The sequence below is a fragment of the Oryzias latipes genome, chromosome 4 (genome assembly GCF_002234675.1).
Source record: "Oryzias latipes chromosome 4, ASM223467v1".
Classification (NCBI taxonomy): Eukaryota; Metazoa; Chordata; class Actinopteri; order Beloniformes; family Adrianichthyidae; genus Oryzias; species Oryzias latipes.
The window spans coordinates 23,956,090-24,060,670 of record NC_019862.2 but is presented as its reverse complement, the minus strand read 5'-3'; the positions used below and the strand labels follow the sequence as shown (position 1 = coordinate 24,060,670).

General features: G+C 40.3%; 10 protein-coding genes across 13 annotated transcripts; 5 read left to right on the top strand and 5 right to left on the bottom strand.

The window, feature by feature from the left end:
* The first annotated feature begins 209 nt into the window (after window positions 1-209).
* On the top strand, window positions 210-5,067 carry rpl5 (ribosomal protein L5). The gene is made up of 8 exons (XM_004068153.4): window positions 210-367; window positions 790-859; window positions 968-1,083; window positions 1,256-1,390; window positions 1,534-1,736; window positions 2,762-2,939; window positions 3,913-4,001; window positions 4,914-5,067. The coding sequence occupies exons 1-8, from the start codon at window positions 365-367 to the stop codon at window positions 5,011-5,013; spliced, it is 894 nt and encodes a 297-aa protein (XP_004068201.1). The 5' UTR covers window positions 210-364; the 3' UTR covers window positions 5,014-5,067.
* Window positions 5,068-5,124: 57 nt separating this feature from the next.
* Window positions 5,125-13,086, bottom strand: LOC101168858 (protein FAM69A). Of its 2 annotated transcripts, none has more exons than XM_004068151.4 (5): window positions 12,688-13,086; window positions 7,210-7,344; window positions 7,027-7,134; window positions 6,198-6,371; window positions 5,125-6,120 (listed from the first exon to the last, which is right to left on the bottom strand). In XM_004068151.4, exons 1-5 carry the CDS (start codon window positions 12,739-12,741, stop codon window positions 5,308-5,310), a joined length of 1,284 nt encoding a protein of 427 aa, XP_004068199.1. In that variant the 5' UTR covers window positions 12,742-13,086; the 3' UTR covers window positions 5,125-5,307. The 2 variants fall into 2 exon arrangements, with proteins under 2 accessions (XP_004068199.1, XP_023810219.1); XM_023954451.1 differs by lacking the exon at window positions 12,688-13,086 and adding an exon at window positions 12,457-12,662.
* Window positions 13,087-24,449: 11,363 nt separating this feature from the next.
* On the top strand, window positions 24,450-27,973 carry LOC101168360 (retinol dehydrogenase 8-like). The gene is made up of 6 exons (XM_004068149.4): window positions 24,450-24,618; window positions 25,927-26,088; window positions 26,243-26,422; window positions 26,494-26,587; window positions 26,978-27,161; window positions 27,280-27,973. The coding sequence occupies exons 1-6, from the start codon at window positions 24,522-24,524 to the stop codon at window positions 27,511-27,513; spliced, it is 951 nt and encodes a 316-aa protein (XP_004068197.1). The 5' UTR covers window positions 24,450-24,521; the 3' UTR covers window positions 27,514-27,973.
* Window positions 27,974-29,021: 1,048 nt separating this feature from the next.
* Window positions 29,022-32,692, top strand: dr1 (down-regulator of transcription 1). The gene is made up of 3 exons (XM_004068148.4): window positions 29,022-29,859; window positions 30,030-30,193; window positions 31,421-32,692. Exons 1-3 carry the CDS (start codon window positions 29,640-29,642, stop codon window positions 31,565-31,567), a joined length of 531 nt encoding a protein of 176 aa, XP_004068196.1. The 5' UTR covers window positions 29,022-29,639; the 3' UTR covers window positions 31,568-32,692.
* A 2,759-nt stretch (window positions 32,693-35,451) lies between these two features.
* On the bottom strand, window positions 35,452-44,203 carry LOC105354002 (zinc finger protein 239-like). Its single transcript, XM_011474405.1, has 2 exons — window positions 44,020-44,203; window positions 35,452-36,320 (listed from the first exon to the last, which is right to left on the bottom strand). The coding sequence occupies exons 1-2, from the start codon at window positions 44,201-44,203 to the stop codon at window positions 35,452-35,454; spliced, it is 1,053 nt and encodes a 350-aa protein (XP_011472707.1).
* Window positions 44,204-44,791: 588 nt separating this feature from the next.
* LOC101174338 lies at window positions 44,792-52,219 on the bottom strand. Its single transcript, XM_011474309.3, has 6 exons — window positions 52,045-52,219; window positions 48,714-48,914; window positions 46,113-46,612; window positions 45,765-45,983; window positions 45,318-45,650; window positions 44,792-45,195 (listed from the first exon to the last, which is right to left on the bottom strand). The coding sequence occupies exons 1-6, from the start codon at window positions 52,061-52,063 to the stop codon at window positions 44,992-44,994; spliced, it is 1,476 nt and encodes a 491-aa protein (XP_011472611.1). The 5' UTR covers window positions 52,064-52,219; the 3' UTR covers window positions 44,792-44,991.
* Window positions 52,220-54,282: 2,063 nt separating this feature from the next.
* On the bottom strand, window positions 54,283-59,676 carry LOC101174094 (protein-glutamine gamma-glutamyltransferase K). Its single transcript, XM_023954450.1, has 12 exons — window positions 59,495-59,676; window positions 58,704-58,955; window positions 57,862-57,980; window positions 57,671-57,778; window positions 56,435-56,612; window positions 56,214-56,352; window positions 55,935-56,127; window positions 55,674-55,827; window positions 55,313-55,597; window positions 55,065-55,225; window positions 54,844-54,980; window positions 54,283-54,727 (listed from the first exon to the last, which is right to left on the bottom strand). The coding sequence occupies exons 1-12, from the start codon at window positions 59,643-59,645 to the stop codon at window positions 54,586-54,588; spliced, it is 2,019 nt and encodes a 672-aa protein (XP_023810218.1). The 5' UTR covers window positions 59,646-59,676; the 3' UTR covers window positions 54,283-54,585.
* Window positions 59,677-74,607: 14,931 nt separating this feature from the next.
* On the top strand, window positions 74,608-78,423 carry cpt2 (carnitine palmitoyltransferase 2). Of its 2 annotated transcripts, XM_011474310.2 has the most exons (6): window positions 74,608-74,703; window positions 74,778-74,963; window positions 76,105-76,185; window positions 76,262-76,368; window positions 76,439-77,740; window positions 77,886-78,423. In XM_011474310.2, the coding sequence occupies exons 2-6, from the start codon at window positions 74,782-74,784 to the stop codon at window positions 78,212-78,214; spliced, it is 2,001 nt and encodes a 666-aa protein (XP_011472612.1). In that variant the 5' UTR covers window positions 74,608-74,703; window positions 74,778-74,781; the 3' UTR covers window positions 78,215-78,423. The 2 variants fall into 2 exon arrangements, with proteins under 2 accessions (XP_011472612.1, XP_004068195.1); XM_004068147.4 differs by having other exon boundaries at window positions 74,667-74,963.
* A 49-nt stretch (window positions 78,424-78,472) lies between these two features.
* On the bottom strand, window positions 78,473-82,267 carry LOC101167611 (protein mago nashi homolog). Its single transcript, XM_004068146.4, has 5 exons — window positions 82,068-82,267; window positions 81,512-81,570; window positions 80,595-80,705; window positions 78,738-78,820; window positions 78,473-78,671 (listed from the first exon to the last, which is right to left on the bottom strand). Exons 1-5 carry the CDS (start codon window positions 82,156-82,158, stop codon window positions 78,572-78,574), a joined length of 444 nt encoding a protein of 147 aa, XP_004068194.1. The 5' UTR covers window positions 82,159-82,267; the 3' UTR covers window positions 78,473-78,571.
* A 1,021-nt stretch (window positions 82,268-83,288) lies between these two features.
* Window positions 83,289-96,556, top strand: aatf (apoptosis antagonizing transcription factor). 2 transcript variants are annotated; one of them, XM_020702580.2, is made up of 2 exons: window positions 83,289-84,312; window positions 96,093-96,556. In XM_020702580.2, the coding sequence occupies exons 1-2, from the start codon at window positions 83,373-83,375 to the stop codon at window positions 96,539-96,541; spliced, it is 1,389 nt and encodes a 462-aa protein (XP_020558239.1). In that variant the 5' UTR covers window positions 83,289-83,372; the 3' UTR covers window positions 96,542-96,556. The 2 variants fall into 2 exon arrangements, with proteins under 2 accessions (XP_020558239.1, XP_004068296.1); XM_004068248.4 differs by lacking the exon at window positions 96,093-96,556 and having other exon boundaries at window positions 83,298-85,632.
* Window positions 96,557-104,581: the final 8,025 nt, after the last annotated feature.

The window sequence follows — 104,581 nt, the reverse complement described above, 5'->3', positions numbered from 1 at the left end:
GTTAGGGGAAAGGACTAATAATTCTAGATTATACTGCAGGTTGTATGTTTTGGGATTTTTTTTAATATAATTTAACACTTTTTCAAATACATTTAAAAGTGGCCATTTTAACTTTTTTATTTTGCTTTAAAATCTTCTCTTCCTCAACAGAACCCCCGTTTCACTAACATTTCATTAGATTTGTGGACAAATCCGCTCCAACCCGGTAGGGGGCAGTACAGGGCGAACGACACCACCGGGCCCATCCTGCCACAGTACATTTACCGAGCATGCGCACGTGAAACTTCCTTTTCCCAGTGCAGCGGAGTCAATCTTCAGTCTTTGGCTCCGGCCTCCTTTATAAGGAGACTAAAAAGACTGCAAAATGGTTTGTAAATCGTCCTAATTTACATATGTGCTGATTCCCAACACCCCAACATTGCGATGTATAGAATCAGATTAATTAAAACATGCCAAATGTGAGCAGATGAAGGAGGATTCATTCTTGCTAATGCATTTCAGGGTTTTGCCTCAACGTGGCCTGCCCGCCGCTTTTCCTGAGTCGTTGCTGATTGTCAGATATTGTGTTTGGCCACTTTGGTATTATTTTTTACGAGCGCTTAATCAACACATACAAGACGCTAAATCAATATTTTTCGGTGTCGTTTAGTTTCAGTAAAGCTTAATTAGCATGAATGCTAACTCCTCAGTCATTAACTAGCTTTCCTCTCTACATCAGTGAAAGTTGTGGTTTTTTGTGCACGCTGAAAGCTTCAGACGTCGTCTCTTTAAAGTTTTCATCTCTCTTAGGGTTTTGTTAAAGTTGTCAAGAACAAGGCCTACTTCAAAAGGTACCAGGTCAAGTTTAGGAGAAGGAGAGGTAAGAAACTTGACTTTTAGGAAATGTTAGCCCCCTAAACAAAGCAGCAATCTCAATTTCTACTAGCTTTGCATTTCATTCATATATTGATGTTTGTGTTTTACTCAGAGGGCAAGACTGACTTCTTTGCTCGGAAGCGCCTTGTTGTTCAAGATAAAAACAAATACAACACACCCAAGTATCGGATGATTGTCCGCTTCTCCAACAGGGACATCGTCTGCCAGGTGAGAGCCATGCAATCACCTTGTGGTCCCTCCAAGCTTAAACTGTTCAGTCATTGGTTGTCTGCATTACAAATGTCCTCATAAATGGATTTTAGAGACCGGAACATTTGCAGGGGCTGTACTCTCGCATTGCAATGAAGTCAGTCATAATGTGCTGTCCATTTTCCTGCAGATTGCTTATGCAAAGATTGAAGGTGACATGATTGTGTGCGCTGCATACTCTCACGAGCTGCCAAAGTATGGGGTCACTGTGGGTTTGACGAACTACGCAGCAGCCTACTGCACTGGTCTGCTGCTGGCCCGTAGAGTGAGTAGAATACCAAAACCCCTGTTGACTTTTTCTCATTTGAAGAATATCCGTCTGTATTTGTTAAGAGTTTTAGGCTCCATAGCTTGGATGAGAATTTGGGAGATATTTTTTGGGGTCTAATTTTGTGTTTTTGTTTCCAGCTTCTGAATAAATTTGGCCTGGATAAGGTGTACGAAGGCCAGGTTGAGGTGACCGGAGATGAATTCAACGTGGAGAGCATTGATGGACAGCCTGGCGCTTTTACCTGCTACCTGGACGCTGGGCTTGCTAGAACCACCACGGGCAACAAGGTTTTCGGGGCTCTGAAGGGGGCTGTGGATGGAGGCCTGTCTATCCCACACAGGTAGCATCCAAACCTTTTCATCACACGCACACATTTGGAAGATTGTATGCTGTGTTTAAAACCATGGCTATGTTTTACTGTACTTTCTCACAATGTTTAACGTCCTCCTTATAACTAGGCCGATACTTAATGGACTCTATCATTTCTCTAGGAAACCAAACTTTCCATTATCCCCCCTAATCACCTGATCTCATTGGAAAGGCCAGGATGTCCTTATTTAAGCACATCAGGTCTTCGTTAGAGGAGAACTTCCAATGACACAATCCTAAAATGTATGTCCCCCTACTGAGGGCATAAACGGATGGCCTGGTTCTTAGCAGGATATAGGAGTTAAATTTGAAGTGTTAAATTTTAAAATGAGATGGATGAAACATTTGTGCAGTGATTTCCAGCCTTAATTGTGAAACGACTATTGTGATGCGCTGAGTGGATGTAAATGCAGAGGGGATCTGACTGGGTTAAGCGGGCAAAACTGCCTGGTCTTTCTTGCTTAGTTGTAGAGCCAGGCGTATACGCCACTTTGGCGTTGTACGCTATTTATTTATTTTTTAATTGGAGTGGAATCAACTATTGCTTTTACGAATTTCTTTCAATTATTTTCCTGATGTTGGCTGTTTGAGGAGATGCTTTGAAATCAAACCAACATCCAAACGATGCAGCGTTCCTTTTCTTTTACCAAGTGTCACTTCTGTCCTCACGCTACGTTTGTATTGTCTTAAAGAAAACCGTGGTCACAGATTTTCTACAAATCTTCAGTTCTAAGTTATTTACTTTGGTGTCCGCTTCAGTGTTTTTGAAAGTCTAACAAAATGTGTTTGACAGATATTTACTCAGTTTGTTTGGGAATCGTGTCTTCTTCATAGCGCTCTTGGTTACGTAACGTTACACTGAACAGACTCCAACCAAAACTCAAATCTTTTGGTTAGCGCCCACTATGACTGTATTACAATGCTGTTCTTTTTGATTCAAGGGCTTTTCTTGCCTGAATGAGAGTTTGAGATTTAAAGCTGTGCTTTCCCTTTTAGCACTAAGCGCTTCCCTGGATATGACACAGAGAGCAAGGAGTTCAACGCTGAGGTCCATCGCAAGCACATCATGGGCGTCAATGTGGCTGAGTACATGAGATACCTGATGGAGGAGGACGAAGAGGCCTACAAGAAGCAGTTCTCTCGCTTCATCAAGAATGGAGTCAACCCCGATATGGCAAGTTTTCTTAAAAATATAGAGTTTCTCCTTTCTTTTCCTTTTAGTTGTTTCTGTGTTAGACAACAGAAATGGAATATTAGCAACTACATTTAATAGAAATGTAGATACTTTAAAATGTTTTATGTTTATACTTCCTGTTCATAAAATTGAGAACTTAAAACATCAGATCATTTTATCTGAAGTACGTAGTATTGTCAGGCACAAATGTCATTTTATAGCTGCTTGGAACTTTTCATCTCCCCCATCTTGGTGTTTGCAATGGGGTGTTTTCTGCTAACAGCTGCTGCAGCCACAAACCCCTTTCCAACATCGGTCATTAAAAACTCTTTTTCAGCTACGCTGCCTTCTGTGGAGTCAGTGATTTTGAAAGTTTAGTAAAACCGCTGCTGCTCTGTGGCGCAGTGGTTAGCACTCTTGCCTCATATGGACGGGCACCGTCCAAAAACATGCTTCATAGGTTCATTGATTACTCTAAGTTGTCCCTAGGTGTGAATGTGAGTGTGCATGAGTGTGTGATTGTGGCCCTGTGACAGACTGGCGACATGTCCAGGGTTTTTTTTTTTTGCTGAAATCATAAAGTTCTGGACTGGAGTTTTATATTTTGATAGATCTAAGGTTAAATTTGAACCAGTCTATTGTTGGAATGGAAATTCTTTGAATCGGATGATTTTAAAATTCTGTTCTTTTATAGCCACCAGCAGGTTTGTCAAAGTTGTGGTTTGAGTCCCATCATTTAATTAAATTACTTTTTTAAAAAGCTCTTTTAAAACGGTTTATTGCCGTTCAGTAAAGTAGATTAGCAGATTGTAACAAAATTTAATTAAATATGATGGGAGAAAATTGTTGCATCAGTTTTGTTGGATGATATGTACAGGTTGATTTTTATATAGCAACAAACTTAATATTTTATATTTAATCTGTAAATAGAGCAGTTTGATGTATAAAAATTTTATTGTTTTGGTGTTTTTAGATGGAGGACATGTACAAAAAAGCTCATGCCAGCATTCGTGAGAACCCTGTCCATGAAAAGAAGCCCCCCAAAGAATTTGTCAAGAAGAGGTGGGAAATGGCTCTTGTGTTTTTTTTGTTGTGGATCTTTAGAGACGCCAAAATCCTTTGTCTGATGGAATTTCTCTCATTTTGTTCCAAGATAAGAAACTGGTGTTTTTATTCAGTTTTATCCCTTTGTTTAAACACATACATTTTTCATTTAGCAATTTGAGTGTTCCTAACACTCTGGACGCTCCCTTCAGGTAAAAATGTTTATGTAAATATTGTGGATGAGGGAACGTTTATATTTTAAGTAGCATAGCACTATGGGACACATCGAATCACATGTATCACCGTCTATCTTGGAATATATATGAATACATGAGGCGCAACAAAATATAAAGTGGACTAATCGAGACAAAAGTCACGAGAATTGTCAAGACTGAAACTGCGTTCTCTCTAACTCTCAAACATCGTTGTGGCACGCTACTCGTTAGCCGCGTTAGCGTGTTCACAATAACCCCCAACCCAGTTTGTAATATGTTAAAAAAAGACTGATTTTTTTTGACAGAGCGCCGTGTTCCTTTCTAACTTTTTTTCTAATCCCTATATACGGCACTCCAGATTGTAAGACACACTGTCATTTTTATGAAAATAATTAAGTCTTATAGTGTGGAAAACATGGTACATTTAAGTTTGGCTGAATGCTAAAGCAAATGTTTTCTTTGAAAAGTGTCAGTCACAACTTTTTAATCACTCAGCTTCCTTTTACTTTCAACAACGATACATTCTTTTATCCAGTTTCTCTTTATTTTGTAACACAATTTTGACAGTTCTTACTGTAGTTGTATCCTTTTGCCAATAGGGGGCACTAAGCATCTTGTCGCCGATATCTTGAGCTCCTGGCTGGTTCAAACAAATAGAACAGACTTGTCATGTTAAACAAATACTAGAATTTCATTGATGCTTGTGGATCCTCAGGTGGAATCGTGCCAAGCTCTCCCTGGCCCAGAAAAAAGACCGCGTCGCCCAGAAGAAGGCCAGCTTCCTCCGCGCTCAGGAACAGGAGGCTGCAGACTGAGTTTGCTTTCAGGCTACATGCTGAAAGATGTTCTAATAAAATCGATGAAAAGACTGCGCTCTGGTGTTCTTTCTTTAACAAACAACACTCCACATGAGGTTAGAGTAGGTTGGTGTGTACTGCTGAGAAAATTGTTGAGGTTTGTGGAGCTAGATTTATTTTGACTTTTTAAAAACAACATCCATGATTTGTTTCCTTATACGCAGTCAGTTGTAGAAGAAATTGAAATACCTGTAAATTATAGCTGTAAGGCTGAACGTATAAAAACTTGATCTTGAAAGGTGATTCTGGAACTTAAGAATCTTTAGTGTGAGAGATCTTCTTCCACAGCAACGTCTTGAGATTGTTCAGAACCAGCGAGTGCTCCATTTCCATCTGATCCGCAGACCCCTTCAGAGCGATGCAGACGTAGAGCTGCTTCTCCAGCTCCTCGCTCACATCGGCCGGCGCCCCCCTTAGGATGTAATCTTTGAGGGTTTCACAGACCTTGGCCAAGTTGGGCCTGGTGACCTCTGTTGTGCAGCGATGCTTGGTGAGATCACAGGAGGTGAGGCAGTCGGCTCCATACAAACAGTCCTCGTCCGCGCTGCAGTGCTGCTGCCGAATTCTCTCCTGGAATGTCGCCTCAGGAACGATGTAGCGTGCGTCCACCACCTTAAAGTCATGGCGGTCGTTGTAGCCGAATGAGCCAGTGCTCACGTCGCACATGAGGAAGCTCCCGAATGTGCCGTGGAAAATGTCTTCGACCAATTCCAGCAGCCCAATGGAGATCTTGGCCTTGTGGGGCCACTGAGGTGTGAACCACTGGTCCATGCTGCGGCGCAGGCTAACCGGGATGGACATCTCCATGATCCAAGGCAGGCTTATCCCGTACAAGGGGGAGTTCGGGACCTTCTCCATCACATACAGGTCTCCGCAGAAGCCCAGGATCTTGGGTGTGTGTCCCTGGCCTTGGAGGACGAACGCCAGCAGGAACTCGTTGAGCTGCAGCAGAGCCCAAGTGGAGCGAGCTTCTGGCAGTGAGATGTAGCCGTCTTTATTCACATCAGCAATGGATAACACTTGGGTCGTCAGGTCGACGAGGCTGACCCGATCGCCAACTTTAGCCTGTGAAAAATCTTAAATATGTCAAACTGGAGCTTCTGGTTCCGTTTTATCTGAATACATTTTTGTTTTTTTCTGACCTTGAAGTGGTTGTTTATCATCTCCCTGAAGGTTTCCACTGAAGTTCCTTTGGTGGGCTTGTCGAAGACCGTTGCCTCCTTCCTCGGCTCCATCTCACCTTCCAGACCGTCATGAGGAGCCTCCATCTGGCACTTTATTATACCCTCCAAGTCGGCCCAGTTCCCTGAGTAAACCTACAGTGAAGGAGCAGCTGGATTAAACAAGTTAACCGCTTGAGATTAGTTAGATCAGGCATGTCCAAAGTCTGGCCCTGGGGTTTGAACAAGTGTTTAAATGTCCAGTGGCCCGCATGCAGGTTCCTTTCATAAAATCGGTTAATTTGCCCCCTGGCATTTTCTAAAAACTACAACTTCTTGATTATTGTTGGCTAAATAACGTTTGAAGCCGTTGTAAACCTCTGGCAACATGGCCCTTTGGTGACCCTTTCGATATTATTTCTAAAATGTCAACTGAAAATGAATAAATAATAGATCTTGAGATTGAGGGCCACTCCTTCCAGGACGGGTGGAAATGGCAGATTTTTCAGTAATATATGACACAACTTGGTCTGCCAAATACGCAAAGAGTCTGGCTAATTTGAAGGGGTTCAATATCAAGAGGGACAACAGGCCAACTATGAGAAGCTGTGACCGGTGCCAAAAATTCTCAGTATTTTTGGTAAAACAAGCATTTTGATGCATTTGTTTTCTGTGTGAAGAAATGAAAAGTAATTAATAGTAATTAAATGTTCATCAAAAAGTTAATTTACATTTAATGCTATTGAAATAGTTCAAAGATTGTCGGGCTGAATGGTTGACACCCCTGACTCAGATCTTACAGGCCACTGACCTGACTGCTGACTTTGGCGGTGAGGCACTTTGCCAGGTAAAGGGTGTCCTTCTCACAGAGGCTGCTGCAGGCCGAGCCTCCAATGACGCCTTTCCTGTATTTGTCACACTGAAAATAACAACCACATAAACTAAAGGAGATGTACACACCACGTCAACAGACTCGACACGTGGAATTACTAACAATGGAATTTTTGCAGTCCTTCCCTCGACAAAGTTCTGTGTAGGATGAGTACTCCACGTACACGATCCAGCTTCCCACAAACAATGCCAGCCAGGAGAAGAACAAGTATTTCATGTGCAGGAAAGAGAACTTGGCCTGTTGGCAGAACAGTTTAAAGATTCAACATTTCTGCTTCAAACATACAAAGAAAAAAAATCATTCTGTCGTAAATGTAAGTTTAAAAAAAGTGGATTTTTGACCAACTTGCCAACTGCAGCTTTGAACAGGGAATGATCAGCATGTGTGTGAGGCTTTTGATCAGATGTAGAAGTACGAACACTAAAAACACGCTTCATAGAGCAAATCAAAGGTTGCAGGTGAAAATACTTTGGATTTGGGCTTGATTTCATTATTTTATTCCTTTTTTTTCATTTGTAGAGCACTTTCCACCCCCATTTAACGAAGCCCAAAGTGCTGAACATTTTTTTATATCAACAAATAAAAAATACAAAATAAACATGCATGTATACGGAGCTCAAAGCTTGATGTTTTCAGGAAGCAGCAAAGAAACCTCCCAAACAGCACAGGATGCAGGAGCTAATCCAAAGGTGACAGTAACAAGGAGACCAGGCAATAACTAAGCTTCATTACAGATTCTTGCAGAATTTTTTCTCATCTTTTCTGTTGTCTGTGGGTTTTTGATACTTCACACCTCTAGGGCAGGAGATGCCAGTCATAGATACTGTGATGAACTCTCTTTCAATGTTGCAAGGGCTCCTCCTAGTGGCGGCGCAATGAAAGCTTCATCAGTTTGACATTTCGCTTCTTCAGAAATATAATCTTCCTCTTTTCTTCCAAACTCTGGGTCTCCCTGTGCCGGTCCCCAGCCCGGATAAAATACAAGAATGTGTCTGGCGTAAAACTCTCTGCTAAACCATCTGTGCAAATCAGTGAAAGATGATTTGCTGTGGTGACGCCTGAAGGGATAAGCCGAAAGGTGAACAACAACAACGTAAGTACAAGAACCAAAGGGAAAAATCCATCTAAGATCTCCATTTGGTCAAAATAAAAAATCACTCACAAAAGAAAGCCTTTGTCAGGGTCCAAAACAGAATCAATGTAAGTAAGAAGACGGTTAAATATGAATACAAACCCATAGAACAAAAATACTTCTCGCTGTTGTCTGGCATGGACAAATAGCAGCCCAAGTGAAGATGATGAAGTTTGACTGGGCAGCAGGAGCATGAAACTGGTCAGGTTTAAAAAAAAAAGACTTTTTAAATATACCTTTTCTAACTAAACACCTCTTAAAAATTGTTTTTTGTTGGTTGTAAATTTGTTGTTTTGTGATCATAAAGCCATTTTTTAATCAAGAGTTAGTCATGGTAATTCATCTGCATAAAGTCCCACTCTGATCATCTTTTGATCTGTTGTAAAAATGTTCCACTTGGTCTTTTCATGATTTTGCTCTAAATTCCCACTAGATGTGAATGTGCATGAGTGTGTGATCTGTGGCTCCGTGACAGACTGGCAACCTGTCCAGGATGTCCCCTGCTTTTGCCCACAAGTAGCTGGGATAGGCTCCAGCAGCCCTGTGACCCTGAGAGGGACAAAACGGGTTTAGATGATGTATGAATGAATGAATGAATGAATGAATGAATGAATGTCCTCCATTATGAGAAAATACTACAATATGTTAAAGATACCAAAAACACGATTTTCCCCAGAGTGGGTCTTCACATCATGGTGATGTTTGGATATGGTTTCTTAAAATTCCGCTGCACTGATGCAATTTCTGCTGCTTTTTAACTGTTAACCATCTTTTTTTTTTTTTACGTCTGACCACAACAGCTTGCAGCTACAAATTTACCAGCTCTGGCCACGTAATTTGCCACTACCTGTGTCCGATCAATTTTTCCATAAGTTATTTGCATTAACGGCCAAAGACATTCAGAAAAAATCTCTCTGTTGGGAAACACAATTTGGCTTTCTCTAATCAATAATGTGGGCTTCATTGCGTACTTACTGTTCATTGGATTATCCATCGATGCTTTGATGGTAAAAGACGTTTCACAATTATGGCTAATGAGGCTTTATTGATTGTGGCTTCTATGATGAATTAGAAGCTGACTGGGAACTGTGGCCATGAGCCAAAACGTGTCCTTACTTTACCGGCTGTCGGGCCTGCAGCACTGAAGCTAATTTAATAAAAGTAGAAGCTTTCAATGCGACGTTTGACACAGGAGAAGCTCAGGGAAATGACAGACAGACAGTCGTGTACGACACTGTACAATTACAAAACTGGATCTGATGTGGAAGTGTTGAGACAGTGAGAAAATCAAAGCTTGTCAAGAGCAACACAATCATGTTTTTGCAGCCACCACAGCGGCCATCTATTATGTATGATTAGAAAGCTCCCCCTCCAGAGGCTGGTGTTTAATGGGCTGCTGCTGTACACAGCTAAACTGATCTGAAAAAACAGACAAAGGGTGGAGACAGCTTTTTTCACCATCACTGATGAGATGAAACCAAAACACTGCCATAAATTATGCAAAGAGTCTTGAATGACCAAATGATGAAACAAATGGAAACAATGTTTGTACTGAAGTGATTTTGTTCTGCACTAGGAGCAATAGAACACACTGGAAAGAAGCTCTCAGTCCAGCTTGGCTACAAACACATAAATAATAAGTATCACACTGTGGAGTCATGAGAAACAGTTCGGAGCTGAGATGAAGTTTTCAGGGTTGTTGAACTGGAATCAATTAGATTTTGTTCAAACATTCCCACGTTGGCTCCAATTGAACTCAATTTGATTAAACATTTTGATTAAATATCAATTTGTTTGTCAAATTTTCAACCTCAAATCTGTTTGTTTGTTTGGAAAAAAATTGTTTTTAGATAAATAGTAGTATAATGAAGTGGAATATTAATTAATGAAGTGATGAATTCTGCTGACAGAGTGGCCGTTTTTTTTTTTACCACACTTGTTTCTTGGTTTTATATGTGTAAATATATATATATATATATATATATATATATATATATATATATATATATATATATATATATATATATATATATATATATATATATATATATACCATCCGTCTCAACATAAATAGGCCCACTAGTAACAATATTAGCATATTTTACAGATAAGGAGATGCTTTGATGACTGAGAGAGACTAAATTGTTATAAAGGCTAAAGTTGTAAATGCTCAAGGAGGCAATCATGCAGGACTCCCACAGCGGTAAATCCTCTGTTTTCTTGCTATCAAAAGATTAGATTTAATTTAATCATCAGAAAATGCTCACCCATGCTACCAATTGGTCTTTTAGGCCTAAATAAAAAGCAGTTTTAAAATCATTAAAAACTGTCTTTATGTTGGATGAAGTGTTTCCCTGGTGTGTATACAGGAGGGGTAAAAAAAACACATGTGGCTCTGGAGCCTCAGGCTGCAGATTTAGGTTTAGACCTATTAAACAGAACAGAATCACCTGACAGAAGAGTGTGTGCTTCATCCCTCCTTAACAGAAAAAAAATCTGCATATACGCTGCTGATCTGACTCATCACAGCTCAGAGGAACAAAGGTTGAAACGCAGCCCTCACTCCTATGCAGGAGAAGCCGTCATGGTTTCTCTCAGGAAGCCAGTGAATATATGTACTGTAGAGGGATTTATGTGGTGATCCGCAAACTGTAAAGTCAGAACTGAGGGCTGCACGGGGGTGTAGTGGTTATCACTCTCGCCTAAAGTGAGAAGCCTGGTTCAAGTCCCAGCTGAATATTTGATGTGTGACATGAATGTTCTCCCCATGCTTCTTCCCACAGTCCAAAAACGTGCTTCACAGATTGATTGGTGACCCTTAATCATCCCTTAGGTGTGAATGGAAGTGTGTGGTTGTGCCTCTAGTCCACACTTGTTCCTCACGTTCAATATAGGTTCCCCTCAAACAGAAATGGAACCGGCTTTGAAGATAGATGCATAAGAAAACGGTTAATGAATTTTAAAAATCTTGTGCTATTGTAGTTTTTTTTTAAATTTGTGATATTAAAATTATTTACAGACTCATCCAATTCAATCAAGGAAAAAAAGCAGAACACCATAAGTTTAGTTTTACAAGATCAAATTTAGAAAATAACTAAATGTAACCAAAACAAAACACTGTCATTCTTTAAAAAACAGAGCACGCCATATTCATTTGGGTTTCTTTGCTCTGCCAAGCTTTAGCTTTAAGGATTACTGATACTTTACACCAAATTTCTAATCATCCACAGTTTGTTTTTAGTTTATGATTCCTTTAGATTATTTCGGTCAAGTGTCTCCATTTTTACTTTTTTATGTTTTTGTCACTTCGGTTCACAGTTTGGTGTTTAAATCATGTTTAGGTCTGTATTCTAGCAAACCAATAGGAGCACATAAACGTCATCTTAGTTTTAGATCTGTTTATTATGTGAGAATGGTGCATATTAAAAGCCTGCAAATGTGCCAGAGTTAACCAAGAGACTTAAAGAAACACCTTTACAAACAACCCCTCAAAACGTAAAGATAAAAATACTCAAAAGGTTAATTACAATATAAAACTTAACCACAACTTGATTAATGTGAATCACGAAGCAAAATCTCACCTTATACTGCTCCAAAAAAGGGCAAAAACTAGATTACATGAAAAAAAAATAATTTACGTCTAACATTTATTTTTTAACCAAAAAGCAAAATTTGGGATGTTCTCGAAACTGGATCTGATCATAGGGGTTTAATTAAAGAAGAAAACATGACACAATACTTACTTTTAATTGATAAAATCCTTGGTTAGTCAAACATGATATTATTACAACAGATGCAATTGTGTTGCTTATGTTTTTAACTAATGTAATGTTTATTCAAATTGTTAGCATTTTTCCTATACGACAAAGAGTCCCATAATGAGCCGCATGCAGCTCTGGAGCCTCCGTTTGCAGAGATCTGCCCCAGAAGAACAAACGCCTTTGGCAAATATTAAAAGTTTCAGTTTTTAAAACCAAGAAACTTTCTTCAATATCTGAAGGAAAAATGTAAGCATTGAGATAAAAACTTTCTTAGTTTTAGTTGCTGTTTAGGAAGATTTTCACAACTCTTTTCTCTGAAATTTCCCTGTTAAAGGCAGAAAAGTTTGTCATTTTATTTAAAACGATTTTTCCAACATTCCTTATAGGTCGGACAAGAGCGATGAAAACAGGACAGTATAAAGCCTCGTCAAGGACCTGCAGCCTCAGAAACGCCACCTTTTGAGGTATGATGCTCCAGATTCACCGACATGGTTGCTACAGCAACCGGGATCTGGATGATGGTTGATTCCTCCAGCCGTCGAGTGTCAGTGGACTTTATGAGTCACCCTGTCGATTTTACTGCATATTAGTCAGTAGCCACAACATGAATGCAATCCCGTGACGGTGGTGGGGTCGATTCCCCGTTTCCAGGAGCGGAGAGGCTTTTCCCTTGCAAGCACAGCTTACCTGGACATGCAGAGTCTTTCTGAAGAAACCCAGCGGAGACAGTCCTCTCGCCATGGCAACTGCAGAACATCTCACAGCAGCTGCCGAAGGAAAAAAAAGAAGGAAAAAAAATCACATTGGCGAGCTGGAAGTGGAAAAGGTCCAAAAATGTGGCACGGATAACCCAGCGATGCGCGTCATGCACGCGCTTCCGTTCTCACTCCCGCCGCGCTCAGACCACAGAGATGCTGCTCCCTCACCTGTCAGCAGAGAGATCGTGGTCACTCACTGTTACTCACCGCCTCTTTCTAACAAGGAAAAATACTAAATTCAGTGTTCATAAATCAAAAGACATGTAGGCTTCCATCTCCTTACAAGTGGTTTCAAATTGCGCATCCACTATCATTTGGGGTGGAAATGAACCTCAAGTCTGCTGTACTTATTAACAGTGTTGTGCAAGTTACTTCCAGACTGTAATGCGTCACAGATTACCTAATATTTTTTTAAATTTCAAATAGTCAGTTGTAATGTATAACAGGATTTCTGTTTCTTTTTAACACCTGCCTGACACCTAATACATAGGTAACAATGTACCACATTCTGGAAAAAAAGAAATAAGAAATTGATGGTGACTTTTTTGCAACTAATGAATAGTGGTGTAACGATTAATCACTTCATTGATTAATCGGTTTCTATTCTTACGATCCAACCAGATCGATCTGTCTGAGGCAATTTGTTAATCGAATTGACCTATGCAATCATAAAATTGTTTTAAAAGGAAATGAACCGATTATAATTGATATTGGAAAATACCATTTGGATTGAGGCATGGTAGGTTTATTTCACTTTAATGTAAAAACAATCAAGTTTCATCACATCGGATAACGGATAACAAAGATGAGATAGCATTAAAAAAGGATCAAACCATCATTACAGTCCAATGTGTGGAAACACATGTGTTTATTATTTTGATGTGGAAAAACAACAGTGGGCTGAACTTCAGGAAACTAAAATATGAATGGATTTGCCATTAGTTCTTGCTTAGTTGTTTTTTTGTACAAACATTTCATTCACACTTGATTATCTTGCAAGAAAAACAAGGAATCTTCTTTATCATGAGAAAAACCCCACAAGAACATGTTTAACCCTTGTACTATCTTAGATGACCCCACCCTTACATTGACGTGTTCTCCCTACCATGACAAAGGTGGATAAAGGTGGAAAGATTTCATGTAATCCATGGACACCAGTGAAGATCACAAATCATTGAAGAAAAAAGATTCAGCGCACTGTCTAGTGGGTCTAGATGACCCAACTCCCAATGTTAAAGTGTCTATAGCACAAGGGTTAAAACACAAAAAAACACAATAATTATCGGAGTGGATTTTTAAAGTCTGCCAAAAGTCAGCACAAGATAAAACTGAAGATGCAACCCAGTCTCATCCTAAAATGTGTAGTAGCTACATTTGTCCACATGGAAATGCGTGAGAATTTTACAAAAACGCCCCCTAAACTGTGAGGGGGATACGTTTCATTTTTCTATTCATTTTCTACGAGCCTTCTCAGGATCACGTGACTTTGGAGGTTTGAATAGAAAAATGAAACGTATCCCCCTCACAGTTTAGGGGGCGTTTTTGTAAAACTCTCACGCATTTCCATGTGGACAAATGTAGCTACTACACATTTTAGGATGAGACCGGGTTGGAAGATAAGTCCAAGGGTACAACAGGTGAATAGCATTACTCTGGCAAATATTCAGGCAGCTGTGAAGAATACATCCACCATTCGAGAATCCTGAAACACATAACATGTATCTCCAAGCAACATGTCTGCCTTTCCCCCGAGGTACCATCAACAGAGAGAAGAGGAGGCAGGAGAACGGATGTTCCACATGAGACACAGGAGCACTTTTCCACCAATAACTGACTTCCATGACCCTGAGCTCAGCTCTTATTGGTATCACCTATGCAGACGACTTTTGATTTGGCAAAGAGCCGTGGAGAACAGGCCACAAGAACCTAGAGGGGCCCCTCCCGTATGGGGAACCACTATTGTTTTAGAAATAGTAATAACAATTTTGGATGACAATTAAATCGTGAAATGCAAATAAAAATGACTTAACACAGTTTTTGTTCAACATATAATCAAAAAAGTAATTAATTAAATTGCAAAGTGTTTTGTAAATACAGAATCCATCATTCATAGTTTTATAAATATTGTGATGTGGTAATGCATTTGCAAATGCATTTCTTAAAAAACATCACTGAACCACGTTATTTCCCCCCTTTTGTTTCTTTTTTTTAAAAAAAAAAAAAGCTTTTCATTTCACAGGTTGAGGAAATAGATTTTTTGCGTTTCCTTATTTTTTTCATTGGTGCCTTTTCTTAACCCTTTTGCATTTCCCCTCCCCATTTAGCTTTCATGTGACACTTTGGGCCTCAAACAGAAAAATAAATATCTTGTTTTTTGAACCATCATGATATGACAACTACAACCCTGTGCTGTGCCAGCGTTGTGCAAGGCTATGCCTGCCTGATGAAATTTGCATGCCCTCCCCGGGGGTGCGTGTTGATCTATAAACATAGGATATAGCATATCACTGGCACATAACATACCAATTTATATATTTATTACAGATACTCAAAAAGCTGAATTATATTTCAAAGACACTCTTGATCCTCCATACTTGTCTTTCAAAGGCAGTCGATGTTGACATGAGCAAGATTCCCTCTCCCACTCGGATTATGCAGAGTATGTGTGCATGAGTGTGTAGTGCGAAGAGTGATGTGGAGTACACACACGAGATGCGGTGCTTTTTGACAGTGAATAGTGGCCACAGAGAAAGGACATGAAGGGCTGGATTATAAATAGAACACAGGTGAATCAGAAAAGAAAGGTTCTTCAGTGATTGGTGGGGGGGGGGCTCAGAAAAGCTGATCAGACCACATTGCTAAAAAAAAATAATTTAATTCCCAATAACAATACTTATATTTGCATTTTTTGTACGAAGTAAATGTACTAAATTTAAATACACTTGAATTAATAAATCAAAGTTGCATTAATTCAAATAAAATCGTTGTCCTGTCTGAAAATGACTGTAAAACCATTGACAGAAATGTTGTTTCCTGAAGAATTCTATCATATTTAAGATATACAGTAAGTTTACCGAGAGCTCCCTCTAACGTTGATAGATGTGTATTGCAGATTCTGTTTGCAACAATCTCTGAACAACCAAACAATAAAAGCACGACTTTAAACATTTTATATTAAAGTTTTTATTTGTATCTAGGAATTCTTGATTGGAACCTTTAACTAAAGAAGTTCTTTTCAGGATTCTTTTTAAACTTTCTTTCCTTACCACTTCAAAAAACAGCAGTGGACAGGCATTTTGGATTGGATGCCCCACATTTGCAGGAATCCTTTTTTGACCCAAACTCAATTGTAATCTATTACTTTTTTCTGGATTACACTCTGCTGTGAATTTGCTGACTATGTTTCATAAATTTCTCAATGGATTCATGATTAGCTTGTTATATAATTTGTTGATTGTTTTCTTGAGTCTTTATTAGAGCTCTTTCTAGAAACTTTAGCTGTGAGTCAAATTAGTTGAATAGAGGCTTGATGAACAGTATGTTTTTCCATGTGCCATCCATGACTGTCTAAAAAAACATCTGGTGTGGTTTCATGTTTGCATGTGACCAGCCTGCAGGATGGAGGACAAAGCACAAGTCATGCTGCAGAAGAAGAACAAAGCCACAGAAAACCCTGGAGGAGAATACGCTCTGTGTGGTGAATTAACAAATTAATAATAGCACAGACTGATATAAACCTCCAACTGGAGCATCACTGTGTTCACTTAAGTCTGTGCTAAACCAAGCATGCTAAATCCCCCTCCTCACTCTTTAGACTGCTTTCCAGACGCATCCAGTGTTGGTTTTTTTGTGGTTCCAGTTCTGTAACGGACCCTAATCTAGGCCTCTGCCCCTCAGTGAATCTAACCTGTTCTTGGTAATGCTATTGGATGTTTGCTATTGAGATTCAGGACATCTGTTTTTTTAATAATTGGAGGGTTTGAAAATCACAAAAACCAAAACATTTAGAGCCATAAGTAGCTAAATGAACAGATTGTATGATACCGATGTTAAATTTAATATTCAATACAGAAAGGAATTATAACTAATAGAAAAGGATCAATAAAGTAAAGAAAATAAACCAAGGTCAACAGAGAACTGGAAGAAATGGGCAGCAAAATAGGATTGATATTTAGTAGGGTTGTGTATTTTTCCTTCTCACAGTATTTGATCAGGACCTCGATACACGGTCCACAAATATATACATAAAAGATCAAAGTCACGTTGTGTCGACACAATACAATGCGATTCCATTGCCTAAATGGATCCAATCTAGATATATATTGTTTATTTTGCATTTAAAACTAGAAATGAATTTTCTTTTGTTCTGTGTGGTTAAAAAGTGTCATTTTGATTTATTCTGATGAAGTGCGGTAACAGAAGGGTCATCAGATGTTTAGTGCACTCATGCCTTGATGAGGTTCTCTCACAGCCAATCATAATTGACTCGACTTGATAGAACCAAGCTTGTGATTTGACATCTTTTTGTTTGGATCAAATGTACATAAAAAAGAAAAATGACAGTAGAGACACAACAGCAAGAGAAACTAACAAAATCAATTGCTTACTTCGTTATTGATTTTTTACATTTTTTATCAATATAGTCCTGTTTATTTCATAGGTTTTTTGACCGATACTACTGTTCATCCTATTACTAGATTGATTTTTCAATATGTATCTGTATCCTATACATTTATTAATTAGGTTTTTGAAAGGGACAAAAACATTTTTACTGTTTCAAATGTAACCGATGCCATGTCCACAGGCCATCTGGCTAACATTCCTAATATTTAAGAATAACTTTGGAAAACCAGGTTTGAGTGACCTGAAGACTTTAGCTAAAAGTACGTATATTCTTAAGTGTACTGTAAGTATGCTCAGTCCAAAAAAATTAAGACAATATACACTGATCAAAAATATAAACGCAACACTTTTGTTTTTGCTCCCATTTTTTAGGGTATGAACTCAAAGATGTAAAACATTTTCCACATACACAAAATAACCAGTTCTGTGAAATATTGTTCACAAATCTTTCTAAATCTGTGATAGTGAGCACTTCTCCTTTGCCAAGACAATCCATCCCACCTCACAGGTGTGCCATATCAAGATGCTGATTAGACAGCATGATTATTGCACAGGTGTGCCTTAGACTGGCCACAAGAAAAGGCCACTCTGAAATCTTCAGTTTTGTTTTATTGAGGGGGTCAGGGGACTCAGACAACCAGTCAGTATCTGGTGTGACCCCCATTTGCCTCATGAAGTGCGACACATCTCCTTCGCATAGAGTTGATCAGGTTGTCTATTGTGGCCTGTGGAATGTTGGTCCGCTCTTCTTCAATGGCTGTGCAAAGTCTGATTTTGTCAGGAACTGGAACATGCTGTCATATACGCCGATCCAGAGCATCCCAAACATGCTCAATGGGTGACATGTCCGGTGAGTATGCTGGCCATGCAAGAACTGGGATGTTTTCAGCTTCCAAGAATTGTGTACAGATCCTTGCAACATGGGGCCGTGCATTATCATGCTGCAACATGAGGTGATGTTGTTGGATGTACGACACAACAATGGGCCCCAGGATCTCGTCACTGTATCTCTGTGCATTCAAAATGCCATCAATGAAATGCACCTGTGTTCGTCGCCCATAACATATGCCTTCCCATACCATAACCCCACCACCACCATGGGCTACTCGATCCACAACATTGACATCAGAAAACCGCTCACCCACACGACGCCACACACGCTGTCTGCCATCTGCCCTGAACAGTGTAAACCGGGATTCACTTGCACTTCATGAGGCAAATGGTGGTCACACCAGATACTGACTGGTTGTCTGGGTCGCCTGACTCCCTCAATAAAACAAAACTGAAGATTTCAGAGTGGCCAGGCTAAGGCACACCTGTGCAATAATCATGCTGTCTAATCAGCATCTTGATATGGAGCACCTGTGAGGTGGGATGGATTGTCTTGGCAAAGGAGAAGTGCTCACTATCACAGATTTAGAAAGATTTGTGAACAATATTTCAGAGAACTGGTTATTTTGTGTATGTGAAAAAAGTTTCACATCTTTGAGTTCATACCCTAAAAAATGGGAGCAATAACAAAAGTGTTGCGTTTATATTTTTGGTCAGTGTGTATAAAGTTTACTTTTTATAGTTGTTAACTTAAAATGTTCCAACTTGGTCTGTATTTGCCATACTTATACTTAAGTATTTATAATATAATAAACTTCAAGTGTACTATTTTCTGCTAAGGGGATGGATGACTTCCTGAAAGAATTCACAGTATTTGTACTTTAATATATTTGATTAGATAGATTTAAAGTAAAATTGGGCTCAAATAAACATTATAAACCATTTCTTTAGAATTGAGTCTCAATGAGTTGGGTAGAAAAATGCAGAGTCACTGTTTTATGACCAGAGCACCAAAGGAATGTTTTGCTATGGCTAAGATTGATCCATCAGCTTCTTTCTTTTTATCAGCATCCAGGCAGAAATCACAGAGGAAACAGAAGATGAGATAGTGCTGAACAGAGTAGATTTTTCTCTTTTTGTTGGAAATTAGATAATACTGTGCCAGAAGAGTTGAAATAGAAAACAATCTGCTCTTTTCTACCTGAGAGCACTTTTACACATACATTCACCATTGTGGGAGCAGCCATGCCACTAATTCCAACCTATACTACAAAAGCTGAATCCGAGGAAGAGAAAAGATCGTTGTTTCAAGTTAAATTGTCTTAATTTTTGTCTTGCAAGTAAAACAATTGTTTTAAAAAAGTTCTTTGATGGCAAAATAATCTCAGTTTGAGAAATCACGTATTTGTCACTAGAATCATTTTCTTTAAAAAAAATGTGGCAAGACCATTTTTCTTGCCCCACATGTAGATTAAATTTTTTGCTTATTTAGTGAAAACTTTTCAAATTTTAAGAATTTTTTTCTTAACATGTGACTGAAATAAGCAAGAATTTAACCAACACCTATTCTGGTTTTACCTTAATTTTCCACAACTTTTCTCTTAATGAGAAATTTTGGGGGTATTTTTCTATTGTCACGAGTTTACAACTTTTTTTCTCAGTTTTTCGTTTTAACGACTGTTTTCATAGACTTAAACAGAACCACTGCATGCCTCAAAGTTCTCCAAACGCCACAAGGTTTTTCCATGAAACCTCTCAATGTTTTTAAACTAAAATAAGCCATCAAAACAGTGTGAGTGTCATAAATATAAGAAGAAAGATCAGAAGTGTACATTTTGTTCCAACCACACAAATAAAACCAGGAGTTGTTATGACAGAGAAACGGCCTGGAATTGCTACTCTAACAAAACGCTTTCCATCAATATTTCACAGATGGCAGATTTGTCAAGCAGAATTGCTTTGTTTTTGCTTTTTTTTCCCCTATGGATTCAAGTTGCTTGATGTCCTCCCTTTTTGCTGTTACTAAAAGCCTTGTTAACTCTGAGTAAATGAGAAAAAGATCTATCTCTTGGGGGCTTTGCAGGGCCAGTCTTATGACTGTGGAACCATAATGGTTTGTACTGAAAGACGGTTGTTTTCAAATGACTTCCAGCCATGTGCTGAGGTTATGGCTTTTAAAAGCCAAGTATCTCAAGAAGCACGCTGGGTTACAAAACAAATCAGTGTTTCATGTGTTTCTGCAGTAGAAAGAGAGGTCTGTGCTGCTAGGAGGCTTCGAGTGTGGAGCAATTATAGATCTCTGGGTTATTCTTAGAGGCGCTCCCCTTTAGTGTTCACTCAAGCTGCTGGTTCTCACACTGCAAGACCTCTGCTGACCGGGGACCAAGTTTCAGGCTGTGCTCTCTGGATTCACAGCATCAGACATGAGTAAGTGTCACAGTGAGCTGACACAACAGGAGCAGGGACGGTTGAAAATTCGTCGGGACAGTGACACAAAGGCGGCTGAACTTGCCAAGATGGAGAAAATGCTGCAGCAGACCAAGAGCCTGATGGATAAGAAGACAGAGTCAGGTTCAGACAGTATGGCCTTCCAGGAAAACTTAGGTCGGTACCAAACTGTCTCAACCTTTGCACCTAATATGTGCTTTTGTGTTTGAGTGTCTTTTTCACTTTTCTTCTTTTGCTGCTGCTCTCTGCAGTGGAGGACCTGGAGGAAAAGGTGAGATCAAGCAGGCGCTACAGGAGAAACTCTCTTCATCACACGCAGATGCTGGAGAGCCAGATGAAAACGGTGAAGGGAGAGCTGGTGGGCACTCTGGATCACCTGCAAGAGCTGAGGAACGTCTTGAGACGTTCACAGCAGAAAGCAGAAGAACGAAAGGCTACAATGGAGAAGCTAGCAGCAGGGCTCAGATGAACCAAATGGCTAAAGTCTACACAAGTGGGACAGAAGTGTCCACTTTCAGTCGCTGTGCAAGAAAACAACCTTCTACTTTTGGGAATTTTAATGACTATAAACAAAAATGTCGCAGATCCTCCTGCATGTTTTCATGCAAGTGAGCTTTATTTTTAGAATCTTAAGTGTTTGAAGAGAATTACTGGTTTGTGTCAGAAACACAATAAATTTGGACAAGTGTTGGAATAAACTTTCAGCTAAGTGGTCCAGCTGTGGAGAACTGTGATGGAGATGTGTTGATTGTGGTTATAAAACGCCCTCATTGACTGTGTTGTGACTGTGTGTGAATGCTCCAACAAGTCCTTGAATTTTTCTAGTTTGATGCATTTATAAGAATGATTTGATCTGTTACAGCAGCACATCGAGATATCTAAATTTGGAGTTTCTGGAGCAAAAGAAATCATTTGAGTTTTTCTTTTTTCCAAAGTAATTCAAGTTGCCCGGACACCGAAATAGAATACCATAAAAATATTGAACATTTTTTACTAATTTATTATAAAAATGAATAAATGCAAAGCTAGCTTAAAAAAGCCAGTACAAAAAACAAGGATTTTAGTTTTGGATGAAAAAACAAAAAGAAGAGCTGGACCGGCTCTAACAATGGGAGGGAAATCATTCTATACTGCAGGAAATTGGAAACTTCAGAGGAAGCCAATTTCCTTGGAGCCCATAGATGCAGAAGCTGATAAATAAAATAAAGCTAAAACCACCTAAAGCCTTAAAAATTCAAACTAACTGCTCTCTTTAGCTCAATGGTCAGTTCCGCTGTGCAGTTCTGGGCTTTTTCCTCATTTTTCTCGAGATCTATTGTACTTCACCAGGTGAGATTTTCCATGGAGCTCCAGGTGGAGGGAGATCATCAAGGTTCTTGTATTCCTTACACTTTCTAATAATTGCTCCAACAGTTGATTTCTTCTCACCAAGCTGTTTGCTTATAATAGATTGGTTCATCCCAGTCTTGTCCCTGGTGTCATTTGACAGCTCTTTGGTCTTAATCGTGGCGGGGAAGTTAGAGTCTAACTGTCTAAGGGTGTAGACAGATGTAATTTAAAGAGATAACAGTTCAAACGAGTGACATTAATACTGGTAACAAGACGAAGATAGAAGAACTTCTTAAAGAAGAAGCAGCAGGTCTGTGAGGAACAGAATTTATGCTTGTTTGAAGGAACTTTTTACTTATTTTCTGTACCATCATACAAATAAACTCTTCAAAAGTTAACACAATGTGATTTCTTGGATTCTTTTTTTACATTCTTTCTCTCGCAGTTGGAGTGTGTCTATCCTGAACATTACAAACCAAACTCATCTTTTTAAAGTGGTCAACTTGGGGACATTTTTGCCCCATTCCGAGTCTTTGAAGTTGGTTTTACAATTCTGTTTGTGTTTGCTCTCACCCCATGGAGTAATCCATTTAAAAGACAGCAGGAACCTCAAATATTTTGGCTTTGGACTGACTAGTCAAATTAGCCAATCAGAGGAGACCTAGCATTAAGGGAGTGGATACCGGAAGCAAAACCTTTTGTGAGAAGAAGGGAGGAGGTAAATATTTGTGATTGTTTACTAAGTACAAAAAGTTTTTAACACAAAGATGAAAGTTGTTGTAAAGGTGTAAATGACTAATATTAGTCTTAAAAACCTAATCAGTCACTGGCCTGAGTGAAGTCTATGGTTGAATAGAAAAAGGCTTAAAATTTTAAAACTACAGTTATTACATCTTTCAACATTTGCCCAAATTCAGCTGACAATGGTATATTGCTGCTGTAAAATCCACAGGAGCCACATTGACGACTCAAGACTTCATTTAGAGAAGATTCCATTCTAGTGGGTGAGGTCACCTCAAAGCACTTTAAGTATCTCCTTTATCTCTAAACCACCTGGAACATTAAATCTGATTTAACACTGAGTAAGAATATGAGTAATAAGCGCAGGTAAACACAGCTGTTCATCATAAGCTGCTCCTCCACAGGCACATTGCATATCACAATTCATTTTCTTCTGTGTGATACACACAATAAAACCGTTTGGTATTCATCATGTTTGTAGCTTCTCAAACAAGACTGATGGGATAATAGCCTAAGTAGATTAAAATGAAGCAAACAAGTAGATTCATTTTTACATAGTGCTTTATGTTTGTCATATCACCACTACCTAACCACAATCTTTACAACATGGGAAGTTAACAGGGTTAGTGACGGCTAAACAGGGCTACAGAGAATGTCATCACCAACAGGGGGAGGGATGCGCCCCTTCCTACACCTTATAGTCTCACGCTTAAAACACCAAGATGTGGGGCAAGGACCCTGTAATCCAACAACAACAAGAATTGAAAAAGTATTTAATGACTGGAATATTTAATTAATCGTGTTCTTACATGGAAATGATTAACATAACTTCATCTATCCATCTATATCATCTATCTGTGTCCCTTCTTGGGTCATGGGGATGCTGGAGCCTGTACCAGGTACTGTAGGGCTAACTTACATTCACCAAACATTCACCCCCTCTCATTCATAGATCTGATCTGTAGCCTTGTAACACCGGAGCATTAAAGAGCTCTTTAGTCATTCTGTGAAGAAGTTCAGAGAGAGCCTCGCCTCACTGAGGAAGCTCCTCCTCTTCATCAACCAGGTCTGCACTGGGAGGCTGCAGTTGTTGCAGTTATTTCAGTGTTCTCCTTTCCATCACTTTCATCACATCATCCTGTTCTGCCCCAGGATGCAACGCCCTACCTTCTGCCTTCAATCACTGCATTCTGGTCACCACATGTCCAGATTTCTACACAGATTTTAAAATATTTTAGCCTCCTCGGGAATTACATCCTACTCTACATTTTTCAGACAAGCTCAGTGTTTACAGACCGGTCCAATTTTTCATCCACCTGCAGTCCAAGGCCTGTAAAAGAGGCACCCGCCTCAATCTCCTCACTGCTGATGGCGACACCTGCTCCATTTTAACTCAATGATATTGAAATTTCCTGTAAAGTTAATCACAAGATGTTTTTGTTTTACTCTTTCTGTGCAATTGTACTTTCATCATTCCAGTTTTCCATCACACACAAGTTTGATCAAATATAATTTTCTAACCTTGTACTTTTACCATGATATCAGATACTTTCTTCATCTTCAGTTCACTGCAACACAAAACTAGCTCTTATCTGCTTTAATCTGCCTTGATCAGCAGCACTATGTGTATACTACACTTCACGGTAATCTTCAGGGCAGGTGCATGAGGCTCTGCTGAGTTGCAGGCCTGAGGATTACGGTAAGGTCTTTAAGATTGCCTCCACATCCAGTCTTTTATTCTCCTCCATCCTTACCTGCTGCAGCTGCAAGACGAACAGTAAAAGCGGGAAAATGAACCAGAAGGTGGTCCTCATAACTGGCTGCTCCTCTGGGATTGGGCTCGCTTTGGCTTGCCGCATTGCAAAAGATGAAAAGAAAAGGTTTATGGGTAAGTTTCAATGATTTAGTGTGAGCCTAAACTGTTTCTGAAAACATCCTTATTTTAATATTTGTACAATAATATGTTTGAAACAATGACCGCAATATTTAACAGTACACTGAAAACAGGATGTGGATGTTTAACAAATTAATGTTTTAAAAAAGAGACACCATCAGCAGAACTTAAGTCCATTTTTTAAAGTTTGAATATTTGGAGGCTGAGACTAAAAAGCATTTTAACCAGGTTTTAGGGTTTTATTGACGTTCTCCATTCTTGCCTGCTGCAAAAGACAAGAATGATGGAGAATGTTTGTTTACATGGTATTTATTTGCAAAAAATACAATGAAAAGAAATGTTTATATGGTTCTCATTGTAATATATTCTGTTGCTGTATCAAAATTCTGCTTTTATTGTCTCCGTATTAATTTATTACATAATCACTCTGAGCATTTCCAGATCATCTCAATCTGATTCCCTGCATTTATCTCCAAAATATCTAACATGAGCTGATCCTCCGATCTTTTAATTCTTGATCCTACCCGCCCTCTTCACAGAGAACCAATATTACGGGTAAAAATGCTTCCTTTAAAAAAGATTCCACTAACGATGACAAATGTTTTCTCTTTGGTTTATACTTATTCTGTTATCTTATAGGATATTGTTTTTTTTGTTTTTGTTGTTGGAAAGTGTTTTTATAAAGTCACATGCATTTCATCCATCCTTATATACAAGCTGTGGTTGAGTTCTTTCCTTCACTTTGTCCTTCCAGGCTTTGGCATGATGGTTCTGAATGTTGTAAAGATTACTCCACAACTCACTAATGAGGCCAGCCATGGCTCTGGACCCCCCTGAGGGATCTAAAGGATCAGTGTTTTGTCAAATGGGACAATCTGAAATGTGACTGAAGAATTGAATCACCAACCCTTTCTCTGAAAGGCAACTGTGAGCCACAGCCACCCAGGATTATTTCAAATTCAGTCTATGTGGAGTGGACTGTGCTTACACTAGGTTTCTGGTTCCAAGGTGGGACAGATTATTTGGGTTTAATTTCTCCAAACAAAACAATTCTAAAATGGTGAACACCTTTCTTAGCACACCAAGCAGGGGTTAGGGGATACTTCTGCTGCTTAAAAAGAGATCATAGTTACAAGTTTTGGTCAAAGTCTTTGAAAATGACTGTTAATTTTCTAAGGACAAAAGATGCCTGAAGAGCCTCTAAAATCAAGCAGAGGTCATTGTGCTTATTATAAAACTACTTTTATTTAGTGACACAGCAACTAAAAACTGCATCTTCCACTGAATGTTTTTCTCTTGCAGTCTATGCAACCATGAGGGACCTGCACAAGGCTAAGCCACTGATAGATGCGGCTGGTCGGACACTGGGCAGAACCTTGGAGATCAAGAAGCTGGATGTTTGTGATGAGGATTCCATCAAAGATTGTATTGACAGCCTACCAGAACGCAGGGTGGACATCCTCAGTATGTCGACTCTAGGTTCCTTTCATACATGAGTATTGTCTTGATATAAGTGTTATGACGCACCATAACAGACTTATTGAAGTTCTTTTTCGTGCAACATCTTTTGAGCACACTTTGTCAACATGACCCCCACATTTTTATTTCCTGGTAAAAGTAAGCAATGCAGGGATGGGCCTGATCGGACCCATTGAATGTCAGTCTATTGATGAGATGAAGACGGTCATGGACACAAACTTCTTCGGACTTGTGCGATTGCTGAAGGAAATCCTACCCGACATGAAAAAAAGGAAGAAAGGCCACATCGTGGTCATTAGCAGCGTGATGGGCATTCAAGGTGAGGACGGCTGCAATGCCTAGTTGATCATTTGTCTGTGACTCTCTGACCTGTGATGTTCTCTGTTTTAGGGATTTTGTTCAACGACGTCTACGCAGCATCCAAGTTTGCAGTGGAAGGTTTTTGTGAGAGCCTGGCTATACAAGCCTTGAGATTTAATCTCAAGTAAGATACTCAAACACACAAGGACAAAATTGTTAGTAACTGTCTTTTAATAGACACTGTTTACATTGATGTACTTTGGGTTCACCTTTAATATCTATGGAGGTTGTGTTGGGCTCTTTAGTTAATTTTAAGTGACCATTGTTAGGTTTTTTTTTATTACCAATAGAGAAACATCATCAATTTTGTCTAGGCAAATATTGCTAAATATGTATAACAGTGAAACGACAAGACACCAGGTTTTCCTAAACCCCTTTCCAAATTACAAAAAACAGTTTCCAGTTTACACATAATTTAAAATGCCTAGTTACAAAAGAAAACCAAATTTCAACCCCTTTTTTTTTTTACCAGAATCCAAGCAATTGTAATTAAAACTGTGAACTATGTTTTTAGCATCAGTTTGATTGAACCAGGCCCGGTGCTGACAGAATTTGAACGAAAGGTCTATGACGAAGGTGTGAAGATCGATCTCAGCAAAGCTGACAAACCAACTGCTGATATGTTCACAAACATCTACCTGAAGAACTACAAGCAAATCTTTGAAACCCTTGGACAAAGTGCTGAAGACATCGCAGAGGTACACAGCCCCCCAAACATGCTCGTGTGTCAGTTATGTCATGTGTTTTGACATTCTGAAGCAAAGTTCTCTTTTGTTTTAGTGTTGTTGATTTTTTTGCTGTGTGTTTTCTTCTCAGCACACACTAAAGATCATCACCATGGAGAACCCGCCTTTTCGCCATCAGACAAACACACTTTACACCCCCATGACAACACTCAAATATGCCGACCCCAATGGTGACCTTCCAATTGACACATTTTACAAGATGGTGTTTGAGCACGACAAAGTCTTCAACGCTAGCCTTAACTTCCTCAAACTTCTGCGCTGGAGAAGTCGCAAGAGTTTCACCCTGGAAAAAGACAAGAACTGAGTGTTTCAGGATTTTAATTTCAAATGCAAAATACATCAGTGGTTCAGAATTTAAAATTACATTTTGAAAAGCCTTCTACAGAAGTAGTATTTGAATTGAGAGAGTATATGTATTTGAAGGCAATCTTAAATAAAAAAGGTTTGAGAAGTGTGTAAATTTTGATGCATGAGAACTGCTTAAACAGTTAACACAGTGGCGAATTCCACTGTGTTAATTAAAATTCACTTTAAACATGTTTAAATCCCACTTCTACCATCTTTTGATCTATTGTAAAATTGTTCCCAGTTATATTTTTCTGTTGCTCTCAATAAGCTGGCTAGCTTCTGTTAAAAAATCCAAAATTATTATTTAAACGAATTAACTAACACTAACAACAATATTTATCATAATTTCAAAGGAAGTTCTATTTCTTTATTAATTTTTCTATGCCACTAAATAAAGATCATTGTGAGAGAAACTACTGTTTGGCATTTTGAAATGTTTGTCTTTAGAAATTACATTAGATCAAGTTCTACAGGTAGAACTTGATTTAATGTATATTTACACTTTTTGGAAGTGTAAATATAACTTAAAAACAAAATGTTCACACATGGCAACGGGGCAACTCTAAGTCAGATAAAACAAAGAATAGTAGGGATGTAACACTTAATTAATTTATTTATCCAGATCAAAGTCTGAGACAAGTTGTTAATCAAATCGATAAATACCATAAGATCATTTCAAAATTAAATTGACTATAATCTTTACTGAAAAATACCATTTGGATTGAGGCATTGTAGGTTTATTTTACTGTAACTTAAAAATGACCACGTGCATCACAGTGGACAACACACACACACACGAGATGACAGCAAAACACTTTTGATTTAGCAAAGACGTGACCAAACAGTGTGGTAGAATGTTCTGATAATGTTCCATTTGTATTATTTTTTATGTGGAAAAACAACAGTAGGCAAAACTTTATGAAACTAAAATGTGAATGGATTTGACATTGGTACTTGATTACTGGCTTGTTTGTACACATATTTAATTTACACTTGATTATCTTGAAAGAAATACAAGGAATGTGGAAAAACTTCACCTTGCACTGTTAGTACCCAGGTATTTATCTCTGAGCCACATTGGTTGAATATTTGGCTGAAGATGTTCTGGATCAAAATAAGGTCAGTGAATCGTAATAAATTTACTGGTTCACTATGATCTAAAATTAACTATGAATCATATCAGCAACCACAAATTATATGAATCAAATTATTCTTAATATTAATGTTACAACTGCTAAAAACAATGCATTTGTAGATACATACTTTTTTTTTCTTCATTTAAAATAAATATATTTCCAAAAGTAGGCAATCTTAGAAAAATCAGAGATAATAGTTTGGTTTTGTAACGAAAGAAAAAAAAGATAATTACATCTGTAGCTCCCTGCGGAACAATTTCCAATCATTTGTTGTACCACCCGACTCCATCCTGGTGGGCACCGGAAATTGTTATAGCGCACACTCGGAGCCAATCAAAAACGCCCTTTGTCTGACGTCGTAACCGGACACATTTCAGCTAATGTTTGTACAGTACACAACTCCAAATTATAAACCTAAACAAAACATCTGCAATCAAATTTTGGTCAAGTTCAGGACTTACATATAAATACTCCAATTATTTACGAGTAGAACTGACTATAATTCTTGCGCTTCGTAAAGCAAACAGCTCCGCTTCATCTGCGCTTAATTGTTAGCTTAGCTTAGCCATGCTCTCCGCTTTCATTGGACTTGTGTGCTGCGTCTCAGTTTCGCCACGGACGACGGATATAAGGATATAATTTTTCTTCCCCCTCCCTTTTTTTACTGTAAGCTTCAGAGCAATCTTGGACATTTATTCGCCGATTAAATACGATATAGGAGCGCCGCTCAAGCAACAGAACCTGCTCATTGTTTGACATTTGGTTGGTAAGCTAGCCAGTGGGCTAACTTAGACTAGCTCGCTTGGCAACATTTCCATCGATATTTTCTTGAACCGTTATCTGTCTACTGTAACATGGACATAGAGAAGACAGTGAACGCGTGATAAATCTTCTCGAAGAAGCGGAGTTCCACTATTCTGTTCCTTTCCCCCCTTTTTTCATCACTATGGCTTCCTCGTCTGGAAATGACGACGACCTCACCATACCGAGAGCAGCTATCAACAAAATGATCAAAGAAACTTTGCCTAACGTACGGGTGGCCAACGATGCCAGGGAGCTTGTGGTCAATTGCTGCACAGAGTTCATCCATCTTATTTCCTCCGAGGCGAATGAGATCTGTAACAAATCCGACAAGAAGACCATATCTCCAGAGCATGTCATTAACGGTTGGTTCTCATTTACATGTATTTACCACCTCTTTAAATATCGCTCGTCCTTTATGTGGGTGGGTGTGTGTGTGTGTGTGGGGGGGGGGGGGATGCAAAGGAGCACGGATCCTCCTGCAAGCTTCACATCATAGAAAGTGTAGTTTCAACCTCGTGTTTCTGCACCACAGCCCTCGAGAGCCTTGGTTTCGGCTCGTACATCACAGAGGTGAAAGACGTGCTGCAGGAGTGCAAAACGGTTGCTCTTAAGAGGAGGAAGGCCAGCTCTCGACTGGAAAACCTGGGCATTCCGGAGGAGGAACTCTTGAGGCAGCAGCAGGAGTTATTTGCCAAGGTCTGATCTCAGAAAACTGCACCTTCAAATGTGGCTTGAACACCCACAATAATATTAACCTACAGATCATGATGAACACGGGCACACAACTTGTACTTTTCATTTGAGGTACAGAAGGGCTTGGTTTTGTTAACATTTTCAAAAGTTTCTAAACTGGTCATTCCATTTAAGGATATCAATCCCCTTTAAGATTGGATGCAAACAAATTTAGGTGTTTTAATAGAAAATACTTAACTAAGCTCATAGAGGAAGTATTTAAGATGAAAAAAAATCTTTTCCTGTCAAGTATTGTAGAAATGAAGACATGTACACACAAAACAATTTCAAATATCATATAGGCATACACATTTAAATCAACCTGAATGTAACTTCCTCTTTGAGTTATGCTGATTGTCCTGAAACAAAGCACTCTCTGCTCATTCAAAGTAAGTTAATGTGGCCCTTTCAGCTTTAACTGACAGGCCATGGTGTGTTTTTGCTAAAGGTTTTTTACTTTAAAGACCCACTCAAATAAAATATCATGTTTTTGGTGTTTTCTAAAATCTTCTTGTGGCATTTTTCTGATGATGGAAGACGTATCATAAGAAAAACAAGCTTCATATTACATTTCTGAGCATTTCTTCATTCAAATAGTTCTGAGTCAGGAGCAAACGACAAAATGCTGTGTGGAAAAAGCTACAATCGGCGGGCCACAAGCTTCCCTCTCTGCTCCATTCTGATACATCCTCTTGCAGACAAATGCATCCATGTACGTCTTTTTCCTCGTCTTAACAGGCTTCCGACTCAGCTATACAGCTGGAAATCCAATATTGCTTATCATTTTTGTCGCACTGGTAAAGTTAGGTTGGGGGTTTGAGGGGCTGTAAGCTAGAAAAATGCTACAAGAACATGTTAAAAACACCAAAAGCATGATTTTTATTTGAGTGGGTCTTTAAGGTCAGAGAGATGTATTTTGTTCACATTCCTTTAAAAAAAACATTTTGTTCCTATGTATTGCTTTGTTTGATTTGCTGCGTTGTATTTGATATTCATTTAATAAATATCCAACAACACAAGATAAACCTTTTTGAGAAGTTACATGTACGGTATATATTTAAAAAATTACCAAAAACTATTATTTCTGCAGTAACCGGCCGGACTCACTGCAGGTTGCCATGAGCTTGAATGGGTAAACCTGAAGTGCCACATTGTGTCAAGCACTCATGATAGAATGTGCGTCTTCTGCAGGCGCGGCAGCAGCAGGCGGAGCTTGAACAGCAGGAGTGGCTGCAGATGCAGCAGGCTGCCCAGCAGGCACAGATGGCAGCAGCATCTGCAAGCGTTGCCCAGCAGGCGGGCTCTTCTCAGGATGAAGACGAAGAGGACGAAATGTGACCCCCCCCCGCGACCCACTTTACTGTGTTTGAATTTAACGTTAGGAAAGTTTTGGTACACAAATCTCAGTTTTGCCATGAACAGGGACTTAAAACATGTTTGTGTACTTGAAATTTAGAAAGCTAAAGAAAGGGATGCGAGGGGAGAAACGGCCCCACATGCACATTCAAAGAAGCGTTTTTACCGGAAAATGGTAAAAATGGAAAGGCTGTTTGCGAAGTTTTTCATTAAATTTATATTCCCCTGGGTTTTTTTTTTCACTTTTATGTTCATTGTTAATTTATAGATTTTTCTTTACGTGTTGAGAGCACGTTCAAAGAGCAGACTTTGTGACAGATAAATTCACAGCAGATCTTTGCTCCTTCTGATACGGCATTAGAAGATCTGTTCAACTCATCCTTGGAGCTCAAACATGTTCAGAATTTCTGTTCAGGAATTTCCAAGCATCTGCTTTCTGCATCTTTCTCCCTTCTCGGTTTATTTGTCAAAGTGAATTCATGCAGCATGTGTGTTGGTATCTGTGCATCAGCGTCTGCCTGTGTACTGTGTAGGGTTAGATTTAGAGAGCATAGGCTAATGGCAGGACGCTAATGCCCATGTACTGCTGTTTGCTACATAGAGAACTTAAAAGGCATTATTGTTTAATTTTTAGATCATCCAGGCACTTCTTTTCCTTTAAACACCCACAGTATTGATAATTAGCAGCACCTACACATTTTTGTTTCATAGAACCAAAGATGGGGGATTTAACTTTTGTAGTTTTCTTTTCCTTTTTTAGATGTAGGTGCTGCTTAGTCAAGATCTTCTAAAAACCATGTCAAAGACAATAAACTTGAATCTCTGTGAGGCACTTGGGTGTCTAGGCTTACATTGCAGTTTCCATTCTAGTTCTTTTACAACATAATATATTTCCATCAGGAATTTGGGACATCTTTGGAAAAAACCAACCACCTTATTGTGATATGCATTTATTGTCTGTTCTACAGAAATGTATTCTTTCAACAATAAAATAATTTTTTATAGACTTTTTTTTTTTTAATCTTCTAAGATGTACTGTTCTGCTTGCTTACATTATTATGGTATCTTTTTCTATGACCTTTGTATAATAAAGCAAAGTACATTCTGCTTCATGCTTCCTAGGAAAAAAATAACAAAATAAAAATAAACTACTACATTAGTATATTTCTATCAACTAAAAGTGGCAGAACTGTGATCAAAAACAATGTTTCTGAAGTATAGACTAAATTAAACTACTGCTCAATAATTAGGTTAAATCTTGATTTTGAGCTTAATGCATTTTGTGGAAACAAAATGTGGAGTGGTAGAGTGGTCGACATATGAGTGGAAGGTCGCTGGTTCAGTTTCCGCTCTGCTTGGCGATGTGTTGAAGTGTCCTTGTCACCACTGAAACCCACATTGCTCCCCGGAGGTTATATGTTGGCGCCAGAGTTCAGCAGCAGAGCTGCTATCAGTTTGTGAATGGGTCTCTGACTGTAAAGGGCTTCTTAGAAGGTAGCAAACCGCTATGTAAATTACCCTCATATACTATTTACGTCACTTGATCCCGGCATGCTTTTCAAAAATCCATGAAAGCGAAAAACAGTTTTACTCTCAAACCTGACCTTTACTAATGAAATAAAATGTTTCTATTGCAACATTTACTGTAGAGTGAATGACAGCTGTTTATTCTGCTGTGGAGGCCACCATAGGCTGTTTTTTTGCTGCTAAAGTTTATGGAGCCTTATGCAATTGCACCTGTAACCCTTGTGCTATCCTAGGCACTTTAACATTGGGAGTTGGGTCATGTAGACCCACTATACAGTGCGCTAAATCTTTTTTCTTTAATGATTTGTGATCTTCACTGGTGTCCATGGATTACATGAAATCTTTCAACCTTTATCCACCTTTGTCATGGTTGGGAGAACACGTCAATGTAAGGGTGGGGTCATCTAAGATAGCGCAAGGGTTAAGCAGGCATCACCAGTCAGTGCAATATCAATTTGGTTATTGTAGGTGGTCCAGTCATTGCATGTTTTTACCTCAGAAACATCCTAGAACCTAGGGTTAACATTTAGAGTAATCAAATAACCTATGAAGCATGTTTTTGGACTGTGGGAGGAAGCTGGACTGCACGGAGAAAACCCATACATGCATGAGGGGAATATGCTAACTACACACATAAAGGATCCAGCTGGGATTCAAGCCAGAGCCTTCTTGCCATGAGGCAAGAGTGCTAACCACTGTTCCACAGTGCAGCCTGAGCTGGATCTTCTTACTCCATATTTGGTCAGAAAGGGAAACACTGCCCTCATTTGACAATGTAAAGGAACATCAGTTAGTGATAGGGGAGTAATGATTTGTTTTAACAATGATTCGATTCATATCACAATTTCTAGTTGACCATACAATTCATGGTCAATATTCGTTCATTTTGAATAATCCGATTCCCTGACCCAGAATCAACCAGCGTGACTCAGAGATAAAAACTTGCGTACTGAACAGTGGTAAATGGTAATGGTAAATGGCGTATACTTATATGGCGCTTTCTACCCTCTTTCAAAGGCCCAAAGCGCTTTACAGTCACAGTCCCATTCACCCATGCACACACACATTCACACACTGATGGCGGCTCCGCTGCCGAACACTGGCGCCAACCTCCCACCAGAGGCAAGGTGGGGTTCAGTGTCTTGCCCAAGGACACTTCGACACATGGGCGTGCAAGGCGGGAATCGAGCCTGCAATCTTACGATCATGGGTCGACCGCCCTACCGCTGCACCACGGCCGCCCAATGCAGGGGAAGCTCTCCACATTCCTTGCAAGATAATTAAGAGTACATTAAATATGTGAACGAACAAACATGTAAACAATAATTAATATGGTGCTAGTCTTATTAACCCTTGTGCTATCTTAGATGACCCCACCCTTACATTGACGTTTTCTCCCTACCATGACAAAGGTGGATAAAGGTGGAAAGATTTCATGTAATCCATGGACACCAGTGAAGATCACAAATCATTGAAGAAAAAAGGTTCAGAGGACTGCCTAGTGGGTCTAGATGACCCAACTCCCAATGTTAAAGTGCCTAGGATAGCACACGGGTTACACAGGCTTGCAGTTGTGTGGCATTTACCCAACCATGTCTGAGTGCAGAGGTCCTTCGGTCCCGGTCATGGTTGTGGTCTGTCACTGGCGGGGCTCCAATCCTGTGTCTGTCACAAGCTACTTGTAGTTCTGTGACTTGATGTTAGCCTGCTGATGACACTTTGAGACACCAAGTTCATCTGCAACATCTGACCGCCTACTACCAACCTGAAGGGGCACTATGGGAGGGGATGCTGCCCCCAGTATGTTCATGACTGTTTGAATGATGAAGTTGGAATGACTTACGGCTAAATCTGCTTTTCATACCGACAGAATGTTGAAATTGATGCCTCACTTAAAAGGTTCTTTTTTTTTTTTTTTTTTTTAGTCTCATCCTTTTTCTTTCTTCTTGAAAATGTTGCTCTGCTTTATGATGTGGAACATCCTTCTTTCGTACTCCTTCCTTTAATTGAATTCACCTGGCAAACTAATTATCACAGGTGTCTGAGATTGATTTAAGTGGTCCAAAGATGGGTTTAGTTGAAAAGCAAAGAATTGGATCTTTTTGACACTTCAAATACTTTTGCATAATAATTTGGAACACACTGTACATCTGAATAACTGACACAAGAGATTCTTGATCATTATTTAATCAAACATGGAAAGTAGTTTGTTTATGGAAGAAAACTTGGGCTGAAAATCCAAAAGTAGCAGAACCATTCATTCTAGCAGCGTCATGTGACACATTATATCTCCTAGGATGCAGAGTGTGGGCGAAACTGAAATAAAGACTTCCTGGGAGTCAGCTTGCGCTTTCTTTTGTGTGAACTCTAACGTGGCGCAGCAAACTGCTTCTGAAGCCGAAACACTTTCCACACGTTTTGCATGAAAATGGCTTCTCCCGCGTGTGAGTGGTCATGTGACAGGCTAGGTCGTTGCTGCGACTGAAGCCTTTGCCGCACGTCTGGCACGTGTGTGGCTTTTCACCCGTGTGGGTCCTCCTATGAATGATCAGGCTGCCCCTTTGGTTGAAACTTTTGCCGCACGTTTCACAGGAATATGGGTTGTCCCCGGTGTGAATCCTTGTGTGGCGCAGGAGGCTGTTGCTGAGACTGAAACACTTTCCACAAATGTTGCAGAAATGAGGCTTCTCGCCTGTGTGCGTCCTTGTGTGATACAGCAGGTCGCTGCTGCGTGTAAAGCGCTTTCCACAGGTTCTGCAGGAAAATGGCTTCTCCCCGGTGTGAGTCCTCATGTGACACACCAGGTCATTGCTGCGGCTAAAACCTTTTTTGCAAGTTTGGCAGGAAAAGGGTTTCTGGTCGGTGTGGGTCTTCATGTGATTCATCAGACTGCCGCTTTGATTAAAGCTCTTCCCACACGTGTCACAAGAATATGGATTTTCCCCCGTGTGGATCCTTATGTGGCGCAGCAGCGTACTATGAAAGCTAAAGCGTTTGCCGCAGATGAGGCACGGAAACTTCAGCAGGGAACCCTGAGCGGCCAAAAAGCTACTGGTGGCACTCTGAGTATCAGAGAGAGCAGAGCCTCCATAGTGTCTGTTAAAGGCTTCTTCTTGCTCCTCTTTGACCTGTGAAGGTTCAGACCCTTCAGGAGTCTGTTTGACGCACCTCTCATCACAGTCTTCATCAGTGAGAACCTCATCCTCAGCTGCAGAGATACAGAAAACAGGAAACAGGCTTAATTTGGCAGAGAAGTAAGTAAATCTTTGAGAAGATTCTGTAATGAAAACTCACAAATTACAGTTCACTTAAATGTAACAGAAGTAAGAAAGCTTTGAACCATTTCTTTGTGAATTGATAGTAGTGAAGGAACTTGGTGCCAGACTTCTTTTTATGAAGATGGAATACATATAAAGTATATATAAAAAGTTAAGCACAACATTGCATTTCCTAGTATTTCTTTATTCAAATTATTGTCAATTAGGAGCAGACGAAAAAAAATGACGGAAATGTACGTCTTTCTTTTTCCTCATCCGAGCTGGGATCTGGCTCAAAACTGTATGGCTGGATAGCTCCAATATTGCTAGGTACTGTATCTATGTTGCATTGGTATTGTTATGTGGGCAGGCGTGAGGGACGTTAAGCTAGCGGGAGAGTGGCTAAACAGATGGGCAATGGGGAGTGGGGGCCCACAACTCAAAGGCAAATTTTTATTGAACTATTTTAATTTTGGCCAAAAACAACTTAAAAGACCACATGGGAATGCGTTTACAACAGATTAAAAGATGACTGGAGTGGGACTCCAAAACAAATTCCAAGGAGAGGGGATTTGGGGAAGCTCCGACTCAAAATGGTCAACACTTCGGAAGATAAAAAAAATCTTAAAGACAGGCTGCTACCAAAATTTTTTTTTCTGCAGTGACTCATCTACTCATTTATTTGTGGTTTCCAGTTGACCTTTAGCATAGGGTACAGACCATCAATCTTCTCGGTATACTGACCCTCAAGCGACGCACACATCAGGCATTTGATTAAACTATTGAAGATGACAGAACATTGCTTTACCCTTGTGCTATCCTGGGCACTTTAACGTTGGGAGTTGGGTCATCTAGACCCACTAGACAGTGCTCTGAACCTTTTTTCTTCAATGATTTGTGATCTTCACTGGTGTCCATGGATTACATGAAATCTTTCCACCTTTATCCACCTTTGATATGGTAGGGAGAACACGTCAATGTAAGGGTGTGGTCATCTAAGATAGCGCAAGGGTTATCACACAGAGAATTAACTAAATCAATTAGTACCGTAATTGCAGGCAAAAGGAACACATAAAAATACAGAATAAAAAACATTTTATAAATCTGTAAACTAAGGCACGTCTGCTCCCCACAGTTGGAAAAGTTGTAGCAGTGCAAATTTCGTGAATCGCAAATTGGGTGCAAAACGGAAATGGTTCGGTTCATTTGCTAGCATTCTTGCAACAGTATATGGATAAATATCATGCCAGGAGTGTGGCTTTGGTTTATCTTTATTAGAAAAACAAACACAAACATTGTCCTGGTTATCGCTGTGCCTGTGTTCACCAGATAAACCAGCTACACTCTAAGTTTGGTGAGTTTCACCACCAGCTTTGGGGCTGTGACTGGTGGTCCCAGTGGTAAGTCTGTCTCTCCCAGGCCCAGTTTGACAACTTGCTGTCCGGCATCGATGGCTGAATTACTTAATAACTGAGAGAGATCTTCAGGACTTTGATACGGTAGATCCCCAGATTTGATTAGACAGACTTAAGAGTCTTGTGGGCCTCTCAGGAACTGTTTTTAATTGGTTTTATTCCTATCTCACAGATCAACACTTTTATAAGTATGGATATGTGCTCTTTGAGAATCCATGGAATGAGCTGCTGGGTTTTCCAGGGGTCAATGGTAGGTCCGTTACTTTTTAATTTGTATATGTTGTCTCTTGGGGATGTCGTCAGGAGACATGGCATTGACTTTTACAGCTAGGCTGATGATTCACAGCTATATATCGGTGTGTCTCCTGATGACCTTGAACCTGTTAATACTCTTTTAAATTGTATTTTAGACTTAAAGTCGTGGATGGCAGAAAACTTTTACAGCTCAGCCAGGACAAAAAAGAAGTTCTAATCGTCGACCCTGAAGACAAGAGAGAGATGATCTTACCAAAACGTAATCATTCACTGTGTGAGAAACTTGTGAAATTTAATCCCACGCATTAGAAATGTCGTCAAGATTTTATAATCTTAAAAATATTGCCAGAGTCCGTCCATTCCTCTCTCTTGCCAGCACAGAGGTTCTAATCCATGCTTTTATTTTCAGTAGGTTAGATTATAGCAATGCGCTGCTCTCTGGTTTATTACAAACATGGTTTGCTAGCTTACAATATTACAGAACTCAGTGGCACGAGGACCAGGGGGGCGGCAACACATTACATCCATTTTAAAATCGCTGCATTGGCTCCCTGTGCGTTTCAGGCTTGATTTTGCGATTTTTTTTGGTGTGTTTTTTAAATGTTTTAATGGTCTTAGGCCTTCTTATCTCTCATACTTCTTTTAAAGTATGAGCCTCCGCGGACCCTCATGGTCCTCTGGCACCGGCCTTTCAGTTGTCCTTAAGGTGCAGACCAAAACTTACGGTAAGGCTTCATTCTACCATTATGGTCCTCGCTTGTGGAACAGCCAGCCGGCGAGCCTCAGGACCACAAAAGCTCAAGACCCACCCTTTTGACATGGCTTTTATATAATCTTATCTGATTTTGTTTTGTTTTTAAAAAAATATTAATTGATTTTTTATGTATTCATTTCAATTTACTTTCACTTTTAGATATTTAAATACATTTTCTGTATCTAATTTTAACTTTCTCTTTAATAAGATTTCAGCTTCAGTGGTCAGTGATTGTTGCCCCAGTGCTTGCCCTTGCTATGGGGTCAAACATTGCAGCCTCACGACTGTGGGGTGGACCCTGTTGCTGTCTGGTGTGAATGGGCACTGTGGGGCTGTTCTGTAGCTAAGCTATTCCTGGCATAACAGATTCCTGATACATTGTTTTCTCAAAGAAGAACCAAGCCTTACATCTCTTTTTTTTATAATAGTCATTTATTCGTGCCTGTATGCATTATCTTGGGGGTCATGGGGTGTATGTGTGGATGGCGGGAAGGGCAAAGGGGTGTTTTTTTTTTCTTTTTTGTTGTTTTTAATTGTAAAGCACTTTCAGCTGCATGCACGAAAAGCGCTTTTTATAAAAAAAACAACAGGATTGATAGATTAAGTGCCACTTAAAAACACTTAAGAGCTTGTTCTTTCCTCGTACTGACACTGTGATTAAATTTTATGTGACTTTTTAATTCGGTGAGTAATGCAAAAAACCTCAACAGTGTGATCATTTTGTATAAAGTCAACACCACAATCTGCATGAAAAAGAAACATTTATTTTATAAGAAGTCAGATACAGCCTCAAAAACCAGACTGTGTATTTTTAACTTTAAAGCCCCCCTCCTCAGAGGAGGGAGGCTGTCAATCATTGGGATTAAACTTTTCATAAAAAGCTCAGTTTCTGAGAGAGGAGGTGGTGGGGGGTGAACATGTGGTCTGGCCTGCAGAGCTCGAAGGATCTCTCTGTCAAGGTCCACAGACTCCTCCACGGGCCTTTTCCTCTTCTTTCTTGATCCTATATAAAAATAAATATAAATATATTATTAACTGGGATGATGGAATGCTGAAACATGACAAGACTGTTACAGTTGTGGTATAAAGATCAGGTCTTTAGAGGGCATGAACCAGGGTTCCTGCAAATTTCTTCAAGTTAAATTCAAGACTTTTTAAGACCATGCGTATCAAAATTTAAGACCAATTTCTCAGCTTATTGCCCAACATCACCAACAACGAAAAATGAATTCCTTGAAATTCAGAACAGTGATTTATTAAACAAAACTATAATACCTCTGAATGTTAAATACAAATAAATGATAAAAGTAAAAAATGAACACAAAGTCAACTTCTTAGCTCCACACTTTTGGGAGCAATCTCTTGATCAAGTAGAGCTCCTTCTACCATATTTTCCTTATGACCTCTCTTTGAAGTTGAGTCATCTCAACTAGACTTCAAGTCTTCTTTCTTGAAGTGTTTTGCCACTCATCTAAGACTGGCAACCCCCTGCCCTTGTGCTGTTTTCCCATTGCACCATCCGATTGTTGGAAATCCTACGGTAGCAGTGCAGGCACTCAACAAGCGCTGTTGACATGGGCTGGAGGCCTGGATATGACCTGGCAATTCTGGCCACCGTGGGTCCAAATGGGGAGATGGCATTGATGCTGCACAAAACTCACGGCGTTGATAGCACCATAGCAACTTCCAGACCTGTGTCTTTATGAATTGTGGTTGATGCTGAGAAGAATATGAAGATAACAGAACATTGTGCTTGCTGCACAACTGCTTACCCACAAGAAGGGCAAAGAAGAATAAGTTGTTGGGTAAATCAGTGGTTGCAGCACAGAGCGTGTACGACACAATTATTAACGAGCTGAGGATTGAGGACTGTGGGGTCTTTGAAGATTTCTTCAGGATGGAGTCAGATGTCTACACACAGATACAGGAGACACTTTGTCCAAGCCTGAAGCTGGCCATCACTCTCCTACTGGGAATCTCCTACTGGGCTCTGAAGTTCGACTTTGTGTTGCACACAACACTATTTCACTCTTTATGCCTGAGGTGTGCACAGCCATCATAGAAGAGTACCCCTATGAGCAGTCTGGCACCCCCAGTACACCAGACGAATGGCAGGAAGTTGCAGACAAGTTTGGCACCAGATGGAACTTCCATCTTCCCTGCGGAGCATTGGACAGGAAGTATTTCCGTATTACTAAGCTAAAAAAGTCCATCAGCCTCTACAACGGGGGTCTGGAATCCATGGCTCGGGAGCCATATCTGGCTCTTTTGATGGCCACATCTGGCTCGCAAACAAATCTTTATACATTTTTTTTTCAGTAGACCAGTCCTTCTCGGGCGCGATGCGATGCCAGGGGGGTGCGCGGTAGTAGCAGTACTTGGAGAGAAAAAATCTGCGCCACTATCGGTTTACTATTATCTGTTATATCACAGAGTTTGTACCAGCCGGAAACCTGCGAATTGCCATGCCTGCGGCATTTGTGAGCAGGAAAGGGGAAGGGTAGTGGGCTCAGGCAGCGAGGGGAAACGGTGCACTGATTGTCAAAACTAAGAACATGCTGCCCGTCACATACCACACACAGCAGCGTGTGAGTATTGCTGTCCTGACAATGTTTGGCTCCACGTACAGTACAGACCAAAAGTTTGGACACACCTTCTCATTCAAATGAATGGGAAGGTGTGTCCAAACTTTTGGTCTGTACTGTTTGCATGTGAGCAGTCTTTCTCACGTCTAAAGAACATGAAGACCAACTTATGATCACGTTTAACAGATGAAAGTCTCAACGCCTGCATGAAGCTTAAACTCAGCACGTATCAACCAGACAAGATGATCAGCGAAACCACCATGCAGCACCAGAAGTCGCATTAATGCTGAGAAACTCATTTTTTAGCAACAGCATAACAATGTTATTAAAAAGAATCCACATATTTATTGTACTTTTAAAGTGTTGAAATTGCATAAAATGCACACATTTATTTGTATTTTTAGTTTTAAAGATATTGTAGCGCAGGGGTCCCCAACCCCCTGGCCGCGGACCGGTGCCTAGTAAGGTGAGAGGCTACCACGCAGGAATCCAGGGTTTGATTCCCTGAGGGGAATGAACACTGGTACTGGGGCAATTACCATATAAATGTACGTTAATGTGTTTTTAAAAAAAAAAATCAGAATAAAGAACCTTAAGTCTCCATGCGCAGCGTGGGAAAGGGATGCTACAATATTGTACGTCTCTCACAAAATTGCATTTAAAAATGTTGGTGTTTATGGCTCTCTTGGCCAAAAAGGTTCCCCACCCCTGCTCTACAACAACTAAAAAAGGTTTCTTTTCCATTGTGCTATTTGGACTGGTGGATGCAGGCTACAAGTTCATGTAGGTGAATGTGGGGGCCCTGGGATTACACTCTGACTGTGGTGTCTATAGCAGGTCGTCCTTAAAGCCTGTGCCTGTCAGGAGCAGAATAAGTTTCCCAGAGCCAAGCAACCTGCCCCACGATGACAGAGACATCCCCTACTTCATCATTGGGGACAAAGCCTTTCCCCTCCACACTTACATGATGAAGCTATACTCAGACAAGTACCTGGAGCATGACCATAGGATATTTAACTACGGCTGCTTAAGGGCCAGACGTGTGGTGGAAAATGCCTTTGGCATTTAGGCAGCCCGCTTCTAGTGCCTACACACCTGTTGGCTGGTTGCCCCAAGTTTTGCCAACAATATCACCAAGGCCTACAACTTGCTGCAACACCTGCAAGGTTGGAAATGGGTGCAAATACGATCAATGTGGAGAATGACATTGGCCAGATCAAACCAGTAGGGAGTGCTGGAAGAGGCCAGCTTGGAGGGGTGTGGGCCACGGCAGACAGCAGTGGACAGAGATTTTTTGTGCTTCTTTGAATGGATACTACAATAGCCCAGTAGGAAGTGTGCCTTGGCAGGAGGTCGCCATTAAAATGAAGACATTTCTGTGGTGAGACCTTTCATGCTCATTATGTTGCAAACATGTATTTATTATGAAAATCTAAAATATGTAAATATGTATTTATCGAATTGACTGTGTGACAGAACTGTATATTGTGAGTGTGACATAATCCACAGAAAATGACTTACTTCCTGTTGCAAGTCAATTCAGTCGTCATTTTCCACGATGCGGACTTCGCCACGTTGAAACCAGACGTTGTTAGTAAGCAGTGATTGATCTGAGTTGGCCTGACTTAACATTTCTATGGCAACCACTGCCGCTAATCAGGAGTGAGCTCATTGGAAAGCCACACCCCTTCTACTGAAAGCTGGCTCAGGAGAGTCCGTCAATAATATGTTTCGAACGTTAGAGGTTGGGGCCAGCTTGCACCACATGCTTTTATCGCAACATTTGATAGCCCAGTTTATAACTCGAATAACTTTGTACGTTTCTGGTACAAACAGGTATTTCCTATTTGGAACGTGGGGGTGGCGGCACTCAGTCCAGTTCCCACATACAGTCCATGGCTACGTTCACACTGCAGGGCTCAATGCTCAATTCCGATTTATTTTTTTGCAAGGCTGTTCATATTTTCCAATTAAATGCGAACTTTTGTGATCTCCTGTGTGAACGTGAAATGACCCAGAAGGGACCTTCATGCGCAGAAGAGTACTCAATGGGGAACGACGTCACTCGTTTGCAGAAGTAGCTAACGTTAACAATGGATAAACAAATTGAAATGTATCTCAGTAACATCTCTAAAACAAAGGCTTAATCGGAAAGCTGTATGTTTGTATGAAAGTTGTAAAAACCTAAATGTTTTTATGTAAAATGCATGTAACATGTATGCTCCCCAGGCATATTTGAAGCTTACTTTGCAAAATTGTGTTTTGTATTTTACTTACATTTTGTACAATAAAGTTTTAAAAAAAATACGTTAACAATGGATGTCAGTGTTGTCAACAGCGGAGCTCTTTTTGTATTATTAAATTTATTTTCACAAAGGAGCCATTACAACCTTCTCATTTTAAGAAGAAAGTTAAAAAGGAAGATAGCAAGGTTTTTGGCCATGGTGTTTTTTGGAGCAGTGTTGTTAGAAACGTGAACGTCGGTAAGAGAAACGTGTGGGTGCGGAGTCGCAGCCAGCCAGGAGTGGTGGGATGTACTGATCCCATCACCTGTGTATGCATTTAACAAACTGCCACACATCGTATTTCAGTGTTATAAAGTTAAGTCACAGTAGCTATTAGCCATGTGCAAATAACCCACCTGTTTCACCGCAAGAGCGACTAGCCAGGCTGGCCGCGACACCACCAGCGGGACCTGGGCTCTCCTCCTCCTCCCCCTCCACCTCGGGCTCCTCGTGGCCGGAGCAGCTGTCCAGTTCTAGTGACCGAACGCTGGGCTTATTCCCCAAAATGCGGTCCAGCTCTTCGTAAAATGGACAGGTCATTCTTTTACAGCCACTTCGTTTGTTCAAGTTTTTAACCTCCTTGTATTTGGCTCGGAGGCTTTTTATTTTTCGCTGGCATTGGAGCCAGGATCGTCTGTACCCACGCTGGGCCATTTCGCTGGAAATTTTTTCAAAAACCGCCCGGTTGTGATAATAGCCTTGGATTTTGGCCTGAATAGAGCTGTCACCCCAAATATTAATCAAATCGGTGACCTCGCGTTCCTTCCACTGACTGGTCTCAGCAGCACCGTCCGCCATGGTTGATGTCTATGTTCTCGTTCCCGCCTACTTCAACGCAGAATGATGACGTTTGAAGCGTATCGATGACCTACGGGTCGGATACATGTGGCCTGGCCGTTCAGACGGAGGTCGCATTTCAAAAGATCGGATCTGTATTGGATTCAGGACCACATACCCAAGTGGCCTAAGTCACACTTGAAAAGATCGGCTCAGATACAGATTGCATGGGCAAAAAAAAAAAAAAAAAAAAAAAAAAATGGAATTGGGTCGTTTCAGCCTGCAGTGTGAACGTGATTTTGGTAGGTTTTACTCACATCACTATTTTTAACAATAATACACAAAAATAGATATACGAAAACAACACTTTATTTTTACCATAACAAAGCACCACACAAACCTGACTGTCACAATTTACACGCAAGTCAAGTGCCTTTTTGTCACAAAATATATAACAAATACAGAATGTGTCACAGCAAAGATACCAGCTCTCCAAACTTTATCCATAGGCACAAATAGCCACACAGGTACTTCATCCATAGGCACACTAATTATCCAGGCCCTGACTTGCCAAAGCCACTTTTGTTGAAAGATGATCTGGGACCCTCATCCAGATGCTGTAACTGGGGGTCAGATGTGGACGGTTGCTGATGTTGGCTGCCTGAAGGCTGACTAGAATAATGCAAAATTGGAGTGCTTGAAAGCGGAGTGGCAGAGGTGGGCCTGGTATGGGTAGGCTCACCCAACACAGTAGTCTGGAAACATAAGAAGGTGATGTTGTTCATGTGTATTTTTACAAAAACACCAAGTAAAAGTAATATTTTTATACTTAGAATTCATTTGTGTAAATAATGACATTTTACTATTTCATGCTTACATTGTAAGAGGAGTCTGGCTGAACGTATGCTCTCTGGTACTGCTGCGGGGGCTGCTGCCAAGCGTGCTGGAGCGGCTGATGCGGGGGTTGCTGCCAAGTGTGCTGCAGCGGCTGATGCGGGGGCTGCTGCCAAGTTTGCTGCTGGGGCTGGTACTGCTGTGGGGGAGGTTGTGTTGCAACAGGCACAGTGGGGGGGTTCAGGTAACGCATCAGGAGGGAGAACGTCTCCCCCTGGAACTCTCTAAACCGTTTGGCGGGCACATCAGCACAGGCTGAGGCAAACCACGATGACCAGGCCGTTCGCTCGTCCACCAATCTGTCTCTGTCCCGAATCTGTGGAAAACACAATAACAGTCTTTTTTATGTTATTGGGGTCATCTATCAAACTTCAGTAAATCTGAGAACTGAATAAAAATTCCAATTATTTCATAAATATACCAAACTCACCCCTTTGTTAACCTCCTCCTCACGCCCCCTCTCGGCCTGCAAGAATTCCCTCAGGACTGTGGCAATGCCGCTGCTGTCTTTCTTCTGGGGCAAGGACTTCCTGCCTCGGACGCCTTCTGCGGGAGTGAAAGTGGGGGGCTTTGGAGATGCAGCCAGGGTGTCGTCCGCGTCAGATACCTCCTCTGCGTCACTGGCCTCTCCAGCAGGAACAGTGGGCACCTGGAAACAGAAGCACATGACATAAAGTAGAAGTGAAAATGAGAATCTATAATTTATTAATAAGATATTACACACAGGTTCAAAATGTAGAAAACACAATTCTATATTAGTTTCCTGGCTAGTACTTACATTTCCTAGTTCTTCCTCCTCATCAACACCAGCCTTCTTCCGGTGAGGATCGAGGAACTGCATTCGGCGTAACTTCCATTGCTGCTTCGGTGTCAGCTTCTTTGCCCCAGAGTTAGACTTGTCCTTACGGATGACTTTGAGGAGCTTGCCATAGTCTGTCCTCAAACTGACGAACCTCTTCCACAACTTCTCTGCAGTCCAGCCATGGCCCAGGGCGCTTGCGAACTCTGTCAGCTCAAAATTCCTCCGCTGCTTGTTCTTGTACGATGCATGCGTAAGGTCGTAGAAATGGGGCCTCTCTTTAAAAAAGGACACTATCTTCTCTTCGACATCGGGCTCCTCTTCACCATGGGAAGAACGTTCATCCCCTGTATCCGCCACTGAAGCCTGCTCAGACTCTTCATCCGATGAAGACTCCTGCTGTGGTTGGACCGCTTGGACCTTCGTTTTTTTAGGCGCTGGGGCTTTGCCTTTGCTGGGTGTCTTGGGTGACATGTAGTCTAAAAATTAAAATGTGCGCTTTTTATATACCCCTGGACTACCGGCGGCCAGTGGCACTTAATATGAACGGCCACAATCCAGAGGCATTTACACATGGTTCAATCAGAGCTGCTGCCGGTTGGCAATCCGGCAGCAACTGCCCTGTGGCTGCCCAGCTGTCGCCTGATTTCATAATGGCGTCATCGCGTCATCCTCGTCTGACTGATGCCTAGTGGACGCCTGACTCCCACCGCCTACATTCATGACCACACAAACTACTAAAAAAAATATATATATCGGGCCGTGGCATGAAATCCTAAAGATTCTGCTGATGCCTCCTCATCAGCAGTTGTATTTGTGACCGTATGATTAATAAGACAGGAGGACCAAATAAGTGAAAGGATATCACACCAACTTCACCTTTACGTTTTTTGGCAATGTCAGAGTCCGGGAACATACACTTAAAAAATTCTGAAATGCCCTTGTTTCTATTAAAGGACTGGTGTTTGTGAACAGCATAAAGAGTCTAGAAGACCTCTGCTTTCAGTGTTGTTGTGAACCCGAAGGACGAACGCAGATCGACTCTTAACTGCAGTCGCAGCGGGAGGGGCTGCATACGGTGCGGGGGCTAACATCTGCAGCTGTTTCGGGTGCAGCTGGCTAGATAGCTGACATGAACAAGTTCGCTCTTTTACTCCGAAGTATGTCAAGTGCTTTGTAGATTTGACATAGGAGTCGGACGCCTTTAATGTCATTGTTGCAGTTAGCCTCAAAAACGATATGCTTTATTCATACACACCACGTACATTTTCCCATAATCAAAACTGTAGCTTCTTACCTTGTTGTTTGTGGTCTTTGCCATGATGCTTTAGCGCGCTTCTTTTTCTTCTTCTTTTATTTTTAAACCGGTAGTGGGCATCTAGCGTACGCATGCATAACGACTGGTTCTGCCGCTCTTTATTTACGTTATTTGATTCAAATAATCGTAGTTGAAAAAAGAAATGAAATGCAAAACGGAAAAGTTTCAAACAGCATAATTTTTAAGGCTCGGAATTCAAATTGAAGACATTTTTAAGGCCTTTTGAGATCCCTGCGGGTGCCTGCACACACCCCGTGGAGAGGCCAGGAGAATAGAAAAGGGCAGGAGCAGATGATAGGCTGTAAAAAGCAGCAGCTGCCAGTTCCGGCAGAGACTCTGGCTTTGAGAAAGAAAAGCTAAGCTCGCTGAAGTCTGCAATAATGACAATAAACGATTCCATAAACACTGCATCGTCAATATAATCTTAAAGAACGACTTATAAATATGTTATGTTATTTTTCCTTTATCAATTGAAATAAAGGTTTTCTCTGTGCCGCTGACGAAGCTGTGGTTGCTGCTTCGTACCGGCGGTCGGACTCCAATGTCCTGTCCTGCAAACTTGCGTCCATGTTCCCGTGGGGAGAAGAACGGTTCAGGAAAAAACAGGACGGCAGAGTATTTCCATCTTTTGATTGCCCCCTCTGCTACTCCACTTCTTTTTCCCCACCTCCTTTTCTTTCCTCCCTCATGTAGAGGTCCCAGAGGCTCTTACGCCTTTTCTGGCACTGATCCACTGAAATACCAAAGGTAATTAGCTAATGCTACGCAGTAGGTAAAAAAAAAAAGAATTATTCAAACTTACGTGGCAATCCAATCTCCTCCAACACACTGCTCCAGAACTTGTCCTTCTCACCTCTATCGCTCCCGATATATCAAAGACTTGTCATATATTTCCGGCTGAGCACAAATATTAATTTCTCCTCCATGATTAGACCATGATCAAATTTGACGGTTGGCAGTAATCCACACTTCACTACCAAATTCAAGTCCCTGATTGGTCAAAGTTTGACCTGGTTTAGCTGGTTTAACACCCGTTCAATAGCCACGCTTTTTGTACGCTGAATGCAAATACAGTAAAAAAAAAACATGACTAGCCACGCGTGAACGCAAGAGTTTAACAGTGAAGCCCGAAACACGCGCACACTTAAAACTTTTTATTGGAAGTGGCTGCTTTTGTGCATGTTCCCGAGGGCGGTGTGAACGTAGCTTCACAGTTCACAACAACTAAAATTTATCAGATATGTGTTTAAGAAAATACGCACCATCTTTTGGCTTGTCTTCAAAACGGTCTTTCTCCTTTTCCTCTTTGAGTTCCACTTCTGGTTCTTCTTTGATCTGCACAGGATCTGGTTCCTCCTCTTTGATCTGAAGAATTTCCATTTCCTCCTTCATCTGCAGATTTTCTGGTTCCTCTTCTTTGATCTGCAGAGGTTTGTGTTCCTTCTCACAGATTTCTGGAAATTCTGGAGGACAACAATAAATAAAAAGTGGTAAATGATCAGAGGACATTCACACTGTGAGCATCCACTAATAACGAATCAGCTAGAACATCGGTTAGCTTTTTTCAGTCACCCTACGAGCATTAATAAAGGTGTACGTAAAACCTCACCAAACAATTACAAGAAGTATATCACTTGTGCTTCCACTCCCAGTGTATACCATACGCTCCCAAAAGAACAAGCACCCCAAAACAGCACACAGCAGTAGAAGACCAGTATAACACAGATTTAAAAACAGTCCCAGAATGTCAAATTGGAGCAAATATGCCCCAATTCAGAGTTAATTCTAACATCAAGATGGACTTTAGCACAAAAAAACTTCCGCATCTGGATCATTCAGATCATATACAGTGGGACAAAAAAGTATTTACTCTATTTCCCCCATATTTGCAGGGTCAGGGACCAGAGACCCCGTGTATACGCAAAATCCACGAATAAGGAGAACCACCACACCACCACCCACCCCTGCGGCCGAAGAATGCCCATCACCGATCCTTGCTCTTTAAAAACACTTCTGAAACATTTCTGATGCTTCTAAAACATTTATTAAGGAACATTGGAATATTGTTCAACATTGGGCCTCCACAATAAATCTCAAATTTATCGTTATCGCAATTTCAAGCTGTGTAATATCCATATCTCAAAAGTCGTCAAAAATAGTGATAAATTGTAAACCTTGAATGTGCTAAAATAATCTTATGGCAGCTTGAAATATCTAACGAATCGAATAAATCCCTTTATGCATTTGACCAATCAGATAGAGGCCTTCACATTGTAGACCAATCGGATAGACCTTTCATGTTAGATGTTGGCCACCTATGAAGATGAGGGTCATTAGGAGTATAATTTAAGGTATTTTGAATCTTATTTAAATTAAAAGTTGCAGTGAAATAGATTTGTTTTTGGTTGTTTTACTATTTGTTCATATACAGCAAGTTATATCGTCATCGCAATATTCATCACTATTATCGCACATCGCAAGCTTTCCTCATATCGTGCAGCCCTACTCAACATAAATAATTGTTTTTATTTTTTATTCAGAACAGGTAGACTGTACCGTAGCATACTTTATAACACACTTTAGGAGCGACTCTCTGTCACTCTGTGCCTTAAAACCAGGAGCCTGTGCTTCCTCCTTTATCAGTTAAGGGCATCTTCTTCCAGAAGAGGCACAAATTTTGGTTGGTAGCGATTTAGGAACTGGGCGAAGCAGTGCTTGCTCGGGTTGAAATATTACTTAGCAGTCGGCAAGGCAGGGCTCTACTCCCCTCGTCCCCGCTGCACCTCCTTCGGATGCAAAAGTCTCATACAAGCATCTTAAGCTGAGTTTTTGTGATGAACAGGAGGAGTCACATGTCTGAAAAAAATATCTGTGAATACGTGAAACCGTGAATAAGCGGGGAAACACTGTGAGGCACAAATTGTGGAATTTCTCCCACTTAAAAAGATGAGAGAGACCTTTTAATTTTCATCATAGGTATTCCTCAACAATGAGATACAAAATGAGAAAAAATATCCAGAATAATCACATTGTCTGATCTTTAAAGAGTTTATTTGTAAATTATGGTGGAAAATACGCATTTGGTCATCTACAAACAAGCAAGATTTCTGTCTCTCATAGACCTGTAACTTCTTCTGTAAGTGGATCTTCTGTCCTCCACTTGTTACCTGTATTAATGTCACCTGTTTGAACTGTTATCTATATTAAAGATACCTGTCCACAACCTCACAGTCACACTCCAAACTCCACTGTGTCCAAGACCAAATAGCAGTCTAAGGACACCAGAACAAACCTGTCGACCTGCACCAGGCTGGGTAGACTGAATCTGCAATAGGTAAGCAGCTTGGTGTGAAGAAATCAACTGTGGGAGCAATTATTAGGAAATGGAAGACATACAAGATCATTGATGATCTCCCTCCATCTGGGGCTCCCCGCAAGATCTCACCCCATGGGATCAGAATGGTCACTCAAGTTTTGTTCTAAAATTCATCTTATTTGAAATGAGACAGGTGATAAAAACCAAATCATGCCTGGCCAGCTAGGAAAAGTAATTGAGGCCTTCCAGAAAACCATGTTTGGAAAACATTACTTAAGGCATCTGACTGGTCAGTTTATAACTAGAAATATGTTCACTTTGGCAAAAATATGAAATATATGCTGGTCCTCGAGAGCCTCAATCCTGCCTGTTTTCCAGCTCTTTCTAGACTCCTTGATGCTGACAACCGAAATCAGGTGAATTCAGGAAACCAGGTGTGGAATCACTTGAGTAGGCTAATCAGCAGCAAGTTGGTCAAGGAGGACTGGATAACAGGCAGCGATGCGGGTTCTTGAGGAGCAGGATAAGCCACCTCTGTAAGATCATTTTAACATTATAAGTCTGATTTCTGTGGAATGCAAGCATCAACTCTCGTGTTATAGAAGTCCCACTTCAATTATTGTTTGATCTGTTGTAAACGTGTGTGTTATTGGTTATGCAGTTTTTTCAAGCCAAAATCAAAACAAATACCTAAAACCTGTGTCGTTTTCTACAAATGAGTTTCTGGAAAACAGCAACAGTTCCCATGATCCCTTTGTTTACACTCTCTCTTGCTAGTTTACAACCGCTCACAACCTAAGCTAGGATTATTAGCAGTGCATCAGAAATGGCCAGCAATATATCAGAGCTACTCGGCCGTACAAATCTGAGCCAGATGCCAGCTTCGACGACGAAAACCGACACTTACATGGATCTATTTGTCTGCCAGTGGATGCATCACAACGGAGTGGAGAAGGGAGTTTGGAGGGGGGGGGGGACCGAACCGAAAAGCCATGCACAAATACAGTATGGCCCCCCCCCCCCCCCCCCCCCCCCCGTTTATAAGTCTTCTCCACGATTTGAATAAAGAAATACTCAGAAATGCTGTTTTAATTTGAATTTTCGTGTGTGTCTTCTATCACGAGAAAAATGCCACAATAATATGTTTAAACACAATTTTCACTAGACTGGCTGGGTCTTTAAGTTGATACATCATTTACTACACAGATCTGATCATGAGGCGTCCTGCAGCTCCGCGCGCGCGGAAGAAGAACAACAACATATGGATGAGCTCGTACCTGTCAGTCCGGCGGGCATGGCGCTTCGGTTCGGTTCTGGTTTCCCCGCGGTTCAAATGGTTTCTAAGGTGAACGCGGCCCACGGATTCTGTCTCCGTTGATAAAATGGAGCCGAAGAATGTAGGGAAAAACGACGAGCGGCGTTAGAGCGCCCTCGACTGGTAGAGCATGCATTTTCTTCAAATTAAGCTTTATTTAAACAAAATCCTTTACAAAAACGTTAAAAAAAAACTTTATTCAAAACACTAACATTACACACAGTAGAGCACTGTATATCAAATAAAAAAATAATAACGCCAAGGGGAATTATAACTGTTAAAAAACAACAAAAATAAAAGTAAGACTATCTTATTCTGTAAAGCTGATACAGATGGTGGGTTTTAATTTATTTGTTGGTACTGAGGGAAATAGTGTGTAAAATACTCTCTGAATTGAGAGATACTTTAAAAAAATTGTATTTTTATTGCTTAATTTAGTATATAAACATAATGGTTTGTTAATAAAATCAAGAGATTTATTACAGAATTGTGGAGATTGCTTATTATAATCATAATTCTGATATTATGTTCTTCCAAGTCAGGGACAAATGGGGATAGATTTGAGTCCTGATATGAAATGACAGTTTGTCAATTTGTTACAAACTAGCTTAATGTGCTTACAGGTCCAAAATATGTGTACTGTTTCTTCATAGTGTTCATAATATGTACAGTTTTTATTGAGCTCTTTTTTGAACCTTTGCATGTACTGATTGGTTGGGTAAAATCTATGTAAGATTATAACCCTTGTGCTATCCTAAGCACTTTAAAATTGGGAGTTGGGTCATCTAGACCCACTAGACAGTGCTCTGAACCTTTTTTCTTCAATGATTTGTGAACTTCACTGGTGTCCATGGATTACATGAAATCTTTCCACCTTTATCCACCTTTGTCATGGTAGGGAGAACAGGTCAATGTAAGGGTGGGGTCATCTAAGATAGCACAAGGGTTAAATGAAATCTCTTTGAACTTGTTGTTCAAAATATTTTTTTAACCAACAGATTTGTCTTTGAGGTAAAGTCCAAAAAGTTATCAATGGAGATTCAGTTCGAAGCTTTATTTTGATTTTTATTGTAAAGCTGACTTGTAAATGCAAAATACTGAGATTTTGAGAATAATAATGATTAAAGGTGATTAGTATAAATGGCATTTATCAATCAGACTGGTGGACATATTTCAATGTTATTATTAGTTCCTTACCCGTAAACCATCCTGCTCACCTGCATCTCACCTGCTGAGACGTGTTTCAGTAAGGAACCAAAAACCAGCGAACCCATCCGAAACCCATCCAAATTATGTCCACCCAAAGCAAATTTTGCCTGCAAATTGAGAATCAGAACCACCCCATTGAGCAGGAAACCACCAATCTGGCAACATTGATGTCCGGCAAGGTAGCTGAGGCGCTGTATGATGGGATCTGTGGTTATAATAAGGCTATGTGTGATCTCCTTCCCTCCTCTCCAACCACTGAAAAAACATTATAATGCAGGACTATGTGGTGTCCTTATTTTTAAAAGCAATTCGGTCACCATGCTCACTACTTCGTTTTTTTATAGCAAATTTACATAAAATGTTTATTAATCCACTGTGTTCTGATGAGGAAAAATTGATTGTTTATCAAAAAATACAAAAAAACAATTTTATTTGCAAAAATTGTTCAACCAAAATACAACGTGGTTGATATTGTGATTGACTTGATCTCTGAGGCACCAGCTTTCACTCCATGTGGGTGCCGCCCATTTCATGACATCAACTTAGAGCCGCCCATGACAGGATGTGTGCGTCTTGCCCACGAGAACAAACAACATCCAGACTTTTGCAAAGATGGATGTGCAAACTGTGCACATAAAATGGGACCATTTTGCAGATCACCACTAGCTCCCCAGAGAAAGTGTGTGTCTGTGTTAGCCTGGGGGCCGGTGCTGGCAGTGCAGACTCTTCTTAGAAGGGGCTGTTCCTCACTTATCTACGTCACAATGTGAGGATCTGCTTGTTTTTGTGGATTGGTAGGGGCTGGTGCACAGAGAGCAGGGTTTTAGAAGAATGCTCAAAAAGGCATGAGTGGAACAAAATACTGCTTTGGGGTTGTTTTTTGTGAGGACTTATCATTATAATACACTTAAAAACTCAAAAAAGTTGATTTTGCATGCTATAGGCCCTTTAAATAAACAAAACTCGTGATATTTTTTTTAAATGTGTCTTTATTCGCACTTTCTTGAAAGATAAAAGAACATATTTTCCCCCACACCAAAGAGCTTTAGCCATACTTCATTCCATAACATAATTTCCAAAAACCTCGAGGAAAGGATGCAATTAACTCTTGTAAAACAAAAAAGTAGTGTCATTTTTTTACCCCTACACATCAATATTTTCCCATTTTAGAGCAAAGTTAGCACAGTGTTACATCTTTTCACTTCAAAAGATAATTTTAATTATTTTTAAGCTTTCCCACAGTTTACAGAATCAAAGTGTTTCTTTTTGCGTAGTACTCTTGAGTGTTGCTGCTTCAGGCCTCCACATAGATGTCGGCAACACCGTGAACCTGTGTGAGCTGACTGCAGTGCAAAGAAGCCACAAATTTCTTTGCTCCAGCAAGGGTAGGGGTGAAGTCTTTGGTGATAGTGACTCTGCCATTGCTGCGAATATCTCTATGTGGAGAGAATCAGGTAATCAATTAAAATGAAAAAATAAATAAAACATAAAATAAGCTAGATGGTTAGAGGAGAGAAAAACTGTTGCAGCAAGAAAGTTTTCCCAGACTCACCCATATGTAATCTTTTGTACCGGTAGAAGGCCAATGCCTTCCACATTTAACACCACATCTTTTAGCTCTTCTGGTAGCGGGTTGATGAATGAAATCTCCACCGTCATCTTCTGTCCAACCACGGGTTTCCCGATCGGCTGTGTCAGCAGAACAGACGGAAGCTCAGGCTAAAAAACAGATCCAAGCACAGTAATATGTTGCAGATGTGTGCTGTTTCCTACCTTTATGATTAGGTCTGGGGTTCTGAGGAGGAAACCAAACTGAGTGGCCAACACCTGTTGGGTTTCTTTAACCCTGCCCAACAGTGTCAACATCAGGGCTCCCTGATCAACCAGCAGGTCTTTGTATTTGTCGTAAGTCAAGGCCAACTTTACTTTAGTCTCTGCAGATCACAGCAAACGGGAAAAGAAGTGAAGTGTTGGCAAAGGCAAACTCAGCCAGGCTATTTTAAGTACTCAGTGACTCTTACCCTTGTTGGGTAGTAAATCCAGATCTCTCTTCTCTTTTTGGAATGTAGCTTTGTGAACTCCAGTATAGTACATGACTGCCAGCTGGCTGTTCAGGCTTACATTACGATTCTCACAGCTGTGGTTGATAAACTTGACAATAAGCTCTGCATCGCTCCCCAGTTTGGGACCTTCTCCCTCCATGACCACTTTCATAGTTACATCTTTTGCAGTGGGAGATTCATAAGTATCCGGCTTGGAGCCATAGCTACAGGCTGTTTCCACGGCGACGCGCTCCTCTTCAGAGCCTAAACGTGAACAGAGATGCTAGTTACATAAAGAGAAATTGGGTCAGACAGATTCCTATAAGTTCATTTCAGTTACCTTCAGCATATTTGTACATGTGTGTGATATCATTACGCTCATCTGAACCCACAGCCTTGGTGCTGATGTTGCAACCAACAACCTTCTTCTCAGTGAAGATTTTACTGTAGGTCCCATCTGCATTCCTTTGCCATAAGATTCTATCACTGTTCACCTGCAGGGTAGTCAAAAGAAGCAGGGATAAGAATACATTTTCAGGCAGAAACCAATATCTGGTGTCATCACTAAAATGAACTGAATAAAGAAGAATTGAGTAGAAACCTCTGCAAACACAAAGGGGCAGTCATATTTGAGGTAGACTTGACCGTTGCGAATAGCAGTGAGAGGAGCAGGACCACAGCAATAAATGCCATTGCTCGTTTCCTGAGGTGTGGCATCAACAGCCTGCCAGCCTCCGTTTCCTGGGGGCAAGTCGGGACGAGCCATCCAGCAGTCATTCCACACATGGAAGTTCCTTTAGGTGAAGAGAAGCACTGTTTACTAAAAAATCGTGAGTCCTCTTGAAGAGAAAAGCCATGTCCCAAAAAAGCCAAGACATACCAAATGGAATCCTGATTCTTGTTCGTTATGGTGTCCATGTTCTCATCCACGTACACATCTATTGTCAAGGAAACGTCCGTGTCATGAGCAGAGTTGAAATTGGTCACAGTTCGGGTGGGAATGCCCAAACAGCGCAGCACTGAGGAAAAACAAGAGTCTGTGTTTCATTTTTCTGCAGGACACATGGGAAGAGCGAAAAGGCAAATTAAAAGTCTGTCAACCTGTTGTTGTAACACCGCCAAATACCCAACACTGGCCATACTTGACAGGTGAGCCTTTGCTTGCATAATATTGCTGCAGTATTTCTACACTTCCATTCCAAAATGTTGGACAAGTTCCCCCTGTATAGTCTCCTGACCATTTTCCTACCAATACCCCGGCATCATCATTGGAGTTGACCTAAAAAATAAAAAAGGCAGAATGTTATTTTGCCTAATAGTGTGAAACTGAGATCTGACAAAGTCCTCATGCTGTAGGAGAAAGAGATTCTGAGACACAGACTATTATCCCATCTCATCCAGCTGCAAGGCAAAACGGCATCACCAATAAAGGGATTTGTGTTTTTGTTGTCATTACACTGTGGTTGGTCACAACACTGGGCTCTTGATGAGGCATCTCATTTCCCTGTATACAAACTTTTGTCATTTAGCAGGCAGAAGCAGATATATAAAGAGTATTTCTGTGTTTAAATCGTGGTTAATCAGGATCAGACAAAAAAGTCTTGTCGCTAAAAGCTTGTAGTTTTTATGTACAAACTTCAACCGACAAGCCAAAAGCACGCTGCTCTGCTCCAGTCTAAAGCATCTACTTTTGGGCGACTAGATCCAGGTACGTCTTCGTTTTCCTTGTCTGAGCTGGTCTCTGGCTCAAAACTGCACGACTGGATAGCTCTATATTGCTCACCATTTTTGTTGTACCAATAACGTTAAATTCGGGTTGTGGGGGTTGTAAGCTAGTGTGAAGTGGGATATTAGCACATGCTTACTTCAATGCCAATATCTCGCCCACAACTTAGAAGCAAACTTATAATGAATTTCTGCCATTCTGCAGAATTTGTGTCCTTGACACAGGTTTTTTTCAATTTAGCCTAAAAACAACATACTTATAGTGGAAAGACCACTGGAATGCTTTTACAATAGATAAAAAGAGGATTGCAGGGCAACTTTAATCACGAAGGGGCCATACAGTTTAATATTACAGAGCATCCACAAAACGAAAATGTAATCCTACAAAAAGAAATAGAAGCAAACATGCACATTTTTCAGAATAAACATTTGAGCACTGTCAGACTGCACTGCAGAGAAAAAAATGATTTTGTGCAGGATGACTCTGTTCAGGAAAAGCATCGTAGATGGGCAGAGTACATTCAAGCTACATACGTAAACATACAAAGAACAACATTTGAATGTTCCAAAACAGGGCCACATTGTGGAGATAAAATCCAGGTGGGTCCTCACCATGGCAGAGACGATTCGAACCACATTCACCGGGTCTCCCCAACCAGAGCAGAGTGTTTTGCTCTTTTCCAGGATGTAGAGGCAAGTGGCCAGAATCCCACTGTCAAACTGAAGGAAAGATGGAGAAGAACACAGTGGATCAGAAGGTGTGGTGCTTTCTGCAGCTGGTCACCAAACAAGGACCATCATACCTGTCCATAGTTCCATGTTCTTGCTCCAATTTGGTTTACCCTGCCATTATAAATGCGGCCGACATCATTAAGGACATACTCCTGTCTCTCCTCTTCATCATCTAGGAAGACAGAGTCATCTAAATCAGAGCAAACAGGAAGAGCTATTAGATTATTTTTTATAATTTTGGAATGATGAAAAGCTTGTGAAATATAGACTCATGTTATACTACCAGAAAGTGGCACACTATAATCTTTTTGACTAGTGTTTCTTTTTTTTTTTTAACAAAGAATAACACAAAATGTGTTAAAATTTCCAAGCGCATGTAAACTCCATCATGAAGAGTTTTGCAGCAATGACAAGGAGGGGAGGTTTATCTGGTTATATATCTGTTTTAACTTTTCTTTATTTTATTCCTTTTACATTTTATTTGTAACCCCAGTGTTTTCCTCAGAGGGATCCTCCACATCTGTGATTGACCCTTCTCAGTGAACGGGGTTCCTGCAATGGGATCTCCCAGGTCTGGCTCTTATTCTTAGATCTGGGGGGGGGTCCTGTGGTATAGCGTATTCTGTGGACTTGATTGGGGGTCACTGAAGTAGACATGTCTCCAAAATATTGTTTCCCTGCTTCAGTACAAAGCCAGATTTCTATATTGCATAATTTTTCTTATCATAGTGTGTGTACGTGTGTGTGGTGGTGGGGGGGGGGGTTCTGGGTACTGTACGGGTTTAAGACAAAATATTTGTTTGATGTTTTGTCTTTTGTTTTTAAAATTTGATTCAAATAAAGTTTGATTTGATTTGATTTGATTTGAGAAAGATTCTTTAATGCATCAGCTGTGCAGCACAGCTCACTTTACCTTTACTCCAGGGGTTGAACAGCATGTAGATGTCATCAGAAGGGTTACATGTGTAAATAGCCAAACCATTTGGACAAGTTGTTTCCACAGTGAGCCGGTATCGGCCAATGACAGCAGTGCCTGGTGAATTCACTGACAGCTTAATTCTTTTGTCATTCTCTTTCACCACTGCAGCCTCCCAACAGTTGCCCTTCAGCTCTTCCACCAGAGGGACAATCACATGGGTTCTCTTTCCCACTTCTGGTATTGGCCCTGAGAAAGCAGAGGAGCCACATGTCAGACAAAATGCAAACATTTCCGGATGTAAATTGCATTACTGACTGCTGCCTGTGACATGCACAAACAGAAACAAACCAGTCACATTTTTACTAGGGGTGTAACAATTGATTTATTGATTTATTTCAAGAACGTTCATGACCTCATTTCAGATCTTGATCAGTTTTATTTTAGTTTCTTCCTGGAATGAGAGTTTTATCTGAAAGCACTTTCTTAACAATGTTAACTCAAAGTTCCAATGTGTGTTAAATAAAAAACTGACCTAAACGCTTTACACACTGCTTTCCACCCGGGGTGTGCAGGTGATGCGTAAGTGCACGTAAGATGCCAATAGGATGTCCACACAAACTACGCTTTGATTGTCTAATTTCCTAACTTCTAACAGCCAGGCTGCACACAATGGTCTCGCAAAGAGCACACGCCTCTCACCTGGACAGCACTAACGGGCTCTTTGTGAAGTGTAGAATAAAAGAAAAATCTGTAAGACACACCCGTTGAGTTTCTTGTTCACTCACCTGTTTTAAGGTGTAGGTGAAGCTTGTCAGTGTGACGGTTAAAAGGTCTCGACAAGGTTATCCACATTTGGAACGTCTGGCTTCTGCGGAGAACGCAGATGTTGTCCTGGTAAAGATCTGTGTGATGGTTTTTGTGGTTCTTTAATTTCATCAGGTCTATTGATTGCGCCTTCAGAATGAGATCTGTGAAAGCAAAGATGGAGAGTTAAAGAAATGTGACAGGCTTTTTTCCTCATGTGTGACGTCTAATCTCCTTCAAGTTCACCTTTACCCTTGTCCTTGCCCAGGATTACGGTGTCATCTTTCTCTTGCGGACGGTCAACCCTGACCCGCCTGGCTAACCTGCCAGTTGTTGATTCTGTCAGTGCAGACATTCTGAGGGAAACAAGCTGTTTCTCATTAGATGAGGTAGCAGTTTCCAAAAAAAAACCATCCACAAACCAGTAGGCATTTTCTCTTTTAGGGTGTTGATGATGATGAAATCACAGTTTTTTTTTCTTTATCTGAGTTCAGAACCATTTTTAGACGTTCTAATCAGAACACTCTCTGACTATGAATGGATTGCCTCATTGCAGAGGACTCCAACACAAAACACTTCAAACAGTTCAAATGACAAATTCCAATCAGAGTTCTTTGTGTTGTTTCAGTGTCATTTTAATGAAAACTGGAACGCAAGCACGTAAGTATTTCTATTAAAGTCTCAATCTGATAATCTTTTTATCTATTGTAAAAGGGTTCCCAATGATCTTCAAATTACGATTATGCATTTTTTAGCCAGTATAAAAAAAACAAGCGTTTCAATGTATTTGTCAATTTTTCCCCAGCAGACAGCCGTATCCACGGCTGTGGCTAAAGCTTGACATTCTTCCTCAGCAGTGCGTTCAGGAGCAGAGGAGGCAGGACTCACTGTGAACTCACAAATAGTGGTACTACTAATGGGAGCAAACATTTTTACTTCTTTTAGTGAATTCCACTCATAACGTGCATAGGAAGAAGACTGAGTGACGTAGTGAGTGCAGCATCTCTTCAAGAAATACCATCCAAGTAGAAGTATTGTGTGAAGCTTTAAAAGTGATATTTGAAAGTTCAAACTTACAAAAAAATCAAAGATTTTGATATATCGTCAAATAAATGTGTTTTTTTTATTAAAAACAAATTATGAATAAATAATATTTAAATAATAATTAATCGTATATATATATATATATATTATTGGGGGGCAAAACCGACACCAACTGACAGTCTCTATTCTCGAAAGTTTATTTTTTTGCAATAAAGAAACTGTGAAAAATTACATATATCTGGTTCCAAATCAACACTATTTGAACAGCGTGTGAAATAACAAAACAAATTTGTGTACCAGACCCTAATGTTTAATGAAATTACACACTAAAAAGAACTTTGATAAGCCCATGAAAATGCTTTGAATAACGTTATAATTTATGTTACATTGCACCAGCAAGCAGCACTGGCTGTGGCTCAGAACTTATTTGATGTTAGCACTTCCAGAAAGTTGAATTCACTTGCACAACAAATAAAATGAAATGCCATAAAGTCTGTTTAGTTTAGTTCAGCCATTACCTATTGAATTTTATGACTGTTCATGATTTCACGTTCTTATAGAATTACCGGTATGAAGCCCATTGAGACGACTATTGTTGTAATATTGGGTTACATAAATACCATTGAAATGAATGGAATGAAGAAATTGACTTTTAGAACGCAATTTTCAAAATACGTGCATCCAGTGCGGAACTTTTTTCTTTGCCGCACAGACCCAGAGAAAGGGTTAAGTTTATGATTACAGGTTACAGTTAAGCTGCGTTCACACCAAACGCGATTCACGCGGCCAGTGTCAAATAAATAAAATAATAAAAAAATAAATGTATACTGTATTCATCCCTCAATGGGGAAATTCTTCTCCGCATTTGACCCATCCCCTGGGGGAGCGGTGAGCTGCAGCTGAACCGCGCTCGGGAGGCAGTAGTGTTAAGGGCCTTGCCTAAGGACCCCCACTGGGTGATGTTAACTGCTCGCCATTGATTTGGTAATTGCCCCCCGGTACCATTGCTTATTCCCCTCCGGGAATCGAACCCTGGATTCCTGCATGGTAGCTTATAACCTTACCAACCGAGCCACCCAGCCACTTTGTCACCCAGTCAATGTTAAGTCAATGGTACGGACGCGATCCGAAGAACAGCAGTGCGATTTGGGCGGTGGCAAAGGTCTGGCAGCAGCACGATTTCAGTGGCGCAGTGCAACTTGCTACCTGTCTAAACTGTCCTTAACCAAATCGTCAAACAGTACCCGTCCTGGCAACACCCCGGACAGTATGTCACAGGGCCAATGGAGCTGGAACAATCCCGATCACTATGGCGGTGTTCTAACATCTGTCTTACCCATGATTTTGTCCTACCGATACTAACTGTGCATGCGCATGGCAAAATTACGTCATTTTGACAACAATTTAAAAGAAACACTGAAAAAATGAAATGATTTTTTTTGTTACCGGGACATTTGTTCTCTTTCATAAGAAAAAGGCCACACGTACATGTCAAAAACATAATTTTCATCGGAGGGGGGCATTAATAGCATGCATAATTACTTGAAGTGTCAAATTCTGAAAAAAACAGAAAACAAACAAAACTGTTAAAACTCACTCAGTTAAGGAGAAGTAGTTCTCTGTCAATGTGGAGTCAAGGAAGAGATCTTCTGCTCTCTCTGCTCTTGTGTCTCATCCTTCAAGTTTGGCCCTTCTTTTATACACTTGTTAAGACACAGCCTCCTAATTGCACAATCAACCATCATAGTGAAACCTCTAAATTAGAGATAGAAAACACCAGAATGTTCAAAACATAACTACCCATCAGTCAAAAGCTTGATGCCTGTCATTCCTCAGAAAAGTTTTTGTGTGAAATCCTAGCATCCTCTTCTCTTTCAAAAAAACGTTTTTACCCTTTTGCTTTTGCTTTCTTTATAAACACCTTTTTGCTGGATCTTTTATCTTTCTCTGCTGCACATTTTCTGCTGACATGAGTGACTGACCGCCACCCGTGTCAGTGTGTTGGTAAATACAGATCATATGCAGCCCCGCATCATCACACTCCCTCTTCAGTATTTAACACTTTCTAAAGAACCAGTGTCATGTCATATCATGTCAGGCTTTCGAAATGACAGCACAGCACATTATATAGTCACACTCTAAAGCATTACAATACCTCTTAAGGGAAATGCCAGTTGGCATAAAGCCCAAAGTGACCCTTGTACCTCCAGGGACCTGCCATGCATTGCAGCTGTTTGCTGCAAGGAATCATATTCTTGCCACAGACCTGAAGGCCACAGACCTTTGACCAAAGATTTTGGGTCTTTTCCACAGTTTGGAAAAATGATTAGCAAATATGATTCATATTTAACTTTAAAAGAAAATTCTTAAAGATGAACAAAGGGAATTGATGACATAATCTTTATTGTAGTAGGACAATAGGATCACGATTAGTCAGTACAGAAAGTTTGGTGACATTAGCTTTATTATCTTTATTAACTGTTGAGCACCTTTATTATGAATCATAGCTCTTAAAATGTGAAAAACTATATAAATATTAAAGATGAAATTTCTCAAAAAATATTGATTGTACAATGAATATGCTGACAAGTCTTCATTACCAGCTCATATAACTGTAGACATTTATTCATTTTTGAGAGACTGATTTTTATAGAATGATGTTTTCACGGAGGTTGCACTTTGTTGACGGTCCCTTGGCAGCGTCTTGCTGCTGTGTGTGTATTTACAGCTGGAAGAGATCATTTCTCATTAAAGTGCAGAAAAAAATATATTTTTTCTTTAGAAATGCATTTGTAGTTCACTCTCTGTGTGAGATCAGTTTTGACACAAGGAATGAGTCAGAAGTCAGAGTGCAGTTGTAGCGCACTTGTGATGTGCGCCAGCAGATTCAAGCACACACAGAAGCACATTTGAGCAATTGTGATCACAGATTTGAGGTTGTAACTCTAAATGAACACATGCAAAGGGGAATTTGTCTGTTCTGATTTTGTTTGTCAGACTTTACAGCAGAAGATTTTTACACACAGATGCAGATTTTTCGGTGCGCAAGTTTTCACATTCTATTTTACAAGTTCTAACTTCAAATCCACAAGCTCGTCCATTTAGACACATTTCTACCTTAATAGTTTGTGACCTAAAATCAAAGCGATGCATTTGTTCATACAGGTAGAATTATCTGATAAGGTAACACGATGGCTATGACAACCATTTTGTGCTATGGGTAGAAATTTTTCACGAGGTAGGATGAAGCGTTGCAAAATGGAAAAAGCACAGTCACACCAGTGTTTCTGTCGTGACCTGGGCAAATAAAGCAAATATTTGTTGGAAGACCTTAAAACTCTAGAATGGCTGTGGACAGTTATAAGCTAAGATAAGTAAACTGGGGCAACACCAGGAAATGGCTTTAAAAACAACAGTAAAGGTTTTAACTGAATTCTAAAGTTGACAGGAAAGTGAACTGAGTACCGGAGTGATGTGTGCTCGTCTGGATGTTCCAGCTAACAGTTGTAATGCTGCATTCTGAACTAACTGGAAGCCGTTGAGTGATTGTTGAGTGACACCAAAGTACATTGAGTTGCAATAATCAATTAGAGAGGTGATTGTCATGATTCGGAGGAGCGGCAGACCCAGATGCTGGAACCCAGAATGAGGACACAGTTAGGTGTGAGGTAAGTAAGGATTTTTATTCCTTCCTTCCAGGAAGATGGAGACAGCGTGAATGTAATCCAGAGAGGAGCGAAGCTTTAGGCGTGGCTGGAGGTAGTAGCGCGGCTAGCCGAGCGTGGTGTTTCCAGAACAGCGGGGGGGCTCGAACTGACTTCCACACAGGTGACACTCGAGAGCAGGAATCCTGAGACAGGAATAATAACGTTAGTTGCGAGATCAGCATAGGATGCATAAACATGAGCGAGACTGAGACCAGGTTAGTCACCATAAGGGGTAACGATCTGGCGATGAGTTGTGGAGCTGGGTCTCCTTAAGAAGGCAGAGTTGATGAGGATGAATTGGTCACAGCTGGTGGAGTCAGGAGCAAAGCAGAGGGGCGGGGCTGACAGAGGCGCCATGACAGTGATCAGGGCATGAATGTCTGTTTCGAGATCACTGCGACTCGGGGAAGGTTTCGTTTTAGCTAAAAGGTGCAAGTGGTAAAAGCTCATTTTATCAACATTATCAATCTGTTAGTTAAACTGGAAGCAACTGTCAAGATTCCAACCACCACCAGCCACCAACCACCAGCGTTTTCAAAACAGAACTACCCATCAGTCAAAAGCTTGATTCAATCCTTAGTTCCTCATCTCTTTCCAGTCTGGCTACATTTTTCCAAAACTATTTTTTTATTACCCTTTTGCTTTTGCTTTCTTTAGAATCACCTTTTTGCCTTTCTCTGCAGCACATTTTCTACTGACATGAGTGACTGACCGCCACCCATGTCAGCGTGTTGGTAAATACAGATCACACGCAGCCCTGCATCATCTCACTCCCTCTTCAATATTTAACACATATTTAGCACAATCACAGTGACACATCATAACTAGAGAGAAAAAACACCACAATATTTAAAACAGAACTACCCATCAGTCAAACGCTAAATGCCTCTCATTCTTCAGAGAATCGGTTGAGTGATGGTTGAGTGACACCAAAGTACATTGAGTTGCAATAATCAATTAAAGAGGTGATCGGGGCGTGAATGTCTGTTTCAAGATCTCTGCGACTCGGGGAAGGTTTCATTTCAGCTAAAAGGTGCAAGTGGTAAAAGCTCATTTTGACAATATTATCAATCTGTTAGTTAAACTGAAATTCTCTAATCCAATTCTCAAAAATACTCGAAAAAGTATTCCTCAAAAGGCTGGAAAATTTTGTCGAAAAACATAAACTAACATCTGACGACCAAGATGGTTTCAGAAAAAACAGATCAATATCCATGGCGATTAGGCAAGTGACTGAAGAAATGATTAATGGCACAGATAGTTAAGAGTTCACAGTAAAGGTGTTCATCGATCTGAAAAAGTGTTTTGATACTGTTGATCATAACATTTTAATAAGCAAACTGGAAGGATATGGAATACGAGGACTGGCATTAAACTGCTTAGACAGCTACATTAAAAACCAGCAGAAATTTGTCCAATTGGAAGATTGTAAATCATCCCTGCTAAATTTAAGGTGTGGAGTACCACAAGGGTCAATATCAGGTCCAACACTGCTCATACTATATATTAATGACCTCCACTTGGTATCAAATACACTCAAATACTTTTTATATGCATATATTATATATATATCATATATTTAAGCATATAGGATTTAAGTGACATTTTTGTTTTGTTTTCTGTCATTTTAATCTGTGCATTTCATCATTTCTGTAATAAGTTTGATAAATATGTGTAAATTCTTTATTGCTTTGACTACAATGCTTGAAATAAATCAATAAAATCAAAAAAATCAAATTAAATCATATGCCGACACCACAAGAATAGTCTGCAGAAGGCAGAATCTCAGGAAGTAAATAAAGAATAAGGGAAATTAAAACAATGGTTTGACAAAAATAAATTCTCACTCAATGTTAACAAAACTAAATTCATGATTTTCGGAAATCGCCACCTTCCTGCAGATCTAGAAATAAAAGTTGCCATTGATAATCATGTTCTGGAAAGAGTGACTAAAATCAGGAGTAATTATTCTTTTTATAATAACTGCCTTTTAGATGTTCTTAACAGTTTCGCTCCTGTAAAAACCCGGTCTGTTTCGTTTGTTAAATCTTCCCCCTGGTTCACCCCTGAACTCCATAAAATGAAAGCCAAATGCCGCCAGTTGGAACGGCTCTGCAAAAAAACTGGCTCTCCCCTTCATAAGGAAATCTACAATGAACATATTCTACAATACAAGGACTTGGTTTCTAACATTAAAACGAACTACTTCACTCAACTAATTGATACAAATAAGGGAAATTCCAAAATGTTGTTTTCTCTAATGGATAATGTCTTTCAACCCCGTAACAGTTTTCCCCCTCATTTTTATTCAGATGAGCACTGTAATTCTCTTCAGTTATTCTTTAACCAGAAAATTCTAGATATCCATCAGCATCTCCATTCCTCCACCTCTCCTCCCGTCCCGTCTGACTCGTTTTCTGTAACTCATATATTCACTTCCTTTCTCCTCCCTGATTCCAGTGAAATTTCCCGCCTCATCCATAAGTCCAAACCATCCACATGTTTGCTCGATCCCCTACCAACATCCCTGGTTAAATCCTGCCTTCCTTCTCTTCTTCCCTTCATTTGTGCCATTATCCACTCCTCATTGACATCAGGTATTGTCCCCTCACTCCTCAAGATCGCTGCCGTCAGACCTATCCTAAAAAAACCTGGCTCAGACCCCAATTCCTTTCATAATCTTCGTGCTATTTCCAACCTCCCCTTCATCTCAAAAATTCTTGAAAAAATAGTCGCCTCCCAACTTTCCCATCATCTCACCCAAAATGATCTTTTTGAACCTTTTCAATCTGGTTTCCGTCCCCTTCATAGCACAGAAACTGCCCTACTAAAAATCATCAATGACCTTCTCCTTGCAGCTGATTCTGGACTCATCACCATCCTCATCCTCCTCGACTTGAGCGCAGCATTTGACACCATATCTCACTCCCTCCTCCTCCACAGACTGTCAGCCCTCGGTATAGAGTCCACCCCCCTCCGTTGGTTTCATTCTTGTTTTTCAAGCCGCACTCAGTTTATTCAACTGAATTCTTTTAAATCCCAACCCTCACTCATTTCATCTGGTGTTCCTCAAGGTTCTGTTCTCGGTCCCCTCCTCTTCATTACCTACCTGCTACCCCTTGGTAATATATTCCGTAAATTCAATATTGATTTTCATTGTTTCGCGGATGACACTCAGCTCTATCTGTCCAGTAAACCCAACTCTTCTATTCCACCTGCCTGTCTGAAATAAAAACCTGGTTCACCCTAAACTTCCTCAAACTTAACAGTGATAAAACCGAATTACTCCTTGTAGGTTCCAAATCCACCCTTTCCAAAGTTTCTAATTTTACCCTTTCCATCGATTCCTCTGCAGTTTTCCCCTCCCCTCAAGTAAAGAGTCTGGGTGTCATCCTTGATAGTACATTATCATTCCAATCCCACATCAATAGCATTACTCGGTCAGCCTACTTTCATATACGCAATATTAATCGACTCCGCCCCTCCCTCACCATCCACTCCGCCTCCATTTTAGTTCATAGTCTGGTCACTTCTCATTTCGACTATTGTAATGCTCTTCTCTATGGTCTTCCCAACAAAACACTAAATAAGCTTCAATTGGTCCAGAATTCAGCTGCCCGCATCATCACCAGAACTCCCTCCTTCCATCACATCACTCCCGTTCTCCAGCAGCTGCACTGGCTTCCAGTAGCTTTTAGGATTAAATTCAAGCTCCTTCTTTACACTTTCAAAGCCCTCCATAGCCTGGCTCCCTCCTATCTCTCTAATCTCCTCCATATTAACACTCCCTCTCGCTCTCTTCGGTCTTCTTCTTCCCTTCAGCTCTCTGTCCCTCCGGCCCGTATGGTCACCATGGGGAGCCGTGCCTTCAGTCGCTCTGCTCCCCAACTCTGGAACTCTCTCCCCCCAGACCTCCGTAACACTGACTCCTTTCTGATCTTTAAATCCAGACTCAAAACTCATCTATTTAAGCTTGCATTTCCGGAACACAATTTCACATTTTCTGTCAGCTGATTTTACTAATGAATCCAATTTATTTATTGTTTTTAACATGTTGTGATTTTATTGTGTTTTACCTCTAACTACGTACGGTGACCTTGGGTGTTTTGAAAGGCGCTTTAAATAAAATGTATTATTATTATTATTATTATGGACGACAATATAAGCTTTAAGCCACAAATAAAGCAAGTCAGAGCTAAAATTCGTGAAAGCATAGCAGTGTAGGGAAAAACGCATCATACACTCACTCACAAAGCACGTCTACTAATATATTATTCCATAATACTATCACATTTACAGTACAGTGTAGGAGTTTGGGGAAATACTTATAAAACAAATCTAAAGTGTTTGTAGATTTTACAGAAAAAAAACATTTAAATAGTTTATGGTGTGAATTATGGGACACATACAAACGCACTATTTTTAAAGTCGGGTTTATTGAAACTAGGGGATGTAGTGAAATGGAAGACGGCTCTCATCATGTATAAAGCCAGAAACATTTTAATTCCAATAAACATACAGCAAATGTTCAGAGACAGAGATGGGAGTTACAATTTAAGAAAACAACTGAATTTCAAATAGCGGTGCATTCGCACTACAAAAAAGAAAATGTTTGTCAAATTGTGGTGTGGATTTATGGAACAGATTGGATAAAGGTTTAAAACAAAGCAAGCGTTTCGCTTCATTCAAAAAACGTACAAAAAGTCACTAATAGAAATTATTAAGGCCAGAAATGATTAATAACACAAAAGATGTAACTTTTGCACAGTTGGCATGCAGAATGTAACATGAATGTTCTCTACAAATCTGTAAATACAGAATTGCGCATTGTACATATCTTTAAAAATAAATACGCGCATCATCAGGTGTTGTAAAATAGGTGTGGGATCAGACAAGATTTCTCTTCAACCCACTCCTTTTCATGCACACTGTCTTACTTTATGTCTATGTTAAACGACTGTGTTGATTTGTGTTTGAAATAAAGAATCTGAAACTAAAAATAACTGTCAAAGATAACCCCCAGATTCCCAACAGCGGTAGAGTCAGCTGTAGATCTGTCACCAGAACAATGCTCTCTGTTTTTGACTCATTCAAATACAGAAAAGTCTGGCTCAACCACTGCTTTACGTCATCAATACACTCAGTCAAAACATGTTGTGAGCTTTTTTCTCAAACTGAGGGGTAGATATATCTGCAGATCATCTGCATAAAAAGGAAAATAGACATTATCCTGTGCAATGAAAGAACCAAGGGGCAGCAGATAGGAAGAAAAAAGAGCAGGACCAAGCATAGAATCTTGCGGTACCCCACAGTACAGAGGAGCCACTGATAAGAATGCCTCACCAGTCTTAACAGAAAAACTTCTCCTTGTTAAATAAGACTTAAACCAGTCAAGTGCAATTCAAAAGTAAAAACTGCAGATTGTGAGGATATAGATATGACAGTGGTAGAAAAAATGTGGTGAATAGTTTCTCTGAGCCGTTAACACATTTGTAACTTATCATTAGAAACTGGAAGATTCCCAAACCAAATGAAAATGGAAAAGAAATCACCGTGACAAAATCCCCCTGAAAAAGCAGAGACAAGCACCCATTTACAAACGATAGAACTGTTTCTCTCCTTCCACAATTTTCTAAAACTCTAAAACAAATATTTAAAGATAAATTTGTTACATTTATTGATAAATATAACATCAAGAATAAAAATTAATACAGTTTTACAGAATCAGAACAACTTCAATGATTCTCATTGATGAGGAAATCACAAATGCTCTGGACAAAAGAAATATGCAACTAGAATTTTCCTTGACTTCAAAACAGCATCTGACTCTCTCAACCATGACATCTTTCATGACAAATTGGAAGCATATGGAATAAGAGGAGTAGCTCCAAATTGGATTAAAAGCTTTTTACTGGAAAGAAAACAATGGATCAAGATTGATGAATTCAGAGGCCAAGATTATTTGTAGTTGTGTCTCACAAGGGTCAATTCTGGGCCCACTTCTATTCAAAACTCACAGAAATTGTATCTTCAGTGTTTCAAAACCTTTAAATCTCATATGCAATTGTTTGGCTCTCTGCAATGGACTTGCCATCATGACAGAACTACAAGCTGGCACCTGGTTTGGTGGGTTTCTTTCTGGTTCCTGATGTGGTTAACCCTGTTGCTGTCAAACTGAGACTGGTGTGACGACCAAGAGTTCACCTTACCTTTCATGTCTTGAGAGTCAAGCCTGTCAAAAACGGTGTGTTAGTGCCTGACTCCATCCACTATCCAAAAATATTTATATATATATAAAAGGAAAAATTCAACAAGGTAAATGAATTAACTTCTTCCAGCTCCTTTTTCAAGCAATACAATAAACTCTAGTTCATTTTAGTTGAAAAATTTTATACCAAACTATCGTGTTATATGTGTGTATTGTATGCATTACTATAAAAATTCTCTGATTCTGATAATGACATTATCTACTTGTATTTTTGTATTATATTTGTTATTTTTTAATCAATACATTACTTTATTTCTGAAATGAATTTGTTGTATCAGTATGATTTCTTTTTGTACTGTTCTACAATCAATGCTTGAACCAGAATTAAATTAAATTAAATTAAATTAAATTAAATTAAATTAAATTAAATTAAATTAAATTAAATTAAATTAAATTAAATTAAATTAAATTAAATTAAATTAAATTAAATTAAATTAAATTAAATTAAATTAAATTAAGTTAAATTAAATTAAATTAAAACCTATGAACATATCTGTACCTCTAATTCTTTGGTAAACACCAATATGTTTGATGGTATGATATGTTGCTGTCTTCATGCGCAGACAGTATGTTTATTACTTTACTGATTATTCTACTGAGCAGCGCTTTTTCACAAAAAGAAGACATCAAAAACACCAGAATGTTCATAACAGAACCACCCATCAGTCAAAAGCTTGATGCCTCTTATTCCTTAGAGAAGTTTTTTGGGGAAATCCTTACATCCTCATGTCTTTCAAGACTGGCAACATATTTAAAAAAAGAAAAAAAAAATTTAACCCTTTGGCTTTTGCTTTCTTTAGAATCACCTTTTGCTGAATCTTTTGCCTTTCTCTGCTGCACATTTTCTGCTGATATGAGTGACTGACCGCCACACATGTCAGTGTGTTTGGTAAATCAAGATCATACGCAGCCCCGCATCATCACACTCCCTCTTCAATATTTAACACATTTTAAAGAACCGGTTTTTTGTCACATAATGTCAGGGTTTCGAAATGACAGCACTGCACATTACAATAGTCACATTTTTAACCCTTGTGCTATCCTAGGGACTTTAACATTGGGAGTTGGGTCATCTAGACCCACTAGACAGTGCACTGAACCTTTTTTCTTCAATGATTTTTGATCTTCACTGGTGTCCATGGATTACATGAAATCTTTCCATCTTTATCCACCTTTGTCATGGTAGGGAGAACACGTCAATGTAAGGGTGGGGTCATCTAAGACAGCACAAGGGTTAAAGCTTTAAAACACCTCTTAAAATCAAATGCCAGTTAGCACAAAATCCTTGTTGGACTGCAGAGACCTGCCATGCGTTGTAGCCGTTTGCTGCAAGGAATTATATTTTTACTTTTTCATGGGTTGATGTGCCTCTGGGGAAAACGCATACTAAGATGTATATTTTTTGTGCACCATCTATAGGTAGACAGCAGAACTACAGGAAGAATAAAACATTGTTGAGGATTCCGTTTTTTATTGCAGTTTGGCGGGTGTGATTAAACAGTTTAAGGGCCGCATATGGATTTGTTAATGAAAAAAACTATGTAAAAAAAAAATATATATATAGTCGACTTGCAGAAATCATCAATCACCTTTTCAAAGTCTGTTTGTGGTTTATGTATTTCAAGTTTCAACCGTAGTTCAACACCAGTTTTTCAGCTTTCAGTTTCAAGTTATCGTATTTTGGCTTTCAAAACGTTTGGCCTCAATTTGGCACCATAGATCCACGGAGCCCCTAAAGGGACAATGAAGAAGAAGAAGAAGAAAAAAATGAAGTAAAAAAAAAAAGACTAGCTGTAAGTAAGGCTTTTCTTTTCTTATTTCCTTATATTGTTTTCCGTCAATGTTCCTTTAGGGCACATGTGTCAAACTCAGGCCCGCGGGCCAAACTTGGCCTGCAATGTAATTATAATTGGCTACCGAGATCATATCAAATATTATATGACTAATATTACAAATCCCACAATGCATTGCTAGTATGTTGGCGCGCAGTCGAAACCGGCAAGCTTCCTTTTTTCTGTTGACAGTCATTGATAGCCATGCTCCAGTCACATGAGAAAAATTAATTTCACCCTCCACAAAAATGGCCAAACGAGAGATGGACAGAGGAGGCAGTTTATCTGTTCACTAATATAAAGGACGGATCTGTTTGTCTTGTGTGTGGAGCTAACGTGGCTGTAACGAACGAATATAACATAAGAAGACACTTTATGAAAAGTTTAAATCAATCAATCAAACTTTATTTATTAAATAGCGCTTCTCATGCAGTTGTGCAGCTCGAAGCGCTTTAACATTAAAAACAGAAAACACACAATATTACAGTAAAAACCCAACCAACCCTTCACCCTTCCCACTCCCCTCCGTTAAAAAATATGACCCATGGCCCCCACGTACAAAGAATGATGACTATGTAACTGTTTGTAAGTAAATAAACAAACAAATAAAGAAATATACAGACAAGTAAGGCTTGGCTCTGCCATGAGTAACAGTATTTGGGAATCTCTTCATACCAGGAGCCAGCCTGGCAATGGGAGCATCACCACAGCGCCCACCTAGACTGGGACAACGACGGGGTCCACTTCACAGCCGTGAAGCTGCAAAGTTAGACTCCAGCTGCCCCAGCAAGGGCAACAACCACGGCAACAACCACCGACCAAGCCGGCAAGCCCTGGAAGAAAAAATCCCCACAATTAAATGTGGGATAAAATTTAGCTCAGAGTCAAAAAGTATGCCTAGGTTTCTAACACATTGAGAAAGTCTAAAATTATGAAGATGTGGTGAAATCATCTCTCTCTTGTCTTCAGAACCGATGATTATAACTTCAGTTTTGTCCTGGTTACGCTGTAGGAAGTTTTCTGCCATCCATGACTTTATATCTAAAATACAGTTTAAAAGAGTGTCAACAGGTTCAAGGTCATCAGGAGACACGGCGATGTAAAGCTGTGTATCATCAGCATAGCTGTGAAAGTCAATGCCATGTCTCCTGATGACCTCCCCAAGAGGCAACATATATAAATTAAAAAGTATTGGACCTAAAATCGACCCTTGGGGAACCCCACAACTTATTTCATGGATTCTTGAAGAGCACGTATCCATACTTACATAAAAGTGTAAGGTAAGAGTAAAACCACTTAAGAACATTTCCAGAGAGGCCCACTAGACCCCTAAGTCTGTCTAATAGAATCTGGTGATCTACTGTATAAAAAGCAGCACTAAGATCCAGTAGCACCAGAACAGAAAGTTTCTGTGAGTCGTAGTTTATTCTAAGATCATTACCGATCTTTAAAAGTCCAGTCTCTGTACCATGGTTTGTCCTAAAGCCAGACTGATATTTTTCTAAAATTTTGTGGGTATTTAAAAACTGATGCAGTTGAATGGCGACACCTTTTTCTGTAATTTTACTCAAAAATGGTAAATTGGGTACGGGTCTGTAGTTATCTAGATTTTTTGGATCTAATTGACTTTTCTTTAGAAGGGGCCTCACCACCGCCGTCTTACAGGCAGAGGGGAAGACCCCCGTCTGAAGAGAGCAGTTTACCAAATTTAAAAGCTCTGACTCAAAGAATCCATAAAATGTTTTAAAAAGTGAAGGGGGAATGGGATCTAAAAGGAAGGTTGTAATGTTTACTTGGGATACTACTCGACCAAGCATCTCCGCATTAACCAGGACAAAACTCCCCAGTGTTTCTTCTGGTAGAAACAATGCTGGTGATCTGTTAAAACCAGTGTATGGCATAGATGAAATGTTTGATCTTATAGCATTGATTTTACCCATGAAGTGGTCTGCGAAGTCCTCACATGCAGCATTACATGATGGCATGGAGGACTTGTTAAAGTCTTTGTATATTAAAATATCAATTGTTTTAAAAATAAAGTTTGGTTTGTTTTTTTAATGAAATGACTTTTGAAAAATCATTTTCAAACATTACATATCAGTTGCAGTTCATTTTTCAATAAATATTGAGTTTGGCCCGTGACTTTACTTCACTGCTTAATTTTGCCCCACTGTGACTTTTAGTTTGACACCCCTGCTTTATGGATCTGCTACTGTAGGGAGCTTTGTCATTTGTGAGATTCAATAAAGTTAAACAGAAAAAAATGTATCACGTGACGCGCGGTTCCAGTTGCACTTCCTGCTTCTAGTCTACCTTCCTCCGCTGGTCTTGGGGTTCTGGTTCGTATTTTATGCGGTATCTGTTATCAGCTGGTCGTCTATCCAGCCTCTAAGGCGCTGTCATTTCCCCGCAGAATTATGGCGGCTTTGGTTTGGGTTCAGCGGACCGCGTCTCTGAGGAATCCCGGGAGTCTGCTCCATTCCCGGAGCCCAGTTTTGCGGCTTCGCTGCCGGTTTCATGTGGGCAGGAAATCCTGTTCCTCAGAGTTCCTGCACCGGAGCGTGGTTCCGTCCATGCACTACCAAAAAAGTCTGCCACGGTAAGTATGTGCGCGAGGGGTCACAGGGACAAGCTAATTTAGGTCAGAGTTCACACTCAAGAGCCAGCAGGCGGCGCTGCTGAGAACCAAAGGGCTTTATTGTGACTTGTGTTTGCTCTGCAAAGAATGCAATGAAATGAAATGGCTGAAACCTAAAACAAATAAACAACCATTGTGTAAAAATGAATAAATTAAACTGGGATTAAGTAAATATGATCAAAAATGGCATATAAAACAATACGGAATACTGTATATGCATGTATTAAACAAATTGGTTACACTGGCTGGGTTGTTTCATTCATTTGAATCAAGCTTTATTCGTCAAAAGCAGAAACAACACAAGGTCAACAATGTTATGAAATGCTTTGGATGATAAGAACCATCTGGTAAACTAATAAAAATAAGACTAATTTGAAAAATATGTATTAGTTCCAATTTACCACATACTTCCCATCATCGCCGACTGTTCATGACTCAGAGGGCTTCAGCATTGAAGGTTTCTGTCAGTCCTGATCTAATGACTGCATGTCCTCTGTGTCTCTGGACAGCAGTCATTAAGGATGACTGTGGAATTTGGGCTTTAATGAACATGCTACCACCCACCCCCCACCCCAGGCATTCCAAATAGGAAGTACTCACTGGTTCCACAAAGCCAAAATCCCATAGACTAGAGAAATAAACAACAGCTACTCAGTCATTCTACTTGTCGGAATAAAAATTCTTGCCCTCTAACCTTTTCAACATGCTCTTTTTTTGTCATTTTTTACATGAATTGGTTCAAGTTTGACAAGATTTAACTTTCAACAAGCCCAAAAACAGTCTAAAAAATGTGCGTAGCTATGCATCAAGGCAAGAATTGTAAATGCGGATTGCCACGTTTACATCCATTTACATAAACGTTTCATTGGAAATGTGAACTTAGCTTAAAGGTTTTGGTTCCAACTTTTCACTTTTAACCACAGCACAGGTCTGAATGTTGCTATTAAAGTATCTTCCAACTTTAAATGTTCAATCATTTTGTTTTTCTCTGATTGAACCTGTTTGACACAGAGGTTAAACTGAGCAAAACTAGTTTTATACATGATAATTTTCTTTCTGTTCTATGAAGCCTGGTTGAACTGATTGTCTTTTCCTTGATCAGACTACCCATCCCCAAACTGGAGGACTCCATCAGCAGATACCTGGCTGCCCAGATGCCTCTGCTGGATGATGATCAGTTCAGGTCTGTTTTCTGTTGTTGGTCCCCTTGTTGTTATCACCTTAATCTTAAATCGAGCTGCCTTTTTGTGAACATCTAGAACCACAGAGAAAGTAGCTCAAGACTTCCTGAAGGGGGAGGGCAGACAGCTGCACGAGGAGCTGGTGCTCATGGACAAGAACAACAAGCACACCAGCTACATTTCAGGTGTTAGTTTGCTTCACAGCATCACAGACAGATCATGCTAACAGCTGCTAACATGTCTGCCTGTCCGCAGCTCCGTGGTTTGATATGTATCTATCTGCACGCGACTCTTTGGTGTTGAACTTCAACCCCTTCATGTCCTTCAACCCCGACCCGAAACAGGAGTACAACGACCCGCTGGTGCGCTCCACCAACATGGTGTGTTCAGCGGTGCGCTTCATGAAGACGCTCCGGGCCGGCCTGCTGGAGCCCGAGGTTTTCCATCTGAACCCTGCCAAAAGCGACACGGCCACGTTCAAGAAGTTCATCCGCTGGGTCCCGTCCTCGCTGTCCTGGTATGGAGCCTACATGGTGAACGCTTATCCCCTGGACATGTCTCAGTACTTTCGTCTCTTCAACTCCACGCGCATCCCCAAACAAGGGCGGGACGAGCTTTTCAACGATGAGAAAGGCCGGCACCTGCTCGTTCTGAGGAGAGGAAATATGTACGTCTTTGACGTTGTTGATGGCGATGGCAACATGGTGAAGCCGGTTGAGGTCCAGGCCCACCTGAAGTACATCATGTCTGACCCAAAACCGGAGGCGGAGTTCCCGCTGGGGGTCCTGACCAGCGAGAACCGGGATGTCTGGGCAGGACTGAGGGAGAAGCTGATAGCCGCTGGGAATGCAGAGGACCTGGGAACGGTGGACAGCGCCCTCTTCTGCCTCTGCTTAGATGACGAGACCATGAAGGATCACATCCACATCTCCCACAACATGCTGCACGGCGATGGCTGCAACCGCTGGTACGACAAGTCCTTCAGCATCATCATGGCTAAAGACGGTCAAGCCGCCATCAACTTTGAGCATGCTTGGGGCGATGGCGTCGCCGTTCTTCGCTTCCAAAACGAGGTCTTCAAAGACACCACGGAGCGGCCGCTCGTGCACCCCGGCTCTACGCCGGCAGCAGACTCTGCCTCGGCCGTGCGACAGCTGGACTTCAAACTAACCAGCGAGCTGAAGAACGACATCAAGAAAGCCAAGCAGAACTTTGACTCAGCCGTGTCCAAGCTCACCATCGACGCCATGGAGTTCAAGAAGGGCGGGAAGGAGCAGCTGAAGAAAAACAAGCTGAGTCCGGATGCTGTGGCCCAGCTGGCTTTTCAGATGGGTTTCCTGAGGCAGTACGGGCAAACGGTGGCTACCTACGAGTCCTGCAGCACCGCAGCCTTCAAGCACGGCCGCACAGAGACCATCCGGCCAGCCACTGTACACACCAAGCGATGTTCCCAGGCTTTTGTTCATCAGCCGGGCGCCCACAGCGTGGAACAACTGCGCGGCATGCTGCACGAGTGCTCCAAATACCACGGGCAGCTCACAAAAGAAGCAGCTATGGGTGCGTATGAACCACAAAGGCATGAAAACCAGACCATAGCATTTCTTTTCAGAGCCAACCCTCATACCTGCTTCCATGACAACACACCACTTTAACTAAGGCCAACATTTCCTAAATAACCCCCACTTTTCCTGCTCTCCCCCAGGTCAAGGATTTGACCGTCACCTCTTCGCACTGCGCTACCTAGCTACCTCTCAAGGACGGCCGCTGCACACCTTGTACACAGACCCCGCCTATGCTGCCATCAACCACAACATCTTGTCCACCAGCACCCTCACCAGTCCTGCTGTCAGCCTGGGGGGCTTCGCTCCAGTGGTGCCGGACGGGTTCGGCGTCGGCTATGGCGTCCACGATGACTGGATCGGCTGCAATGTGTCCAGCTATCCAGCACGTAACGTGCACGAGTTCCTGCAGTGCGTCCACAAGTCTTTGGAGGACATCTTTAGCGTTCTGGAGGGGAAGCCGCTCAGCTGAGATGGAGTCATCAGACTTTGCCTTGAGGGTAAATGATTGTAAGATTTGGGAAACTTACTGTATGGACTTTAATTCACACGTGAATCATTGAAGCAGATTTTATACAGCTGAACACAGCGTGCCTCATTAATGAAGATGAAGAAAAGTCGTACCTCATCCGTTGATGTTCTGTCTGTGGTTTAATTTAATAATAAAGCTAATGTAACTAAGACTTTGACATTGTTGTCTTTAACGCTCATGAAGGAAGGATGCTGCTGGTTTTCCTCAACTGTTTATTCAGAATAAAAAATTCCCCAAAAAACAAATGTACAAACAAAGTAGAAGAACATAAACGTGCACGGAAGTGACGTGCGCATCTTAGATGGGCTTGATCTTGAAATGCAGGCCGATCAGACTGAAGACGAGACACTTGAGGTCCTGGACCAGGTAATAGAAGACTCTGAGACCTTCAGGATCCCTGAAAAGGCACTGAGGTCAGACCAGACCGGAACACATGGGAGCAGCCTCTGGGGGAAATACTCACTTTGACTGATTCACGTCGATTAAGGACCCGATTTTAGAAGTTGTGAAGGAAATGTGCTCGTCTCCGATGACGATCTCCAGCTCCTGTGAACATGTCACATGACCATCAGCAGACCATCTCAACATCAAACCAACTTCTGTCAAACACAGAGCGAAAATACATCCATCCAAGAAAATGTAAATGTATTTAAATAAAATTCAAAAAAAAACTTGAGAATAATAATTAAAAAAAAGTAACTAGTGTAAAGTGAAAGACTAGAGCTTGTAATTACAGTTGAGGTTAAAAAAATAGATTTATCAGATTAAATTAATCTCCAAATTGATTCACCCAAAACAAAAAAACTGATTTTTTAAATCACTCGTGTTCCATCAAGCAAAAGAGATGTTAGTTCAGATTTATGGATTCATAGCTTGAAAAGGGTGATTCGCTGTGGCAACCCCCTGATGGGAAAAGCCGAAAGAGAAAGAAGAAGCTTTATTACTAAACAATCCACTGTTTTTCAGTTCAAATCTTCTTCCTCTTTCGGCTTCTCCCATCAGGGGTCGCCACAGCGAACAAGTCGCATGGTGAAACTTGGCAATGTTTTACGCCGGATGCCCTTCCTGACGCAACCTTCTCAAACCGGGCTTGGGACCGGCACAGAGGTAGAGAAGGGAACAGGGAGCAGCCCGGAGTCGAACCCTGGTTTCACGGACGGAAGGCGCAGCAAATCAGCACGAGCTAAACCGGCTCCCCTGTTTTTCAGTTCAAATCATTAGGAATATAAACACATTTTTCATAAACTAAATGTTTAGGATGGATATTTAATAAATTATAGACAGTCATTTTGAATTAAATCAATTTGATTTCATAGTTTGTTCTACAGTTGTACTACAAATGATAACAAAAGTGATAGAGAAAAGCGTTGGTATGCTGTAAAAAAATAAAACAACAAAAGATAATGAAAATAAAATGTATTTAAGTCGAACCCAAAATGCTAGTTTCAGGCTTCTGAGGACTGTCCAATGGCGTTAGGATGAGGGGTTGCTGTAGGTTTAAGTTCTGGGTTTATTCGGATTGTTTTTACAGCCCCTAGAATCACTGATGAGAAGTCCTGTTAACTTATGTTAAGAGGCTCAATTTTCAAAGGGTCTTATCTAAAGTTACCAGGTTTGGGGGAAAACCCCCCAAAAAACGTGTTGTGACAGCAGGCTTGGATGGTCTACCCCTTCCTCAGTCATATGCAAGTTTGCTCAGCCTCTCTGTTCTGGGTCTCAAACCTTAAATAACGACAGTCGCCTCGCTGTAAAACTTTTACATCCTTTTAAAAAAAATACGTTTTAATGGAGGATGGGGGTAAATATCCAACGTTATTCACATGATGTCTATATCCTACAAAGGAATCAGCGTCGCATGCCACTTTGAAAACCCACTTCTATGAAAATTGTGTTTTTGGAGGACATATGTAAAGAAAATTCCGTTTTATTGCATTTCTGAGTATTTCTTTATCCAAATCATTGTAGCTGAGGTGTAGAAGCTACAACGACAAGCCACAAGCTCTCTGCTCCGGTTCATTCTGACGCACCCACTAGTACTCGTTTGAGCTGGTATGTGGCTCAAAACTCTACGGCTAGGTAGCTCCAATATTGCTCACCATTTTTGTTGCACCGGTAATGTTAGGTTGGGGGTGTGAGGGGGCTCTAAGCTAGCGGGGAGCATATGTAAACAGATGGATTATGGGAAGTAGAGATACGTCTACTCGACGGCAACTGTCCAAAACGGAGGAAGCGTTGATCACAGTGGGACTATTGCTTCACTGGGACACACATGCCAATGTGTGAATGTAAGCGAGTGCCAACAGTGAGATTCATGACAGACCTGTCTTCCAACTCTGTCAGGTGGCGGCCACAGAGCATCATCTTCCTTGGTTATTTCGCTGTCGTCAATGATCCTCTTGAGCTCCTCCATCACACTTTTGTGCACATAGGCCTGCATGGGACAAAACGAACAAGTGTCAGCACTTTTTCTTTTTTTAAAACATCTGCAAGACTTAAGAAAATACACTTAACACACTTTCAGACACACTCAAATAAACGTGTAAACACCCTCGTCCACGCATGCATTAAGACGCATAATCACTCATGAACTCCTTAGTAAACATACGCTTCAAAACAATCAATAAATTCAAAAGAAAAGAATTTTGTGAGCATAAACTCCATAAAATACTCTCTACACTTTTTAGCACTACTTGTGTGTGTTCACTACAGGCTTGACTCACAGCATGGATTCACAAGCACTCTAAACACACATTTGTGAACATGCTAAAATACAGATTTGAGAAGACACAAACCACAACTCCTACATGCACACACTGTTGATAATCGTTAACACACTCAAACACACATGGGTTAGCACGCACAAACACATTTATCTGTGCACACACTCATGTGCAATCTCAAGAAAACTCAAAAAGACAAAACACACACACAAACCCTGCAACAGAACCAAATAAAAGCTCTGAAGCAAGAGGCACATGGATCAGAACCACATGTGTGATTGAGGATAAGAACCACTTGTGAACTCTGCACCAGAGCAGTGTTGGCTCATCAGAACCACACATGGATTCTGGATTTAGAAAAAGCGTGTTTCAATCTAGATCAGAAACACACTTTAATTGTGGATTAGTACTGTAGATTCTGGAACAGACCACCGAACTGAGACTTCAGATTCTGGATCACAGAACCGGATTTGGACTCAGCATCCAAGCCAAACTTACATTAGGGATCGGCACTTACCTCCTTCCTGATCATGACGTCATTCTTGTAGTTGCTGTTGTTGGCGTACCTGAGTTTACCTGCAGGGAAGCAAACAAGTTGGTGAAGATGAGGAAGACTCCTCACGGCTTATGTCTCTCATTCATTCAAGCGAATGTAAAAACAAATGGTTAGAAACACGCACACGTGGACGTTTACCATTCAAATGAGACTTTATTTAAAAAACAGGAAAGTTGTGTGGCTCAAGATCACCTTAACAATCAGTTTTAATCATTAAAAAGGTTTTAAAGTCAGACATGGTGTCAGCCTGAAAAACTTAGAATCCATTACACAAAAGAGCCACATGATGGCTAAAGGCAAGCGGCTCTGCCTCCATTAGCTTAGGGCTACTTACGAAACAAGGTGGAATTGTAGCGAAAGGGAGGGTTTTAGGCGGGGTATAAGGTTTTACTCCTTCTTCGACGAAAGATTAGTGTTAATTTTCAGTTTTAAGTTTAGACAAATATGGCGCTAACACCAACGCGGCCCGACGTAGCTTAGCCGCGTTAGCCGGAGCTAACCGCCGAACAGGACTCACCGTCAGGCCGAAACTCAAATTCCAAAAACTCGTGTCCAAACTTCCCCTTGTGCCCGACGTAATACCTCAGATAAAAATCACTTGTAGACATGTTTGCTCCTAAAATGACTCTGCGGGTCAACTCAGAATATCAAACCAAGTAGCTGGAGAAGCCCCGAGTCGCCGAGCATTTCACGCATGCGCACTCGAGTCGAGACCACAGATCTTTTTACACCTCAAACTTTGTCTTCCAGGCGTAAACAAGATTCCCGCTGAGATCTGCAACAGCGACTTTGGAAAGTTTTTATTCATAGATGGCCAGAGGAATGAACAATTAACATTTTCTTGTGGAACATCCTGTGGCAACGTTACATGAGTTTAGCACAATTAACAGCTATGTGACAGATAAGCCTTGGCTATCAAAAGTCCACCTGAAATATAAACACAAAGTACATCTCAGTTTACTGTAAACGAACACTTGCAGTACCTTATCAGAATTAAGCAAAAAAGAAAAAAGAAAAAAATATCTTCCAAAAGTAATTATTTAGCACTGAAGAATCTGGTGAATAAAAAAAGCCCGCACCAGGAATGTTTTAAAACTATATTTTGAGAACATCTAATTAATAAAATAATCAGCTCCATAGACTCCACAGCTGCAGCAAATTCCTCCTCATATTGCATGTCTCTTTGATTTTTTTCTGCCGGTCTGCTTTACTGACAAGCAAATCTGCTTTTCAGCACAAAAAATTCTTAAGTATTTCCTAAAGATGTCAATTTAAATTAATTTAAAATAATGAAAAACAAATAACGAAATTTTAAAAAAGTAAAAAAAAAAGATTTTAAAAAGTTGTAATTAATTTGAAAATATCTAATGGTCTACTGTAATCTTGAAAATAAAACTCTCCTGATTCTTTAACAAAACATTTTTATGTTTTTTTTTAATTAGGCCATGAAAACCTCAAATTTCTTTGATCTTACTTTTCAAATTGAAGTGTTACATTTACTTAATTTCTTGCAGCACAGAACAGAAAACGTGTGAAAACTGTCATAGAAAGGAACAAAATAACGTATTTGGGGTTTTTTTTAATTAAAATTTATTTATTAAGTTACAAGCTTGCTACTATCTATTTAAATAGAAGCGCACAGTTTGTTGTCTGGCTTCAACGTGGCTCCAGTCCAAGTTTTTCTTAGGGGAAAAAACGTAATGAAACAAACACGCGAGTGTTTCTGCCTTGCAGACAGCGTTCAGGGATAATCCAAATACCTGTCGCGTGTTGCCTGCGTCACCGTCGTGCTGTCGCCTCAGTGCTGCGTGCATGGCTCGGAATGGCGGGTTCTTTTTCACAAGCGCTTGAAGAACTTCTGAACCCTGAGCCCACATTCATAGATCCGGAGGATCACGACGTTCAGGAGTCCACGCGAGCGCGCGTAATCCACAGACCTAACGATGAAGAGGAGAAGGACGAAGACGAACAACACGCCACGAGCGCGCTGCGGATACGCAACTGCGATCCGCAGTCTGACACGCGGTACAAGGGGAGGGTGGTGACCCGGAGACAGCTGCTGGATGAAGAGGAGGAAGAGGATGACACCGAGGAGGAGGAAGCTGATCAAAAATGTAACAAACCATACTTGAAAGAGAAGAAGGTGAAGTTGGAGGGGGAAGAAGAAATCAGCGAAAAAGATGAAGATGAGAGTGAAGAAGAAGAGGAAGATATGGAGGAGGAGGAAGATGACGATCATTGTGAGGAAGAGGAGGAAATTCAGGATGGTGATTCCCTGCAGGATTCTGATAATGCCTCCTTGATGAAGACCTCTGACTCCTTAATGGACTATCATCGTCTGGCGGAGGGCGTGGAGGATCTGGAAGTTAGCGAGGAAGATGACGATGAGGAGGAGAGTGGAGAGTCTGGAGAAAGTGATGAAGAAGATGAATCTGTTGAGGAAGAGGAGGGTGTGCACACATTTTCTCAGGACAAAGTGGACGGGGAGGTGGAGAAGGGGATGGCTGTGAGGAACCAGCTGGCTCTGTGGGACCAGTTCCTTGAGGCCCGGATCAAGATCCAGAAGGCTCTGGTGTCGGCTAACCAGCTGCCGCAGCCTCACACCTTCCCAGAGTTCCAGAAGAGGGGCGGCACAGAGCTGCAGGGGGTGCTGGGAAACACCCACAAGGCTTTGAAGGCCCTCCAGAGGTCCCTGCTGGAGCTGCAGGACCTGCTGCTGGAGCAAAACCCAGACACGAAGAGCATAGCGGGTCACAGTGAAGATGAAGAGCTTGTCAGTGATGAAGAGCATGCAGAGCGGCGAGCGCCGAAGCGAAAGCTGGAGATGGCGGACTACCCAGCCCTCATGGCCAAACGCTTCTCCTCCTTTGAGTCTTTCCGCACCGCCACGCTGCAGAAGTGGGACGACAGAACCAGGCTGGCGGGGGGCCGCGGCGGCGGGGGCTTCGGGGCCTTTGACAGGAGTGTTGTGACCCAGGTGCAGCAGGTGCTGGAGGACAAGGAGAGGCTGGTGCAGCGTACCCAGATGCAGCGCTCCGAGTACAGAGTTCTGGGGAGAACGGAGAAGCGCCTGGACACATGTGAGAACACAGGCGAGCAGGAGGGGCTGCCGGCCTCCCTCAAACCCAACAGCCACCTCAAACATCTAGACGAGGACATCTTCGACGACGACGACTTCTACCACCAGCTCCTGAGGGAGCTGATCGAGCGCAAGACCAGCGCGACGGATTCGAACGAGCAGCTGGCCACGGGCCGGCAGTGGCTGGCCATCCAGAAGCTGCGCAGCAAGATGAAGAGGAAGGTGGACACCAGAGCCAGCAAGGGCCGCAAGATCCGCTTCCACGTCCACTCCAAGCTGCTCAACTTCATGGCGCCGATGGACAACAGCTCCATGAGTGACGAGGCGCGCAGCGAGCTTTTCCGCAGCCTGTTTGGACAGAGCACCCTCCTGAGGCCGGAGTGTAATCTATTACTGCAGGACAGCAAAGTAAAGGAGTAGTTTTTTCAGTCACTGTCAAAATCTGAGGGTGGAAATCTGTAATCTGGTTTGAAATGTAATCTTGTTTCCTTTAATAAAATTTGACAAAAGTGCATAGGTTTCTGCTCTGCTAGTGGGAGGGAGGAATAAGTCAGTGGAAAAGTTTGAAAAAAAGTACTGAAGCTCAAACTTTATTCAACTCATAAACAAACAGTTCAAGGACAGCAGTACAGTGGCCCAGAAGGGTCACAACTCTTTAGATTTTGCAACACAGCATAAAATAGCACACTACAATTCATCACAACACCAAACAAATTAACTCACAACACAAACCAATAACTTACGACACTTGAACTCACAACACAACAGTTGAACTCAAAATGGAAGTTAAATTCAACAGAAGTTGCTGTGCTTTTATTCTGAAATTCCACTGGGCTAAAACATTGGTGGTCACGTCTCCATTCAGGGTTCATAAACTCGTTCAAAGATTCTCCTGCAGTTTCTCTGAAGCTGAGATTTGTCTGTATGTCAGCCGCTTCCTTCCGTGTGTTTCTGTGACCCACTTTGCAGGCCCTCTCAATAATCCGAGAGGGGAAAATAAAAAAATAAATAAAATTAGGGGACCTTTTTTATTATTAGCATTGTCGCTATGAAAATAAGAAAAATGTCAGTTTGTTAAAGTTTGACAAAGATTCACAGATTCGGACTTCCGGCCATCAAAACTCTTCTGAACAATTTTATCAAAAGGCAAAAAAAAAGATTTTTCTTTAGAAATGCATTTGTAGTTCACTTTCAGAGTTAATACAAAATGATTGACATACTTCCATTTGCATTTAAACGTTTATCAGAAGAGTTACTGAGGCCGGAAATCTGTAAATATCTTTCAAACTTTAACAAACTGATAGTTTTCTTATTTTCACAGTGACAAATTGTTTTGTGTTGTGAGTTATTGTGTTGTGTTGTGAGTTAAAGTGTTGTGTTGTGAGTAATTGTGTTGTAAGTTATTGTTTCGTATTATGAGTTATTGTTTCGTGTCGTTGTGTTGTGTGTTATTGTATTGTGAGTTATTGTTTCGTATTATGAGTTATTGTTTCGTGTCGCTGTGTTGTGTGTTTTTGTGTTGTGAGTTATTGTTTCGTATTATGAGTTATTGTTCCGTATTGTGAGTTTTTGTTTCATGTTGTGAGTTGTTGTGTTGTGAGTTATTGTGTTGTGAATTATTGTTTCGTGTTGTGAGTTAATTTTTAAGTGTTAACTTGAGATTTCACAAAATAGTACACTACAATTCGTCACAACACTAAAAAAATCCCACATTTGAACATTTATCAGAAGAGTTACTGAGGCCATAAATCTGTGAACATCTTTTTAACTTTAACAAACTGATATTTTTCTTATTTTCATAGTGAAAAATTGTTTTGTGTTATGAGTTATTGTTTCGTGTTGTGAGTTATTGGGATGTGAGTTATTGTGTTGTGAGTTGTTGTGTTGTGAGTTATTGTTTTGTATTGTGAGTTATAGTGTGGTGAGTTATTGTTTTGTGTTATGGGTTTTTGGGATGAGAGTTTTTATGTTGTGTTGTGAGTTATTTTTTGTGTTGTGAGTTATTGTTTTTTGTTGTGAGTTATTGTGTTGTGAGTTGTTGTATCGTGTTATTAGTTCTGGTTTGTATTATGAGTTAATGTGTTGTGTTGTGAGTTATTGTTTCGTATTGTGAGTTAATCTTTTTAGTGTTGTGACGAACAGATTAGATTTCACAAAACAACACAAAATAACACACTACAATTCATCTGGGGGGTATTCCATGAAGCATGTTTACACTACTCTGACTTTAAGCCTGAACTCTGGCTGAAATCCGCCTGAACTTGCTTACTCTGGGTATGTCAGTTCCAAAAGACCGGATATGAATTAGCGTAATTACGCTCGACTTGGTAACCCTGGGTTAATGCACATGCACAGCAAGTACATAAAGACATTCTCAATGGATCGCCGATTTCCGGAGTCACTATGGAAACGCGTGGAGAAAAAAAGAGAGCGCTACACTTCAGTGAGACGGAGACTGAGATTTTAATGACGGCGTATGAAGATTATACGTCCATCAAAAAAGTAACATGACTGCATCAGTAAAACAAAGAGTTTCTGCTTGTAGTAGAAGAACAGACAACGTAAACGCACGAGTTTCTGATCTTGTTTCCATTTTCCTTGTGACGCATATATATATATATAAAACTTTTCCAATTTTGCCAACTTAAATGAATTACTTCTATGGTAACAAATAATTGAGTTAAATTTATTCAACCTAATTTCATACATGTGTAAAGCTCAAGAATTGTTTATACAACTCAAATGTACGTATTTATCTAACTAAATGTCATATTACTCCAATTCAATTAATATTTTTTCCATCTTAATTAATTATAATTCTTGAACTGTCATATGTCTAAATTTGAGCGAGCCCGCAGATATACTCATTTGTATAACAATAAAAAGAGCAACATGCGCAGCCTGCTTAAATTCATCTATGAGTTTTCCATCACTGTCATTACTAGAATTCATGGTAGGGGTTCTATAAAAACTCATTATCCTCTCCCTCCCTCTTACTCGTGGTGCAGAGACTTAAGCATAGTAGGACAAAATAACTCGGCAAAACACTGTAAAATACCTAAACAACTAAACACATTCGGTCAAAAACCCACACTTAAACTCTAATCCGACAAGACAGGCAAAGGGAATGGTATCCCACAATCCCTTGCGGCAACGCTGATAACAGCAGCACCAAAGCTACACCTACTTAATTGAATTAATTTGAATGAAAGTAAAATAACTGCCTGAAAACTACGTGTTAATTTTAAGCTGACTTAACAAAATAAATGATTTATCTTAACTGATGCAAATAATTAAGTTAGATCAAAGTCAAAAAGTTTATCTTTCCAACATCCATATGTGGTCTTATCACCCTCTCATGGTGGAAAAAGTTTTATCTGAGCTTCTTCATCCACTAAATCATCTTCAAATGGACACGCCATGCTGCTTCACCTCTCTGAAAACAAATTAACCTTCAACCAAACCTGCTCCAGACCAGGTTATGTTTAGAGCATGAGTTACTATGGCAACTTGATATATCCTGATACATACCTTCATTTCTGGAACCGAAAGCTGAGGTTATCAACTTCCTTAGCCTCAAACTTACCGTGGGAGCTAGCATAACCTGCTTTCTGGAATACCCTCCTGTTGGACTGTAAAATGAAATGATGGTCTCCACCATCTCCACCTATTGTGCGACACTGACTCGGGTCCTCAAACATCACAAGGGAGCCACCAAGTTGTTCATCTACACTCAAGACTACGTATTTAGCCCAAGTTGAAACATTTTTATTTATTTTTTTAAGAGTTTTTACAGTCCAAGTATTTAAAAACTTGATGTCGATTTGGGCATCCACAAAGGATGATGGACTTCTGACTGATTTTTTCAGAAATATTTAGTTATTTTCAAGCGTCAGCTGTTGGCTTTCAGCATAAACAGGTGATGTCTAAGAAGGACATGCAACGCTTGACCTCGGGCTTGAAGTGCCTTCAACATTTCCAGCAGAGCTGTGCTGGGATGTGAAGCTGCAGGAAAGGAAGACTTTTATTTTGGCGTTGACTTCCTGAAGTTTAATCTGTTGTTTTAAAAATGGATCCTGTTTTTACAGTCTAACTGAAATCTATTTAGGGAGAATATAGGTGAATATATATTTTCTTCTGAGAGAAGAGCTTCTATCTGAGCAATAACAATAAAATAATAATGAATCAGATTTTAGTTTCTCTGTTTTTGTATTCATGTTAATGAAACAATAATGCTGCCTCTATTCTTAAAGAACTACATTTATTGGTTAACATTTGGCTTTACAAACTTGTGTGGATTAGAATTTTGAATAAAAAACATTTGCAAACCTATTCAGACTGCAGTTGAAACCTATTAAAATGCAATCATCTTTAAAAATTTGCTGTTCAAGTTTCTCAAATCATTGAAATGAACAAATTTGAAATGTGCTTTGACATATTTCTAAAATATTTGCAGGACAACAAAGTTGTTGGAAAATATTTTAGAAATGAGTTCTACACTAGGAAAAAAGCAAAAAGCAATGTGGAGTCATGCCTCGTGTCTAAACTACAAAAGTGTTTTAAGGTCAGAAAGTCACGGTCACATGACTTCTAATCAAATCTAATCAATGTCTTCTAATCAATCAGATCCAAACCTGTGAAAACGGCTTTATGGTTGTGATTCACTCACAGTTTAAATTGACGTAAGTCAATAATTCAGGAACAGCCGATGAATTTATTTCCAGCTATGAAAAAAATTCACTTATGATTTGCTTTCAGATAAATACTAAATGAAGGAAATTTGGAGTCGGGTGTTTGATTTTTGCAACAACTGGTGTCAGAGCACGAGGTTTTGGGGGAAGCTTCAGGATGTTGTGATTTAAACTTCCGTCCAAAAAAATGCTTCATATATTAATTGATTACATTAAATTGTCCCTTCATGTGATTGTGAGAGTTCATGGGTGTTTGATTTGTGACCCTGCGACGGACTGGCAACCTGTCCAGGATGTCCCCTGGTTTCACCCACGAGTGGCCGGGATAAAATTAAATAAAGGATCACTCAGTTTGTAAGAACAATAACATTGAAACAATGTGCAAAAAGAAACAAAAAGTTGTGTTAATGGCTGCAATGTGCCTGCTTTGTGCTACACGTCTTTCCAAACGAGGTTGCAGGTTTGTTACAGCTACTAAATCATGCTCAATATTGAGCCTAGCTCTGTTCTTTGTTTTCAAAGTGGCAACAGCAGAAAATCTCACAAAGATAGGATGTAAAATGGAAGCAGAATGAGTGGATGCTCCATCTACACACACAGCAGAATTCAGGGAGTGTCTGTGCTGTAGACCTCATCATGGGTTACCATGTAAACCATGTAAAATAGAGCTAACCTGGGTTACATGGTAATCAAATTGAAACTAAACAGACTAAGCTGAACTGGGCATCCCTGCCCTTAGACCCTACTTCTTGGTAAGGATATTCTATCTTTCATTTACTGTAAAAGCTTTACATCGAATGCACAGGATGGATTTAAAGAATATGTTTAAAATAAGCCCGGCACTTTCTTCACCAAATTTAAGGTTTCTGTAACTTTTTTTGACCTGTCTTTTTCTAGCCAGTGCCATTCAACCTTCTGCTCAAGCTGAGGTCATTCCCATCAAGTGGTGATGTTGTAAGTCCCAAAAGACTTAAAGCGGGGTTTGGACTTCTGAGGCACCTGCCTCCAACTACCACCCAAACCACAACCTCAGTTTTATTTGCCAAAGGCAAAGATCTTTTTTTTCTTTACTTTTAAAGCTTCTAAAACTTTCTTAAGCAGTCTTTTTTTTGCTGTCTTTACTTTATTAGGATAAATGGGTTTGCATTTTCAGAAACAGTAATTTGTTTTTATTTCTAATCTTCAGCTTTATCCATTTGAAGTGAAAGGTAAAGTTTTTTTGTGTTGGGGAAACCAGAGCACCTGGAGAAAACCCAAAATTAAGTCATTTCTACACCCGAATCCAAAAATGCACATTGTTTATTTCTATGAATCTACAGTTTGTTGTATTTTCGAAATAAAAGAAGTGAAAAGTAACGTTTTTAAAGAAATCCCAAAGAGTTACCGTAAATTCTGGACCACATAGCGCACCCGATTACTAGCCGCACCCACCCATTTTCACGTGTGTGACTACTTTTATACATACACAAGCCGCGTCGGAATACAAGCCGCATGTATTAGGCAACATTGTCATCCTGACAAATCACGTCCTGACTCCCAGAGTGAGTGCATTCGTTAGCACACTGTGGGTGAAGTCAGCTTTGCCTCAGGCTGATGTATTTGAGTATATCTACATCTGCCAAACAGCATGGAACTCTATTCTGTTCACAAGCCTCAGTTATGGTTTTTTTTATTCATTTATGTATTTATTTATTTATTTATTTATTTATTTATTTATTTTTTAACTTATTGACAATCAAGTTATCATACATAAAATTACAAACAGTAACCATATAATCAACATTACCTCCCTCAGTTATGATGAGGAAATTTACATCCGCGATCCCCCATTTCCCATGAGTCTTAGGGGCTAAAGGCGGGGCCAATGCCATTCGCCATTCTGTTGTAAGCGTTTAAGAATGAGCAAGTATCAGCAGTGCATGGAGGGGTAAACGGGTAAAGCTCTCCTTCCGCTTGTGTCGCGGCAGCGTTATGGGAGTAACAGGGCTGGTTAAAACAGTGTTTTTCAACCAGTGTGCCGCGGCACACTAGTGTGCCGTAGGAGATGGTCAAGTGTGCCGTGGGAAATTGCCCTCATTAATCATTAACTGATCTAAAAACATTTTCCATCTCCAGGAAATCAGCTCTTTGTTCATCCAAACAGGCCCTGATAAAACACTGAGTAGTTACGAATATAAAAGATCTTAAAATAGCTTTTTCTTTGTGTTTATTTGATTCTATTAAAGACATTTTGATAAGAATTACGGTACCACGATTTACCTGCAGCTATAGCGGTTTGCGGAAAAGTCCCGCCCCTTTAACTGTCTCCGCCAATGATTGTTGAAGGCTTAATCACATGTCATCAGTCTGACCAATCAGAAGTGGTTAAAGTCTTCACTTCCTTGTTCTTAATTCTGCGCATAAAGTCTCTCAGTTCCAACAAAAATACCAGCTAAAGCTCGTCTTTAGCGGTGTAGCTTTCCACAGAGTACGGTGTCAGACCGTGAACAAAACTATGAAGCTTAGAGACGCAAGTCTTTCTGCCCTTTTTGGGCAGTTTTCACACTACATCTCCCATGATGCATTGGCTTAAAGGGCCAGTGTCCCAGCGCACAATGAGTAATCCGCGTGAAATGTCTAGAAACCTCAACGAACAAACAGTTTCTAAATTTTCTAATTTAACTTTTATTTCATGTCTTAGAAAAAACAGCCGCAAATTCCTGCTTTTTCGGCCACAATTATCACAAAATGCACGTGAGATTGCGGGGAGGGGGGGGGGGGGGGGCTGTCGATCAATACAGACCATGCCGGTACAGAGATGCTGGTGTGCCGCGGGGTTTTTGTCAAGGTTAAAGTGTGCCGTGGCTCAGGAAAGTTTGAAAAACACTGTTAAAAAACACACCGCTAAAATAAAGCAGCGGCGACTGAAAAGCGCGCGCCTCAGCACGATACGCGCGCCTCCTCGCGGCACGTGGGTCAGAAGTTTCCTTCCACAACAACTGTGTCCGAAAATACGTACATCGCGGCCGCCACTTAAAACCATAAATTAACCGCATCACTGAATAAGCCCCACGGCTGTAAGTGCAGGAAAAAAGTAGCGGCTTATAGTCCTGAAATTACAGTAGTTATTTCCACGCTCCTGGAAAACTAGATCTCTTAACAGTCCCCAGATGACACATTCCCACAACATGAAAAAAAAACCCACTAGTTTTTTCAAACAAAATCCTTATTTTGATTTCCATTTTAAATCAAATATCTACATTTAAAAATGTGTTCTTTTGAAGGTTTAGTTTTGAATAGATTTGTTTTATTCTGGAAACTAGAGAACCTTTAACCTTCATTTAGTCCCTAGCTCTATCCTACAAAGGTTACATGGTAACCCAAACTAAACTAAACAGAATATGCTAAACTAAACTGGGCTCTTGCCCTTTGACCCTCCTTCTTTTTATTCTGGAAACTAGAGCACCTTTAATCCTACATTTGGTGCCTAGTTTTATCCTATAAGGGTTGTTAAGGCTTCTTTAACTTTTGTTTGTCCTGTCTTTTCTTCCCCCCTGTTGGGATGCGGATGTCCTGTTGAGGTTTTCTCCAAGGAAAAAGGAACTCTTCCGCTTCAGATTCAGTCAGCTGTCTCGCACCTAACTTATTTTCTAATTTTGGAAGTGAGTCACTTGGCGTTGGCTCAGTTCTCTGCAGCCTTGTCTTGGGAGGGGTACTAGGGCGTGGCGTGCATTGTGACGTTCTCATGTCTGTGCTCTGATTAACCTTGCTTTGTTTTTGATTAATCGGAGGCAAATGAAAACGTTTTGTTGGAAGAGTAGGTGAGAGATTTCCTTTAGTCAAATTATGTCCACGCGTCAGAGACAAGGGTTCCAGTTTTGGTCTTTTTAAAGGAACGAACATGTTCTGATGTTGAGAGCCAATCTTTGGGTCCGAATCACTTAAATGGGAAACTTTCATCTTTTCAGTGTTGCAAATTGGAGGATGTGGGTGCCTGTAGTTAACCTTGTCTTCTGAGATATCTACAGAAGAATCTGTCATCTCCAGGCTTTCAAATTCAACCAACACTTCATCTTGTATGGTATATTCAGAGGTACAGGGTTCCTCACCAAAGCTGTAGTGGTCTTTACCAGGGAAGGGTGGATGATATGTTTCCAAATCGACAACAGGTGCACAAGGCGGTACTTTTATTTTTCTTGACGCATTAAACGGTTTCTTTGTACTGGAAACCTCTATTTCCCTAGTGTTGTGAGGAGGGGGATGTGGGCGCCTGTAGTTGGATTCGTCCTCTGAGCTATCTTTATACGTATCTGACCTTTTCGGGCGGACACTTGCATCCAAGACCTCCTCTTGCTTAATATGTTTAGAGTCACAGTGTTCTTCATCAAAGCTGTAGTGGTCCTTACCAGGGAAGGGTGGATGACATGTGTCCAAATTGACAACAGGTGCACAAGGCGGTATTAGTTTTCTTGATGTCTTAAATGGTCCCTTTGTGGTAGAAACCTCCATCTCCCTGGTGTTGTGAGGAGGAGGATGTGGGTACTTGTGCTGAAAACTTTCTTCTGAGCCTTGGTCAGATATGTTTTCCATCCTTTGTCTCGCATTTTTAGGGGGGAAAGGATTTGCAAACTTATTTTGACTGTTATCCTCCGCCTTCTTTGTATCTCGGATTGGTATTGGAGGCGCCTTTTTTTCTTTCACAGCGGTCGAATTTGAAGCCCCATGCTTATGACGTCTATTTGCTAACATTTCTTGCAGAGTTGCATGACTCAAATGGGGCGTGTGACAAATAATACTACGACTTAGTAATATAACGTCCTTAAGCCGGAACCCCCCTATTTCTCTTAATTCTTCAAACATTTCTTCATCGTCTATTTCCAATAATTTGAGAAGTTCGATCTGTTTTTCGATCAGATTGTTTTTGTCCAGTGCCAGCAATCTGAGTAGCGCTTTGTCAACTGTCATTAGTGCTCTGAACTTTTCAGTGTCGATGAGTTTCTGTGAAGCAAGTGCTAAATCGAATGCAACTGATCTCTTTTTATTTTCTGTTGTGATTGTTTCATCCTTTACAACTTCAAAGGATCCATGTGTAGCTGATTCAAAAGCAGCCTTTATCATAAAGCTGTTATCAGGTTCTGGAATCCTTTCTTCACATATTCTCTGTCGTTCTTTTTTCTCAAAAGATTGTACGTTACAAACCAAAGCAGCCTGGCTTGCTTCCAAATTTTTTGCTTGTTTTTCTAATGCAATCCTTTCAGCTTCTTTCCTCTGAAGATGCTGCTGGAACCTTAAAGCCTTTTCTTCTTTTAGTCTTTTTTGTTCCTCTTCCAAATGTTTAAAAGCCTCTTCTTGGAGCCTTTGGCGATCTTGTGCTCTTTTCCTTTTTTTAAATTCAACTACATCAACATGCTGGGGTTGTTCCTCATCGCTACTGGCCCCCTGTACTTCTAATTTCCTCTGTTTGTTTACATGCCATTGTGCAAAACGTTGTCTTTCTATTTGCTCGTGAACAGTCATTGCCCTTGAGGAAGGCCGATTTCCTGTCATTTCCTGTCCACACCTTGAAAACATTGTTGTTTTCTCTTTTTGAGTTTCTTTGTTTTACTGACGACAAACAACTGAATCGAAAATTTCAACCAAATGTTAGGTCTATAAGTTAATTTCACGGGGTGCTCGATGACTCATATGACATCACTACTTTTTTTCTCTAGACACCAAACGACATCATTTGACAGCATTTTACATCACTGCAGGAAATGTTGTAAATGCATTATGATGTCATCAAGTGGGCAGGGCTTGTGTGTGTAACTGGATGAAGTCAGTTTACATCATTGACTGTTTATGACAACAGAATCGAGTGAGTGTAATGTCTCCCATAGAAAATGGCTTACTTCCGGTTCCAGCAAGATGAATTCAGTTCTCCTTTTGGCAGCATCCATGTTGGACGTGGTTAGTAGTTTGTCACAATCGGTCTGGGTTCATGTTTTTATAGCAAACCCCCTTACCAATCAAGAGTGAGCTTGTTAGAATTCCAGAATGTGAAAACATTCCAAGGTGTGAATGTGTGTGTGAATAGGTGTGTGATTGTGGTCCCACATCAGACTGCCAACCTGTCCAGGGTGTACCCTGCTTTTGCCCACAAGTGGACCAGTTAAGCTCTGGCACCCAAGCTGTAATTACTACAAGCTCAGTGAGACATGTACAACATAGTTTTAACTTGGAATAGCAAGTTGCTACCGGTACAAAATAAAAAACGCATATTTCGGGGCTTCATATAAGAACGTGTGAGGCTGTGCAGATGTGCAGTGAGCAGAGCTTCTCTCAAAATGCTGATGGCGAAGCGGGGCAAAGTTCCGCTGTACTTCACAGTAGGGTTGTGCCAATGGATGATACCATCGTCCATCTTGATGGGTGACTGACATCACGATGGAGAGATACCATCGTGATGCCACGCCCCGGCCACGCTGCGAGTCGACACCATAACCACCATTTACATGTGCAAAATATCTTGATCGGATCATTGGTCGGATTAAAATCCAACCGTGTACATGAGCCCAGAAATTTTTTTTCAGATTATAAAAAACATTCCCATTACCTGCAGGGAAGCGAACAAGTTGGTGAAGATGAGGATGACTCCTCACGGCTTATATCTCTCATTCATTCAAGCGAATGTAAAAACAAATGGTTAGAAACACCCACACGTGGACGTTTACCATTCAAATGAAACTTTATTTATAAAACAGGAAAGTTGTGTGGCTCAAGATCACCTTAACAATCAGTTTTTATCATGAAGATGAAGAGCTCGTCAGTGATGAAGAGCGTGCAGAGCGGCGAGCGCCAAAGCGAAAGCTGGAGATGGCGGACTACCCAGCCCTCATGGCCAAACGCTTCTCCTTCTTTGAGTCTTTCTGCACCGCCACGCTGCAGAAGTGGGACGACAGAGCCAGGCTGGCGGGGGGCCGCGGCGGCGGGGGCTTCGGGGCCTTTGACAGGAGTGTTGTGACCCAGGTGCAGCAGGTGCTGGAGGACAAGGAGAGGCTGGTGGAGCGTACCCAGATGCAGCGCTCCGATTACAAAGTTCTGGGGAGAACGGAGAAGCGCCTGGACACATGTGAGAACACAGGCGAGCAGGAGGGGCTGCCGGCCTCCCTGAAACCCAACAGCCACCTCAAACATCTAGCAATAATTCGAGAGGGCAAAATAAAAACAAAAATGAAATTAGGGGACCTTTTTTATTATTAGTATTGTCGCTATGAAAATAAGAAAAATATCAGTTTGGTAAAGTTTGACAAATATTCACAGATTCGGACTTCCGGCCATCAAAACTCTTCTGAACAATTTTATCAAAAGGCAAAAAAAAAGATTTTTCTTTAGAAATGCATTTGTAGCTCACTTTCAGAGTTAACACAAAATGATTGACATACTTCCATTTGCATTTAAACGTTTATCAGAAGAGTTACTGAGGCCGGAAATCTGTAAATATCTTTCAAACTTTAACAAACTGATAGTTTTCTTATTTTCACAGCGACAAATTGTTTTGTGTTGTGAGTCATTGTGTTGTGTTGTGAGTTAAAGTGTTGTGTTGTGAGTAATTGTGTTGTAAGTTATTGTTTCGTATTATGAGTTATTGTTTCGTTTCGTTGTGTTGTGTGTTTTTGTGTTGTGAGTTATTGTTTCGTATTATGAGTTATTGTTTCGTATTGTGAGTTTTTGTTCCGTTTCGTTGTGTTGTGTGTTTTTGTGTTGTGAGTTATTGTTTCGTATTATGAGTTATTGTTCCGTATTGTGAGTTTTTGTTTCATGTTGTGAGTTGTTGTGTTGTGAGTTATTGTGTTGTGAATTATTGTTTCGTGTTGTGAGTTAATTTTTAAGTGTTAATTTGAGATTTCACAAAATAGTACACTACAATTCGTCACAACACTAAAAAAATCCCACATTTGAACATTTATCAGAAGAGTTACTGAGGCCATAAATCTGTGAACATCTTTTTAACTTTAACAAACTGATATTTTTCTTATTTTCATAGTGAAAAATTGTTTTGTGTTATGAGTTATTGTTTCGTGTTGTGAGTTTTTGGGATGTGAGTTATTGTGTTGTAAGTTGTTGTGTTGTGAGTTATTGTTTTGTATTGTGAGTTATAGTGTGGTGAGTTATTGTTTTGTGTTATGGGTTTTTGGGATGAGAGTTGTTATGTTGTGTTGTGAGTTATTTTTTGTGTTGTGAGTTATTGTTTTTTGTTGTGAGTTGTGTTGTGAGTTGTTGTATCATGTTATTAGTTCTTGTTTTGTATTATGAGTTAATGTGTTGTGTTGTGAGTTATTGTTTGGTATTGTGAGTTAATCTTTTTAGTGTTGTGACGATCAGATTACATTTCACAAAACAACACAAAATAACACACTTCATCTGGGGGGTATTCCAGGAAGCATGTTTAACCCTTGTGCTATCTTAGATGACCCCACCCTTACATTGACGTGTTCTCCCTACCATGACAAAGGTGGATAAAGGTGGAAAGATTTCACGTAAACCATGGACACCAGTGAGGTTCACAAATCATTTAAGAAAAAATGTTCAGCGCACTGTCTAGTGGGTCTAGATGACCCAACTCCCAACATTAAAATACCTAGGATAGCAAAAGGCTTACACTACCCTGACTTTAAGCCTGAACTCTGGCTGAAATCCGCCTGAACTTGCTTACTCTGGGTATGTCAGTTCCAAAAGACCGGATATGAATTAGCGTAATTACGCTCGACTTGGTAACCCTGGGTTAATGCACATGCACAGCAAGTACATAAAGACATTCTCAATGGATCGCCGATTTCCGGAGTCACTATGGAAACGCGTGGAGAAAAAAAGAGAGCGCTACACTTCAGTGAGACGGAGACTGAGATTTTAATGACGGCGTATGAAGATTATACGTCCATCAAAAAAGTAACATGACTGCATCAGTAAAACAAAGAGTTTCTGCTTGTAGTAGAAGAACAGACAACGTAAACGCACGAGTTTCTGATCTTGTTTCCATTTTCCTTGTGACGCATATATATATATATAAAACTTTTCCAATTTTGCCAACTTAAATGAATTACTTCTATGGTAACAAATAATTGAGTTAAATTTATTCAACCTAATTTCATACATGTGTAAAGCTCAAGAATTGTTTATACAACTCAAATGTACGTATTTATCTAACTAAATGTCATATTACTCCAATTCAATTAATATTTTTTCCATCTTAATTAATTATAATTCTTGAACTGTCATATGTCTAAATTTGAGCGAGCCCGCAGATATACTCATTTGTATAACAATAAAAAGAGCAACATGCGCAGCCTGCTTAAATTTATCTATGAGTTTTCCATCACTGTCATTACTAGAATTCATGGTAGGGGTTCTATAAAAACTCATTATCCTCTCCCTCCCTCTTACTCGTGGTGCAGAGACTTAAGCATAGTAGGACAAAATAACTCGGCAAAACACTGTAAAATACCTAAACAACTAAACACATTCGGTCAAAAACCCACACTTAAACTCTAATCCGACAAGACAGGCAAAGGGAATGGTATCCCACAATCCCTTGCGGCAACGCTGATAACAGCAGCACCAAAGCTACACCTACTTAATTGAATTAATTTGAATGAAAGTAAAATAACTGTCTGAAAACTACGTGTTAATTTTAAGCTGACTTAACAAAATAAATGATTTATCTTAACTGATGCAAATAATTAAGTTAGATCAAAGTCAAAAAGTTTATCTTTCCAACATCCATATGTGGTCTTATCACCCTCTCATGGTGGAAAAAGTTTTATCTGAGCTTCTTCATCCACTAAATCATCTTCAAATGGACACGCCATGCTGCTTCACCTCTCTGAAAACAAATTAACCTTCAACCAAACCTGCTCCAGACCAGGTTATGTTTAGAGCATGAGTTACTATGGCAACTTGATATATCCTGATACATACCTTCATTTCTGGAACCGAAAGCTGAGGTTATCAACTTCCTTAGCCTCAAACTTACCGTGGGAGCTAGCATAACCTGCTTTCTGGAATACCCTCCTGTTGGACTGTAAAATGAAATGATGGTCTCCACCATCTCCACCTATTGTGCGACACTGACTCGGGTCCTCAAACATCACAAGGGAGCCACCAAGTTGTTCATCTACACTCAAGACTACGTATTTAGCCCAAGTTGAAACATTTTTATTTATTTTTTTAAGAGTTTTTACAGTCCAAGTATTTAAAAACTTGATGTTGATTTGGGCATCCACAAAGGATGATGGACTTCTGACTGATTTTTTCAGAAATATTTAGTTATTTTCAAGCGTCAGCTGTTGGCTTTCAGCATAAACAGGTGATGTCTAAGAAGGACATGCAATGCTTGACCTCGGGCTTGAAGTGCCTTCAACATTTCCAGCAGAGCTGTGCTGGGATGTGAAGCTGCAGGAAAGGAAGACTTTTATTTTGGCGTTGACTTCCTGAAGTTTAATCTGTTGTTTTAAAAATGGATCCTGTTTTTACAGTCTAACTGAAATCTATTTAGGGAGAATATAGGTGAATATATATTTTCTTCTGAGAGAAGAGCTTCTATCTGAGCAATAACAATAAAATAATAATGAATCAGATTTTAGTTTCTCTGTTTTTGTATTCATGTTAATGAAACAATAATGCTGCCTCTATTCTTAAAGAACTACATTTATTGGTTAACATTTGGCTTTACACAAATAGACTTGTGTGGATTAGAATTTTGAATAAAAAACATTTGCAAACCTATTCAGACTGCAGTTGAAACCTATTAAAATGCAATAATCTTTAAAAATTTGCTGTTCAAGTTTCTCAAATCATTGAAATGAACAAATTTGAAATGTGCTTTGACATATTTCTAAAATATTTGCAGGACAACAAAGTTGTTGGAAAATATTTTAGAAATGAGTTCTACACTAGGAAAAAAGCAAAAAGCAATGTGGAGTCATGCCTCGTCTCTAAACTACAAAACTGTTTTAAGGTCAGAAAGTCACGGTCACATGACTTCTAATCAAATCTAATCAATGTCTTCTAATCAATCAGATCCAAACCTGTGAAAACGGCTTTATGGTTGTGATTCACTCACAGTTTAAATTGACGTAAGTCAATAATTCAGGAACAGCCGATGAATTTATTTCCAGCTATGAAAAAAAATCCCTTATGATTTGCTTTCAGATAAATACTAAATGAAGGAAATTTGGAGTCGGGTGTTTGATGCGTATTTTTGCAACAACTGGTGTCAGAGCACGAGGTTTTGGGGGAAGCTTCAGGATGTTGTGATTTAAACTCCGTCCAAAAAAATGCTTCATATATTAATTGATTACATTAAATTGTCCCTACATGTGATTGTGAGAGTTCATGGGTGTTTGATTTGTAACCCTGCGACGGACTGGCAACCTGTCCAGGATGTCCCCTGGTTTCACCCACGAGTGGCCGGGATAAAATTAAATAAAGGATCACTCGCTTTGTAAGAACAATAACATTGAAACAATGTGCAAAAAGAAACAAAAAGTTGTGTTAATGGCTGCAATGTGCCTGCTTTGTGCTACACGTCTTTCCAAACGAGGTTGCAGGTTTGTTACAGCTACTAAATCATGCTCAATATTGAGCCTAGCTCTGTTCTTTGTTTTCAAAGTGGCAACAGCAGAAAATCTCACAAAGATAGGATGTAAAATGGAAGCAGAATGAGTGGATGCTCCATCTACACACACAGCAGAATTCAGGGAGTGTCTGTGCTGTAGACCTCATCATGGGTTACCATGTAAACCATGTAAAATAGAGCTAACCTGGGTTACATGGTAATCAAATTGAAACTAAACAGACTAAGCTGAACTGGGCATCCCTGCCCTTAGACCCTACTTCTTGGTAAGGACATTCTATCTTTCATTTACTGTAAAAGCTTTACATCGAATGCACAGGATGGATTTAAAGAAAATGTTTAAAATAAGCCCGGCACTTTCTTCACCAAATTTAAGGTTTCTGTAACTTTTTTTGACCTGTCTTTTTCTAGCCAGTGCCATTCAACCTTCTGCTCAAGCTGAGGTTCATTCCCATCAAGTGGTGATGTTGTAAGTCCCAAAAGACTTAAAGCGGGGTTTGGACTTCTGAGGCACCTGCCTCCAACTACCACCCAAACAACAATCTCAGTTTTATTTGCCAAAGGCAAAGATCTTTTTTTTCTTTACTTTTAAAGCTTCTATAACTTTCTTAAACAGTCTTTTTTTTTTGCTGTCTTTACTTTATTAGGATAAATGGGTTTGCATTTTCAGAAACAGTAATTTGTTTTTATTTCTAATCTTCAGCTTTATCCATTTGAAGTGAAAAGTAAAGTTTTTTTTGTGTTGGGGAAACCAGAGCACCTGGAGAAAACCCAAAATTAAGTCATTTCTACACCCAAATCCAAAAATGCATCATTGTTTATTTCCATGAATCTACAGTTTGTTGTATTTTTGAAATAAAAGAAGTGAAAAGTAACGTTTTTAAAGAAATCCCAAAGAGTTACTTATTTCCACGCTCCTGGAAAACTAGATCTCTTAACAATCCCTAGATAACACATTCCCACAACATGAAAAAAAAAACCACTAGTTTTTTAAAAACAAAATCCTTATTTTGATTTCCATTTTAAATAAAATATCTACATTTAAAAATGTGTTCTTTTGAAGGTTTAATTTTGAATAGATTTGTTTTATTCTGGAAACTAGAGAACCTTTAACCTTCATTTAGTCCCTAGCTCTATCCTACAAAGGTCACATGGTAACCCAAACTGAACTAAACAGAATATGCTAAACTAAACTGGGCTCTTGCCCTTTGACCCTCCTTCTTTTTATTCTGGAAACTAGAGCACCTTTAATCCTACATTTGGTGCCTAGTTTTATCATATAAGGGTTGTTAAGGCTTCTTTAACTTTTGTTTGTCCTGTCTTTTCTTCCCCCCTGTTGGGATGCGGATGTCCTGTTGAGGTTTTCTCCAAGAAAAAAGGAACTCTTCCGCTTCAGATTCAGTCAGCTGTCTCGAACCTAACTTATTTTCTAATTTTGGAAGTGAGTCACTTGGCGTTGGCTCAGTTCTCTGCAGCCTTGTCTTGGGAGGGGTACTAGGGCGTGGCGTGCATTGTGACGTTCTCATGTCTGTGCTCTGATTAACCTTGCTTTGTTTTTGATTAATCGGAGGCAAATGAAAACGTTTTGTTGGAAGAGTAGGTGAGAGATTTCCTTTAGTCAAATTATGTCCACGCGTCAGAGACAAGGGTTCCAGTTTTGGTCTTTTTAAAGGAACGAACATGTTCTGATGTTGAGAGCCAATCTTTGGGTCCGAATCACTTAAATGGGAAACTTTCATCTTTTCAGTGTTGCAAATTGGAGGATGTGGGTGCCTGTAGTTAACCTTGTCTTCTGAGATATCTACAGAAGAATCTGTCATCTCCAGGCTTTCAAATTCAACCAACACTTCATCTTGTATGGTATATTCAGAGGTACAGGGTTCCTCACCAAAGCTGTAGTGGTCTTTACCAGGGAAGGGTGGATGATATGTTTCCAAATCGACAACAGGTGCACAAGGCGGTACTTTTATTTTTCTTGACGCATTAAACGGTTTCTTTGTACTGGAAACCTCTATTTCCCTAGTGTTGTGAGGAGGGGGATGTGGGCGCCTGTAGTTGGATTCGTCCTCTGAGCTATCTTTATACGTATCTGACCTTTTCGGGCGGACACTTGCATCCAAGACCTCCTCTTGCTTAATATGTTTAGAGTCACAGTGTTCTTCATCAAAGCTGTAGTGGTCCTTACCAGGGAAGGGTGGATGACATGTGTCCAAATTGACAACAGGTGCACAAGGCGGTATTAGTTTTCTTGATGTCTTAAATGGTCCCTTTGTGGTAGAAACCTCCATCTCCCTGGTGTTGTGAGGAGGAGGATGTGGGTACTTGTGCTGAAAACTTTCTTCTGAGCCTTGGTCAGATATGTTTTCCATCCTTTGTCTCGCATTTTTAGGGGGGAAAGGATTTGCAAACTTATTTTGACTGTTATCCTCCGCCTTCTTTGTATCTCGGATTGGTATTGGAGGCGCCTTTTTTTCTTTCACAGCGGTCGAATTTGAAGCCCCATGCTTATGACGTCTATTTGCTAACATTTCTTGCAGAGTTGCATGACTCAAATGGGGCGTGTGACAAATAATACTACGACTTAGTAATATAACGTCCTTAAGCCGGAACCCCCCTATTTCTCTTAATTCTTCAAACATTTCTTCATCGTCTATTTCCAATAATTTGAGAAGTTCGATCTGTTTTTCGATCAGATTGTTTTTGTCCAGTGCCAGCAATCTGAGTAGCGCTTTGTCAACTGTCATTAGTGCTCTGAACTTTTCAGTGTCGATGAGTTTCTGTGAAGCAAGTGCTAAATCGAATGCAACTGATCTCTTTTTATTTTCTGTTGTGATTGTTTCATCCTTTACCACTTCAAAGGATCCATGTGTAGCTGATTCAAAAGCAGCCTTTATCATAAAGCTGTTATCAGGTTCTGGAATCCTTTCTTCACATTTTCTCTGTCGTTCTTTTTTCTCAAATGATTGTACGTTACAAACCAAAGCAGCCTGGCTTGTTTCCAAATTTTTTGCTTGTTTTTCTAATGCAATCCTTTCAGCTTCTTTCCTCTGAAGATGCTGCTGGAACCTTAAAGCCTTTTCTTCTTTTAGTCTTTTTTGTTCCTCTTCCAAATGTTTAAAAGCCTCCTCTTGGAGCCTTTGGCGATCTTGTGCTCTTTTCCTTTTTTTAAATTCAACTACATCAACATGCTGGGGTTGTTCCTCATCGCTACTGGCCCCCTGTACTTCTAATTTCCTCTGTTTGTTTACATGCCATTGTGCAAAACGTTGTCTTTCTATTTGCTCATGAACAGTCATTGCCCTTGAGGAAGGCCGATTTCCTGTCATTTCCTGTCCACACCTTGAAAACATTGTTGTTTTCTCTTTTTGAGTTTCTTTGTTTTACTGACGACAAACAACTGAATCGAAAATTTCAACCAAATGTTAGGTCTATAAGTTAATTTCACGGGGTGCTCGATGACTCATATGACATCACTACTTGGTTTCTCTAGACACCAAACGACATCATTTGACAACATTTTACATCACTGAAGGAAATGTTGTACATTCATTATGATGTCATCAAGTGGGCGGGGCTTGTGTGTGTAACTGGATGAAGTCAGTTTACATCATTGACTGTTTATGACAACTGAATCGAGTGAGTGTAATGTCTCCCATAGAAAATGGCTT

Coding starts and splice junctions, on each gene's coding strand:
- LOC101167611 (XM_004068146.4), bottom strand. CDS start 82,158: ATGTCTACAAGTGATTTTTATCTGAGGTATTACGTCGGGCACAAGGGG. Junction 81,571..82,067: donor ATTTGAGTTTCGGCCTGACG/GTGAGTCCTGTT, acceptor GCTTCCCTGCAG/GTAAACTCAGGTACGCCAAC. Junction 78,672..78,737: donor ATCGACGTGAATCAGTCAAA/GTGAGTATTTCC, acceptor GTGCCTTTTCAG/GGATCCTGAAGGTCTCAGAG.
- aatf (XM_004068248.4), top strand. CDS start 83,373: ATGGCGGGTTCTTTTTCACAAGCGCTTGAAGAACTTCTGAACCCTGAG.
- LOC101174094 (XM_023954450.1), bottom strand. CDS start 59,645: ATGAAATTAAAGAACCACAAAAACCATCACACAGATCTTTACCAGGAC. Junction 58,956..59,494: donor TCACCTACACCTTAAAACAG/GTGAGTGAACAA, acceptor CTGCTTTCTCAG/GGCCAATACCAGAAGTGGGA. Junction 55,226..55,312: donor GGATTTACTACCCAACAAGG/GTAAGAGTCACT, acceptor TGTGATCTGCAG/AGACTAAAGTAAAGTTGGCC.
- cpt2 (XM_011474310.2), top strand. CDS start 74,782: ATGGCGGCTTTGGTTTGGGTTCAGCGGACCGCGTCTCTGAGGAATCCC. Junction 76,369..76,438: donor GCACACCAGCTACATTTCAG/GTGTTAGTTTGC, acceptor GCCTGTCCGCAG/CTCCGTGGTTTGATATGTAT. Junction 77,741..77,885: donor CACAAAAGAAGCAGCTATGG/GTGCGTATGAAC, acceptor GCTCTCCCCCAG/GTCAAGGATTTGACCGTCAC.
- LOC101168360 (XM_004068149.4), top strand. CDS start 24,522: ATGAACCAGAAGGTGGTCCTCATAACTGGCTGCTCCTCTGGGATTGGG. Junction 26,089..26,242: donor ACGCAGGGTGGACATCCTCA/GTATGTCGACTC, acceptor TCCTGGTAAAAG/TAAGCAATGCAGGGATGGGC. Junction 26,423..26,493: donor CAGCGTGATGGGCATTCAAG/GTGAGGACGGCT, acceptor TCTCTGTTTTAG/GGATTTTGTTCAACGACGTC.
- LOC101168858 (XM_004068151.4), bottom strand. CDS start 12,741: ATGGCGAGAGGACTGTCTCCGCTGGGTTTCTTCAGAAAGACTCTGCAT. Junction 7,135..7,209: donor AGGACTGCAAAAATTCCATT/GTTAGTAATTCC, acceptor TGTTATTTTCAG/TGTGACAAATACAGGAAAGG. Junction 6,121..6,197: donor TGATAAACAACCACTTCAAG/GTCAGAAAAAAA, acceptor GATTTTTCACAG/GCTAAAGTTGGCGATCGGGT.
- LOC105354002 (XM_011474405.1), bottom strand. CDS start 44,203: ATGACCTGTCCATTTTACGAAGAGCTGGACCGCATTTTGGGGAATAAG. Junction 36,321..44,019: donor TCGCTCTTGCGGTGAAACAG/GTGGGTTATTTG, acceptor GTATCTCTGCAG/CTGAGGATGAGGTTCTCACT.
- rpl5 (XM_004068153.4), top strand. Junction 1,391..1,533: donor GTCTGCTGCTGGCCCGTAGA/GTGAGTAGAATA, acceptor TTTTGTTTCCAG/CTTCTGAATAAATTTGGCCT. Junction 1,737..2,761: donor GGCCTGTCTATCCCACACAG/GTAGCATCCAAA, acceptor TTTCCCTTTTAG/CACTAAGCGCTTCCCTGGAT.
- dr1 (XM_004068148.4), top strand. CDS start 29,640: ATGGCTTCCTCGTCTGGAAATGACGACGACCTCACCATACCGAGAGCA. Junction 29,860..30,029: donor TCCAGAGCATGTCATTAACG/GTTGGTTCTCAT, acceptor TCTGCACCACAG/CCCTCGAGAGCCTTGGTTTC. Junction 30,194..31,420: donor AGCAGGAGTTATTTGCCAAG/GTCTGATCTCAG, acceptor CGTCTTCTGCAG/GCGCGGCAGCAGCAGGCGGA.
- LOC101174338 (XM_011474309.3), bottom strand. Junction 45,984..46,112: donor AGGAGGAAGAACTAGGAAAT/GTAAGTACTAGC, acceptor TTCTGTTTCCAG/GTGCCCACTGTTCCTGCTGG. Junction 45,196..45,317: donor AGCCAGACTCCTCTTACAAT/GTAAGCATGAAA, acceptor TTATGTTTCCAG/ACTACTGTGTTGGGTGAGCC.